Source organism: Melospiza melodia, chromosome 2 (assembly GCF_035770615.1).
Source record: "Melospiza melodia melodia isolate bMelMel2 chromosome 2, bMelMel2.pri, whole genome shotgun sequence".
NCBI lineage: Eukaryota > Metazoa > Chordata > Aves > Passeriformes > Passerellidae > Melospiza > Melospiza melodia.
In genome coordinates this window covers 82351166-82495344 of record NC_086195.1, presented here as the reverse complement: position 1 = coordinate 82495344, position 144179 = coordinate 82351166, and the positions used below count along the sequence as shown (strand labels likewise).

General features: G+C 40.6%; 2 protein-coding genes across 3 annotated transcripts; one reads left to right on the top strand and one right to left on the bottom strand.

Moving 5' to 3' along the window:
• The first annotated feature begins 37784 nt into the window (after positions 1-37784).
• GPR12 (G protein-coupled receptor 12) lies at positions 37785-41174 on the top strand. The gene is made up of 2 exons (XM_063149075.1): positions 37785-37841; positions 38431-41174. The coding sequence occupies exon 2, from the start codon at positions 38443-38445 to the stop codon at positions 39445-39447; it is 1005 nt and encodes a 334-aa protein (XP_063005145.1). The 5' UTR covers positions 37785-37841; positions 38431-38442; the 3' UTR covers positions 39448-41174.
• A 29403-nt stretch (positions 41175-70577) lies between these two features.
• Positions 70578-135383, bottom strand: WASF3 (WASP family member 3). Of its 2 annotated transcripts, none has more exons than XM_063149073.1 (10): positions 135319-135383; positions 116626-116716; positions 93088-93230; positions 86947-87081; positions 83373-83526; positions 82828-82945; positions 78733-78908; positions 75840-76103; positions 73862-74217; positions 70578-73181 (listed from the first exon to the last, which is right to left on the bottom strand). In XM_063149073.1, exons 3-10 carry the CDS (start codon positions 93218-93220, stop codon positions 73024-73026), a joined length of 1494 nt encoding a protein of 497 aa, XP_063005143.1. In that variant the 5' UTR covers positions 93221-93230; positions 116626-116716; positions 135319-135383; the 3' UTR covers positions 70578-73023. The 2 variants fall into 2 exon arrangements, with proteins under 2 accessions (XP_063005143.1, XP_063005144.1); XM_063149074.1 differs by lacking the exon at positions 78733-78908 and adding an exon at positions 76775-76941.
• Between the last annotated feature and the right edge of the window lie 8796 nt (positions 135384-144179).

Here is a 144179-nt window from a genome sequence, read left to right as displayed (position 1 = left end):
TGTTTTGCACAGTACCCATCACAGGGCTCCATTTATGGGCTTTTGAAGAACTATTATGCCAATAGAAATAATAGTGATTGTTATTAGTGGCAGAAGGAAGGGATGACACTCAAAGATCAGATAGCAGTGAAGCAAAAATGAGTTCATCCACCCCAGCAATCTCTCAGATACAAGACTGTCCCTAGAAAATTGTTTCATCATCCCTTCAGAATCAGTGGCTATAAGTGCATTCACTATGCCCACTGCAGTAGCTTCTCCTGAGCTTGCCAAAGATCAGAGTTGTGGTTGCAGAGTGCACAGATGGCGTCAGTGCTTGACAAAGAGGGTTTGCTTATTGCCCGCTCAACGTTATATGGAGAAGATGGGAAAGATGCAGTCTGGCCAAGGCTGGGCAATACCCATTCCACCCCAGCTCACAATCCCAGCTCAGCCAAGCCTGACCCACACATCCCTGACAGACACATGGAGCTCAGCCCCTGTCCTGGGAATTGTGCGCAGGAAGAAAACCTCTCAGTGACTGGCCTGTAACTGGAACTCAGGCACAGAAAGGTTTTCAGCTCACCATTGCTCAACAATAACCTCAGGGACTTGACTCAGAGATCTAAAGGGCAGGCTTTAAATGACTAGTTTTCTTCATGCCACAAGCTATCCCCATAGAGAGTTTTCATGTAACCATCCTGTTTTGGAAGCTGAAAGAATTTATTGGGATAATTTCCAAGTTGATTTAAGTTCCAGAGAACCGTCTTCAACCTGTTTAATTTTGGAGCTTAGATGAAGCTAAAATGTCCTGCTGTATTCTCACTTCCAAAAACCATGGCCATAGAAAGGAAAAAAAATTCTCTTTTTCAGTTCAACAGTTCTTTTATTACAATATATTTTAAATATACCTTTGAGCCAGCAGGTTTTCTAAGATTGTCACCTTTTTCTTTTTTCCTTCTGCTTTTAGGTTTTGGATTCCTTTTCCATAGAAGCTATTAGCTTTGCACTGAGAAATAAAAGGGGAATGTTTCAATGACAGCAAGATGCAGCACTAGGTGCAATGTTATATTCTGAGTAAATGATACCATTCAAAGGACAAGCAGAGCATGAATAGCATTGATTTCCAGAAGAGCTATTTCAGTACTTAGCAAAGTTTGATAAGACTGCTCTCCTTCTCTGCCTGAGTTGTTAAGAGGCTGTGTCCCACACCAGGAGGCAGCAATATGGTCTGAGCTAAATGTAACTCATCACCTCCTGTGGGGTTGTCACCATTAAACTGTGCCTGGGCTCACCACCCCAGCCTCGTGGAGAACTCAAGAGCGTCCCACAGTGCCACTGTGTGCTAAGGCAGGAGTGCCCAAGCTGCACTTTGCACTCTAGAAAGGCTCACAAAGCAGTTTTGTATCATCAAAGCACTCAGTGACCTACTCCAGGGGTATCTGAAATGGCCGGGCATCCGAGGGTGAAGGCCTGACTGGTGGCTGAGAGCCCCCAAGGGTGAAGCTGAGCAGGAGGAGACCCTTTGGAACCAGCCCAAGCCAATGGGATGGTCTTTTAAAACTTCAAAACCAAAAGCAGCAGCATCACTTCAGAGAACCATTAGATTCCCTGATGGGTTTCATCTACTGCAAGGTGAACTACAACCTGAGAGTGCTGCCTTCTTTGTTTTAAGTGGGGTCTGGAAAATCAGCTCAAGTGCAAAAAAAGTACATCCACAGGTTTGAATACGTAAAGCCATCTCCAAGCAAGGAGTTGCACTTTGCACAGCCATACAAATAGCTGTAATAAAACCAAAAGGTTTGCTGCCAAAATCCATAAATTTATATAATTTTCAGGGCAAGTTATATGAAATTGAAGTTAAAAAGTTCTTCAGGTGATGTGAAAAGAGAAAATAACCTAATTTTTGCTCAAACAACCTATTTTGTTACTGCATAAGATCTATTTTTTAACAAATTTTGAAGTTCCATATAGTATCTTACTTCAGCTAAAATACCTCTGGTTTTGAAAGCTTTTTGAAAATAACTTTCAGCTACTTTACAAGCATAAATGTGTCAATATGATGTTGTCTTGTTAGAATGCCCTTCAACCACCTGAATAACTCAATATTGGCAGCAGTTCAGACCACACTTCTTAGCAGGCAAACAACCTGGCTATATATCCAAAGCTATCACTGAGCACACTTTCTGTGGCATGCCAACCTTGAGTACCTTGAAAGTGTATGAGTATTTTAAGAAGGTTAAAATGTTGTTGTCAGCTTGTCAATGATATAATTTCACCAATTACCACAGCTTCAACAAATCCTTAGATGTCATAGGTCTCCTGAAGCTGCTGCCAAATTAGAAAAGGGAGAGGGATGGATCAGCAGAGCCATTGAGGGAGTGAGAGTCCGTGTGTCACCATGTCTGGAGGTTAGAGGCTTGTTTACTTCAGTTTCAGCCTGTTTACTGAACATTGAACTGGGAATCTTGATTGCTCCTGAGGAAAGAAATAGAAATTGTTGTATTTTTGAACTTCCAAATTCTTCATGCAGTGCTGTGGAAACTGACATTGTGGGCAGGAGAGGATTGTGATGGGATTGATATTTCCAAAGATAAATTGGTTGTAAAATCACATTCCTAAACTTCTTTTTGCTTCTCCAGCTCTCTTTCTTCATGGCCCAGCTTATCCACCCACAGCCCACGCTGTGGGAGCTATCAGGCCCTGGGCAGGTGTTTACAATCACAGCAGTTATCAAAACACCTCTGATATCAGGATCTGGCTCATGCCTCCCACCATTTCCAATCCATCACTCCTTCTTCCATGTTCTCCCACTGTTCCTCTCAGCTAACCCTCAGACATGCACAAGGTCATTACTCCTGAGGAGGAGCCTCCCTAGAGAAAACCTTTCCCTTACACATCACCCCGTCTGCTAATGTTTCACCTACATCTTTGCTGTCCTGCTCATCGCCCAGCATTTCCCCTGCATTTCCCCTGGATGTTCACCTCCTCCTTGCCTCTCTGATAACTGGGCAGCCAGGAAAAGCAGCAGCAGGCCAGTAGAGTTTGTCCAGTCAAATCTCAAATCATGTGCTTCCAATCCCAGCTGGTTCCTCCAAGGAGAAACAAAACAAACTGGAACAGAGAAGCATGAAAATGCCTTTGCAAAGTTTGAACACTGATGTTTAGTTTCTTGACATGATGAATTTACCCAGAAAGGCTGTATCTCAAGCATGCAGGAATCTGTTAAGAAAAAGGCACTGCAAGTAGCTGGCAGGCAGCAAGATATTGTGTCAATGACCATTACCCTTCTCAGGTAATATCCTTGTCAAAGACAATAGGACTATACTGCACACATCAGATGCAGAAGCAGCCACTGAGCAGGCAAGTTCCAACTCATTTCACCAGCCATAAAATAAATCCTGAGTCCATCAGTGCTTGTGTAGAAATGAAAGCAGCTTTATGACCAAAGCATAAGAAGAAAGCCCTTCAAATGCCCACTTCAAAGTCTAAAGCTTTCTTATACTTCTGACACTTTCAATTCCTTTAGCTTTTTGCTGCGAGTGCAGTTTTAGCAACAACAGGAACAAGAAAATAACACCACCAAATTGGCTTAGCACCACGTGTGAATTCTTATTTACAAGCTACCGATAGCAGCATTTTTATCCCTGGCTCAGCTCTAGCTGCACAAGCGAGTCAGAAAGCAGCTGCAGAGCTCAGGCTGACAGCAAGAAGGGCACTGCCCCAGCCCAACCCTGCTGCTCTCTGCTGAGGCCCCACACCACTGAGGTGATCAGGTATTGCCATCCAAGCGCCCCTGTGTCACTGAGGGATCAGGGACTCACTATGCACCAGTGTGACCTACTGCTGCCCAGAGCCCTTCTTTTCTATTTCTGACCTTCTCATTTTCTCACCTCACACAAAAAGGGCTGCTCTTATTGACCTTCCCACCGTTTTTTTTCCTGCTCCACAGGGTAGCGAATGGTAGCAAATTCAATGGTGCCTGAAAGAAAAGCAGCCACAATAAAGACTGAGCATGAGCCTGTGCCCAGGAGTCAAGGCACCCACACAGGAAGGAGTTAGATTCCCCCTCTCCAGAGCATATTGTTGTACCAAGAACAAGGGCAGGAGCTCTGGACTCATCTTTGCTCCTGTATTACTCACACTTCCTGGGCCTCTTTATCTATTGCATTTATACACAGCTGGTTATAAATATTGCCACATGAAATAAAGAAGTTTGGGGCTTTTTATCTAGCTGACATTCCTCATGTTTTCCTGCATTTCTTATGGCATGTGGCAGGGGAGGAGATCCCACAAAATCCATTATCCTTTTTCATGGATTTTCAGGCAGTGAGGCAATAATTAAGACCTCAAATCTACATTTTGGCAAGGTTTTCAGTGGATTAATTTGAAATACATAACAAGATAATGATATCTTAGTGCTTTTTTCAGGTTATTATATAAATCACACCACTCTCTCCAGAATGATGGAGGGTCCTATTTATTACTCCCTCTTCAGTTTCCATCACTCCTTGTTGCTCCAAAACATTTAGAGCTCTTGTAATATCTCTTCCCAAGGTACTAAGATACAATTTTCCTGTTGCTATCACAAGACACCAAAGACCAGATGAAACTGGGTTTTTTGTTTGAATCTAGGAAGGAAAGTTGCAGGAACATAACAGCAAGTTATTTATAACATCCATTCTGGTGCACCTGACAATTGCAAGCCATAAAAAACCAAAAAGGGCTATAACATGCTCCAACTAATTTAAGATCTTTCATCTAAAACACCAAAGACCTCAGATATGACAATGTGCATGCACATAAAAAAAGTCAAACAAAAACCAAAACACTCCACCCAAAACCACAGAAGAAATGAAAAGAATAATTTTCCTCATGCTTCTGTAGAAACAGAAAGTCTACTACAGAACAGAGCTGAGATGACCCTAAAAAGACTCTAAGCCGTAAAAAGAAAAATTGATGGTGCTTGCCAGTTTGACCTGAAGATAAACTCCTTCCTGGTCTTAAACCTCCTGACCTCCTGGATCCAGGGGGCTGTGTCTATCTCCATTTCAGTCCTGCTGCACGGTAGGATTTTTTAGCGCAAGTATTTTGCCCATAATGTGAATCAGGCATGTAGATCCATTTTACCCTAGGAAAGCTGCTCTCTATTTGCTTAAACTAAGGAAACTTGACAGTGTGACTAAGCTGAGACTCCCAAATATGTTTAATTTTACTGTGAGAGTCATTATTAGCATGTAGAAGTCCTAAACTAGCCTGTTAAAATTAGTATAGCCCCTGCCCTGTGATGTGCATATGAGACACAAGAGGCAGGTACAGGTGGACAGAAGGAAAGAGCAGAGTGAAACAAGCAGCACTGATTTTTTTTTTAAATGCCCCAGCAGGGAAGATTTTACTGGGGAATCAGAATGCAAGCAGTGAGGGAACTTTGCCACTATTTATCTGGAGTTCCTCCACACACTTAGGGAGACATTCAGCAAGTCAACTTCCATGGATAAGTTCACAAGTTCTCTCACACCTTCTCTTAAGCCAGAGGAGAAAATGTAAAGTTATTTGCAGGAGTGGTTTATCCAAGCCGTCAGACATTCATGGAACAAAATCAAACTCAACTTTGGCAAGACCAAGGGATTTTTCAGAGTTGTGGAAGAAGTCCAAGTAGGGCTGTTTTTACTAAAAGCAGAGAGCGAAAGACCTCATCTGACCTGCAAAATCTGAGTGCTGCTTGTGCATCCTGAATGCCAAAACTGAAATGGCCTGTGGATGCCGTGCCAGAGAGAACTCAGTTTTCAGCCCAGAATAGCCAGTACCCATTGTGGTCGATGCAAAGGCTGAGTTCCAGCCCTGCTTGTTGCTGAGTCAGGGAAGCAGTGACACCTCTACACGTGGCATCCCAACATAGCACCCTCATCTTTACACCTCTCATCATCCTTAGTGAATGTATTTTGAAAAGTTTGCAGCTTCATTTTGACACGAAATAAAAATGAATTTTGGAACTGCAACATCTCTTCATGGGATAGAGTCCTTTTTTCCAGCCCAACTGAGCTTTAAGCTTTAGTTTTCAATGCCTAATGCAAATAATTTGAAATTGGAATACTGAAAGGCCTGTATGTATTCTAAGCCCTAGTATTACAAATCAGTAAGCATAAAACATATTTTAAATTCACTCATATTTCATTAATCCAAACTTCATAGTAAGTAAAGTAGAAATCTTCCTACAAATTCAAAAGCAAACCACTTTCCAATCTCCCTTCATCTGTTCAAATTATGCTGACTGCCATAGAAAGCATACCCTTTAGAAATAACAGATGATTAAACAGCGTGCCTCACCTGTAAATAAGCATGGAATTTGGTGTGTTAGAAATGTTATTTGCTTTGCACCTACTAGTCAAGCTCAAGTCTTGTGACTATTTATCTACCAGAGAACCTCCAGGATTTTTTCATTTGAAATAAATGCCAAATGACAAATTGCTTTTGACTCCAGAGATTTAGAAACCGAAGGGCTGCCACACATGTAAGCTTATTGCTGGGGAGCCATCTGCAAGGCAAACACAAAACTCTAACATTATTATTCCAACCCAACATGAAATACTGCAAAATACAAACTCAGCCTCCAGATTCACTCCTAATAATATGCACACAACATAAGACTAAAAAATGTGCAGCTGTGAAAATTCATGTGTCATTCTTAACTGCATTGTGTTTAGAGACTTAGTACACCTGTGGCTGCCTCTCATCCTCCAAACAGACAACACAGAAAGACTTTTTTGTGCCAATCAGATACCAGCATCTGCAAGACAGAAAGAACATGGCAAAGATGCACAAAATATAGGAAGAGGCTTGCTGGTGCTTGCTGCATTTCAAATGGCTATTTTAAAAATATGAATAGTTTTACTGGTTACAGGATATACTTTCAAGAATCATCAGATTTCTTACAGATTTCTTATGTGTGGTAGTCTAACTTGCACTGTCATGTCTCTAGCCAAAATTGCCGCAAGATGCCAGTGGACCCCAGAAATATCTGATGCTTCAGTTGTGTTTCTCCACCTATGGACATTGGGCAAATCATGCAGTTCTGTCACACAGTTTTCTCTGAAGACATAGGAAAAATCTTTCTGAACTTCCTCATTAGGAAAAAGCACTCCCTGGCAAATCCAACATGCTTATGTTATTAATGGAAATTAAGAAGAAATCATGCCTCTCACTAGCCTTTCAGACACTAAAGTAAACATTCATTATTATATCTCTGAGCATAACTTGACAAATTGCATAAGCCCTGCTGGAAAAGATGCGTAGTGATGAAATAAACTAGTGCAAATGTGATCTGAGCAGTAAAAGTTAATTCTAAAAGCAATACATGATTGCCTTTACTAAACAATTACAGTACTGACAAAAATAATGGTTACAACAGCTCTGCTGTCAAAACTATTTCTTAAGGCACCACCATATGCATTAAAGATGTTGCAAAACAACAAATTTTGAAAAACTGAATGTACGCTAAAATACAGAATCTGAATTCAGAGATGAATCAAGAGAGGAAAGTCTGTGTTTTAACTGCTGTTCTTTCCCTCTGATTTGGATGTAAATACTGTTCTGGAGGACATAAGTGTCAAGACACTGCCAGTAAACGTGTATCTGATATAATTAAGAAGTAGTGACATACACAATTTCTCCCATGTCTGACCATGAATGTTGTTCACAGTGGCTCAGATACACTAATTATGATTCAGGGAGGAGACACCAAGACTATCCATGCCCTCCACCAGAAGTTTTACATCTAAGCTACCAAGCACTTCTACAAACCTTTGCGATTCTACTGGATTCAGGGAATCTTTTAGAAGGTTTTCCAAAGAGAAATGCAAAGCTGTCAGTGTGATTCTAGTAGGATTTTTTCCACTTGTCACTGACTCACAGCTGAAGACACCACAAAAATCTGAGGATATGTTTGTCCAAGGCACTGGCAAGGTCCCCATCACTAAATGGGATTATCCAAATGTCTCATGAATTAACATCTTCTAACAATTTGAACATGTTTAACCTCATATTACCCCCACTGTTTCACAGATTATTCATATGAGGAATTACAGCACAAAGAGGCTAATGCTTAGATCCTGGGAAAGGACACCGACAATAATTTACCGTTATGTGCCATTGCAATGCCCAGCTTTCAGCATCCTTGTTCTCCTGATGGAATATGGACCTTTGATGGTCTGATCACTTGGATGCTTCATGCTGGGGGGCACCCAAGGCAGTAGGGAACTGCACAGGGCAAGGACTAGCCACCTATTCAAATCCTGCCATCCTTCTACGGCAGCAGAGAGGCACCCCCAGGCTCCCCTGAAGGTGATGATGGATACACACTGAAGAGAAATAGCAAGAGATCTCCATAACAGTAAGCTGCAAAGATGGGCAGCCTTTTAGGGAGCTGTAGAGAGCAGTGTTTTGGCAGATCCACCAACCTGGTAACAAAGCAAGAGTGGTGTAGTCATGTCATCTTGTGTGTCATTTGAAGATGGTATTGTCATGTTTTAGGAGGAGAAGAGATCTTTATGGAGTAAAAGCAAGTTGTTCCTTGACCATGCAGCTAGACTCATGCCTTTAAACAGGTACTTAGTATTGTCCTTCAACATTTTCCTCAAGACTTTAATATTGCAAATAGGAGCACATTTTAGGACAAAAGGAACTGTTAGATACTCAGATGTGCATTACCTTGTTTATCATAAGTTCTAGGGGTTTTTTCCCCATGATTACCCCTGCAATTAGCCCAAAGTTTAATTTTGTTTTAAGGAAATGTTAGGACCCAGACAAACTGTCAGTGACATTAAAACAGCCATGCATGGCAGAGCAATGGTCCATCCAGTCCTGTACTCCATCCCCCTTCCTTGTCTGGATCAAATGCAGGTGCCCAGGGCCAGTGTTTGACAACAGGGCAAGCACCCATCAGCACCTGCCCTGCCTATGCCCCTGGTTGTGTTCAGGTTGTGGCTCTGGGACCTCCTGGACCAGGCAAAGCATAAACAAACAAGTGATAAAGATCAACATCAAGTGAGCATCCAGGACTAAAAATGCCCTTTATATTTCTCATTCTAAAGCATTACCTTCAGAAAAAGTATGTGACCTTTTCATAACTTGTGCGAATTTTTTTTTTAATGTATAAACTGGGTGCAGCCTTTGAGTACTAATCCTCTCAATGCTAAGTACAGAATTTAGCTCCCTTTTGACTCAGAAATATTTCAGCTACATATCTTACAAGCATTTTTTGCTGTAGCACCAAACTAGAATTTCGTATTCAGGTACACACTCACTGGAATTCTTAAGCTTTAATCAGCACCACTGTTTTTCTATGAAAAGCATTGGTTTGATTACACTGAAATAAAAACTTCATGTAACAATGCCTACTTATCCAGCACTCCAGACTTCTCTGTAGGTCTGCCTCCTTATCTCTGCAGGTCTTTCTACAGTCTTTGTGTGAGTTGTAAGTTTTCTTCTGGCTTTGAGTTCAGTACCAAAAATATTGAGTAGTGCTGGTATTTGTATGGAGCCTTGAAGACTTTCATGAGACACACTTTAATCTGGCAATGACTTTCTATGACAAGCTTCTAGACTTACACAAATTCAAGACAATTCCAGGTGTTCTTAGAATATTGCTCCAAAAATATATCTTATATGCTACTCATGTCTTGCTTTCTATGAGCAATTCAGAGCTGTGTGCTGCAGAATCTGTCTTTGAGTATGGCTGTCACAAAACAAGAATGGACTGGGTTTGAGATGTATCAAAATAAAGTGAGCAGGAGTGTGAACAGGGTGGGAGTGAGAGCTTTTACACATCCAGTGAGTGCCAATTAACAGACATCAGAAGTTTGTGTCAGTGTGAGGCAGGCACTCCCAGCCCCCCCACCCATCACAGGCTCTGCTCTGCAGGGACTCTTTACAAATGTGAGCCAGAAGCAGTCGGGGCTGTGGACACAAGGGAGTGCCAACCTGAGACTATCAGGAATAGGAAAAGAGAGTAATTAGAATGGTGGGATTGATTTGGGATTCTGGTCTGTGGACATGGGGTGAGAAAAGAGGATGGAACTTCATATCCAAGCATTTAAAGGATGGGTGATGTGGGAAGCACCGCTTTGAGGATGTGGCACAGCAGGGGTGGGACCTCCTAGTAGTCAAATCTAAAAGCTTTTTCTCATAAATATTTATAAGTCTTTCTCCCTTCCTTATTTTTTTAATAAATATGATTCTTTTTAACTTCCACCAATTAGCTGGACACTAATCTGTTAAATGTATATATTCTTGATAATGTAAGGGTACATTTGCAATCCAAACATCAAGTGGCAGATACAAATGCCTCTCAAAATTTAAAGAAAATGCACGTGCTCTGCTTCTTTCATGTGCAACATTTATAATCTCAGCAAAAATGAAAGCAGATTTGCCCGACGAGATGCAGCATGAAACATTGAAATCCCCCATTGCCATGGCTTGCCAGCCAAATAAATCACAGACCACTTCATTGAGTCCCTGTCTGAATACATAAACATGACAGGACAGCTTTGGGAACATCTAGTAAATCTCATTAAACACTTCCACTGATAGAATAATAACATGCTAAGCATATTCTAGCTGCCACACTGCACTGAGAATCAGAGTGCCTCTCTCCTGCTTTTTGTAATGCTTCCATAAAAAGAAAGATACTATCATAGTTTTGTTTTAAAATACTGGCTCACCCTGCAGGTTGTATATTTTCAAAACTCAGCTTTTCTCACTTTCATTTTTGGGACACATCATTTGTTAACCTTGGACTGCTCTCCTGACAAGGTGAAAACTCATTAACCACCTCTGTATAATTTAAACACACAGCTTTGTTACTATGCTGGCACCAGCCCACAGGGATGGCTGGGTTCCTGTAGCAATAGCTTGTTCTCATGGCAGGTATGTCCTCAATAGCTTTCTCTGAGACAGAAGATAATTATCTGCCCAGTAAAAGAATCACAGTACCAGAAAATCCACAAAAATGCTGTATGAACTTGCATAAGGCCAGATCACCTCACCCAAGACTGTCATAGAGCAGAAAAAAATAATGCTGCTCTTGAGTTTCCCTTTTCATGTCATCTGAACAGTCCCCATGGGAACGATTCCTCTCCTTGTCTCTCCCAGTACCTGATGGTACGAGAGAGAGAGAGAGGCACACAAAATCTTTCAGCTCTCATGTCACTTTTCTTCCCTCAGCAGCCATTTCAGTGGTAGGCAGCTTTTCCAAAATGATTGTTCTTAATAATAGCCCAGGAGAACAATTTCAACGCTGGGTATCTCTAATACTTTATATCACTGTCCCCTGTAACAGGCAAAGAAACTCTAACGTTGCTGCAGGGACTTCAGGGAAGTGGCAAATGGATCCAAGCGCAGGGGAATGGCCCCACCAGTTTGGAGCCACCTTCCTCAGCACCAAGGCTACATTCAGATGATTTCTAGTTATATTTGCTTAGTGTGGGCTCCTTGTGATTACCTGTCACCCCTCTGCCAACCTCCCAAGTGTTGTTCAAAGCCTCGTGGCACCAGGGATAAAGGCTCCTTCAGTGAGGATCGCTGATTTACATTCACTTTACAGAACAGGTTTTTATGCTTGCTCATTGCTCCAGGGACTGGGTGCATCCAGCGCCGGCAGACTTCCAGAGTCACCAGAGACCCACCAGGCTTCAAAGGCTTGTGGTAGCAATATCTGACAGCAAAATCAAGACTGCATCACCTAATTTACGATAGTGTGGGAGATGGAAGAGAAGCAGCTTAGCATGGAAGGCACTGGGTGAAGGCATTAGCAAATGAAAGCCACTGGAACCCTTATGTCAGATTTCCCTACATACATTTATTTCTGGGCTGAATGCTAAGCAGGATCTGTCTACTTTCCAATTTCAGTTTGAATGATGTCAAAATCTTTTGAGCACAACGCAAGGAAGTCAAAGTGGCAGATACTCATTTCACGAAAGAAAAAATAGTCTAGGAAGCTGTCTAGAGTAAATAAAGGCCCACACACAGAGATCTCTGAGATGTGCTTTGGCATTCACATTGCAGAGGGCTTCTGCCATTTGGCAAGTCCCCCACATTGCCACTTCCCATGTCTCAGGTGCCACCTAGAGCTGCTTGCTATCCACTCAGAGGAAGAGACAGTGACAGTCTAGGGGCAACATCAAGAAAGCAAGAAGAGAAAAGAAAATTTAGTCTAGCATTTAAACAGCCAAATTCATAAAATTTTTCTCAACATACTTAAAATGGCATGAGACAATTTTGAAGAGATCAAACTAACTTTTTTACCCCTCATATCTTTCTTTATTCCATTCTCATAATTTTCCACCACGGAACAACTGAGGCCTTGCAAGTCCTTGCCTTTCCACCAAAACCTTTCCTGACTTTTCTTTCCTGATCCTTCAGATCAGGACCTGACCACCTGCTAAAGGGCTGTCAAGATATAGGTAAGGTTCACAACACCTAGGAACCTAATTTCTCACCACATTTGCTGGTGTGTAAGGCTCTGGGTGGGAATAAATCCACAGTTCTGGCCCACACCTGGAGCACTGCACCAGCCCCAAGAGCAGCACAGCAGCCAGCCTGTGGTCCATGCTGACAGGGAGATACCTGGGCCTGACTCAAACCTCCAGAACTTAGTGGCAACACTCCCATTGACCCAGATGGAGTCTGGATCAGCAATACAGTGGGACAATTACAGAGATAATCTAACTGGAAGACTCCAAGTAAATGATTCCCAATGAATGAGGAGCTGATGAGCAGAAGGGAGAGATTCTGGCAGGAGGGGAAATTTTTAACAGAAGGAGCAACCAGTCAACAGTGGTAAAGTAGAATAAACCAAATTCATACAGGATGATACATAGGTAACTTCTCACGGATTTCTCTCTGTAACCCCCTCCTTGCAAATCTCTTTTATTCACAAATAGTTTACATGGGCACTTATTTTACCTCCAAATCTGAACTAATACAGTTCAGATCCATGCAGCAAGCACATTTCATAGCATGGACAATAGAAAGAAAAGTCTCTTTCTCCTTCCCAGTTCCTTCCCAATTCACATTTGTGTGGATCCTTCTCCCTCTCTGGGATAACAAAAGCTGTCTCTATAGTCACAGCAGCAACTTTGAAATTAATTCTTAAGGAAGTATTTAATGCTGTTTATTTGGCATCAATTTAGAAACTGCCCTTTTATAGGAAGGTGACCAAAATCCTAGACATAAAATGCCAGTGAGGCCTTTTATAGTGAATCAGTGCACAGAAACTGCAGTGGATCTACATTGAGGCTAATGCCAGAGATGTATTCCCCAGATCCAGCTGTCGACACTTAAAGGAAGAGGCTGAAAACCTACAGTCCAAGGAGAAGGAAAGAGAGCTCCAAAGGCATCCTAGACTGGGTTGAGCCTTCTCACAAAGTACCTGCCTCCTTCCCTCATGGTGGAAGCCAAATTTTGCCTAATACAGACCTGTGTTTAGAGGAGACCTGGAAATGGATCTTGTGAAATGGACTGGCTGCTCAGGTAACACGAGACTGAGCAGATGAATCCAATAGGATCATTTTTCCTTTTAATCATCTAGTTCTGTGGTGTTGGAAATAGTTGATGTGGGCAGTTGCTCATGCAGGGAAACAGGGAAAACTTTGGAGGGCAGCAGGGTCAACCAAGCACCCAGGTTATCCAGCGGGTTTGTCATGATGGGGCAGGTCCTGCAGGACAGGACCACGCTCCACAGAGGCACCCAGGATCAGAACTGCCCTGGGATGGCCAAGGCTGTGGAGAGCTGGAGACCTGCACTGCTGCTGCATGGCCAGGGCAGGGGCTGGAATGATGCCCTGGCCCTTGGGCAGGATGGGGGGAGGTCCTAGAGGAGGTCAGGCAAGGCCATCAGGGCCTGTTAGTGCACTCAGGACCCTGGCAGTAGCTTGGCTGTCAATGTTCAAGGACTCCAGCTTTATCAGATTTCATTAAAACTAATGGGATGAAATCATATCTATTCATAATGTGTCTTGCCCTCCTTTTTTAAAATTTAAAAGTGTCTCACTGTAAGCAGAGCCTTGAGAACAGCTGCAAAAACTGCTTGTTACAAGGAACCCAACCTGCAGTGCTACTGCAGTTGCCTAAATCTTTACTACTCGTGCAAATTACTCCTGTTTGTCAATGCCCCATCCTCTCCAATCCACGATATGTTGTTATCATTGCCTTTGCATTTGAATATTCCACAATGCTGCATTTGTTGCAGAAGGAATTTATTAAAAAACAACATGAAATTTAGAGAAGACTTTTGATTACAGATAGCCTGTAATACTACATTAACACTCATCAGTCTTCACTAATTTATTCTTGCTCCCTTGTAATACGCATGCAGACACTGTGTAAACAGGAGCTCTATCAGAATGAATGATGCAGTTTCATTCCTCAAGCACAGTAGACAGATTCTCACTCCATAAATTGTTCCACTTGTAAATTATCCTATAGGTTAATAGATTTTAGAGCCCAAAGGGACTTCTGGCATCATCTAGCCTGTATTAACTCCTGCATAACCACTGCATGTATTAGGTGTATCATTTTATCCAGTGACTCCTAGCAAAGAAGAAATTATTCTCCCAAACTTAGTGCAGTTGGGGACCTCTGAGGAGAAAACTATGAATGAGATAAATAATCTTTTGCCCTTAAAAATTATTTCTAAAATGATATTTCCTTGGTATATAAATCACCAGTAGTTATGGGCAGATTACATTTATAATAAATTATAGATATTAGATGTTATCAAAGTGATTTCAGGCTTCATTCCACAAAGGCACTTAAGACTGAATAGCTTTAAACTCGTGAATTGCCTTGTAGGTGCCTGTGGGATCACTCCTGGGCTTGCAACAGAACCTGCATGCAAGAGCTTGCTAGAATAACTCTTGCAAAAGCTGACTGAATACATCTATAAAACAGCACCCGGTGAGCTTCAGTGTGAACTAAGACTCCAGACTCGAATAGCTGCACTGCAGCAAAATGTCTTCAAAGCAGGTCTGGAAACATTATGGTGTCTATATATCACACCCAGCTGATTTCAACTTCTCTGTGAGCATGGTGATATCCCATTTTAAAAAATCAAACCTGGTACATGACACTCAGGCTTGAAAATCTTGGATTTTGCTATCAGTAATCACAAAATGATGCTCATTTCTGCAGCATATATCAAGAAATAGTTGCTGTCTGTGGTACATACTGAACAAAGACTGGCTTTTAAATGGAGACTACAGCAGCTGTGGATGTTTGTTTAGCTGAAGCCACCTTCATTTACCTGCCTTTCGAGAAGCCAGTATTGTCACAACAGCTGTGTCATGTCATAAACTCAACTTCAAAACAACAATAATTGGAATCCATGGGAAGCACCTGATACTTTCAGGAAAACACAAAATTGTGTCAAAGCACATCAAAGTAAGTTGTACAACAAGAAAGATGTCAAAGTAATATCAATATAGGCACTAAGAAGGTGAAAGATTAAATGCAACAAACATTATTCCCAGCTTTTGGAAATAACTGCAGAATATCCAGGTGACTGAAAAAAATTAATTGGGATACTGGGAAAAGAACAAATTAGCTCACTAAGTATGAGTGAGGGAACTAACTAAAACTAACAAGACTGAATAATACAGCTTGAAGGTGTACTTCATAGAATCTATACAACAGAGCTCATTTTGGGATATCTTCAGGTAGACCATTATCCACTCTATATCTTAAAGAACATCCTTTATTTCCTTGATTTTTTTCCACAGGTCCCCACCTCTGATGCTAAAGATTCTTTTATCATGAGCTCTGAATCAACTACTTAAGCCTCTAAAGAGCTCCACTCAGAGCAGAGCCTGAAAAAAAAACTATGGTACCTTAGCAGTACCAATGACAAAGCTCCTCCAAAACCAATAGAGCTATTTGTATTTCCTCATCTCCTAAGGTGGCAGTGAATGGGATACTTGCACTAAAAATTATGAAGCAGAATTCTCAGTTAAGACTTTATCAGCTAAGGTACTTCCCTAAACCTTTGTTTTTGTGGTTGTAACTTGAAAGGAAATTATGTTCCAAATGTCTAGAAAGGTTTTTTAGTGGCTATGAGACAATAAAGTGATACCTACAGTTGGCATACTGAGGAGCAAAAGGAATGCCTTCACTGAGTGAAACAGCTCCATGCCCACCTGCACAAGCCACCTACACCCCACAAGCAGCAGCAGTGCACAGGGTGCTCCTGAAAGACATCTTTGGTTTGGTTAAATTTGAAGGGAATTCAATCTGTGTGCTCCAAGACCAATTTTTGATGTGAACCAAAGCATGCTAGGGGGGCAATTGCTGCTAATGCACACTTACTTTGCACTAAAATATCACTGGCATATTGCCTGCGGGCACCAGCCTGCTCTGCTGGGTTCAGAAGCTGAGCAGCAAGTTAATGCTTCTGGCAGGACTTGAAAACAGGTTTACTAAGGCTCTTTGGGATTTCTAATGTAAGTTCAATACTCAGAGGGAAAGATTAGGCCTTCAGGTGTTTTACTATAGCGAGCTGCTGTTGAGTTCTGAGTGCCAAGGTAGGCACAGAAGATTTCAGCAATATCTTTGAAACTAGAAAAAGAAATCAATCCCCTTCAAGTTTTGTACAGAGACTGAAAGTCTCATAAATTATCTGAGGTGAAAAATTTCAAAAAATGAGGATGGAGACAAGAGTGTGAGATTGAAGTATACGGGCACACAAAATATTAGGAAAACTGAGGAAACCACTGCAAGGGCTCACTTTCTCACCACAAAATGCAGCAGAATTTGAAGGACTGAAATCTTTGGCTGAAGGATACAAACACAGTGAAGACCAAAGGTGCAAAAAACCATCAGTGACCGGGTTTGAACTTTGAATTCCAAAAGGGAAATCGGCAATACAGAACAGAACCTTCTCTAGTAACAGTAGGCCCTACAATCTTCTTGGTCCTCATCTGTTTCCTGCTGTTTTGCTGTTTCTGTTTTGGCACTGAAGCATTCCAACTGCCCGAATGGTTGTTTTGTGCAGGTACAATCTAGACACAAAGAGAGTTATAAACGTTTTGGGGTTTTGTCATTTGGTTGCCTCTAAGAATTATTTTCCTGGCTTAGCAAAGACTAGTCCATGTCCAAACAGGTGGCACATAGAGTAAAAAAGACAGAGCAAGTTACACACAGAGCAATATCACATCAGTCCCTCTTGTCTGCCTTGTCCTGTACAGTTTCCTGTACCAGGACCAATACCCTACATATTCCCTGTGCAGCAGGATCAGACCAGCACATTTATGCAGTGGGTTTCTAGCTGCAGTTCTCTGAGACACTGTGTTTTCAGGACATGTTTTTAGATACAAACATCTCTCTCCTACATGGTTAACTCAAATGTACCTTAGCAACATGGCCAAAAATGAGAAGCCTCAGGCATACAGACAAGTTACCAGGCAGTGACAAGTCGCTGTGTGTCAGCTACCCTGCAGTGGCTATCTGCACTGATGCTGTTCAATGTCTACAAGGAAAGACTTGTGGCTGTGATTTGCTTCTGCCACAGACTGTGTGCACAGTTGCAGCACATCAGCTGATAGGAGGTCACTTCTTTTCCACTTTCATCCTGCCTGTGCTGCCTGTAGTATTTTGCTGGCTGATTTGACAGGCCTGTGCAGACACAGGCTGTGGATGGCTGGAAGCTTGTTTCTATAATTTCCCACTTTGCTCCTGTTTGAAGGACAGCCTGGCAGGGTGTATACACAGGCGTGGGTCTGGCAGAGGGCCCAGGGAAGCACCCATGGAGTGGGAAGAAAACATTGGCTATGAACTAGTGGTTGGGCAGAGGTAGGGAAGAAGGCATAGAGAGAAAAATTATGCAGATATTTCTCCATGGAGTGAGGACAACGAGGGTTCATAGAGGATGGAAGATAATAGCTGACAGTGTGATTGTGGTTCTGAGGGCATTGACTCAAAACAAAGGAAAAAGGTGTCATGTCAAGCAAGACCCTTGCCTCACTCCCTACAAAAGCATAAAGATATTGGGAAGAGAGAAACAAAACCTGCTTGTTCTGTTCTGTTTTCTTCTTTTTCTCTGAAGGCTGGTACAGTACCATAGGAAATTTAGAAGTACACTGAAAAAAGATTTCAGCAAAATGCCTTCTCTGAAAGCAACCTGTGAATTAACTTCAAGACTGAAGTTCAAAACTATTTTACTGCTATACCTTTTTTACACCAAAGGCATCCTGCAACTACTCAGCATTTCAAATCAGCTTATTTCATAGCTTACAGTATTACCTTGTTACAGTTCCCATTTGAGCCTAGTTAATGTTTGCAATAATAAGAAAATAAATTGTTTCAGCAAGAAAATAGCTACTGCAGATATTTGCTTGCATTGTAAAAATGATTGGGTCAAAGAACAACTTCCCCAGAGGGAAAAAAATAAAGAGATCCAAATAAAACCAGAGACATAAACAGAAACATGCATCACATCTCTATCCTGGCAACCAGCATGAGGGTTCAACAAATCTGCACTGAATGACATCCAGCTCAAGGTCCAGCATTTTGCCTTTATTATTTAGCTATTGTGATTAAAGTGTTGGAGTCTTTTCACTGTCACCTTTTCAGTGATTGAGACATGCCTTTCACAAATTAAAATGTCCCTTTTTTCTTAAAAATGCTGGGGTTTGATTGCTGGCAGGTCACATGTATTTCAACAGAAAAACTGGCACTCTTTTCTTGCTCAGGCTGATTATTCAAAACAGCATAGATCAAACCAAGCAAAGTCCCATGGGAACAATAGACAGGGAAACACACACTCCAGAATTTGCTGGATTATTCATAAATTATGATGACTTTTAATAGGTGGTGTCTGTAGCAGCTCATGGATCCTCTGTATACCTGAGATCCATGTTGTTACCCTTTTTTCCCCTCATTTTATCTCCTGGGTTTCTTAAAATATAAATTGGATATTTCTGCTTGTTTGCATTCCCTCCCCAAACACCAACAAAATTTCTGGAGTTGGCACTAGCACTCTGGATGCATAAAGAAGCAACTTTTCAAATTAAACCATACACAATTTCATTTCTCTTGGGGTCTTAATAACCACAATATCTTTCAAACATAAGGTACAAAACTTAATTTCAAAAAAAAAGAAGAAAAAAGGCTTCAATTTGTACACGTTTGCCTTATTCCCCTACTAAAGACAAGATCTCAAATTCTCAAAGCAACAAAGGTAGAGGCAGCTATTTAGTCATCTGAATTTGTTTATCATCATTGTTTACTATTTATATCCCAGTGGCATTGTACTATACACAGTGCAGTATAGATGAAGACAGTCCTCTGCATCACACAGCTTACAGAGACAACAGTAGTTAATAAGAAAAAGGAAGAGCAGCATGGTCTCAATCTCTCAGCCTTTGGTGTTCATCACCTTTAAAAGAATGGCATTTGTGCTCGGAATTCTTGGTCATGTGTCTACCATGGAAAAAAGTGATAGTAAAATATTTAAGCAGCTAGACACTTCTACAGACTTCAATGCAGACATAATTTCAGCACTTCTAGCTTCTCTGTTGCATGTGGAAAACACAGAGCACTAGTTACAAATGTGGGCTGCATGTTTGTGGGAATCCTAAAGGCTGAAAGTGGAAAAAGAAGACAATCACCATTTATTCCTAAATAAAACTAGAAAGTATCTTGTACTATAAAGGCTTTTCTCACAAACTTTAGATGTACAAGTCATGATTTCAAATAATTGAGGTTGCAGGCTTTGCCCCTGCATTTTTTACTGCTGCCTGTGAGTAGAGTAGCAGTCTCATCATTAGCACAGCTTTATGTTATTCTGCAATATGTCAAGAGCTGTATTCTTAAAATCTGCAGATTTGGAAGTATGAATCAGCAAAATTCTCACCTTTTTCATTTACTGTTAGAGAATGGCTAAACAAACCACAAATGTAATCAAAAAAAAAAATCCAAACTATAAACACTCAATTGAACTGGTTGGTTTCTGGTTTACAGGCTCTTACATTCTGCTCCCACCAGCCAGAGGATCAGACAGGGCTTAGATAAAAAAATATTTGGAAAAATAATTCACAGTTTATTTATGGAGGGAATCGTTTGTTTTTTACCCCTCAGGAAGTTTCACTTGGTTGCTTAAACAAAAGAGGAAAATTCTTCTGGATGTAGGAGAAGAATATTATATTTTTTCATAAACCCCTTTTCTCATCACTTTTCTCTTTTTACCTTTGCTATGTACCACTCTGTCTTGTGGGCTGCTATTTAGTTAAGAGATGACAGACATACTTTGCTGCAGAATACATTACTATGAGGAAAAGCACATAAACACTAACTGTGTGGAAGAGAGGACTGAAGAAAAGCAACTCAGAGTCAAGCTGTGTAATGAATCTCCATGGGAAACATATGTAATTAATTAAACATTGAAAGAGAAGACTAAAAGCTGCCAGCTGGGTCATCAAGTAACAATAAAAAACCAATAAAACAATAAAAAAAGATTCAAGAGGGCAACTCACCAACTCAGTGATTGAGGGCAGCTTCTCTGTTCAGCTAAACCAGAGATAACTTTCACTGCTACCCTAATACATCTCAAGAATTTGCAGGATAAAATCTGCTCAAAAGCTTAATTCCCCCTCCTGTCAGAACTTTCTCAGATTCTGCCTTTCATATGTGAACTGGTTCCTCCCTCACCAAGCCACCGTGGCCTTAAATGCCTCCAGACTGAGCTCTATTATGTATTGTAGCTGAGCATACCTAGTAAACAGATACATGAGCCAAACTAATGATCAGGTTTATAAAAACCTGCTGCACTGTCATCTCCTCCCTTCTCACACATACCACCTGTTCTCCAGCTCATCTGGTTTGGAGTGTTTTTTCCCCCAACCATCTGTTATGCCTTCCACTGTCTTCACTGGTAAGCCCTGTGCAGCATCATTGTATAGTAAGCAGCACAAAATCATACTTGCCAGCACTGAGCTATTAATTAAGTTAGCAGTAGTGGGATAATAACATGACCCTGGCTCAGTACAATTTTCACCTGAACCAGCTGAACACGTTTACCTAAAGGAAACAAAGGCCTCTCTTCCAGCATTTTATGTATTGACAATTTTTATTCATGGCACAATTAACCATTTCTACCATTACAGACAGTGCTGGACAGTTTTATTTCAACAGCAGTCTGTTTTTCTTGCACTGAGCAGTAAAGCACTGACATCTTGGTAGGGAACAGCAGACAGGCTTGCTTTTGCTCTGTAGTGGCAACAGCTCCCTGCAATGCTGAAATAAGTATGCTGTGACAACCAGTAATGACACCAGCCAGAAGACATCTGAAACATACTGCAGTATTGTTGAAGTGAACAAAATATTTAACTCTGCAATTTCTTTACAGAAAACCTGGCATTGAACCCAGATCAGCTGCTTGCTGAGAGCAGGAGCCTGTGCAGCAGCAAAGGGCTGGATTTGGACAGTGACCTCTTGGTGTGCAAAGCATTGTGTGTAATGACTGGAAGTTTTGGTTCCTCCTAGAAAGCAGAAGACTGTCCCTTGCATGCCACACATGATGTATGCTTGCACAGGTGTGTATTAAAATATGTATGCATAAAGAAACCTGCCTTTCTCCATCTCTCCCAGTCAAGAGAGATGGCGAATGTGTGTTCATCACACAGCCAAGGTGCCAAGTAAGCAAGTGGAGTATTTGTAACCCTCCTCTTTTACCTAAAAATGCTTAAGCTATGCATATTTTCTTTGTTTTATTTCTATGCTACATTTGCAGGGAGGAATTTTTCCTTCCCTGCGTCTGGACATCTTGATTTATGAAGGAACTAACAATTTCTCTTAACTTTGACCTTAATTCTAAAGCAATCTGACTGTTTGAACAGGGGTTGAAAAAGGCTAACAAGGAAAACACAGGAGCTTTCTATAACCTGTATCCATCCAAACATTTCACTCAGCACTGGCTGTTGCCACAGCCAAGTAAATCCCAGTTACCTACTCCCTTACCAGCTCAAGAATGTATCCTACAAAAGATGTATAATCAGGAAAATAACAAACTGCTATGTTTAATCTCCCCATACATACACTTTGTACATATTTATCCAAGGCGCTGAATCCCAAGAACCTTAAAGTTAAAAAACTACTTCTTGATTTCTGGGTTTGATGTCTAAGGCTTCTTCATCAGGAACCTGCTCAAAATTATATAAACAGAGAGAATAAAACAAAGGGCCTCCAGACCCCAAAGACTGGTTGAATTCTCCCTTACAGCAAATCTGTGATCCATGTTTACATTTTTCATACAGAGCTACTGGCACTTTTGGAAGTTCAGTTTATATCTTGACAGCTGTCAGGTCAGTGCTACAGACCAAGAGAGTTTGAGAGGGTCAGGGCCTTCTCTCCAAGTCTTGGTTGTTTCAAAAAGTCTGTAGCCAGTTATACAGAAATAGAATGCTCCCTTCATGAAGTACAGCAGTACAGATCATTTTCTCTTAATTAGTGACGACATACAGACTTTTGACGCTTTCTTTCTCGTATATTCCATCCTGTTTGTATCAGAGATTTCTGTTACTTTTCACAGGGCTCTCACTCAAGCTTTTCAGACTTCTTTAATTCTCAGTGTAAAGACAGAAGAGCAGATTTCTCCGTAGGAAAATGCACGTGAAAAATAAAATGTGCTTTCCCTGAAGCACACAGCCTGCTTCATGGGAAAAAAAAGCTAAATGTCTCTGCACTGCCAATAGGTGCCTAATACAAAGCAAAGTATGCAAAAGAGAAGTAACCTACTCTACAAAATGCTGGCACAGATGCAAGTATTACTCTGTGCAGGTATCCAAAGTGCAACGCTAGAGTCAAACACATATCAGCCTGCAGCTTTGCCAGAGTCACAACAGCAATGCTTTTGTCTCCTCTGCTTTCTTTAATTAGTGTCACATCCATTACTGAGCTGCAGCAAAACTGACATTTCGGGAAACAATGTCTGGCTCTTGCTAATCAGAAGGAGAGCTGTAAATCTTGCAAGGAGAGTGGTTTTAATTTGTGCCTATGGGATTCTGATATTGAAATACTGGCCTTAAATATCTGCTCTGTGGGGAGTTATGCTGCACATTAATTCTGAACTTACCAGTTGCTGAGCTGCAATAAGAACAAAAAAAAAGAGTGATGAGTGACATAACACTAAGTGGCATAGCACCAGAAATGCTGTAGCAAATGCAGGAGTGTACTTACCCACGAAGCACACCACACCAATATTCAGCCCCTACACACAGCCTGTACTATCCACTTGGAGAAGGAACCAGTTCCACCAGAGATCCAGTCCTACATACACAGAGAGATAGTTACATGGACCAGCAACACAGCCCATCAGAGAGACTTGGGAGGTCACCATCCAATGTGTCACTTCATGCCTTATTTTCTTTCATTGCCTATAATGACTCACACTGGGACATTTCATTGAGTCATCTTCCATGCAGCCTGTTACCACAAAAAAAAAAAAAAAAAAAAAAAAAAAAAAAAAAAAAAAGAAAAGAAAAGTCAGACTAACTTGGGAAAGTTTTCTGAAGTGCCTCTCTCCAACTTAACACGCTTTTTGGATTTTTGATTATGCGGCTTCCTATTGTTTCTGTGAGGTGACATGAGATCATCATGATTCATTCAAGTTGCCCATGTTTCACTACATTTACTGCTGGAAATGGCACTCCAGAATGCAGATGCCCTTCAAATTCCACAATCAAAGAAAAAACTTCTGCACCATATTTAGCAAGTCTCAAATCCCTCTTTGCTGTGGCCCTTCATAGAGGAACTTTTCCCAGGCACGGCTACAAAATGGATTGCTGCTTATTTTTGAAGGTGCAATAAGACAGTTTAAGGATCTGTCCATTCTTTAGAAGTCTTGGTAATATACATACCATTACATTTTTGCTTTTAAATAAGCCTATGTAAAAATATGCAAAAATTCAGATTTCCCACATTTTATATGCAAAGTCTTTCTAATATCAAATGGTAGCAAAAATGTATTTGGTAAATGCAAAATTACAAGGATGTCTCAATTAGATGGAGACAGAAGCTCTCCTTTTTGCATGAGATAAATATTTATATTCATATAAGTTTCTATTATAATTCATAAACATCTCAGATTTTTTTTGCATCCTTGTGGCAGCTTCCTAAGGCACAGTAATGCTGCCATGTCTGTTTCAGAGAGGAGGAGCTGAAACACTGAGGTTCATCTCAGAGAACTTTGAGTTTCTTAACCTCAATTATTAACCTGAGTTCCTCTCATCACAAAGCAAAAGGTAGCAATCACTTTCAGAGTGACTGGTCCTTCCTAAAGTAAGCCAATGGAAATTACACTCAGACATTATCTCACCCTCAACTAGATACATGGAGAAACTGGAGGGCTAAAGGATATAAGACACTAATTTTGTTCCTGTGCATAGGGCCTTTGTTAACAAAGAAATTATGCAACAAAACATTATTTTGACTTCATATTTCTCAAAAGTCAAGCCCACATCTTAACTATTGAGTAACATAAAATAGTGGGCAAGACAATAAAATAAGCATTTGCTAAAATTCTTCTTTGATGGATTTGATGCAATAAGGAAATTACAAGATTAGTTTAACCTAACAATAATTCCATAGCACAGCTATTACAGATGCAGACCAAAGTAGCTTGTTTGAAAATGCTTTATAGGTACAATGATGTATGAAAATATTATTACATATGAGAATGGTAATCTAGTGACAGGGCTGAATACCACAAACAACTCAAAATTGCAGGCAGCAAGTCATCAAACACATAGATGGATCATGCAGGAAATTAAGAACAGTGAAGTCAAAAACCAGTCTGGATTTCTGGACTAAAATGTACCAACAAATCAACTAAAAATGCGGATTTAAGGAACCATGTTGTTCATTTGTCAAACATAATTTTATTTGTTTTTCTTTACTTTGTTTCTATTTCCTTGAAATATTCCCCTGTCACAAATTTTTCCTGGAACTTCAGCATTGAAATATGTCAGCTTTCAAGTAATACAAGGACAGGAGAAATGAGTTAGCATTCAAAGAGAAAGGAGAATGAAGCCACAAGAGCATAGTTGAATTTTAAGTGTGTTACAGTCACCTTATAAAATACTCATCAGTTTGGCTAGTTGCACTGTAGTTTTTCCCCAAGATTTCTTTTCCAGAAGAAATGAAGTGTGATACTGTGGGTTGTGTTCAAAGTCAACTGCTATCACTGATTTCAGCAGAGCTGTTCAGAGTCTAAAGCTAAGTGCAGAATTGTGGTCCATCTTGTATAGCTAAATGAAAACAGGTGTTTAGAGGAGACAGAAGAAGGGTGGCCAAACCATAGGTCTATTCAAACTAGTATTAAATGTATTCCACATTTTGGAAGCTGAGCCACAGCCAAAGTGTTTTGGTTTTTACATAGTGAGTGATTCTATTTATTTCACTTCTACAATGATTTGACAATAACCAAGGTAATCAATTATGAATTTCAGGCAAAGTTCTGGTTTCTGCTGGACTTGTTTTTGTATGCTGTGGTACAGCTGAGAAACAGAATGAGGAATACTCCGTATTTTTCTTTACCAAACCTGGCTGGTTTTCAACATTTGTATTTATTCTGAAACCAATTCAGATCTACTCACTTCTAATGAGCCTGTTCCTATGTCTACAGTTTTAAAGAGGAACCAAAATTCTTTAAAATAAATATATTCCAAACCTTCCTTACTCTGGTAACCAGGGTTTATATAGTGCACAGGCAAGGAAATGTCAAAGCACTGAAATAAAAGACCAAAGAAGTCAGTCTGTAGAACAGATACACAACTACACCATAGCAGCTACAGAATCAAAAAAAAAAAAAAAAAAAAAAAGGCATTGCAGAGTGTTCCTATGGTTTAGACAAGTTGTTCCAGACAGCTTGTCAATATACTGGCTGTAATATCTCTTGCACTCTTTCTACGTGATGGAAAGGCACACATGAATATTTAGGTCAAATAAATAATACATATCTCAGAAATAGTACAAAGCAGTGGGTGTGTCCTTGGAGGTTTCAGTTTAGTGGACAACATTTATATCTTGAAAACGGATGCAAGTGTGCTTTGACCTTTTGTATCAAGATGTGCTGGTTCGGGCTGGGGTAGAGGTAATTTTCTTCACCAGCACAGTAGCTGGTGCTGGGCTGTGTTTTGGATTGGTGCTGTAATAACATGGGGATGTTTTGGTTGCTGCTGAGCAGGGCTTACACAGGGTCGAGGCCCTTTCTGCCTCTCACCCCACCCCACCAGTGACTGGGCTGGGGGTGCACATGGAGCTGGGAGGGGACACAGCAGGGACAGCTGACCCCGGCTGACCAACGGGATATCCCAGACACTAGAGGGAAAGTGAGCTGGAGGCTGCTGCTCAGGGACTGACTGGGCACTGGTCATTGTTTTTTATTTGCATCACTTATCTCTCTAGGGTTTTACTAATCTCTTTTTTTTTATTATCTTCCTTTTCATTACAAGTTATCAATATTAATATTATTATTTTATTTCATTTCAATTATTAAACCATTCTTATCTCAGTCCAGTCGTTTTTTCACTTTTCAAGTCTCCTCCCCACCATCCTTCTGGCAAGGGTGGGGATTGAGGGACCAGCTGTGTGGTGCTTAGTTGCCAGCTGGGGTTTAACAACAACACAAGAGCCCTGGTGATTTAGTGATTTATATAGTGTTACTCTTTTTTTTTTTTTTTTTTTAATATCCATATCCAGAAGGACGCACCTAGCAAAACAAAACAAACAAAACAACAACCAAACAAACAACAAAAACAATCAACCAAAAAAAGCCAAAGGAAACAAAACGATAAAAAAATTAAAAAACAAACAGGAAAATAAAAATCAAGGAAACACATTCCAGGCATAAATGAAAATATACTGAGTCAGTTACTGATTGCTAGATAATTTTCTCTCATAAATAAGTCTCTTACCTGCTATTGTCTAGCTACTGAGTAGTCCAGAATTTTCCTCTTTCATTTGCACAGGTTTGAATTCTGAAATGTAGACTAAAATTAGGACTATAAGATTAATCATTTATAGAAGGGTACACAAAATCATGGCAAATTAGAAATCAAAATACAGACAGAGACGTGAAACCCTCCTGAGACCAACAACTGTGCATTCCAGCTTCTATTATAATATGTATTTATTTTTCCTTTACATCACATCATACATTTTCGTATTCATTATCCACCAGCTACTATCAGGGATGACCATGTGCTCTCTAACTCACTGCTTTGCTTAATAATGCACTTGCTCTATCTTCTTGTCTCACTTACTACACTTGTCACATTTCCAAGCACCCATTTCAAGCAGCTAATTACAGTCATAATTGGGGCACTTTCAGACCAGCCTACATGCCTCGTGTTTGCCAGATGGTGGATCCAGATCTCCCTGTCTTGTGTGTACTCAGCAAACAGATATAACCACAGCCCAACATTTTGGAAACCTGTTTTAGATCAATGTTGCATCAGTATGTCACTGAGAACTGACTTGGCCTACATCTATAGAAGGTAGTTCTGCTTAACCTGTTTCATACTGAATTTCCTCAAGAGCTGCTCTGATACTAAAAGACTTTTAACAAAATATTACAAAGATTCTAACCCCCAGAAGGTGTAATCTTCTGCACCTTGCCTGAATTTTAAGAGTGCTGTGACAATTAAGGGCAATAACAATTTCAAGGTCCTGTCATTGGATGCAGCACTCAGGATCTAACACATCTGCAGCTCAGAGTATCACAGCTTTTGTACTCACAGCTTGTCCTGCTCAGCACACAAGTAATAATGCAATGACAAACTAATATCAAGCTGACAACGAACAGCCATAGAATTAATCAAAAACATCTAAGAAGAAGAAATATTTAAGCTAGAATGCTTACAGTTCGTGGCTTGGAGTATTTCTGCCACAGGAACTTTCCAGCTGCAAGGATGTAAGCACAGGTATATTTACTTTTTCCATACAATAGCCACCACACAGGAGTTCAGAAACTTCTCATGTTACAGTTGGTCAGCATTTTACTCCTTCTTCTGGCCACTTAGCTAGCTTCTGTCCTGTTCCATGTGCTATAAACCATCCCTGTGTCACAGAGCTTTAGGAAGAAAGATGGAAAGAACAAATGTACCAGTCACTGCTCCCATAAATGAGGACAGAGTACTGTTATAGCTTCTGGTCAGGCCATTTCTGCAGTGGTTGTTGGCACATACAGCAGTTCTCCTGGAAACAGCTGAAACCTGCAGGATTGCAGCAGCCTTTGTGGCAAGACTGTTAAAAACAGAGCTAAACAAAGCAATAAAGATACAAATAGCAAGGCTAGATTCTTCAGTGCTGGGAATGAGTTTGCTACAGTGTTAAGCTATGAGTATGCACTAATTTTACACAAAGGCACTGGAACAGCATTACTTTAGATTCAGAAGTGGTGCTTTACTTGGGGAAGGCTCCCAGGAGAATCATTTCCAATGGTTTTTGTCCCACCCCCCTTTCCTCTCAACCCTGTGAAGAAATGCTGTATTTCCACCCTTGCCAGAGAGAGAAAAATGAGAGAAAAATCATTCTACCAGGCTTGAAATCCCCAAATGCTTTTAGTGGTTGTAATTTCCCCAGTGAGCAATTTTTAGCAGAATGAGCAGATAAAATTACACTGCAAACCATCAGACTGAAGGATAGAATCTTCATCATAATCAGGCATAATTCTAGCAACCGTTTCATCTCAGGAATTCCTTGCATATTCATCCCTCTTAAAGGCAAGGGGACAGAGATGTCTGAATAGATGCTGTAGTCAGGAGTTCCTCCTATATTTTATTGCAACAGAAACAGTGGCTGTATTTACAGGGACTGTATTTGCTGTTCCAGGAGGGCAATCCAAGGCAGCCCAGTGTTCCCAGTGGACAGCAGCTGTACAGTTGCACTGTTTGCACCATCGCTGCACCAGCCCTGGGTTCCCAACCAGGACTGTGGGATTATTAAATACCAGTCAGGCACTGACCCCAAACATGTACAGGTGACATCAAGCAGTTACAGATTTGCAATCATGTAAATGAAATCATGATGAACCACCAGCTCTGTCCATCACACTTTTCCTCCTGGTCCTCAATCTGTCTTTCAAGTACCATTTTTTATTTCATACGACTGCTGTGAAAAATGATTGCTCTTATAAATCTTCACAGGTTCAGATACTTAATCACACACCTCCGGCATCTATGATCAGGGTGGCAGTTCTATAGACCTGGATTTATAATGCCACATTTCAATTATCAGCTCTATGGTCACTTATTTTACCATTCCTCTTTCCTTCACAGTTTCTAAATGTCAGAGGTATAAAATATTTGACATTTAGGGAAACACCATCATTATAACAAATATGACAATATGCTAATTTTCAGACAATACATGCTAGTAAGCATGTAGTTTCCAAGACTTAATTTCAACCCTAGTATGCATATTTTAAAATCACCGATTTTAAAATTTAAATTAGAACAATTGCTAATATAAAAAAATTAATTATAAGCATGATCACTGAACCAAAAATAGGAGTGAGTTACAATTAGCATGCCAGCATATAAATGCCATAGTAGGAACTGATACTGGTTACAAATAATTGATTTGTGAATAGATATGTTCTTTGTGAACTTCAGAAATCTGTAACTCAGAATTATTCTCATTACAGAAACTAGTCGTCTTAGGTGAAAGTACTTCTATGGATGAATGATCCAAGAAAATCAATCACTTTTATGGCCACAGAAAGAGGTTGTTCTGGGTCACTGTCCAGATAGTAAAATATTAGAAGCCTGTGATCTAGTTTATAATTCATGATAGGCTATAGTTAGGCCTACAGATATTAAAAAACCCTTTCTTCTCCTGAAACAGAAATTGCTCTAGAGACCTCTGCAGCTTTCATAGTTTAAACACCCTGTTCAATGATTTTGTTAACATGTGTCTGTAAATCACAAAATTTTTGAAGAAATTGTTTATTCGTATTTCAGATGGGCATCCCAAAAGAAAACAAACCTAACTCTTAAAATTTCATTATTGCTGTATTGTCTAAAAAGTACAATAGTAACTTTATTCTATCACTATTTGTTTAACAGAAGAGTGGGAGTGAATGTAAGATGAGTCAATAGCAAACACAGGCTCAAATTTTTACCACAGCTTTGTTTCAAAAGGGAATTCTGAAAGCAATCAAAAAGAAGCCCATGTGTTGATGTTTCGTTATCTGTCACTGGGATCATGGTCGGCTGTCTAATATCCAGCACCAGCAATAACAGTAATATTATTTTTTTTCTGTGTATAAATTTGGTCTGTATTAGCCAAATGGAAAGACGCTGCATAGTCAGATCAGTAGCAAAAGCAGTCAAAGGAGCAGAAGAATTCTGAAGAGGCTATTTCTTTAGATAGCACATAAATTAATTGAAAAATACAGAAAGGGCTCATTAAATACCTGTTTTATACAAAATAAGAACACTTTTAGAAACATGATACACAGAAGTAAAATGTAACAAGTATACCCAGCTACTTACATGACACAGAGCACACACAGCACAAAGATCAAATAAAACTCAGAAATCATTGAGATTCCTAACACTGAGAACCAAAGTGTATCTTTGAATCAATAAGTCTGACCTCTGTAAGAGCACATCTAATAATTCTTACAATTGAATTAATCAGTCAACAGCTTAAACAGCCGTTTGAAGGGGGGTAATGAGGTGGTGACAAAGATGCTTTACAGGACACATATGCCAAGTGTCAAAGGAGGTGATCAATAGGTAGCAGAGGATGGCTCCAGAAGCTCATTACAGGTGATGAACACATCTCAATACTAAATTTAACATTTCCTGAAGGGTATTGGAAGTACATACTTCATATTTGAATATAACTTAATATTTGAAGTTTGAGAGGCCACAGTCAATGGAAGGTTGTTAAAAGAGCATTAAATTGTTAAAAGAGCATTAAATCGTTAAAAGCACTGCTCTAGGCAAGTGACCTCTGCAAGGAGAACTTTGGATGGATATCAGCTGGAGAAGGCTCCATTTGTTGAGGCTGGATGGAATCGTGCTTCAGTGATGAGGGACTGGGCAAGACTTATCACCATGCAGGGGGTCAAGAAAGGCAGTGTCATAATCTGAAAGACACAGCTTGAGTCTGAATGCAAAGAGACAAGGCTGAGTTGGGGAATAACCTATGGAAAATAAGTAGGGTGGTGACCACTAACCAAGGCAGGAAATTACTTGGAAAGTTAGGTAAAGAGGTGAGACAAGCCATGCCACTCTAGGGAAGTATCATAACATAACTAGATGTGTTCCCTTTTAATAAAGTGGGGTGAATAGCTTCTGCTCCTGCTGGAATGCTTTCTTTCACTCATGCATTCCCTACGGAATACACACACACACACACACACACACACACACACACACACACACACACACACACACATATTTCTTTTTTCTGAAGATGACTGGCGGAAAAAAAAAGCAATTTTTAGCTTGTCTTTGTTGTGATGTCTTGATAGAAAACTTAGAAGCGGTTCTGCTACTGCTGCTTTATAGACATGGTCATATGTGGTACTCATTGTTAGTATTTAAGATTCGAGAGGTCTGGCTAAGAAGCTGATAGTAAGTAAAAGAATATTCTTTTCAAGTAAAAAACTAACAGTGATGGTTTCCAGCTCCCCACTTTTCCACATCATTAACTATGATCACAGATAATGAAACTTCTCTCCGACCTGTCCTAAATTGCACTTGCGTTACTACACACTTGGATTCTCCAGATTGGTATTTACACTGGTATTTACACTGGTATTTACAAATAAACAATTCAGAAAGGTGCTGTTATTCAGAGTGGAACTGCAAGACTTTTCTTTTGGTGGATTTTTCCTAGGGGGAAAAAAACCTCTAACTTTAATTGATTACACTGATTGGAGTGAAGCATCACGTCTATGGAGGTGATAATTCTATGAAAGACATGTTGGATCCACAAAGAATTACTGACATTTTCTGCTTTGACACAGAAGAGGAAGTCAAACTCTTCCATTCAGTGGATTTTGCCACCAGCCAAGCTCACAGCTAAGCCCCTCTCACTGAACATCCCATGTAATTCAAAGCAAAAATCAGACAGTGAAGCTAATGTTTCTGCAGGAGGAGTGCATGTTGCTGGACATGTAGGGGTCCAGCCTCCTCACACAGCTAACATTTCCCATGTCATGCACAGAAACACATCTGACTTCAATAATTTTTAATGACATTTGTAAACTTGATAACATATCTTTAAGCCTCATTACCACAATTTCCACCAAGGTGCAAGCATGAACATTCAAATAATCACTTACCCTTCAGAGAACTATCTAGTATAACTGGAAATGCTTTTCAGATTACTCCCAGAAATACGCTCCATTCTTTTAAGAGCCATGATGCCCATTATCCCCTTATAAAATAAGCAGAATAATCAGCGTGCCTCAAATAATTTTCCACTTTGGGATACTACTTTGCTGGCCAACAGAGCAACCAAATATAGCTGCAAGCCAGCCCTTCTACATAAGCATGGTCAATATAGGGGTTTTTAGCATTAACTTTTTCCAGGACAACATACACTTTTCAATATCTTTAATAAGCTGCCTTATTTTCTCTTCCCTGATGTCCTCTGTGGTCTTTTGAAGAACTCCAAGTACTTTGTGGGGCTATAAAAAAGCTCAGTACTTCTCACTCATTCACCCCATTCTTTATGCTCGATGAGTAAATGAAGACTGTAGTGAAAACAGGTTTTGTAAAAAAAAACTAGCAAAAATCTGCTTATAAAAGTGCACTTTCTTCAGTTCCAGAATAATCCATCCATGATAAATCACCACACCTCCCCCTACCCCCCCAAAAAAAAAGAGAGAAGGAAGTTATTTAAAGTACATAAGAGAAGGAGAAAAACAGTTTGTTGTGTTAAAGGGAGCAGGAAAGAGACACCAGATACCAAGAAAAACATGAGATAGATTTGCAGGGAAACATGCCCCCAAGACAGACAATTTTTTGGACCGTAAATACTCAGCCATTTATCAGACATGGGCAAAGAGCCCATCAGGATAGGACAACTCCTCAGAGCAGTTCTCAGAGCAGCCCAGGCTACTGAGAACCCAAGGGAAAAGGGTTTGTTTGCAAACATCTCAGACCATCAGAGGACTGTGTTCTTTCATCTGAAGAGAACAAACGGTGAGCTATAAGAAATTTCTCCTTGCTGTAATGGCCCATGAAAAGGAAAAATATGAAATTACTACTAATTCACTCTCATTTCTCAGTACTTTTCAAAACACACTGGCCTGGGCTGTAAAAAGTTTGCAAAGATTGATTTCATCAGTTCCCTGTCCAGAAGAAATAATTATTTCCCTGCTTCTGATCATGATTCTCCTTTTATCACAGCAGCCCTCTGTCACAGCTCTGCTTTGGGAACTTATCTACAACCAGCTACTTCCCTTTCACAGTCAATGCTGTCCCGTGCTTGGACATAATGTAGGATATTATTATATATCCTACAATAATGTAGGAATGACTAAATAATTTTTTTTAGATACACAGTTATGCTTATAGCTGTATATATTAAAAAATAAATTGCCTGAACAAGCTGTGTGACTAAAGCTCTCCCCTCATCCCGAATCCTCTGCTGTCTTCTTTGTTTACCATGATGCCCACCTGTCTTTATAACATGTCCATTCTTTGCCTGTTCTGGGGGTGATGGAGTAAGTGCAAGTCTGGCACAGGCTCTGTTGGAAGCTGGTGTTTTAAGAGGTTGTAAGAAAACAGGTATTAATATCCTTCACAAGAATTTTAATGAAAATTGGCACTTCTGTTATAATGGCATATGATAAGACAAGTGCCTTTCAAAAATCTGTTGCATCTGTGGAGGAAAAAAATATGTCTTCCCATTGTAATAATATCTGTGTGACAAGACTTATTTTCTTTTAAATTGATATAAATTGGCAAGTATTTTTTTATGCTCCATTCTCTTTCTTTCCTTTGGAAATGGGCAAAGACTGATTTAGAATAAACCTAAAATATTCTCTATATAACCCCTGCTGTAGTTATGCTCTTAATTATCCCCAACTTGCCTAGCAATTCAGAAAAATAAGTGAAGATTTCAACACTTGATTCACTTGGGAGGGGAAAAAAAGGAGAAAGTTAAAATAAAAAAAACCAAAAGTTAAATGGGTTATGTGGTGCCCAGGGTATGCTGGTTCAAAGATTGTGAAAAATCAGTAATAACTGCACAGTTCAGCACATGGGAAGAACTTGGTTCATTACATGGTCTGAGTGTCTAAATGACGTTCATGTAACACTAAAGATTAAATCAACGTGAAGATGAAATCTCCTGAAAAGAAATTCTAACAAAAGCCATTTCTACAATGCACACAGGCTGCTGTCATATATTTAGGGTTTTCACACTTTTGTACAGCAAACCATCACTATCTGCAAGAGTTGTTACCAGAATATAAACTTCGTTTTCTTAATTTTATTTAAATTACTGTAAGACTACAAATGGGGAAAAATAAAGTCCAAAGGAAAAATAATTCCAGGTAATGAGGACTCACACTTGAGTAGGTGCTCCTTCAGGGTGGTTCTGATTATATGGATGAAAGACTAGGAGTCAAAACACAGAGATTAAAAATAGAGAGAGGATGCTTAGGAAGGAACAAGGGAGGCATGGGACCCTGTTGGATTTCCTGAAGGGAGGCCTGCTAGATGGTAGAGACCCAGATGAAAAATATGTCAATGTGTTATTTTGGGATGATTTTTCTATTTGAATAGTACTGTTTATTTTCTGTGGATAGCTCTATAATTTATTGGCTGGTAACTCAGGATGCATCCCAAAGCCTGATGCTCCTACTGTTCAGACCAGGCAGGCCATGGAGCAGATGGCATTTTTCATCCCTCAGCTGTATGACGTGGCTCCCCATCCATGGCACACGGGGTCCTGGAAGCAGACTGGTCCCTCAGGACATGGCTGGGGCATGGCTGGAGAGGAGATTGCCATCATTGCCAGTCACAGATACCCAAAGGAAAGGAGGGCATGTCCCTGAATTCACACCCAAACCTCCTGGACACAGCAGGTCACAGCCTGCCTGAAGAGTGAGAAACTTCCAGACTGTGACCAAGACAGATAAGAGCACTAGACTCCACAGGTATACTATTCCACACAGGCACATATATTCCTCAGAAAATGCCATTATTATGCAAAGTCATGTTGTGCTACCTGAGCTGGGCCAGAGTACCTTTGTACGTCACCATGGCAGTCACAGCGTCAGACACAGATCCCAGGATCCTGGGCCCAAAGCCAGCACAGCCCGACCTCTGCTTCCAGTTCCAGCACTAGGCTGTTCTGTGCCAGCTTGAGGGTCAGCAAACATCCCTATCAGCAGCTTCATGAGAGACAGAAATAAACAGCAAGGTAGTGGTACAAAAGCTCTTTAGCTATGACCTATCACTAATTTTTGCATCTGGTAATCTTCAGATCTTATTGCCTAAAGAGAGATTTTCCTCTAAGTGACAAGTGTTCTGTTTCACTGGGTGAAATCCATGCCAATGCCATTTGCCCTAATGACGACAGTCCACCATCTCAGGAAAAAGTGACAAACTGGCAATATCCTGCAATACAGGATACAAACATTAGCTTGTTTATAATGTGTTATAATTGGAATGGAAATCATTCACAAATTAAATAAGTGAATAAACACAGCTCTCCAAAGTCCTAAATTAAAATACTCAATTGAAACGCTTGTCTTTGCCATTTGTGAAACAAATGTTAAAACATTTGAAGAAAAGCTTTTGCATTTTTATTGCAACTGCTCTAAGTGGAAGAGTGACAGATGATGAAACACACCAAACATATTCAGTCCAGATCACAGGAAAGTATTTGTCACACTGTCACGTAAGAAATCACTGCATAAAACTAGAAGACAATGATCAGCAGCAAGGTGATATCCATTTTTAGTCCTTGTTATAAAGCAGGAGGGGCACCAGAAATATGAATGAATCATCTTGAGTCATCCAGCAAAGTTTCACAAGGCTTAGCACAGTGACTGAGGTTGATCTGAATGAAGGACGGCACCATGCAGACTTGCTGAGTCCATAACTCAACAAGGGAGAAGGAAATCATCCATCCAGATTCCAATGATTCCCCAGGGCCTGATTTTCCAGAGGGTTTTAGGTGTGTAGTGTTGTAAATGAGGACAAAGTATGTTTTCCTAAAATTTCCCAGGCTCCTTTGTAGACCGACTTATCCCACTGTTTTGACATGCCCTGGAGGACACACTTCTCTCCACGGACTGCACAGAGGACCTTGGGAGACTATTTTCTGTGCAGAAACCATCTGTATCTGGCATTTAAAGCTGTTTGGTGTGGCTCCTCTGACCTAGTGGCCTATATCCGAGTTTAGTTCCAACTCACTCCAAGTCCCACTGGCCTGCCTGCACTTCTCAGTATCTAACACCTTTGTAAATATGCCCATGTATCCCTAATGTCACCATCCAGAGATGGCAGGCATCCCCATGCCCATGCTACCCCAGCAGGCTCCCTGTACAAGCAGAAGCTCCTGCTTTAGACCAGACACTGGGCATCACTCTTTTAAATCTTTTAAACCATACTTTCATTTTCATGTGGTTGTAGACCACAGAATCAAAGAATGGTTGAGGCCCCAGGGTGCCTCTGGGGGTGGTCTGGTCCAGCCCCACTTCCCAAAGTAGGGTCAGTTAGAGGAGGTCATTCAGGACATATCGGAAAGGGGGTTGTAGCCAGGCGGGGGTCAGCCTCTTCTCCCAGGTGACAAGGATGAGAGGACATCGTCTTAAGCTGTGCCAGGGGACGCTTAGGTTGGACATGAAAAGGAATTTCTTCAGAGAAAGAGTGATTTAACATTGGAATGGGCTGCCCAGGGAGGTGGTGGCATTGCCTGGAGCTATTTAAGGAAAGACTGGCTGCGGCACTCAGTGCCATGGTCTGGTTGACACGGTGGTGTTCGGTCATGGCTTGAACTCAAGGATCTCAGAGGTTTTTCCAACCTAATTGATTCTAGCATTCCATGATTCGTTTTCATATGGTTGCAGAGCAGATCGCAGCAAGGTTAGGCTCCGGGGTGCCTCTGGTGATGGTCTGCTCCAGCCCCACTGCTCAAAGCACTGCCGATTAGAACAGCTCATTCAGGATCGCAGAATCACAGAACTCGGAAATGGTTTGGGTGGGAACTTTAAAGACCATCTAGTTTCAAATGTCCTGCCATGAGAAGGGATGCCACCCACTGGATCAAGTCACTCAGGACCCTACCCAGCCTCGAACAGTACCAGGGACGGCGATGTCATCAGCTTTCGAGTTACCTCCAGAGGCGGGGACACCACAACCTCTCCGGGCGTGCCGCCGGCACTTGACCAGCCCCACACTACGGGGATAATTTTCATTTTAATCATTTCAGGCGGCTCCTGCGGCAAGGGAAGAGCCGGGGGTGGCCAGGGGCCGCAGGGCCGGGCGCGGCGCTCCCTCGGGGGCGGAGGAGGAGCGGGCCGGGGGCGTCCGCCCCTTTTCCCCCTCACCGCCTCCCACGCGCGCACCTGCGCAGGCGCGCGGGCACGAGGCGCGCCCCCGCCCCCTCACTCCCTCACTCGCAGCCAGGCGCACGCACACGCCCTGCGCGCGCGCGCGCGGGGGGCGCGCACCTGCGCTGCGCCCTCAGCTCCCCCCCCGCCCCCCCCACCGCGCGCGCGGCGCCGGCCCCGCTGGCGCCTGGAAGGGACCGCGGCGACCCCTCCGAGCCTCCTCCTCCTCCTCCTCCTCCTCCTCCTGCCTTCATCCATCCTTCCTCCGAGCCGCCGGGGGACAGCACAGGTGATCCGCCGCTGGGGGTGCGTGGGGATCTGTCTGTCTGTGTGTCTCTGTGTGTGTGTGTGGTGACCGCGTCGAGTTTGTAAGTTCTCGGCGGATACCGCCCTGCTCTCCCCCCAGCCCGGGCGGGGTTTCCTCACTGGGGGTCGGTGAAAGATATTCCGCCTGCCCTGCTCCTTCCCCGTGCTGTCCGCTCCCTCCGTGCCCGACAGAGCCCGCGCTGGAACCACCAGCGGCTGCAGGCTGGCGGGGTTTGCACCTCCCGCAGCCGCCCCCACCCCGAATTGCGGCGCTTGGAGCGGCTTTGGCTGCTCTGTGGGCTGCCTCCCGTGCTGCCCTCCCTGGGCAGGTTACCCTCAGGAGCACTCGGCCTCCGTGCATCGGTCCCTTGGAGGATAATCTCGGGCAGTTTTAAATAGCCTCCCCCCTCCCCCGCTTTTTTTGTTTTTATTTTCTATTGTCACATTTATGTAACAAGTGCCTGCCCGCACATCAGGCTGGTGTTGCTGTCTAGGGCGTTGCATGCTCCGGGGGGGCGATGTGTCCAGTGCTGTGGCTGAACATTAAAAACAATGTCTTTCTGTTGAAGAAGACAGGGGTTAAAATGAATGAAGATCTGAAGGTTAATTTGAGCTGGCTGCCTCAGGATCATGTAGAAGCCAGCTCTACAGAGAATGCCTCAGCTGCAGGCTCCTCCCTGGTTCCTGCCGTAGACCCTGAGCCAGAGCTTTTGGTAAACCCCTGGGACATTGTCTTGTGTACTTCAGGGACCCTTATCTCCTGCGAAAATGCCATTGTGGTTCTGATCATTTTCCATAATCCCAGTCTTCGCGCCCCCATGTTCCTCCTGATAGGCAGCCTGGCGCTGGCAGATCTCTTAGCAGGCATTGGATTGATCATCAATTTTGTTTTTGCCTACCTTCTGCAGTCAGAAGCTACGAAACTGGTTACGATTGGACTGATTGTTGCCTCTTTCTCAGCATCTGTTGGCAGCTTGCTGGCTATCACTGTTGATCGTTACCTCTCCCTGTATTATGCTCTGACTTACAATTCAGAGAGGACTGTCACTTTTACCTATGTCATGCTTATATTGCTCTGGGGAGCATCTATCTGTATTGGACTGCTGCCTGTGATGGGCTGGAACTGCCTCAGAGATGAATCCACCTGCAGTGTTATCAGACCACTCACTAAAAATAATGCAGCTGTCCTTTCGGTCTCTTTCTTGCTTATGTTTGCCCTCATGCTGCAGCTCTACATTCAGATCTGTAAAATCGTGATGCGCCATGCCCATCAGATTGCCTTGCAACACCATTTCCTGGCCACTTCCCACTATGTGACCACCCGAAAAGGAGTGTCTACTTTGGCCATTATTTTGGGGACCTTTGCAGCTTGCTGGATGCCTTTTACTCTCTATTCTTTAATAGCAGATTACACCTATCCTTCTATATACACCTATGCCACCCTCCTGCCAGCCACCTACAATTCCATCATCAATCCTGTAATATATGCTTTTAGAAACCAGGAGATACAGAAAGCACTTTGGCTCGTCTGTTGTGGCTGTATTCCTTCTAACCTGTCTCAGAGGGCAAGATCACCCAGTGATGTCTGATTGGCAGCCACGAGGACGCTCCTTAACATGTTACTTTCCAGACATTCTGTCTTTGGTTTAGATGCATTCATTAAATGGTGTGTGATGGGTTCACATAAAAACCGCAGGATGGACTGACCTTTTTGTAAACAGGAAACCCCAGCGACCGAAATCAATCGAGTGGTTTAAGGAAGATTTCCAAAATCAAAATAATCAGTGTTCTTAACAGATTTATAATGTTGCTCAGGGTCTTTTTGTCATATTACCCAGACTTTGCCATGTTTGCCATGATTTTGCATTAAGTTTTCTAATTAAAATTAGATTGAAACAACATACTTCTTTAAAATTGTTTATGTGATTGAGTTTAGTCATACTGCATGTTACAATCAGTTGTTTGGATATTTTTTTCCTCTTTAATTTTTTTTTAAACAGAAAAAATAACCCCAAACCAAGTCCTGTTACCCCTCTGTATATCATCAGAATACTCTTCAAAATAATGGCCAATTGTACTGATTTATATGGAATTTATTGTAATAATATCAGTGCAACAAATTTGCTCGAAGTGAGAAAGTACTTGTGCAGCTTTTTATTTTACATCTCAGCATGAATGAGGTTGACAATTGTGTTCAAGAGTTACCTGTTCTCTCACGTGTTCTGGCTGGATGTTAAAGCAAGAGATATGCGTTTATTTCCTTTTCAAAAATCAGACATACGTTTTCACTTGCATGTGGGACATTGGAGCTGCGCTGTTGATTTCAGAACTGACAGGGGTGTCTTTGAAATTGATGAAACAATATGGCCTCTTTCAGCTATGCATTTGTAATAGATTGAAAACTAGGTTTCTCAAACAAGTTTATCTTTTCAGAACAGTACGAGAAATGTTTCATAAAACAATCTATAGACTGCTCACAGCACATATTTAGCACTACATCAAATGGTTCCCCTACATTTTTAATAAGTCAATACTATTACCATTTGTTTTCGCTGTTCTCTGATGCAATTTTAAATACTGACATTTATAAATTCTCAAAGCATATCTGGTTCATAATTGTATGCAACCAGGACTGCAAGATGAAACAGTGTTTTCTCCTTTTCTGGCAGTTTCATTCTTTGCACTGTACACGTGTCAGTTCACTTCATTATAGAACTTCATTATAGTTCTGGTCTAGAAAGCAGAGCTTCCTCTCGTGAATGGTTAAACTTCAAACTGCTTCTAACCTTCCACTGAAGCCACATTAAAATGCACTAGAAATAAAGCATTGTTTTCTGATTTGAAGACTACTTGATTGTCAGAGAGAAAATCTTCCTGGCACTTGTCTTCATGAAACTTACAGTGTACCCCCATGTCAGCGCATGGGATTTAGAGTACTGCTTCCATTAGTGTTGATGGGAGCTCCAAGTGTTCATGCCCTGGCATCAGCAGGAGGTTGTGCTCCCTCGAATGTCAAAGTCAGCATATTGTATTGTTGCTTCAGTACCTTCCATTAAAAAAAAAAAAATTCCAAAACTCAAGTGTAAAAATAGCAATATTTACAGTTCAATAAAAAAGTATACCTGTGTAGTAGAGATAGTAGAGACAACTGCGCTGCTGGTCTGGACTTTCCCAAATGGAATCTGTCCTTTCCATGTGGACGTTTGGATGACTGTAGCTTTTTGTGGCAGTTTCTGTGATGTTAAGAATCATATGCTATACACAAAGCTGAATCTCAAATGTGAGTTGTCTGTAAACAAGGCTCTGTAGAGATTTTTATGAGCAATAATTAATTTTAGTTGCAATGCTGGGTTTAAATTCCATTATTTATTTGGTTCAATCTTCATGATACTTGGTTCTTACTTGGTAATCTGATTAGTTTAATAATAATTGCATGGCATGACCCAGTAGAGCTGTGAATTTGAAGCTCCCCTGGCTTCCCTGTGATTTACAGATGCTCAGCAAGTTAGACTATGACCTCTGCTCAGTGTAGGGTATCAGTGTTCTTTACCTACTTATGAATGTTACTGAAACTCTAGTCATTGAATTTTCTTACAATTTTTTGTATAAGAAATACTCACTTCATAAATATCCATGATACATATGTGTGCAGTTTTGCAAGTATGCAAACTATTGGGAAATAATGGCAGTAAAAGTCATGAGATTAATAATGTAGACAGGCTGAATATGTAGGATGGCACTTTAAAAAAAAAAGTTAAAGTCATGCAAACTTTGCTCCCCCTGCTTTTTCCCATGTTTGTTCTTCTGTATCAAATTGCTGAAAGTGTAATGAAGATGAGCAGCTACAACTGTGACCAAAATTCAGTCCTGAGGGCAACTGTTGTTTTCCTTATGCAGATGTGCTCTCATGCTCTTGGATAAGCTCATAGGCATTAGTGCTTTTCTCTAGGCAACACCTGTGTGGTAGGGAAGCCAGAGAAAAACAGCACAGGGGAGATAATGTCATTCCCTCTTGTCATGTGGTCTCACCTCGTGTCCTTGTCATCTTCCTCACTCCACAGCCTGCTCAATTCTGCAGAGGCTCTCCAGTGTGCCGGGGGAGCTGACCTCTTCCATGTGCCAGAGCAGAGAGATTTGTAATTGGAAGCTTCTCTCCTGAGGAGCAGAGCAAGTCAAACGGAGGAAAGAAGGATTAATTATAGCAATCCCACAAAGCTGGCTCATAGGGATGTGATTTGCCCTTGTTTGAGGAGGTGTGCATGGTTACCTTCCACCACAAACAGATGAGGAACATGATTCTGCCTCCAAACATACTGCTGTGACCTCCAGTAAGGATTTTATCTCTTCCATAAATATGTTCCAAAACTGAGGCTGTGCAGCATAGGCTGGAAAATCCTACTGAGCATAGGTTTGCCTGCAGCTGTCAGGCCAAACTTTCCTGTAGTCTACAGCACCAGGATGGGTGCTGCATAACACACCTCTGAATGAGCTCTGGGTGTGAGATCAGAAATCTGGGGGCAGAGCTGTGGGTGCACAGCTGCCTACCTCACTCACACAGAATTGCTTGACAGGCAGCCACCTTTCAGACCCTGCAGAGCTAAGCAACTCTCTGCTGTCCCCTCAGAACGACAGTGGCCCCTGTGCTGTGTGGGGAGGTGCCAGTATCCATCCAAGGTTCTCCTGGAACTGGCAGAAATCCAGCCGAATTGCAGTTTCTCGTATTTTGTTGTCCCATCAAACAACAGCAGTGCATAAGACATGAGGGGTTGGAGTCACCATTCTGTGTACAGTGAAGGACCTTTCACAGCTCCATTGTAATGACAAAAGGTGGTTTTTCCTTAAGACATAATTTAGTTTAAAGAATTGAAGTTCATGTTTATTTATTAACACACTTGACCCAAAGTTAGTAACAGGTTGTATCCTGATGGGAAAAGTGTATTGAGGTCAGTTTTTTTCATACATTCATCCTCAAAGCTTAGGAGAAGATTTTTCTATATCATCTTCTTTTTTTTTTTTTTTTCTTTTTTTCCTAACCATTTCCCCCAATAGTAGTATTTCAGCAATAAGGAGAAATATGTTTTTAGCACAAGAGCAATAAAATCCTCCATGATGTGGATACTATAAACTGCTGAGTAAACTCAGAGCAATAGAGAGGAAGCAATATATACTTTAGACAAAAAAATTTAACTTGCATAAGGACTTTTAGTAAGCATAAGTCTTCCTTTGTTAAGCAGATACTATCAGACCAATGTAAGACATTATTTCTGATTGATTTGTTTTATAATCATTGAATTCCTGAATAGAATTACACAGCAATAACATTTTACCTAAATTCTTGGATCCTGAATTTGTGCTATTTGCTGGAAGAATTATGTACTGCATTGGGGAGTTTTATTCTTTTCATTGTTTGGCATTTAGTTGTACAGCATTCTGTGGATAAATGAATAGTGTTCAAGATTTCCAGTTATAACTTGATCCCGAGAATACCTGAATTGGTCATGCTCATCAGGGTGACTGAGAAGAGGTGCAAGCCTGTTCTGAAGGCAGCTTGATTATGATACCAGTGAGGAACACCCCTGCCAATAGCCAGGCTCTTTGGAAGCAAGCTCTAAGGACTGATACTGCTTCTGTATCTCCCTGCCATGGACACTCAGTGACATAAGCAGTTGCATCCATCCTTTAGTGTTCAGGGACCAGCCTTGAGGCATCTTGGAGTTGCTAAAACTCCTCCATGGACAGCAGTGAACTTTGGCAGGGACCAGTGTTCATGCTGTCCCCAAAGAGCTATTATTCTCTTGCCTTGTTTTCTTAGGGATTTTTTAGCTTTTAAAAATAAAATAGATGTGACTTCATTTCCCCAAGGTGATAAGCAACCTTATAAAGCAAGTGTGACTGGAAGTTGGGATAAAATAGCATTGCTACAAATCAAGCCCATGAAGCATAACTACACACTCATTACTTGAAAAGAAAAAAGTGATTCTTTAACATTCAGAACAATGTTTCCAAAATGTTGGCCCTGACTTTCATGATGAGAAACTATTTTTTCTATGTAGGGTCTGTTTTTGCTACGTACAATAAATGAATAAAAATAAGAATTGGACAGAGCAGTTGCTATTTAAAAACCCAGCAGCAATCCTGTCACTTTATCTGAGGTACTGAATGGTTCTAGATTGGCTTAGTGGTAGCCCAGAGATGTTCCGTGGCAAAAAAATAAGATCTCTCAATCTCTGCTTATAGAGAGCTGAAAGGAAGGAACTGTAAGGGAGTGGTATAATTTATATCTCATGAATAAGCAATAGGTCAGGAAAGATAAATTAGGCACATGTATCTCCCTCATCTGTCAGGAGAAGAATGATGGTACTCCCAATAAACTTGAAAGGTCTCATGACTGGGAATACTTCTTTGGTACAAGAGGAGATTACCCCTTAAAAGTGGGTGCTGCTGTCTTCTTCAGTTCAAGGAAATGCAGTTCCTTATAATGGATCAGAAATCTGAATGAGCTGCAGGGATGTCTACTTTGATATTAAGTGGATGATGAAAGATGAGGGATGGAAGTCTTTATAGCTTGGTGAATCAGCCAGATTCAATCACTTGGCGCTTGAGCTTGGCCAGGAAGGGTGCTTGAATAAATGTACCCCCTGTAGGAAGGGTGGTTAGAACTGTTCTGAACTGCCCATTTGGAGCCTTACCCCAGGAACACAGAGCCCCCAGGAGGGCCCTGGGACTGTGGTGCAGCGGTTCCCTGTCCCTGGGGCTGGCAGTGTGCCTGCACCTCGTGAGTGCTGTTCAGAGAGCAGAGACGAGGAGATATGATCAGAAGTGAGGTATCCCTGCCTTGAAAATGTTGCCCCATATTTTATTCTGATTATTACTTGTCTTGTTGGCACAGTCTTGGGTGGCCCTACTTGAAATCAGAAGAGGGTTTTTGTGGAAAAATAATGAAAATTCAAAGTAGGACCACCGGAAGATTATTTTACAGTAAGTCATTATGTATTTCTGTTCCTTTTGGGGAGCAGCTAAGCCTGTAACTTTGTAGTAAACGTTTCTTTGAAAACAGCATGCCTTTGCTCTAAAAAAGTCCATGCTGTGGTTTATTCACAAAATTGTTGTGATCTTGTAAGCCCCACAAGAAGAAAGAGTTGCACATTTCACTGTTATACAAACTTCTTATAGAAGAGAAGGGAAAAATCCAAACCTGAATGTAGGTTAGATGAAACCATATTGCAGTTAATTAGTGTGTCACTGCTGTGATGCAGACTAATTCAGTGCCCCTTGGAAAGGATGGGGGAGATTTATTTTTTTCTTACTATTTTAACTGATGGCCATAGGATTACAGGTTGGGTTATTTTTCTTTTTCTCCTTCACCTCCCCACCACTCCAGCCCCCAAGATGTCTGGTACAGGTCTTTTTGCTTCAAGGCAAACATTGGTTTGCAGTTGGACTCAATGATCCTAAAGGTTTTGTTCAACCTAAATGATTCTAAATGCCTGCCTCTCATAAGTACAGTGGTGCATTCCTAGGTGTAAAAGCTGATTTACAAAGTTTTTAATAGTTTATTATAACCATTTCAAATATATCAGCAGCCCTTTTTCATTGAACCACTTCAGTGAATATTTCCCTTACATAGGAAACATCTGAATCACCTGTGGAGAGGGAAAGCAAGTGTACTGCTATTGGTAATATTTTTCTTCTAACCACTTGATCCCAACCGTATGATCTACCATGATGCCCAAGCACAGGCCTAGTCCCAGTTTCTCAAGGAAAAAATAAGCCAGTACCAACTGCACATGCTGAAGACTGCATCCTGCAACGATTTACGTTAGAAAATGGAGGGGGCTTTCCCTTTTAAGAAATAGATACCAAAAAATAGATTTTTTAATTTTTTCTTTTAAGTGTAAACTCATTCTTAAAAGGAAATACCTATGTTGAGGTTTAACATACTACTTATATTACATGCTGAATAGAGAAACGATTTCTTAGAGTATTTCAGTGTGCCATTAACTTGATTAAGTGTGATAAGCTATCATTTTTAAATAGCATAATTTCATACCTAAATATTTATATATATATATATACATAATAATTACAATTATTTAATTTAGATTCTATATGTATGACATGCTGACATGCCATGTATCATGCTCTATACCTTCACTGTGGATGTGGTTAAAGTGTAACTTCTTTGCTCAGCAGTTTCTTATAATCAAAGAAAAATATTGCCCAACTTGTATGAGTCTTGCAAATACTGAAAGATGCAGCAGTAATTGATATTTCAGCAAACAAAGACAGGCAAGAGGTTTTGGAAGGGAAGCAAATTCTCATGTCTTTAATTTGGACAAATCCCACTGCCATCCTTGAGATTACAGGAATGTTTTCCCTGACCACTGACGGTACAGAATGCAGGAAGGGTACTTGCATGGGCCTATAAAGCAGTTATAACTTTTTCCACACACTGTTTGTTCCCTTTTCTCTCTTGCTCTTTTTCTGTCTTCTGTAGGTGCTTTGGTAACAGGACTGCACAGATCGTGGTTCCACACAGTCGTGGGACACAGGTGGACATTTTGCACTGTCTGATGTTAACCTAGGGAATGTTATAATACCTAAAAGAATTTATGCATTCATTTTTAAAGGGCACATAAAATACAAATATGCTTCAGAGGTTTTCTGGGAAAAGGCCTAGGGCCTCTAAGATTTAGAGCCAAGGTATAGAATTCTAATGCATTGACTGCTTATGGTCACCATAGAATTTTCCTCTTACTTCAGTGTTCACTAAGTTTAAACCCATCAAAATAATGAGGAATTTGGCTTCCCCTGCTTTCAGGGGAGAGATTTTTATAGTATGCAAATAAAAGCAGCATGACCTGACCTTTTGAAAATTGAAATACCCACATCCAGTAAAGGACAGAAGGGTTGTGTCCCCATGGAGTGTGGGCAGTTATTCCCCATCCATGGGTTTTTGTGTTGCCACTCTTTGGTTGCCCTCTGACCATGTAGTCCCTCAATATATGATCAACACTCAGTCCACCTTGTGGTGCCTCTGCCCCAGAGGGCCCAGGAGAAAAGAGCACGGAGCTGAGGCTTTTCTGATGGGTTTGGAAGGGAGCTCTGCTCCAGAGCTTTCTGCAGACGTGGTAGAAAACAGGGAGCCTTCTTCAATCACATTCCAGCCAGATCTTTCCTTTAGTATAGCCCTCTCAGTGTAAGCAGAGACTTTCCCTGGTCCAGGAGGAGGAGGGAGAGTGGTTGCTGGGAGTTAGCACGCTCCAGCACACAGTTTATTACACAGCAGCTCTCCCAGAGCTGAGCAGCTGAAGGTGCAGTAATCTGGTGCTGAACTCAGGCTGGTCCCTCTAGGAGGAAAATGCACTTTTCCAGAATGCAGGAACAGCGTGTGTGATTTGTGCCAAAAGTGAGGAATGAGTATTGCAGCTGAAGAGGCAGGTAAATTGCCTGGATTACACATAAGCAAAATAGTCAGGCAGTCTCTGGGGTTACTTGCATGTGCTCAAATGTATTTTTTGTTGAAGCTGATAGCAGTCCCATATATGTATGGAGAAGAAGAATATGGACTTTCCTGTTGGGCCTCAGCCAGAGGCAACCAAAGGAAATGGGCATTCTTGGTTTTGTCATTGCTTCTGGAGAGAGACACATTACACCTCTGTGCATTTTGATGTCTATAGCTTTTTACTCTCTAGGGCTAAAGCCCTCCTTTGTTTGGTCTGAGCTTTACTGTCACAGCCAAAATCTACAAAAGTTGATTGTAAATGTGTTTACAAATGGAATTTCATAGGATAAGTGCTATAAGTGTGCCTCTGAAGTAAAGCTGTAAACTCTGTCTTTAATTTCAGGCCATGAAATTTGGAATTCCTGGGCTAGTAGAACCACTTGTAATTTTCTAGATTTACTAACTAGACCCCCACATTTTTTGTTGCCAAATGCAATTAAAAATAACTTGTAGTTTACCATGTTCATATCATCAATGTCTCAGAAAGATCTTTTCCTAGGAAACATTGTACATTTCAGGTAGACACCTGATACTACTGACTGCAGTGTAGTTCCATTCTGAATTCTAAAAGCTTTAGCAAAAGCCTCTGCGTGGAGGATAATTCCCATGCTGTACATCCCACTAGGAGCCAGGTGGATTGAAATCCTGCATGTTGTGCTTTTCATATGAGAACCAGTTACTGGTTTCATACATAAAGGCCTGTGGTAATTTTTGATACTAATTTAGGATTTTGTTGTTTTTTTGTTTTTTTTTTTTTTGTTTTTTTAAATTTAACTGTGGTTGACGTTTGAACCATGACTTGACAGTGTATGAAGTGATTTTTAAAGGAAGTAAAACATCTTTGCCTCAGTTTCCCTTAAGCTTAAAGCTTTGAATTGCAACTACAGAGCTTCTTGTTGTATACAAGATAGTTATTTAATGCACTTTATTTAAAAAAGGCACAAATTATTTTCTTTATAAAATGTTACAATTGCACTATGCTGTAAGAATTGGTTATTAAATATAAACTGTACAGTTTTGTAGTCAACATTGTGTTTAGTCATAAATGATTGAAACAATTACATGTTTCGGTTAAATGTTAATTTTATATGTGGTGTGTGTAGCCATAAATAAATTTTCCTTTTTAAAAAAAGAATGGTTGTTTTTTCATTTCTTTGAATTCCTCATTCTGTTTCAAATAACAAAATTATGTCCTTCTACAAATGGAAGATTTAAGTGTGTTCCAGTGCAAAGGGATGACGGATGACACTGATTAAACTTGGGGGATTCAATTCAGATGTGCAAACTTGAGCTGAATTTCTGTAGATCTCCTGCATTTACAACACTGCAGAAGGAAATACCAGGCAAAAACTCAGAAAGAAGAGCTGAAAGGAGTTCTTGAACACAGAGTTCCAAGAAGCCAGAGTAGCCTTCCAAGGCTACTTTTCTTATTCAAGTTAGTTTGTCTATACTGCACTCCCTTCTGACACGCTGCCTTTTATTGTCATTGTACACACTCAGTTTTGGGGAACAAAATGCACTATGGATTATAAGAGGGTCTGCATTTGGTCATGCTAAATGGGTCTAAATATTTGTGTTAGCAGTCATTAACTGGAGAGGAGAGGTAAAAGTTACTATGGAAGTAAGAAACTGTGTTAATCTAGATTTTTTTTTTTAGAAGTTTGGTCCTGATCCTTGAATTAAGTAACTGAAAAATCAGATGCATGATCACAGCTCTGTATTTCCCATTTGACTGTTTTAGACAGGCTAAAAGAAAACAGTGGATTGTCTCATTTTCCAAATTAAATTTTTATATAAAATGTACGACTTAATTCCTCTGAATGGTTTTCTTGCACACCCGTCTTATTTTCCAGGCACATAAATTGATGGAATGAGTTACATCTCTAACCATAGGAGTGACTGTTGTACACCATAGCCATTGAAATGTGGCTTCTGAAGGAAATGGGACAGCGACTGACAGATATCCAGGAGGAGATCTTGGGGGTGTTTACTTCCACCAGATAGAGCTGTCCTCTCCACCTCTTACAGCAGCATTAGGCAGCACCTGTTTTGTCTAGAGAAGAAGAAACTGCTATCATGGTGCAGGAGTAGACCCAGTTTGTTTCTCTGAGGTTAAACTATATCCCAAAGGACTGCAGCACAGTGGTGACCAGGATGTATTTGATAAAGGTAACAGAATTATGAATAATGTGTATGCAACTTATGTGGCCAGTAATAAATGGTCACTGTACTTATAAGGATGAAACAGTTGAAAGCTGTCAGGACATGGAATAATGTCCATGTTACAGTAAGCAAAACAGTTTCATTGTATGAGGCCCACAAGTAGAAATTAAAAAGTGTAGTTTCAGTGTCCTTCACTTGAAGGATCCTTGAGTGCATCATTCCAGGTGTGCATGCCTGTTCTTAGACTCATTTAAGTGTCTGTAAGTCACATCAGAGATGAGCTGCTGAGTTGGACAGACTTTTGGACACATCTTACTTTCTTACTAAATTCTTATGAATTGTCTTAGTTACAGCAGGATGTCAGAGAGTGTCTACTACTTCACCACTGTCCTCTACCATGAATTATTGCTGAAAACCTAATAGGAGAAATCATCAGTCTGGCACGTATGACGAAGAAAACTCCATTTGCAGATATTTTTAAAATCCTCCATTTTAAAGTTATTTTGAAATTATCTATAATCATACACATCCAAGTATTTTTTTCTCTAAAATTGCTTTTAAAATTAGCAGATCAAATCTAATTTTTATTTTTAGTCTTTTTTTTTAAATTGAAATGTCATCCTCATAACAAAAATGCTCCATAGGGTTGGTACTACTTTGCATTCTTCTAATGTGAATGTGAGCTGAGCAACCCCACTGCTGTACAGAACGTTACAGGCAACACTTGGTTGCTGCATGCACATCAGCTGTTACCTGAGCACAATCTGCTTGTGAGTTTTATTGGGATTTTCTTTCATATCTGCAAAAGCCTTTCATCCCCATATTTTGCACTAATTGTGAAGCTGGTGGCCCTTCAATGCAGACATTCTTTATCTGACAACAAAAGATATTTTAATGTAACCAGGACACTGCCTTCCCACCAGTGGCCTAGCAGAGTTGTTTTCACCTTCATTTTTATCATGATGTATGGCATTTAAATGGTGCTTGACTGAAAGCCTATATAAACACATTTTCTAAGATACATTGAGTTTGCCATCATCATCATTTTGAGCTGTCAAGCTCAAAAACACACGATTTCCAGAACAACATTCCAAATCATTCAGCTTACAAGGAGAATACAGAGGATATGGCAAACTGAAGTGGGAGAGAGCCCTCAGAACTCCAGTTTCAGGCATTAGACAGGTCTAAATGGGGCAGAAGATTCCAAAATCTCAAACTAACCTCAAGATTTCCTTCACTCCCCAGGCTATTCCTACTCTTTCACCTTTGCATGAGGGATGACAAAGAGGGGGCTGGTTCTTGTTCCCCCTACTCCCCCTTCACACAGCATCAGTTGCTGCAGCCTCCAGTTCCACTTTTGTTTTTTCCAAGGGCTGGAATTCCTCGGTGGTGCCCCTGGTGATGCAGTGCAAAGACTTACATGTAGATTACTGTTAACATGGCAAACCATGAATCTGCGAGGGCATGAGGCTGGAGAAGGAAGTATTTGCTATTTGCCCGTTTAGCCCAACCAAAAAAACGCTCCCTGACATCCAAGCCGGTCGCATAGCCCCAGTGCTTTCAGTGCTTTTTCCACTGGCCCTGGCCTAGAGGCAGGGCCTCTTGGGGTGGAGGGGCTGGTCCCTGCCCAGCCTGCAGACACTCCCTTGGCTCTATTGCTGTGCAGATTCCCTTCCTGCCAAGGTAGGATATGTTACACTGAGCCAGGGCCACATGGCAGCAGCTCCCTTGATGCTTTGGATCTTTCTGCAGCTTTGTTTCTTTCTCAGATGGGCGCCAGGATTTATTGTCAATGCTGGATTCCCAATCCCTCCTCAGCTTTTTGTGGGAACTAATAAAAGAGATCTGGTTTTTGTTGTTAATTAACCAGCCTCTATTAGTGTCCCTGGAGCTCTCTGTGCTGAGGTTGGTTTTGGTTTGGGTTTTTACCCTCTCCTAGGAGGATGTCACAGAAAAATTGTGGGGTTTCTTAATGTTCAATCCGTTTTGTTCATCACACTTTTTCTGGGAAGTGTTTGTTTGCCTTCCACCCAGCCAGAGCTTGTGCAGAGCCTTTACAAAAACACAGTCAGCCTTACCAACAGATGAGTCTGGTGTTAGATCTGCAGAGCCCTGTGTCTGCCATCACAGGGTCCTTCAGGCTGGCTCCCCTTCAGCAGCTGCGTGTCAGCTGTGGAATCGCGCTCAGAAGCCGCCCCCTTCCCCAGGAGCAGCAGCCACTGGCCTCTGCTAAAATCAGGTGTTTCTGCTGGCAGAAGGGGCAGCCAGAGAGTGTTCCTTGGTGTGCTGTTTGCTGCTGCTGTGGCCACCACGTCCCTGGGGCCTGGGGAGGGTGTGAGGGACAGAGAGCAACAGGCAGTGCGCAGGGAGGCTGATTTCCTTCCCTGGTGATCCCAGGTTGGGAGCAGCTGTAGGAACAGACATTTACCGGCCCAGGATATGTTTGCTGCTCAGCCATCTGTGGTGCACCTTCCCTCTAAGATTCAGCTGGCTGCCTGGGTGCTGATAGGCACCAGCCCTGCCCTGTGGACGTGCACTGAGGCTGTGCTGTAGGAGTGTGTGCGCTGCAGACCCACAGCAGCTTGTTGGCTTCCATATCAATTCAATGTATTTCCTTGCCTTACCAAGGAATGTTGTATTCTTCTTCAGAGATGAGATAACACATTCCTCAGAGCTCGGTACTTTCCCTTCAGTGTTTTTCTGCTTCTCCTTGATTCTGTTAGAGGCTGTTTTAGGGAGCAGTCGTTGATCACACACATCTGTCTCCAGAGATCTAAACAGCAGAATCTCCATAATTTCCTGTGCTTCACAAAATGATACAGTGTTTCATTAAAGACAAGTTAAAAACAGAACAAAATGCTGCTCTGTGTCCCTTTCAATCACCTCACCTTCAGCAGTCATTTGCAAAAAGGCTGTTCCTTCTTCCTCTGCTTAGAAGTTATTTTTTATACCATTTAAATGACAGCTTAATCATATGATAAAAGGACTTCCCTGAGCACAGGTCTTCCCCTTGTGTCAAAACATCAGTGGATTCCATATTTAACATCAGACACAGCTGCATTGCAGCCGTAGGTAAAGTTTCCCGTGTGAATAGCTTGCATAATATTACATCACTGTGGAGAGTGCTTCCTGTTGGAAAGCTGTTCAGAGACAAAAGTCAGCAGGGCTCCAGCCCCCATAGTAGAAATCAGCAGCAAAAATTCTGAGCAGCACCTAAGTACGGTGTAAAGATGTCCCTGTTCCTGGAAAGGTGTGGCCATGTATAGAATAATTCAGACCTTTTATGATAAAGTAGCAATATTGTTTTGAAAGATACAGAAGGCTTGACAAACACCCACAAAGTGCTTCACAACAGATGGCAACTTGAGCACAAAGAGGTCATATCAAGCATGTGGCAAACACAAATATCTGCTGCTCTTCCTTCTTGCTTCCCTAAGTGTTTGCTGTGAGAATGTGGCAGATAAGACTAGTGCTCTCTGTCACTGTGCATTTGTGGGATTAACGTCTAAATGAAATTATTACTGTGAATTTAACATTTACTTAAAAGTTCTGAGCAATTTCCACTCCTCAACTAGGCTACATCACATTACATCACCTGTATCTCTCCCTCTCAGTAGCTTATATCATCTAAAAGAGTGCACCACCACACAGCAGTTGTAAAGCTTAATGTAATATTGCCTTGTTTCAGGCTTAGAGTGTAAAACAGGCTGGCAGCAGCCTTCTGCTGATGCAGAAGCAAGTAGCAGTGTAAAAAATGAGATGGCAATTTGAAAGGCTTGCAGTAATGGGTCAGGGGAGAGATAGGGATGCTTCACAGATTCTGTAGAGCTTTGGGCACTGTGCCTCCCTTGCACGCTGCAGACATGCCTCCAGTCTGAGCCAGGGAAAACCCAAGGGGAGACAGCAACTGAGAGTTTCTGGGCAGTGCATCAGGTTAGAACCCATGAGGCCTAAGGTTTATTTGACCCATTAAAAGTTACTAAAAGCCTCGCTTCCAAGAGGGTTTTACCAGATGCGTTTCTTTCCTGGTGAAGCTGGAGCCCTAGAGATATTTTGCAACCAGCATCCAGCAACTGGTTCAGCTGCAGCAGAGGTACAATTTCCTGCAGAAAGGTCACAGGCCATTTGCAGCTTTCCCAGTCAAAAGCACTCCTTAAAACTCCATCTAAAAACCACCTGGCAGCAGTTGTCAAGCACTGTAATTGCCCCTGTGTTGTAGCAGCTGACTGTGAGAACCAGAACTCGAAACAAAATCCGGCCCAGGAGAGATAATGGGTTTGTTACTGATGGTAAAAGCAGAGCAAATGTGTGAGTGGAAGAGCAGGATGTTGCTTCTGAGTGCACAGCATCATGGCTGGGATACGGTGTTCCAGAAATAAGTGGGGTAATGAGCTGGTGTTATGTGAGAGCTCATCTTATCTACAGTGAGCATTGGAAAAGAATTCAGGAAGCAGTGCAGAAACTTTTTGATAGCTCTGCTTTCCCTGTTTCAGCATCAGGAGAAATAGGTCTGGGTAGCTGGTGAGGTAGAGAAATGGTATTTCAGATCACTGCAAGACAAAAAAGGTTGGAAGCCAGCAGGGCAGCTGAGAGGGACGTGGCTTGGACCAGCCTGGAGGAAAGGATTTTAATGTTGATGACTGAGTTTTGATATAAAATCAAATTTAGCAGATGAAATCACCTGATGGGAAGCTCTGACATTTATGTAAAACATACAGACATCTGTCCTTTAACCTACGAGGCTTTGTAATACCTAAATTGTCATCAAGATAACAGAGGTCAGACTGCTCAACAAATTGACTTCTGCCCAACAAATTGACTTCTCAACAAATCATCTTGTGCTGCATTTGGGTGTTAAGAGGTTTGTTTTATAAACACACATCCCTAAGGTAAGTCAGAGGTTGCACAAAAGCCTGTGAGGAGACGCTGGGGGAGCTGGCTTGTTCAGCCTGGAGAAGATCTGGCTTCACAAGCATCCAACAAAGCTTGTGGGGGTGTTATCAGGGCCACAGATCCAGGATCTTCACATGGTGCCTGCTGAGAGCCTGCAGGCCCAAGTGAAACAGTGAAGAGGAGACTGGACATAAGGAGAAACTATTTCCCCATCCCAACAGGAGGCAGTGGAACAGATTGGCCAGAGAGGTGGTGCAATATCTCTTAGAGGTTTTCAAGACTCCACTGGATAAAACCTTTTGCAACCTGGTCTGACCCTGCTTTGAGACAGAGGTTGGACCAGAGACCTCCTGAAGTTCCTGCCAACCTGAACTATCCTGTGATTCTCGTGGACTGTGAGTGTCCATACCATGATCTGGAAGGCTTGGACCTTGACAGAGCATTATCATAGAATTGTAGAATGTTAAGGGTTGGAATGGGCGTTAAAGATGATCCTGTCCCAAGCCCTTGCCATGGGCAGGGACACCTCCCACCAGACCAGGTCACTCAAGGCCTTATCCAACCTGGCCTTGAACAGTGCCAGGGTTGGGACATTCACAGCTTCCCTGGACAACCTGTCCCAGTGTCTCACCACCCCCACAGTGAAAAATTTCTCCCTAATATCTAGCCTAAATTTCCCATCTTTCAATTTGTATCTGTTACTCCTTGTCTTATTTTTAGGTAATAACAAGGAAGTAGATAGAGATCAAGCCTTGGAAGATACTCCCAAGGAAATGGGGGATCTCCATCTCCTGCCATGCAGATCAGCTACTGAAATGGCTTGAGCCAAGCACAAACTACTGGATTTAGTATAAGAATAAATGACTGACAAATTAAAAGAGCCTTCAAAATACTGGTGGTCTGGCTCAAAGATCTAGTTGACATTTCTGAAGTTAACTATAGGAATCAATGACGGTGGTCACAGCAGGGGCATTGACACAGCCTCCACAAGTTACATATTGGATCTTCCTCCTCTACCTCTTGGTACTTCCTCCTCTACCTCTGCTGCCTTGAACAGTAACAAACATCTTTGGTGCCTTCCAAAAGGGATGGGCAGAGAAAGAATGGGGCTCCAGCCTTTTTTTTCTTTTCACTTTTTACACTGTGCCCTTCATAATTTTAAAGATTTCCCCTATTATTCATAACATTGGGTGCTCACAGCAGGTAACACATTTTAAAATTTCAGACATTACAAAAATCTGCCTTGGGGCATGAGCATTGGAAATAAAATTAATTAGAATTATACCAAGATCTTCATTGGCCCACAGTGAGTTTGTGTCATATCAGAGGCAGTATTTAAAAGAAAAAGTTAACACTTGTGTGTCAGTCTACTCAACAGATAAACCAGAACAACGGAAAGATCAGAGATACAGCATGAGGTAGCATTAGCATTTGGATTCTGAGTGGGAAAAATTTCCTTATACCATTAAAAGCATGTTCTTTGTCAAACCAAACAGCTCACAGTCACTCAACTCCAGCCCAAGTTGTAGGCACAATTCAAGTCTGCAGGGCCATATCATCTGCAAGAGTTAAAGCAGAACCTTGTGTCTGCAGAGTACCTGGCACAACATACCTTGGTCCTCACCTTAGAATCATGGATAACCTCTGTTTAATGCAAATAAAAAAATATGACTATCAATCACAATTATGAGTTCATCATTATTTATTTATCTCTAGAAATAATTTGAGGGTGCCAGTCTAGTTGGTGGTGACTGATCCATTATTCCTTTGATGTTTGACTCGTATTCATAGCCTGGAAAAAATCCAAGAGCACAAAAGTAACTTAAAGATGTCCTGTCCTTCACAGGGCTGAGGAACAAGGAAAAGCTTGCACCATTTCTGGATTGAGTGAGCCTTCCAGTCGCCAGGACTACCAGTGCTGAAGTCACAAGGGGAAAAAAAGGAAGGAAAAAACTCCTGCCTCTGCCAGCATTACTAATCAAGTACTAATGGTTATGACATGAACATTTTCTATGGCAGCTGGTGCATTGCTAAATTAATATCTAGTCCTTAATACTATTTTCCATATGATTATGTCTGGCATTATCCTCTAGATATAATACAATCTTGCTGCTCTAACAGAATACAGTACTAGACATCCACGGTTTATAGAAATATCCGTTCCCTGCTCTGTCTTTACAGTGGACCAAACCACCTGAGTAAGTGAAGTAACAACTCATTTGTCAGTGTCCCAGCCACCTGCAAAAACCCCTTGCTAGGAATCCTGGTCAAGATGCTTTTAGGCTTTGGTCCTGTTCAAAAGATTCATTGAAAGTCTGGAATCTGCAACAGGAGCTTTTTCCTGACTTATACTGCATGAATGTTTAAGAAAACATTCACACTCAAAAAATATCTGATGGAAGTCTCCGTATCAGCCATCTGGAGCAGTTACAATGGGCCCACCACCATCCTGCCCAGCCAAAACTTGCTCACCTGGCAGCTTCCATCTCCATCAGCCACAGAGAGAAACATGTCCCCAGTTCATTCGCAGTTTGTCACTAAAAACCCCAAGTACTAACTCCTGAGTGGCATTCAGGGACCCCACCCTGAAACAGCAGAAGGTGCCCTACAAATCCTCAGCAGCTCAGCCTTGCAGGGTGTGAGGCTGCTAGGGAGAGTCATCACTTAGCCTGAGGATGAGGGAGGATGGGGGAAGGCTTATCTTTAGGAGATTGTGAGTTATAAACTGTGCCAGGTTTCACCTTAAAAGAAAAACATTATTTCCTAACTTTTCATATAGGGGGAAAAAAACATGCCCACACAGAACAGGGTAAAAAAAAATGTCCCTCCTTACCATTGAAACCTGGGCTCTCTGGCCTGGGTTACTCTACTGACCACCAAAGGCCACTGAACCTCCTTGCTTTGGGTAGGAGGGAAGTTCTCAGGAAGGTGTAGAAGAAAGTGAGACTTGGGGGACACATGCTCACATCATTCCTTGAACACTTGTGGAAGTGAAGGCGTGTGAAGAATCCCTTCCACATGGAGTATATTCCACAATGGAGATTACCAACAGAGAGATCATGAAGCTCCAGATGTACCAAAAATAATAGTGTCACACATTTACACCCATCCATAAGGTAAGGCTTGCCATCACCACTCTGCTCCCTGACAGGAGAAGAGGCAACTGAGGAGAGTTCCGGGGGAACCTGTTAGGCGTTGGTGTTTTCCCAAGTGGGGTCTGAGCAACAAAAGAAGTGAGTGGAGCTCACACAGCCCAGCAGTAGGGTACCTGCCCCCTACCTCTGCTACAGCACAAAATCGTGCCTGAGCCCTGCCAAAAAGCTGGTCTGAGGTGCACCAGAGCACATTCTCACTTGAAAGACAAAGAAACTGAAATAAACAAAGGAAGAAGTTTTGTCTTTATGAGTACGACTCCCAGGATAGCAGGGCTTTCCCTCAGCTCTATATAACCAATAAAAAGGAATTACAGAAACCACATTACTGAAATTTTCTTAGGCCCATGCATATTCCTGCAAGCATTAGGAGCAGGTTAAAACCAGAGCAGCTAGTAAGAGTGCTATCTCATGCAGAAGATTTGCCTACCAATGAGAGACTGCTTGTGTAATGCTCTGCCGAGGAGAAGCCAAGCCCCAGGAGCTGAAGGATCCCAAAGCTGCTGCAGGGCAGCCCTGGGTGAGCAGCAGGCCAGAGGGGCCCTGGCCAAAGCCCAGGGGGATGTGCAGGACAGGCTGCAGTGCCACCTCCCTTTTTGTCCTGGTTTGGTTTTTTTTCCCTGCCCCATTCTAGCAGATGTTCTCTTCTCCCCTTCTGCCTCCTCTTTGCCTCCTGCCAAAGTAGTTCAGGAATTAGCAGGGGATGCTCTTTGGCCTCCTTGTCATTACATTTAATTAGAAGATACCCTCATTTGCTTTGCTTTTGCCCTCCTACCTGGCAGAGTAATTTGCATTTCACAGGCCATTCTTGAGTCTTGTTCTTCCTGTGCCTGAAGTGAGCAGCACAGAGGGTCACACTGAGAGGCTGAGCAGCAGCAGCTGTGGCACAGCCAGAGCCAACAGCTGAAAGAGCACCTGGGAAGCCTACAGGACTGGTTAAAAATTAATGAAAAGGGAAAAATGCTGAACATGTAGTAGGCCCGGGCTGTCTAAGGTCAGTGCAGACACAGAGAGCATCACAACTAGGTGGCACACAGAGAGCAAATTGAACCCTAAGCACCTCTCCAACACAGAGTGATAAGGAATTCATAGCAGTTGTATGATCTGTGCCCTCTGCATGTGCCTGGAATATCTGGACAACAAATATAGCTCTGGAATGCCCATCTCCTCTTGGAATGGCTCCACAGGGAGGCAGCAGTTCTGTTTCCAGGCCCCTTTGTTGTCAAGCTGTGCCAGAGCTGCTACCAAGAGCAGTAACTCATACCAGATCCAGTGCTGAGTCACTTTTTTGGCTTCCTTGCATAGTTTGCATCAGCAGTGTCATAACAAACCCTCTGCTTTCAGAGACCAGACATCTTTGCAACACCACGCCCCATACCATAAGTTAGTAATACAGCAACTCTCATGGCTGCCCGGATGAAGATAATCACAAACACTTCCATAATGTATGAAATAAATCCGATCTTTCAGGAACAGTCACCTTCTCAGTGGATGCTAAGAGCTTTTCAGATCTCTGCTATAACAGTACAGATTACACTGAATCATTTCAGATTGCTCTTGACTTTGTTTTTGTCCCAGATGTGCTTCCATGGCTGAAGCTTCCAGCCTTCAATACTTACAAGTGAAATTTGAAACTTTGGATGTGCATAAGCTTTTCCTCAGGTCCACTCTTAAACCGGCCTGGAATTATTGAAAATATTTGTGGGCCAGAAAAAATATGTATGTTTCTACATCAAATCCTAAAAGAGATTCACTGCTGAGGAGGCAATCTAGGAACAGAATGATGAGAAGAATCCTGTCTGCTCTATTTCTTGCCACCTGTTCACATGAGGCTTTTTTAGTCTGGTTCACTTAAAGAAACAGCAATCATCTGGCAGAGCTGAAATGCAAACACAAATCAAAATGCCAGCCCTGGAATTCATTTTGGCTAGAGATCTACAGAGATAGGAAAATATGATAACTGTACAATTCACAAACTCTAGGCATTTCAATAGAATTATCAATAAGTCACGTTAATTACCTTGAAAGAAATAATTCAGAATCTGCTCTCTTTCCTAGAAAACATCAATATGTTTAATAAAATTTGCAGTATCTAAAGTTTTCTTCCATATTTTTTTTTGCCTAGATAGGGCACAACCAAAGAAATCAAATTAATCCCTCATGACAGCATGGGAAATAAGGAATGCATAGTAGATACAGGCTTCAAATGCTGCAGTAGAGACGCAGTTTTACAGAAAAAAAATTGTCTGTCTGTACATGGCTTTGCTGTACACACAAAAGCACTGCATTACAGAAGGTTATTAATCAAATAGGCTCAGCACTCTAATTTCTAATCCCCAAGAAATTCTGAGAAAACCTCAGTCTAAAGAAGTCACAGTTTTAAGTAAACTGCTTGGAAGTCATTACATGTTCTCTGGAAAAGGTAATTTTTCAAGCTATTAAATCAGCCCATCAGAAAAGCCACCTATTTTCCTCCCACTCCCACAATTTTGTCATCCTCCTCCCCTATTTCAGTCCTTGTGCACCTGCTGGTTCTCCTTGCACCTTTGTAAGCACAGAAAAATTAAGACAGACCTAACTTGGTTGTGCAAGCTGATTAAAACCAGAGAAGAGGTGATGTAAAGAACCTGAATAAAGTTAATCTTGGACTAATGGCTGCAATTATCATACAGAAGAAGAGAGAGCATTTGCAGGGGGGGCAAAGGGGGTGAAAGAAAACTAGCACAGCTTGGAGAAGCTGCAGAGAAACAGCCAGGGAATATCAATACTCCAGCACATCATGTTCACTGTGCCCTGCTACTGTGAATCACAGCACAAGGTTTTATGTACCAACCATGGCCATTCAGTCAATTTAAATTGTATTTCCTGTTGTGACATGCTTTTGAAAAGAGACATTGTTCTGACTGAAATGTTTTCTTTCACTCTCACTTCTCCCATCTATTCAGAGTCAAAGCAAATTATAGCAAATAGAGCCTTCAGAATGGCTGAAGCAGATTGTTATATGGCTCCAGTCAGCTCAAAGGAAAGAACAAAAAATATCAAGTGGCAGCAATGCCTTTCCAAGAGATAGCAGAGATGGATGCTGGATTGGCAATCACACCATTGCTGTAGGAATGTTGCACTGGCCACAGGCTCTTTGCAGAGAAGGCTTAATCTAAATAATTCAGGGTTTAATCTGAATCCACTCCCTGCTTGGTATCAATACAGTGTTAAATTGAGTACAGCTTGGTCCACAGCAAATGGGCAGGCTTTGAATCAGGAAAAAGTCAAGGTTCCTGTTCAGATAATGTGGCTGCTCACCAACTACCCTTCAATTTCAGTTTAGTTCGCAGGGACCACCTTTTCTTTCTGTGGTTATGCACCACCTGCATTGCAAGCTTCTGGTCGTAACCTCAAACAGTAAGAAAATGATGAAGCCTGCAACACATTTCTCACTCTGAAAGAACAAAAGCCCCATCTGGAAACAGCAGATATATAAAATTTATTAAGAGAGGATAAAATGATAAAACCTTTTATGCTATTAGTACTATTGACTTGTAATCTCTTGATGCAGTTTAGATATTACGGAATTTCAGACTTAATATTCTACCCAGAGGATGATATAAAAGCCATTATTGATTTCTACTCCCTGTAAGCAGACTTCATCTCTATGTAAATTAAAGATTCTATCATATATTTCACAATATGTCATTCAAGGGTTGATCAGTTCTCATACCAACAGGCAAGTTCCAGGCAATAACCAGTGAACACCCAATTCTTTCTTCTTTCTAACACCCAGTGAAATCTGGTTAGGCCTTTCCCCATTAACACTCACATCTACAGGCACATCATCAAACATCACAAGGAAAATTTGGGATGTATTCCTTGTGAGAGGAGTGGTGTACACAGCAGTGCTGCAACAAGCATCACTCACCATCATTGTCCCGAGGGAATAATTTCCCCCTTTCTATTCACCTGAGGAGGAGAAGGAAAGACAGCAATGTCTTCCAACTACCAACTAGTCAAATCCTTCAGATATTTGGAGAACTTCCAGAAGAGGGAAAGTAAAGCAGCAGCATCCACATGGTAAGGTCTCCCACCCAGCACCCCAGCCAGCCTCTCCCCTAACACACTCATGGGGAGCAGGGAACGTGAGCACTGCCAAAAGCTCTCTGTGTACCACAGCAAAGTGTTTCCTATGTGCCTGTCCCTTAGTGAGCAGGAAGCATTTCTTTTCTCCTCCTCAGAGCAATTGAGACTGTGGTCTCAATCATTTAGCAGGGGAAAGATAACCCCACCATGAACGTCCTTGTCACACACTGGGGGGAAAAAACCAAATGTTATTGTAGGCATTGGGACCCACATCAAGCATGGAGCAGCTTGGTTTGACCCTGTTGCAGGCAGGACGCTGCACAGGAGAGCTCCTGAGGCATCCTCCTGCCTGGACTACCCTGTGATCCCATGAAAGAGCACTGGAAAGGCTTTCTACTAAGGGTGGCTTCCACCACACAAAGGAGCAGCACTGGAGTCTAAGGAAACAGCAGCAGCTCTTGTTGCTGAACATACTTCCCTTCCTGACTAGGGGATGGGTTTCAAATCACCTCTCCATCCAAACCTGCGCTTGCACACAACAGAATGGGGGGAAACCTAAGTCTGCCAAAACCTCGTTCTGACCCTCCAGTCCTTTTCTAAAGGGCAGCCAAAAAACTCTCACCTCCTTGAAAAATAACCTTACCAAAACCAGCAAGGCCCTCAGATTATTTCTCATTAGGCTGCTGATAGGTTTTAGAAAACCTTGCTGGGTGGTGAAATTCAGAGCACATTACTCAAGCAAGGCTGGAAAATAATCAAGGTTTTCTAGTTTTGTATTAGGCTCAGCTCCAGCCATTGATGATGAAACTTGCGGTGCAACTAACTTTTTCTTTAGTGATTTCTAGTACCTTGTCACTCAGAAGCTGAACAGCACATCCATTTCTAATCACACATCATTTTCCCTGTAAAAAGAGAGACTCATGATTTTTAATTCAAGCATTGCATTTACAGCAACACAGTTATTAAGCATTGAGGGCAGCATCTGTAGAGCTCAAGCACACAGCTGAAAGCAATGGGCACAAAATGACACACAAGAGGCTCCCTCTGAACATCAGGAAATGCTCTTTCACTGTGACCCTGACTGGGCACTAGCACAGCTTACCCAGAGATGCTGTGGAGTCTTACTCCTCAGAGACAATCAAAAGCCATCTGGACATGGTCCTGGGCAAACAGCTCTAGGTCACCCTGCTTCAGCAGGAGGCTGGAGCACATGACCTCCAGGGATTCCTCCTCACCTCAAGCCCCCTGTAATTCTGGGAATGAAAAGTTTAAAATATCAAACATTAAGCAATTTATATCCCTCTCACAACTTCCTTGGAGGCCTCTTCTTCATCATCTCACAACCAGGGCAGGCTCAGGGGACGTGTGAGGACATTTACAGGGGGGAGCTCAGCCAAGGTGCAGTAAGTTCCTCAGCTGTCAGACCTTGTCGCTTCAGTGTTTTTTGCTTCATGGCAGTTTTACTTTTCAGAGCACTTTGTTCCAAGTTTGTCAAGGACTGAGACTCTCAGTCTTCAGCAGTCAGCACAGTTGCACATGTACAGAGATTTTGCTGTACATCCACTTCTACCACACTACCACTCGATAACTGGGAGAGAAACGTCTCTCCCTCTCTCTCTCTTAACTCTAAATTCATCTCTCTGTCTTCATACAGCTAAGTTTTAACTAGAACAAGCTCTTATGATTGCCCCGTTTGTCCACTGGAGGTCAGTCTCTTGCTACGGAAAGACTGTCCCTCTTACCTGGTGGGTCTGCAGGGCAGAGAAATCTCACAGCAGCACCTCATTTTCCTGTCACTGGATTTTAAGGCTTTGGGTACAAGATGAGGAGAGAAGCCTAGTGCAGTCCATAATGGAAGGTTGCTCCTGGCATGGCCTTTCGCATTTAAAGTGACACAAAGAATTGCAGGAAGCTCAAACGCAGTGTTTTCCCGGCTATTGAGTAGGTTCAATCCAAAAGCTGCAAGTGCCCTCCTGCAGCTCCCCCGCCACCACTGCAGCGTTTGCAGGAGCCAAGTGCCAGACTCCTCCCTTGGGTAAAAAAGCATCTCGTTGGGCAGGGAATTTGTAACTGATGAATGAGCATTTTGAAACATTTCAACGCTTTCTGCATTACCTGTATATAAATCAAACCCTAAAGTGTAATTACCAGCCAACAGATTTTTACTATCTAGTAAATCCTCCCTGGCTCGTGTGCCAGGATGAGCTCCAGAGAAGGCGGCTGTTTCGGCTGCTGCTCAGGCTGCGTGGGAGAGGTGCTGCACCACGCTGCTTTCAGCAACACCCGCTCATTAGCAAGCCTTCCTCAGCTACTGCCAACACTTTGCCAGACATTCTGCACAAAGACAGGGGTGTTTGCCTCTCCCAGCCTGAGCAACAGATGATGTTGAAGGATGGCAACAGCAGCGAGCAGGAGCCAGGGAGCGTGGCAAGGAAGGGTGAGCAGCCATGAGAACGGGGCTGTTTGGCAGTCACACACAGAGCACAGGCACTGGGTCCATGCCAGCGCTTTAGCTTGGATCAGAAGCACTTTGGAAGCAAATCTGCTCACTCCATCTCTCTATGCTGTAATTCCCACCATGGAACAGCATGTGAATTCCACTCCTGTCAGATGCAGGCAGGCACAAGACCTGCTCTCACTACAGCTCCAGGCATTTAGTTTGCATGAGGCAGAACCAAAGCCCACCACCTGCAATGCCCTGGTCTATAGGCTGGCTCCCTGCGAGCCCCACTCTGGGGCACCTGGACACGATCTCACTGGCCAGCTGACATCAGGGCTGTCTGGGCTGCAGTTTCAGGCATTAAGACTGATGAGATGAGACAGTCTCTATGCTGTGGTTTGCAAGACCTGGAACTTTCAAGCTCTACTTTATTTTCTTTAATGCCATGCTAAGAAATTAATGATGTCTGCTGTATCCTCAGTTCTGTCCTGCCAAGATCGCTGATGTTCTCAGAGGGAAGTTTTATTCTTTCCATCGCACTAGCTCTCCATTTCATTCTATACATGCTTCCTAAGGCAACATTTTTCTGCATCCTTTCTACAGCACTGATACCCCTGTTAGCATTCAAGCAGCTGGGTGAGAATAAATGGTTGCAGCCCAAACCCTGAAAGAAGCAATACCTGCAGCAGGCTGGTAATTGCAACAATTGTGCAAAGCTCACATCTGGAAGCCTTAAAACAGAGCAGCACTTTAGAGCTGTGCTTTATCCACACATTCACCCTGAGTATAGTATGTTTTGCTTTTTGAGCAGAACACATTACCAGCTCACTAGACTACTTAAGAAATTTTTGTATTCATGAATTTTAAAAAAGACCTATTTACTGTTTAAAATGTCAGCTTAAGTCTATTCATCCTAATCAGGTACCGAGGCCAGCAGCGCTGCCAGTGCCATTTGTATCCTCATGTCTCATCTGATCAGTGAAGGAAATAAAAGCTGAGGCAGGCAGATGGCTGAATCAAAGAGAAAGGTCATTGCATACTGCAGCTGATAAGGTGAAGAGAATAAAATAGGGAAGGTGATCTTCAGGGAAAAGGTTAAAACGTAGCCTCACCATTTGGAGGCTTCTGTATGGAGATAAAACAAACACAAAGAGAAGTATCATCAATTTCACCAAAGCACTTTCTCCTATTGTTTAGAACAGAAAAAAAATTCCAGATCTTTTTCTTCTTCCCCATCTCTGTCATAAAAATCTTTATTTTCTACCTCCCATCTAAGAGACAGAAGAATGCCACTGATCTGTGCTGTTATCCTCCCTATGTAAGTGAGGCATCCATGCTTAAATGCTTTTTTACTTGGCTAAAATAGTAAATAAGCAGCAATGTTATAGATAACTCCCACATCTCTTCTCAAATAATTCTAGCTGTTGGCAGCTGCTTCACCATTTGGTGTATTTTAACTAGGTTTGAAAATCCCTAAAGTAAGGATTTATTATCTCTTTCGGTAAAGTATGAAGTAAATCTATCAAGCCATATAAATTATTCACATAAATTCTAGAAGCATAGCAAATAATATAGGACAGGAGGGGCACTACAGGAAGGGGATGGAGCATCCTTTACTCAAAAACCTGTGGTAGACCTAAATTCAGTTTTCTAAGCAGACCATGTCAACTTGTAAAGATGGTTCTTAAAAAACTTTAAAAGCATTGGTTGTCATGACAGTCACTGGGGGTTTTGAAGAGAGCACAAGAGATGATAAAAAATGGGATACTCTTTCAGGTAAGCATTTGGCTGATGGCAGTTGGTTGTGTACTGATGCCTCAGGTTTTAGCTTTCATACTATCCAGATTCTGTCCTGCATTAGTATATAACTCTGAACTTATATAAAGTGTTAGCAAGTTCTCCTCACAGTTTAGTCAGACAAAACAATCCTTTTCCAGCCCAAGAACCAAGGACACCATTGCAGCTTCAGGCCCAAAAGGTATAAACAACAGGAAACTGAGAAGAGCAGTCTGAGAGGATGGGACGTAATGACCTGAAGCTGTAATTGGACAATGAACCCCAATATGTAAATAGACCAAAACTTACAAAAGTGTGAAGATTCGTGACTGGTCATCCATCTTGGGTCCATCGTGGCTGTAGCCATGGCCAGGCTCTTGTAGTGCCCAAGGTGAATCCTTTGAAAGCCTTTCAGTAAATACCTGCTTTATTCCTTTAACACTGTCTAGCCTCTGTTCCATGTCAGCCTCCCAAGGGATCAGTACAAGGCAGCAATCTTGCTTATCTTTCTGTAAACACTTGTGGAATGTCACAGTGGTGCTTTGCATCACTTATGCCAAATCAGTGACTGGTACTGGGAGGAGCAGCGAGCCAGCAGGCTCCAGGTATTTTAAGGTACACCCCACATGCCCCAAGAACTGCAAACATTTATAACTAATCAAGCTCACATTGCAGCACAGCACTGCACAGGTCATCATCTTAACAGTCTCAACACAGATTAAATATTCTGATGAACCTATACAAAAGTTCTTCACAGCAATACAAAAAGTTTACCATCTGCTGTAAGCAAAGCTTCTAAACCTTTGTTACAGCAGAATGTGCCATAAATACAAATTATGTAGAAATAAATTTGTGGGGAAACTTTAACAGCCATCCTTGAAAGCATTACTTTGGTTGTCATTCTGAGCATATGAAGCAAACAAAAACCCTTCTTCCTCAAAGACAGAAATAATGATTACAACATAATGACAACCATAAGCAGTGTACCCAGCTGTGTGAAGGCAACCTCAGAAGAGTTTTAGGAAGCATACTAAATTTGGAATTAAACACAAACAGAACAGAAAAACAAACCACTGCAGGTAATGCCTCGAGAAGGCTGACCTAGAACTGAGGCTAGATGGAGCTAAAGAATAAAGTAGGTATTTATTAAAAGGCTTCAATACAAACACCATGGGCAGTACAACAGCCCAGCCAGGGTTACATCCAAGATGAACCCAAAACAGTCACAAAATGGACAACCCATCATGGGATCTCTCACTTTTGTAAGTTCTGGTCCATGAGCAAACTGTCCAAATTTGGGTTTAGGTTATGAAGTCCCAGCCTTCTTGTTTTTCTTTCTTCAGTCCACATTGTTTATGCTTTTGGGCCTGAGATTTGGATCAGTTGTCCTTGGTCCCAAGTCAGGAAAGGAAATTGTTTTGTCTACCTACTCTGTGAAGAGAGCTTACCATCCCCTAATATGAAGCTCATAACTACACACTAAAGCAGTACAGAATCTGAAAAATATAAAAGCTAAAACCTAAGGCACCACAGGTACAGCTGAAAACACCTCAAAACCAGACCAGAGAAAATGAATACAAACAAGCATGAAAGAGTGTCTCAAGTGAGGCTAAGGTGAGGCCTCACATGGTTGGGATAAGCAGCAACTTTAGAAAGGCTTAGCTTAGTGATAAAGTGTGACTCTATGATAAACAATCCTACTATCATCATCCTCCTCTGTGGAGAGGAAAAGCTTGTGCCCTGAAGCAGCACCCCTTTAACACCCACTGGTACCAGCACACTCACACAACAAGGATCCACCCAAGGGAAAGACACCATGGCCGACCAACCAAACCCCTGGTCCTGCTGAAACAGGGAAGGGGAATATCCTTGGCTGGTAATGTGCAAACCATCTACTGAAAACCAGGAGGACAAGACTCAGGAGAAGAGGAGGCAGAGGGATAGGCTGCAGGCGACAGCCCGTGCTGTTGTGGAGTTCAGGAGAGCAAGGGCACTGCCACCATGGCTGGTGACTGCATCCAGTTTGTGAAGGTGACAGGCCATGGCGGGCATGGGCCCTTCAGGAAGTAGAGAAGGTGACTGGTAAGGGACTAGAAAGTTAAACTCAGTAGAGAAATCAAACAAAAATTAACAGCAGGATGACTTAGGAAAACTTGACTAAAAATTTTATCAGCACTGGCAGCTAGCAAAAGAGCACCTGATTTCCAGGAAGAGAGGAAAGAGATGAGCCCGGCAACCCCCCTCAGTGCAGTTCACAGGACTTCTGTTTAGAGTTGCTGCCCCAGACAGAGAGGACAGGCTGTCCACTATTAACTGGCATTAGGGTAACTCAGGCAGATTCCCAGGCCCCTTTTCCCTCCTCTACACTCGACTGCAACAAGTGACTGCTGAACAGAGCAGTTTTCACGTGGTGTCACAGCACAGAGCCATTGAAATGCGAGTGACTCAGAAAGGCAACAGCTTAAGACAAGCTGCTGAGACATCTCAGAACAGTGGCCCTCAGCTCTAATCTCCAAATCACTCTGCACATAACCCCTTGACAAGAGAAAAGCACAGAACTCCACCCTACTTTGGCTAATCAGATAAGTTCTCTATTTATCTGCAGCAGTAGGAGTAATCTCCAAGAGACTACTATATTTAGCTAAGATTCTTAGGGGCAACTTGTCTTCTTAGGTAGCTGCAAAGCTCAGCCCAGCACAAACCTGAGAGTACTTTCCTCTTGTAGGAGTGCACATCTATTTCACCCACAGATGAGAACACACTGCTCCACAGAAACCTACACAGACTTGACAGCACATGAAAAGAGATTGTTTACCTGTTAGTAAATAAAGCAGGATTTGAAATTCCATCTTCCTGCTTTATACCTAAAGGATTTCTTTTTCTCAGAGTTCTTGTTCTTTCTCTTCATGTTTTTAATGAAAGATGGGCAATTGGGAACCCACAGTCCTTCTGGAGTAGCCTAACTTCTTTTAAAGTCCAAGGAGACTGGGAAGGGTGTTCCGTGATAAGCTCAAATCTCTCATGACTGTTCAGGCCCAGCGAACACCTGGGCCTGAGGGATTCTAGCGAGGACTGTAATTTATTTTTATTCCCTTTGTATCACCCTCAGTGTTTTAGTACCTGAATGCAGATCTGCCTCAATATGCTAAAATCCTTGGACTTGAGTTCATGTATGTATGGACTCACTCTTAGCAGGAATGCTTCAGACTCAGAAGTAAAAATCCACACCCCCACAGGGCAAGCACTTTTCCCCAAAGCAGACTACAGCAGGTTGAATTTCTGTGTGGTTTTCCAGAAGGAAAAAACATGTAATATCACCTTAAAGAAAATTCACTGTAAAAACAGTCTCTGGATAAGCTGTTCTAATATTTATTTTACTTCTTGGCTAGGAACTAATACCTCAGCTCAAAATTTAATTTGTACAACTTCAACTTCCAGCCACAGGATTCTAATGAAGTTTTCATTATTATCAGGTTTACACTCAGTTCAGTTCACAGTGAGATTTTAAGCATTTTTAGAAATTACATCTTTGCTGTACCCTTAGGTATGTTGTTTCAAGGGGAACACTCCATTATTAAAACAGTGCCCAGCACAAGAGAGAGAACATAGCTGAAAAATACATCAAGTACCAATGTCCTAAGGAGACATTTCCCTTCCTCCCAACTCCATCTGCATACTGCAAATGAGTTCAATTTGGAGCTTGTTCTCAACACCATGCACCCCCTATTGTAATAAAGGTGTTTTTCTTCTACATTCATCTTAGTAAAGAGAAATCTCAAGTACCTAAAATCCAGTTCAGTTTAGTTCCATGAAAATGCTTTAAAATTCAAAGGGCAACCACAAAAGCTGTAGAAGCAGCGTGCTGAGTGACCATCAGTCCTAACTCCAACCGAGCTACAACAGAAGTTGTACAGTTATAAATGCTTTACTAAGAGAACCTTTGAACAAAAAAAATTTCAAGCTTGCATATTCAGTTTCAATGTAGAATTGGTGTCTAAGAACTCTGGTCTAAATTATTTGAATTAAGTTCAAATCAAAAAGTGGAAAATTTGAGAGAAGTAAGAACTGAGAGCCAAAGGGACTGGGGTTTTCAGTTGAACAGAATAAAGATTAATTTATTTTCCCAAGAAACAACAGCATCTAAGATGCATAAACAAATCTGTTTAATTTACAATTAACCTACTAAATTATACAATTGGTTTATGTAAGTTCTTCCCAGTAGGATGAAAAGCCTCTCCTGTCTTTAATCTGATTACAATTAAAAGATTAAATTTAAAGTATTTTTCTAGTAGGCCTACTTGGGTTTGTATTTTAAACTATTGTGCTGGGTGTCACAAACCTACAAACACAACTTCTTATTAAAAAAGTGTGCAAGAAGATTTGCTGATATAACTTGTATGTTCTGCCTTGTTCCTTCTGGAAGCAAAGCCGGCATTTAACACATTTCACTGGAAAAAAAAATCCCTAAAGCTACCTGTAGGGAAATTCAGACCTGCTTAGACCAGCCAGGAACTTGGAGCTTGAATCAAGGCTGCAAAAGAACCAAGTAGGGATGTTAGCAGGAGCAACAGTACCTCAAGGGAATCTGGTTTTGTAGACTCCATCCTTCATCCCAGGAACATCATGCCTTGGGATCAGAGGTGGCATTTAGAAATCTTACGTTTTCCCTTCTGTTATTGGCAAGTTAAAATAAAGATTAACAGCAAAATCTTACTCATCTAAGGAAAGAAACACAGGCTCAAAAGTGAGATTTTATTCATATTTGTTACTTATGCACAACCCGAAGTATGATAAAACTGATAAAAACAGCCTAGAATAGTGTTTACATCACTAAATTCAATTCACATTTCATCCATAAAATACCAAAAGGAAAATTGACAACATTGCAGGTTCAGAAAAACAGGTTGGCTACTATGACTGAAAAATCTACACTATCTTCACTGGTCACAACTGATTGCTTGTTTAATGCTTATTATTTAAAATAAGCTCAAATTACAAAATTTCCGACACACCCAACTTCTGTGCTCATAAAATATATCTTCTGTCATATCAAATTTCAATAGATTGGAAAGAATTTTCTGCTGAGAAATTTAATTTCAGCATGTATCAAAAGAACATCGAGAGTGCTCTCACCGCCTATGCAGTGATGTAACACAGGTCCCAGCTGCACCTTCAGCTACCTCTCCAAAGAACCATTTTGCAGGCCACTGTGCAAGCACACCATGATGGTAAGGACAAGCCATGTCCCACACGGTGATGAAAGCCACCATCAGGCTACAGCCTAAATTCTGTCCTCCCTGGTGGACACACAGACCTCAGACTCCAGGACACAAAATAAAGCACACTTCAGCTCTGCATTTTAAGGCAAAGACAAAACCAGCTCCAACTGGGACAGAGATCACCAAGTACCTTCAGCTGCCCCTGGTTGACAAGAGCTGTGGTTGCTCACCCCTACGCAGAGATTGGTCATACTTTGTCATACTTTGTGTGATAAATTTTAACACCAGCCCTGAGGCAGCATGTTATCCCTCTACCACAAAGGCAGCCACCACAGATTGCAAAATCATATGCAGATTAAACAGCAATGCAGTAGCCAACAGTTTGCATGCAAACATCATGTTAGACTGTTACATTCTTAGGACTAAAACTGTTAATGGTGTAAACACAGGTTAGATAATCACCTTCCATTTCTCTTTTTATTTTACATACTTCTTTTAACAGATGGGGGTGCCTCACAGAACAAAGGAGGTTTACCAAATGTTAGACCTGCAATTACAGAGACTTGTGTTACAAAGATTAAAACTGTAATCTGGTAAAGAAAGACATCTTCCCCTGCTATGAATAAAATTTAAAAGCCTCATTAGGCAGAGCAGCAGCCTGACTCTTGGTCCAGAAAGAAAAAAAAAAAAAACAAAAACAAAACAAACCATTTTAATACCGTACGGCTGATAAAAAAATGGAAAACAAGGAAAACAGAGACAGTCAAAGCAGGCTTTATGGCAGCAACTATGCCTAGGAAAGGACCAAGAAAGTGAGTGTATATGTATATATGGCACAGTACCGCAACAGCCATCAAAACTGCTCTAACTGCCCTTGTTTTATCCATGGGATGTACTGGGAAAGAAATACATTCAAAGTAAGAGTTCTGAGTCAATGTGCTACACAACTACACATGTACAAATCAACAACAACAGAACTTATTTACACACATTTATACCTACAGGCATAAAACCAAGTTTAATACTTGTGAAATGTATCTGATTGCTAGATCCAGACTCTTCCAAACTCTAGCAATAACAATAGCATTTCTGCACTGCAACAGCCACAGGGTTTCCATAAGGACTATCCTGCATCCAGTTGATCTTATATTAAGACTGAAAAGCTCTACAGGTATTTTCATTTCCATTTATAACACAGACATGCATCTGCTACCCAGTAGAGACCCTCCCAACAAGCAGCCAGCAACTTAGAGCTGGTACCATTACAGACATATCTGTCTGCTCGCCAAATGTTCTTTTTGGATCATGTGGGGTCATTCTTCAAAGTATACATTTCAACATCTGCTACATTTTTAAGATAAAAAGGAAGATAGTACAAAATCAATTCTGTATGCATAAAAACTTAAGCCCAGAAGTGGTTAAAAATAGACTAAGGTGGGCATAATTAGTACCTAATAAAAAAGCTAAAAGTCACATTTTATGGAACTCAACACTTCACTCAGCCATACAGTTAGCTGCCTCAAAGACTAACAACCAGACCAATTCACAAGTATCTAAGCTGCTTACATAATTAAAAGAGTAAGATGTAAAGTCAAAAAAATATATTTTATCCCTTCAAGAACAGGAAAGTAAAATAAAATGCTGGTTCTGTAACAGTGCAACAACTGCATCATATTTTGCACGCAGCACAAGAGTTGCTACATTTAGTGGCACTTAAGTATTATGCTGTAAATACTGAAAGTAAGACAAGTTTCTGATCTGCATAAGCATAATCACATCATTATTACCAGAGTTGCTAAGCTACAGCATTCTGAATAATACCAATTCAATTTCAGCACTTCCCTCACTAGCCTTAATACATGTCAACGTCCTGCTTTACACCTTGCTAGGAAAGCAATCACTGAAGCCAAGTATTTAATGCAGTTGCCAGCAGGCTGGGGCCACGTTCAGTCTGACCAGTCGTTCTCGTCAAACTCGGAGTCGTCGTCGGAGTCGCTGTACTCCACGGCGATGCGCCGCGACAGGATGGTGGCCACGTCGTTGCCAACGGGCTCGCGCTTCGCCTCCTGCTCACGCTGCTCCTGCACCTTCTTCAGCTGAATTCCTGCAGAGACAATCACCCTCAGGCAAAGCTTTCCAGGCAAGAGATTTCCTATTTGACACTGCTGTTGGCGAGTTTGTCGTGTCTTAGAAAATACTCAGGAAAAAAAGAAAGCAAGCATTGAGAGAAGAGAGCCTCCTTGAGCAAGGAAGAGGGAAAGACAAAAAAGGCAGCTGGGAAATAATTCTCAGAGACTGAATACTTCTGGATTTCTAAAACTGTCAACAATATGCTGAAGCTAAATATTCAAGACTGTACAGGTCATTTTGATCTGTATTTGGAAATACTGTTAGACGTACAGCTCCATATTGTAAGTGAGGTCAGAAGAGCTGTAAGTCACTGGTTAAAAAAATCAGTGGGCCAAAGCCTGTTGGGTAATTCAGTTCTTCGGAACAGAAGCAAAAATCCATGTACAGTACTGGCACTTCACATAATGAACACAAGTGCTGTGTTCATTAAATTATGTCCACACAGCAACACTAGGACGTGCCTGACAAAGCTGTGCAGCTTTGAGTGCTAGAAAATGATCCAACCTCATGGCTGACAAATGTCGGAACGGGTGTGTGGTACCTGTGCTTAATGAAATCTTCCCAGCTGGGAAAAGAAGCTATAAACTCATTGCAGTGGAAAACCCTGTGCTCCCACTGAAAAAAAGGAATACCTAAAACCCAGCATGCACTTACCCATCCTGATGGCAGCCAGCAGATCGCTCCGCGCGTCGCTCATCGGGGCCTGCTTTGCCTCCGACGCCGGAGGGGCGTGCATGGGGGAGGCAGAGAGGGATGCACCTGCAGCAGGAGGGCCTGGAGGGGGAGGAGGTGGGCCGGGAGGAGGAGGAGCAGTGACAACAAGCCCACCAGCAGGAGGAGGATGAGCAGCTACATATGTAGAGCCAGTCACCAGTCCGGAATGGGAAGGTGGCACGGGAAGCTGAAGAGGACTAACAAATGCAGTTTGTGCTGAAGGAATCATAGGAGGGGGAGGAGGTGGGGGCGGACCTGTGGGGTTGTAATAATCCACCATCTGAGCTGGGAGCATCCTATATAAAACAGAACAAAAACATTTAATGCATTCAAAGTTGGAACTTCTAAAATTATCACCCCTTCAAGTGCACTTATCCAACCTCAGATAAAACAAAAATCAAAGGCAATTTAAACTGGTGACTTAATTATGCAAGTGATTATACATGTAAGAATTGTCAAATATTGCTGATATATTGAGATTTAAGACAAATACTGAAGTTAAAAGCAATGTCCTTTCAGCACTCTACAAATTGAGCTTCTTTATCTTAGTTCTCCTGCCCATTTATGTATGAAGCTGCATTTCTTATTAAACATCTACTCTGTGGGACTGCAAAGTGCAAAGTCATTGAAGAAGAAGGGACCAAGAAAACTGCAGACTACACCCTTCAATTCCATAGAAGGCCAAGAGGTAACAGAGGACACAGACATGGAGAACAATGGAAAGAAGGAAAGATTTACCCAAAGGTAAATGTATGTCATGTGCTTCTTCAGTCAAATTTATCAGTTTAAATACCATTTAATTAAATTGATACATTTGATCAATTTTTTAAATAAGAGGTACAGGGAAGAGCTCATTTCTTCGTTAAAATGTCATTGAAAGAAATCTTAATCAGAAAAAAATAGAGAATTTATAAGAGTTGTGAAGTAGGTAAAGAACTAGATACAGGAGACAGGAGCTGAAGCAAAGAGACTGATGACATTGAGTGACACATGCCAGTGTGTGACAACTGCGACATCCCAACAATGGTCATGGACCTGAGGGCGAAGCACAGTGATGTCTTACACACTGGAAACAGCAGAGAAAGGGCAGGCTGGAGCAGTCCCTCCTAACTGAGTCATCTGCAGCACGATAGCCATGAATCAGGCAAAGGCTACCCCAGGCTGCATCAAGCAAGGATGACAAACCTTGGCTTGCACAGTAAAAAAGCAACATAGGCAAGAATGACTACAACTTCCTGGGGTTACAACTTGAAAGTTTAAGCTATTTACACAAAAGAACAGACAGAGACACAGATGTATTAGAAAACAGATGTTTTCTTGCTACAGGAGAACCAGAATTCTGGAGCAAGCCTTCCTTCAGAATGCATTCAGACAAAATATCTACACAGGCATTTGATAGATCTCTGTCTTGAATTAACAAGTGGCATTCCTCCTGTGACAGTATGGAATTTGTGTCTGAGGAGACTCCTCCCAATTCCATTACAAGCTTCTCTGAAAAGGCCTTTCAGGGATTTCAGGGATGCAACAAACACTGCCAGATTAATCACAATCAACAATACTCTTTCTGCACATTTCCTGAAGTTTAAAATCTTATCCAAATTATCCTGTAACTACTTTCCACTTTAGAGGAAAATGATCCCTTCTTCAATATTATATTAGGCACCCTTAATATTTTACAATCATATGACTTCACCAATACACACTTCATTTAATACAAACGTGGTTATTTCTGCTCTCATTATTTCTTCACTTAAATTCAGCTCATACATAGAAATTATACCAATTTTCTTCTGTCCTCCCCAAGGAGGTAACTAATGTATTTGGGCTCTCTTTCTTTAACGTTAAACGTTACGATGGTTACGGAAAACATGCATTCCTCTGGTTTTGCCAAGAATCCACTAGAATAAATCAGACTTACCCATATTCTGCTGGTACCACAGGTACTGAGCTGTGCTGGCCATCTGAAGGCTGGGGTGGAGGTGGAGGTGGTTGCTGAGGTCTGTTTAAAGTGGCATGTCGTACCGTGGTGGAGGGCGGTCTGTACTCATGCTCGTGGCTTTGGGACGCTGCCATGTACTGTGGACCATCTCCTGCTCCATAGGAAGGCATTGCTATCTGCTGATGGAGGGAATGATTCGGAGTAGCAGGATAAGAATAATCTGTAACATCGGATGCGTGGGACCTAAAATTAAAGTAAATTGATGCAGAAGAACAGATTATGTGACTGCAACAGGGCATTACCTAAATTACTGACAAAACAAGCAAAAAAGAATACAATCAGCATTATTTGTCTTGCAAGAGGATTCCCCGATTTATCAGTTATCACTCCCTTTTAAGTCCACAGAAAGCACAAGAATTTTAGTAGCCATAATGAAGCTTATGGTTTTTGTCAATGATTTTGACAGTCCATTGTTTGAAATAGCAATACTTACCAGCCTGCCTCGGGTTAACAGTGGCAGCAGAAAAAGAAAAGCAATACTACAAGCACTTGCAATTATGCAGAAGAATATACTTTACCAATAGAGAGAAAACCAATTCTGAAAGTTAGAAAATGCTTTTTATTTTGTTTGCACAATTAATTTTGTTGGAAAGGCTTAAAGAAACTGGGAAATGTAAGTATTAGTTGAGCAGAGAGTTCATAAAGATACAAAGTCTAGGATGTTCTGTCAAATAAGCCCAAGAGAGGGAGCAAAAGGTTTTTTTCATCCCATTACTGTGAAGACTTGTTTTAGTAATGAACAATGGTGCAGCCTGGCTTTTAGTGAACACAGTGAACTGATGCACTTATCTGTGAGACTGGAAGCAAGGTAAGCAACAAAAAGCCAGGGCTTTGAGCAAAACAAAATAACAAACCCTTTGGGCATTTTGTCCTCTTTCATGCTTCCTGCCTGTTCCATTTTCTTTGCGTCACTCATGAACTCAATGCCCATTTTCCTTCTCTCCCACTCTTCTTTTCTTGTTCTTACTTTTCTCACATTAATTTGCTGGTTTCTGTTTGGATTCAGCTTGTGTTTCTCTCTCTAAAGTACAATAAGTATAACAAATACATTGTAAATTGCCACAGACCAAACACCAGGATGTCAACATTTAATGCTTAAGTCTTACAAGTACCAAATGTGAAGATATGTGACCAATTTTTTTTTACTTTAGCACTAGGAAAAAAAAGACAGTATAACCAAATACATTTATTTGGGATCTGACTTACAGGACACTGCTCATGCAGTAGCTGGCAGCATGAAAAGGTCTCTCAAACCAGTACATATTTCTATATGTATGGATTTTTTATAGCTTAAGACTACTCCAAGGTGAAAAAATAGAAAGCCCTCTCTCCACCTCACATTCTCCGAATTAATGCTTCATGGATGTAAAACAGATTTCAGGATTCAATCTCAGCTATTTGATTCACTGAAATGTAAAATAGTCCATAATTTATAAAATATAAAAGGCATATGTAAGTATAAGGTATCTGTCACACAAACAACATCAAAACAGAAGCGTCCTACAATTTCTGCTTTAAAAAATCCCACAGATTGCAAATACCACATATCTGCAAACAAGCAAATACATGTTGACATTGCTGGGAGATAAAAAACAAGTAACTTCAATATGATAATTTAAACTCAGGAATCCTGGAAGCAAGGTGTTAAATCTGAAAAAAAATACTCAAAATGTGTGAAACAGAAGTTCTGATGAAAAAATCCACAGCTTTTGCTAGATCAACCTATGTAAAGCTTTGTCAGTCTGCAGTGTTTCATTAAGACTAACAGGAGACAAAGTTTTACATTATAAACTGTAAAATAAAACTAAACAAACAACAGTTTTTAGGCAGTGAGGGAGTCTGAATACGTAACTGAAAGACCAATAGCAATATCAAATACTACGTTTCAATTACAATACCAATACAATTACAATATCAATACTACGTTTCATTACTTTTCACAAAAACCACAACATTGCAAAGTTCTGAGCAGATTTTTTTCTTTTAAATTAATCTCCACTGTACAGTGGACTAAAGGTACAAGAGTGTCATTCCACACTCTTGCAGTGGTAGCTGCTTTCTCAACCTAGCCATTCACCAATTTAGACACTTTTTCCAGTGGACCCCATTTATTTCAATGCTTATTGCTTGTACTTAATCACAACAGACAAAGGAAATAAAGTAAGTGGGAAAATCCTCTGGTGAGACCAGCTTAGTGCAAAAACTAAGACTTCATTGCACATCAGGTAGCTCCCACTGAGCTCAAAGGGAATCTCAGTCTCAATGAAGATGAATTCGGCTGCATTATCTCTAAGCAGAGATATTTTGTTATTTCAAGCAGTAACATCTCATCTGGTTTTGTAGCTTGGTTTTTTGACTAATACAACATCAAAAAGCTGAACTCTTTCCCCCATCGAAGTATTCCTTAAAGGCAAAAGTATTCTTGACTGAGTAGATCACAGAAAAATATTTATTAAGCTACCAGCAGGGCACCAAAAAACAGACTAGACACTAAGGAAGAGCTACTGACATTATCTAGTAGAGGCTTAAATGCCTTGTAACTACAGCTACTGAAGATGAAATACAAAGCACACAGCAAACACTTCTTTCTCTGCAGTACATAACATTAAGTGCTCATGTGAAGCTGAGGAAGAAAAAAATCATTACAGAATCTGTTATGTCATTTACCTTTAAAAGTAAATTTGAAAAGAATGTTTTAAACATGCATTGTACGTTTTGTCTAACTATTCCCATCCTGTAAAAACACCTAATTCTACTCAGTATTGCTGAACATACAACTGTGGTAGAACAAACAGCTTTGCTGTAAACAGACCTAGTATCTGGGGACAGTGATCCCTCGGAAGATGCTCCATGGTACACACTTTGAGACAACCTGTTGTCAGGTCTAAGCTCTTTGTCATATGCCATCATATTCCACTCCTGGCGTCTGTTCCTGGCTTTTCTAACCTTTTTCACCTCACGGGTGGTGCCATCTATACGCTTTTGCTCCTAATGTCCAAATAAAAGAAATAAAGCATGCAAAGAGAGAGAAAAAAGGAAAGGAAAAAAGCTGGTTAAAACGCAGTTAGAGTGCATGAAAATAAGACCAGATTTACAGATGAAGCCAAGTCTTCATAAAATTTCTCTGCACTAAAATAACTTCATTAGTAGCAGGACTTTTGATCTGTAAGGATGCATGCGCTACTGTGATGCCAATCTCCTGGTTTTCCTAATACAGAACTGGGACCAATTTTAAAAGCCAGAAATCAGAAGTTCTGACATCACTTCTGGTCTTTTACTTACACCATCCTGAAGCACTTGTAATTTTCATCTCCTGAAAATCAAACTTCTGATAATGTAAAATAAGCTCAGGGCTATTCTGGTTATTCATTATGGTCACAATGAACTGGGCTAGGAGAAGTATGGAGAAACTGGACACACTTTCCTATTCCATAGGCTATGTGAAATTATTTCTGTTTGTTTTAACTTCCTCTCCCTTCTTAGATCTAATTAACTACCAAAATTCCTCCTAGTTTCTTCTCACCATTGATATAAAAATGAATTACACTAATTCTCTCTGCAGTGAGTCAGCAACACTTAGGCCAGCAGTATATTACAGCTTGATAGGTCCATGACAAACTTGGGTGCTTTTATCTTTCAATAAATAAAACATCAGGCTCAACCAATGTCAGTGTTTATCATACCTATTTATCTTTACCTCACTGACAGCAAGATTTCCTAATATTGGGATCTAATGCTTTCACACCTTGGAAATGTTGTACTCACCTACTTCTGACTGCTCAGTATGAATATAAAACTCATGCTGGTGCTTCTGCACAAAATATGAATATGATTGCTCAATTCAGACAGAGAAGGGTCTGCTACTCCTTTTCTCAGTATTTATGAGAGCATAGGGGTCTTTTTTTCAATCAGCTCTAGATCCTACATCTTAGAATACATGGTGTTAGGCTTTTGGCTGCTAGAAAAACAGTTTCTCAGAAAATAATTATGTTGCTATACTGAGAATGCAGTCAGTGAGTTATACCGAGAGAAGAGCTCAGTCAAATTCTGGTAGGCAAGCCTTCTGCTGGGGAATCTAGACCCATAAAATAAGGGATAATAGTTGGAAAGCAAATTTAACAAAAAGTTCATCACAGATGAACACTCGTTCCTGAGTCATGTTATATTTCAGAAGAAAGATCAAGTAAGCATTTTCACTGAAAATACTTTGTTTTGTCTTCTTTCAGAACAACAATTTGTCATCTAGGGGTCACAACTATATATTTCTTGCAAGATTCTAAGTAAAATAAATATTCACCTTTTGACCAATATATGATGCTACTAGGAAGACAATCATTTTGATAAAATTCCTGCACAATCATGACTGCTTACAGTTACTGCTTATCATTTAAAGAGATCAGCTTTTTTTTTTAATGAAAAACAAAAGTTTATAAAAAGTTTTTAAAAGTTTTTAAAGTTTAAAAGAATGTTTATACATGTGGATGTATAAACACCAAAAAATAAGCACAAAGCTTAGCTGGTTTTAATTGGATCAGATTTCAGCTGGCCAGGTTGTTCCAGATCAGCATCTGTAAGGATGCTAATGAATAAATACACTTGAATCCTTTTTACTCAAGCAGTACTAAACCCTACTGGCAGCAATATTTTTATTAAATATTATATCAATACATCTCTAAAACATTAAATGTCTTCCAAGACAGTGGGGCAGCCAGCCCTATTACTAGCAGCTGACAAAGCTACATGTACCTCTAAGAGTAGTTTTAAGTTGTTTCAGTAGCAGTTTCATTCCCTTGACAATGGAGACAGCTCTAGCTTTACAACCCAGGGCAAAGATGACAGAGTTGTAGGGGAGCTAAAGTCTCTCTAAATAATTACAGCTGGAAATATTTCTCAGAAAATTAAAGCAATATTAAGAGGAGTTACTTTTTCTTTAGCTAGCTGTAATAGAAGCTGTGGCAGACAAGTGGGTGCTGTAGATTAGGCCAGAAAACAAGTCATTCATGTTGGCAGCAAATTATTTCAGTGAACACAAAACGTATTAGAGCCTTCAAACAAGGTTGAGTTAATTGTAAGTTTGATATTTGCATCAAGAATTAGCAAATGATATCTCAAGCATCTGAATAAAGAATTAAGAGCTAGTGATAAAAAGCAGCTTCAGCAAGTATTTGCAATACTTTCAAAAAACCGGAAGCACAAGCCTAGAGTATTTTCCTCACCACAAATTTATAAAATCCTATCAAAACACAAGTCATCAAGAATGATTTCTGAAATACAAGCTTTCCAAATTTAGAAATTTTTACTTGCTTGAATAGCTAATTATTCCCAGATAAAAAGCCAGCACAATAAAGAGGAAATTCTAACAGTTTATCCTTTGTTTAATCACAACTGCCCTACCTACAGCCATTCAATTTAGAATACTACTGGTAAGTACCAAGTCAAAACTACACTGAACTCTCAGAAACTGATCTACAGAAAGTAAAAAAAAAAAAAAAAGACTACACAGATTTTAAACTTAAAGAATTAAAATTACATTTTTCTTCAGAAAAAGTTTGCCTGAAAGAGTCAAATCAGAGGAAGCCTGTCAGATACTTTCAATTAAACTGTATACAGAAACAAAAAGCATGATATTTGAGGGAAGAAAACTAAACAGCTCATAAACCTCCTGCTGCAACAGCGTAAGCACTTTGGGCAAATTATCAAAATAATACTGAAAAACTGATTCTCTGGTGCAGGGCCTACTCTCAGATTTCACTGAGCACCTAAAAAATTGAGGCTAAAAATTAGCTGTATTTAGTCAGCTGAGTAGGACAGCATTTAGGTGTCTAGCTTGTACTTTGTTAAACAATAAACATTTATTTCACCTGCACAGTTTCTCAACAACTATCAAGTTTTGTGCTTCTGTAGAGCACAAATTGAGCAAAGAACTCTCATTCAGTAGATTGAAAATTTAAATTCCGCTATAAAATTGTCAATAAATGCTCTGGATTCATTCCTGGTTACTGCTAACATAAGGACAAGAATAAAAGAGAAAGGACATTTGGTTCAGCAACCTGTGGAACAAAGTGTGCCTGGGACACATCTCACCCAAATCATCCTGCTCTCCAAAGGACACAGATGATAAAATGCATGAAAATCATCTTCTGGAAAACTAAACCTGAGATTTCTTCCCTTCAAAAACTGAACTTTATCCATGGAAACTCAAGTCTATGCTGCTTTCTTCCTAGTTGGACTTGGCATATATTTAATCAAATCAAATAGTACTTCAGCTAGAATTTATCAAGGGGTATTTCTGTGATGTATGGCTATAATACTACATGACTGGAATTGAGCATATTTGCATTTGTAGAATGTAATAAGACAAAATCTACAGAAAATATACCATGGACGGAAATAAGCAGGATGTGTTGCCTAAATTGAAGTCTAAAAGTAACTTATAAATATATAAAGTAGTTTTGTAGAAATTGTTCTACAGGAATAAAGAAATGCTCAAGTGATTTTTTAAAATTCTTATAAAGGCATCTGTAATTTTCCTTTAAAATCAGAATGGAAAGAATGGGACACTAGAACGGAAAAAACTCTAATTCCAACTCCTTTCCTCTCCTATTACAGGGTCTTTTTCTGGAGCATAACAGGGCCATTTTTCTGGTTACCAATAAACAGATATTGGCAAAGGACTCAAAACAGCATCTTGGAAGATAACCACAGCACTCCTAAAATTCAATTTGCTGCCTTCTTAAAATAGACAGGATAAGCTACACAAATGGAATGTACTGAATCTAAGCCACACAAGAGGAACAATCTTTCCATGCACACAAACTAAGTATGACCTGGGAATTTTTATGCCTGGACAACTGCACATAAAATTATAATGCACAAATTGTTTGTGCTATTAGGTTTCTGTTTTTACCTTTTGTCTCCTCTTTTCTTTTCGCTTATCTTCAGTATCCTGTAACATTTTTTCTTTCCAAAGATCAAAAAAATAGGAAGGATCGGTATAGAACTTCAATCCATCTTTCTTATCATCCCTGGAAAAGCAGCAGAAGAAAAGAGAAAAATACATGAACTAGTGTGCTTTAAATCTAAAAAAATTACCTTTGATGATCATCCAAGCCTCAAGCTGATCAATAACAACCCTTACTAACTGGAGGTCCATAAACAAATACCAGCACTGTCTGCAGCAGCAGCAAAAACACACCCCTTGGTCATAAATCCTACACATTCACATTCCAGTTAAAACTTCTTATTCTTAAAAATAAAAAACACCGCAAATGCTGTGCTATACCATTCTCAAAAAAGAAATAAATTATTTATTGCAGATTGAGTTTTATCAATCTTGAAAAATCAAATCTCAATAATCAATATAGCTTTTCCCCTCTGCTGTAATTATTCTCTGCATACAATTAGGAAACAAAGGGTCAAGTACAAGAAGGTAAACAATCAATATTTCCATACCTATAAGGTGAAAGAATATTCAGAGGTGGTGGTTTGTCACTTTGATTATAAATATCAGCCACTGGGTTAGGAATGCTGTTCTTTGAAACTACCTGCTGGTCTTGAACTGTTGAGCTTTTGAATGCTTTTTTCATGTTAATGTCCTGTAAGGATACTGTTAGAAACAGAAACACATTTACTATAAGTCTGAAAGGAATTAAAGTGGATATACAACATCCTTTTTTCACTAATTATTTGAAATATTTTCAGCACGCCAACACAAAGACAAGTTTTTCCTCAGTGGATAATTCTGATAACTAGGCACAAAGGCATGTAAGAATTCCCATAATAAAACAGATGTAAGTCTCACTTGGTCCAGAACCTCACTTAAAATAACGGGACCATGGACTGTATCTTGGAAAATGATGCAAGAATGCTGTCACATGCAGATGTCCAACCATTTCCCCTTTTTATAAGGTTTATTCTGGAGTTTTAACAGCAGAAAGACTGGCTTCAAGACTGAAACAAGGTATGGTATTCCTCTGACACAGAGTGTTTTATAATTGTACATGCTATCTATACACATATTCCAGCCCATTCTAAGTGTAATTATATTACAGCTGCAACAACCTCCTGTGAGAGACAGAGTTCCTCTTATTTTACTCTCTTTCAACTCCTATGTCTTCCCATATAACTAAACACTCCTTGCTCTTATGTTTTGCTTATGTCTCTACAGAGAGAAATACTTGCACTCTCGTACTTTCATTTTATCATTTCACATACACAGCTCTGGGGAAAATGACACTAGGCTTTTCATTCTTTCTTTTCAAATGAAAGGCTGAAGTTGGTTTTAATTGTTCCTGTCACTTTCATCAAGGCTTTCTTTCACTCTTAATACAAGTTTTCATGAAATGCAGCAATCATTGTTAAAGAAGATCCAGTTAAAGGCCAATCACAATTTAAAAAGTGACAGTAAGCTCTTGATATCATCTTCCACCCCTCAGCACCCTGAAATACAGGTTTTAGAATGAAGTTGAAGAGGATGCTGAAGTCTTCACTAGGTTCTCTACAACGACACTGACCACTTCTGGATTCAATCCAAGTGTTTTATAAGAGGGTAAGTTGCAGGACTTGTGCAAACAAAATACACTGGCTTAGTCTCCTTTTATTCCCATTGATATTTCATCTAATACTTCTTCCCCATTCATCCAATTTATTGAGTCTCAAGGACAAACTGTGAGAAAATTCACAAGGCAAATGAACAGTAATGGCCAAAAATGGAGTATACTGATGACCTGAAAAAAGACAAAGGGATGAAATTTTACACTGTTATTATCTGTCATGATGGACACCAATCCCACTCAGACTTCTCTGCCCAACTATTTTTGTTATCTGTGCTGAGATCTTGCTTCTCACTCCAAGAATTACTTAGTTTCTTCTGGAACTTCTACAATAACAAAAAATTAAAAATGTATACAGTGCAAATGTATAGCATTTTCAAATAGCAAAGAATTAAAAACAGAATATTTCACGTCTAATACTGTTCTCCCATTCACATCATCTGAATCAAAATGTAATTTCTAAAAGTACTTTCTATTTAAATCTGCCTGTAAGTAAAAGGTATTTCAGACAGATTTTTTAGATGTATATATCTGAATTGTTTCATTCTTGTTTGATGGGAGACATTCAAAGAATCAAAAAAGCCCCACCATTTTTCTGGAGATTTTTAGAATAAGTTATTTATATCTATTTTTAAAACTTTACCACAATTATTTTTAAATGGTTTTTCAACTGTAGTTTTTTATATATAAAATATTTTTATATACACTGTATTAGTTATATCTAAAAATATAAGAAATCACTGATGCAATCAAATCTGAAGGGCTTTTTTAAACAACCTCGCAATTGACATTTTGCTTAAATGCCAAAGCTATCCAGAAACATACTATTTCTGACAGTACAATGAATTATTATAAAGACTTCAACTCCTGCAGTGAAGCAGATAATAAAATTTACTACTGACACTAAGGTGACAGCAGTTTGTATATACAGCTTATTAATATGAAACATGATTAGCAATGCAAGAGTAACAACTGCTGTCAATTTAAAATAAACACTGATTAAATTCTCAGTCCATACACTATAGTTTCCCCTTCCAAAAGATTGCTTTTAATTATCCTCCAAACTCTGAAAACTAGCTGGGTGCTACTGCATGGCACTAATGAGACATTAATGAGGCATTAAAAAAAGGGGGGAAAAAAAACAAAACCAGCAAAACCAAGATGAGAACTGCCATTTCCAAAAGTACAGTATATTAATATCATCTAGTTTGCTCATAGTACCAACACAATATCCCTCAAAAACTAAGCTGAATAGTGATCCCATAGGAGGTTAGTTTATGTTCCCACATAGCTCTTGACTCCTAAGACAGCAAAATGCAGGTGCTTGTACCAAAAAATCAGAGTGGATTGGTTTGGAGAGGATCTTACAGATTATCTCATTCCAATCCCCCTACCATGGACAAGGACACCTTTCACTTAACCAGGTCTCTTTGGAGACAGACTATCACAGTTGCCCAGAGAAGCTGTAGATGCCCTAACAGTTCATATGTTCCAAAACCATAAAAGAACAACGCATAATAATTTCCAGACAGTAACCAGCTAAAAAAGGAAAGTTAAATATTACACCATTATACAATTAGATATCAACACTAAAATTTAATATTGGCACTAATAATTGGCACTATAAATATGTGGGCTACAAAAATCTGAATGGCACATGAAATATATAAGCCACATAAATAGCACTTAAATGCATCACAAGTAGCATTAACTACTACTGAGTCAATATTACACTACTGTACTGATATAAAAAGCTTTTTACGTTTTAGTAAATGTCAGGAATCATCTAAACAGGAAGTACAGGCATGAGCTGGCTCAGACATGTAGCATGGAGGCCAAGATGCACATTAATAGCCTTTAAAGCTAGACAGAGAAATGCTTTATCTACCCAAGTAAGTGCTTTCAAACAATGTAATGATGTTACTTAAATCCTTTGTTTTTACTGTATATTTATGAAGTGAATGACCAAGCTCATGTGCACGAAATATTTTTAAAGGAAATACAGTTTCTACTGAGTAGAACCCCCTGAAGATTTTCACCTGGTTGATCCAAACACAGTGCCTTGTTTAAATACAGAGTATTTCAAGATCTTTGATGATCACAGAACAGACTAAGGTACTAATGTAGTTTGCAATTATCCTACTCTGAAATTGATAGGGACACCCAGTCCAAATGTTTTCTGACTTACCCCCAGTAAGGTCTATATTTATTAATTTATGATTTATTACACTCACAAACTCAAAGTTTTCCTCATGAAAAAGGCAGCTTAATGGCTCCATTACTACAGGGGCTTCTTGACTCAAGAATATTTTCACTTGCTCTGCTAAAGTGATTATTCCCAGCTTGCCTTACTGAGACAACAAGATGAAATATCGTTACAGGATTACTTTGAAAAGACAGAGGTTATTGTGCAATTAAATACTGTGCTCTTGTCAACATCACTTCTGGCTCAATGCTTTCAGGCAATTACCTACCCTCTTCCACTGTTGAATCCAGCTGGGTGACTTTGACAGCAAGGCGATCAATTCTGTCTTGGAGGGAATTTGCTCTGATGTAGAAGCTGTTGGCCTCATTAAACAATTCACCAAATATGTCTTCAGCATGTTTGCCTATGTAAGAAAATAGACAAGGAAATCCCTTTGCTAGTGACTTACAAAACACAAGACAAATGGCTTCAAGATCATGAAGTATAATAAAACACAGTAGCTGTAGGATTAGAACAGTGCAGTTTGTCATTCAGCAAAATTCAGAGTAACAGATTTGCATAAAGAAGTCAAAATATACCATAAATTCTGCCTGAAGTCTATTCTTCTGGACATCCTGGTTCGCAGTCTTCTTAAAAACACAGGGAGACTTACAAATTCTAATCCTTATGTAGCTGAGCTAGTGCCAACTGACAGACAACTGAGCATTAAAACCTGTCTCTGTGATGAAAAGGCCTGAAGTTACTGCAGTCAATAAAAGCTTCTGAAGTAAATCTTGAAATCCTGCAATTGCTAGTAGCACAGGCCAACATCAAAATAAAACCAGCAGCCCACTTACCTCTCCAAATGCCAACTGCAAACGTTGCTGTCCCTGGAGTCATTTGAGAGAGGGTCAGAGGCTGCTGACCACATTTAGCCACGGCCACACTGGATTTGGTGCACAACCTTTTCAGCTTCCCTTTCACCTGCTCTATGTTGTCAGTCACTGTGACAGTGGACAGTGCAGTGCAGATCACTGAATCACGGAATCAATATGGGTGGAAAAGACCTCTGAGATCACTGAGTGCAACCAATGTTCAAACACTATCACGTCAACTAGACCATGACACCAAGTGCAACATCATCCAGTCTTTCCTTTAACACCTCCAAGGGATGGTGTCTCCATAATCTCCTGGGCAGCCCATTCCAATTTCTAATCACACTTTCTATGAAGAAATTCCTCCTCATGTCCAACCTAAACGTCTCCTGAAGCAGCTTAAGACTTTGTCCTCTCATCCTGTCACCTGGGAGAAGAGGGCAACCCCCACCTGCCTACACCCTCCTTTCAGGCACTTGTGGAGAGCAATAAGGTCCCCCCAGCTTCTTTTTCTCCAGGCAAAACACCCCCACCTCCCTCAGCTGCTCCTCAGACTTGTGCTCCAGACCCTTAACAAGCTTTGTTGCTCCTCCCTGAATCCACTCCAGCACCTCAATGTCCTTCCTGAACTGAGGGGCCCAGAACTGGACACCATACTCAAAGTGTGGCATCACCAGTGCCTAGTACAGTTTTGCAGCCTCAGGCCCTTCCCTGAAAGTGCTACAGTGGACACAAAGTGCCACATGATAAACCAAATCCCTCCCTGATGCACAGATCATTGTGCATGGCCATTCCTCTCCCAGTCCTCCCATAGGACTGGGCACAGTCATCCACAGTTTGACTCTCTTTGTGCCCCACTCCACAACTCTCATCCACTCCAGATCAGTGGTTCCGGATCCCCAGTTTAATAGCTGGCCTGCCCCAGAACTTCCCCTAAAAATTTCAGATTCCACCCAAACTCATTGCTCCCACTCACTGAACTGATGGTCTGCCTACCCAGATGCTGATATTTCATTTAAGATGTCTCCCTCTACAATTTCTGCAGCGCAACCTCCTCAAGAAATCCTTGAAGAAAGAAAAGTCCTGCCTCCTGCACTTAACCATGCTTTTCAAACAAAAACAAACTTTAAAACCCTACTTCTGAATTAAGTTCATCTTGATACGACCTGCATCAAGAAGAGTCTGAAGAGCAGAAATGGAAGGGGGCAAAGTAAAACTATCTAATTAGTTGGAAGAATATGGAATATGAATTAACCACCTAAATGACAGGGACTTCCAAAGCAGCCATTATTGACATTTTAAGTTGGTCCAATAACCAACCTTAATACTTCACAAAGAAAAGTAAAAATACAATGAAAATTTCAGCTAAGATCCCATTCTGTGAACATCTGGAGATAATATATGTTATACTCAGTGTAAAAAAATAGTCACACTTTGGTAGTCAACAGGACAATCTGGCCTCTTCTTGGTCACTTACCTGGGAGGGGAGAGGAAACAACAAGTAGGCCAAAACATTATCTGAAAACACTGTGAATCACAAGAAAAAAAGTGATTGCCACTGAATGAAGGACTTTACCAGTAATAGTTTTCATTACTGTGTGTAAGATCAGCCAATAACTAACCCAAAATGTTAAGATATGTCAGTGTATGCAAGCTCTGCTTTATATATATGTGGAAGGTGGATAAGAATGGTAAGCTATCTACCTGCTCCTAATCTCCTCTCCCTCCAAAACAGAAGTCACACACAACCACAGAACAGCTGAAGTTCACAATCATCTGCTCCAATACCCAGCTCAGAGCACAATGAGACAGGACTCTGACCAGCTGGGTTTTGAACACTTGCAAGGATGGAGGCTCCACAACTCCTCCGGGCCACCCGTGCCACTGTTCAACTGCCTGCACACTAAAAGTGTTCTCTAAGTGTTCCCAGCATCTAGTTGAAATTTACTTATAATCCCCACTTGATTTAGTTGCTCCAAATGAAGATGTTATTCCAAGCTATGGAAAAAATAAGCTTTTCAACTCTTCAGTTAAATAAAGCAATTATTACATTCCTCAGCCACCAGTATTTAGAGCTCAATCAATTTTAACACATGTTAGTTTATGTTAATATATTGAAATCAGCCTGCTGAGAGAGGACTGCCACATCCTAGGATTAAACATATTACCCCTAGAGAAGTCAAGGAGATGGATATTTGTCAGTTATCTTTCAGAAGGCAAAGTGGGAGCATACTTCTTTTAATACTTGATTTTTTTCAACACTTGCTAGCCCAGAAAATGTGAAAGACAGATTGTCAATCTCCTGTCTGTGAAAACAGTGACATTGCAAAGCAGTATTGGACATGCTGTTGTGATTAACATGATGCATTAAGTTTTAGAAAAAAAATAATATTTCATGTGTTTTCTACATTGCCATTGTTTAAATTAGATCTTCAATAAAACAGAAACAAACTGGAAAAAAGCATGTGTCTTTCAATTTGAGACTTGACTTTGGCACTGTAAGACAATAATTTAAAAACAATAGGTGTTGCCCAACACGTGGCCAAGCTATACATTAATTTAAAAATACATCTAAGAAATTATGCAGTCTTTCCTACTGACGTTCCCTCCAACTACAATAGACAGTGATTCTACCCACCCATTTGAAACTGCATTAAGTAGAAACATTAGAATCATACTTTACCCCCTTCTTTTTTTAAAGGTGCAAAAGTGGTAGGCTGTTACTGACTAGGTCTTAATTCCCATCTCCTTTTCCACAGTACCTCTAGCATGATACTTAATGGCAAAAAAGCAACCTTTCCAACCCAGCCTGGTTCAGCAGTACCACAGAGAGATGCAGTGTGCTCAGGCCTGCATGAAAATTAGTGAAACTGAGCCAGTGGCCAATCTACCCAAGAAAATACTAGGAGGCAAGTTGGTGAATGCTGTTCTTTGCATGAAAAACATGTCTTCCAAGTCTCCACAGATTACACTTCCTCCATGCCACTCAGAGGTACAGGCTGCAATAGCTCCCTGTCCTTCCCCTCCAGAAAATTCTCTCTTCCCAAGTGGAGGTAAATCCCCTAGACAACATTCTGCCTTACATAAAAGTGCAGTTTCACAGAGAATGCTGCTCACTCTGCCTGTGCTCTGAGCCAGCTGGCTGGAAATGAACCCAAATCTGAAAACATAATACAGAAAAGGCTCTCCTGAGAGCACATTCCCTTTGGATAGGAACTTGTTCATGTCTCTCAAAAAGAGCAGAGGCAGAAGCACGCCAAGTTTGTATGCAACAGTACAGACCTGCCAGCTTTTAAAATCCACACTGAACTCACAGTGCAACATTAAAAAACCAGTGTGACTGCAAGATAGACCTGAACTTGCTTGCTCTATGCCTCAAGCTGTGAGAACACCAACCAGCTCTGACACAGTCAGCAGGACATACTACTTCAGCTCCAGCACAGCATTTTTCTGTGATCATTTCCTTGCTCCCAGTTGGCTCAAAAGACAGGCAAAGCAAATGCTGTCTGCAGAAAAAAACCCTCTGCAAACGTGACATATTTCAGACCGTGCATGAGAATGGTGGTACATTTCCCTTGTTAAATACCACATATTCATCTGTTAAGACTAAGGACACATCATTTATTTGCACAGATCTTTAACTTGACACTACCAGAACTTTAGGGGCTGTCTACAAAGACTTCAGATGAAATTCGCTAAGGGAAAACTGCCAGATATAAGTAGTCAGTTCCTCAGCAACAATCATAAGAGGATCTAAATACATTGTATAACAGATTAGCCCCAAGACCAAATCTGGATAAATGAAAGCTGTACACATTCCTAGCAAGTCAGACAAGTAAAAGGTGCATTATCCACACTTGGACAATCATAGCACAACACTAAAATGAGGTCTTATCATTCAAAATGAGGTCTCCTTCAGTACAATTAGAATATTACCCATTCTCACCTTTCTGAAACTTAAGGATGGCACTACTAAGCAACTGACTGAGAAAACAGAAGATGAAACTCAATGACAATGAAAACACAAAGTAACTCTAAATAACATTAGACACTAAATCCTCAGCTGCTGTTCAAGAAAGATCAGAGGATCACTTGCAAGCTTATCTGAAAACGATAATTCAACACTTAGCAACAATTCAACACTTAGCAACAATTCTACAATCAAAATTCTACAAATTCTTAGGGCAATAATGATAAAACAGAAGTCTGTTTTGAATATGATCTGAAGTCCTCAACACTCCACCTTAAAAAATCCACAACACACCCTAACTTACATATCCAAAGCAAAAATAACAGTGATCAGAAATACAAAATGGTTTCTGTTCAAAAAGATCACTTACAGATCAGGACACTTCAACCTGGGAAAGATATCACCAGGAAAAGAGGATAAAGACTTAAAATCACAAATCATGATGGAAATGCACAAGATGAAAGCACCTTTCATTATTTTTCATCACACTAGAATGAGAAGGTATCAAAAAAAAGAAACAGGTCAACTTTCATTGTGGGACATTGTGCCAAAAGTCTTTGGTGAAGAAGAAGGTGCAATCCCTATTTCAACATATCTAAGCAATACAACAGATGATAGTTTTACAAACGCTCATTACATAGGATGATTCAGATGGACCTCCAGCTCAGAAAAATCCCTAAATCCCTGACTACTGCAAAGAGGAAATGCTGTGTCTCTCGTCCTCTTTCTCTAAGCAAAGGCTTTTTCCTATCATCATGAACTGAACACCAGTGGACCCCATAGTCTGAGCTCCATACAGACTATCAGTTTGAAAACCACGTTCATTTACAAAGAGAAGCAACTGATGAAGCAGTAATTTCTTTTCTAGGAGCAGCGTTATCAGCACAAACAACAGCTGCTGATTGTTAAAGACTGTCTGAAAAACATCTCTTATCCCTTTCATCAAAAATATTGTTCATCTTGCAAACACTCCAGTCATGCTTCTAGAATTGCTAGTGGCAGTGTCACCTGACAGGTGTGGTGTGTAGGCTACTTGGTACAGAGCTGATGTTAGCCTGCCTCAACAGTAGCCTGCCTAGCAAATGGCATCCTTTCAATGTGCCTAATTTCATTCATATGAATTGAGCACACATATATATAAAAGAGAAGGCTTAAGAAATACTAGCACACTACGAAAAACTAAAATTTCAGTCAAATGTGTCATTTGATGCCAAGAGGCAGAAGAGTTTGCAGGCTCAATCCAGTAGAACTCAAGTGCTGGTCTTGTTTCTCTCACCTTAGAAAATTTTCTGGTCCTCTATGCTCTAGTCTTTTGGTTGGGGTTTTTCTTGGTAGTGTTTTTTTTTTCCTGCTTGTTTGGGTTTTTGTTAATTTGGTTTTTGGAGTGGGGTTTGGGGGTGGAGGGAGGGTTGGGGTTTTTAATACACTTCAAAATATAGAAGAGCATAAAGACAATTATTATTATAGCATATTATTACAATACACAAATGGTACTGTCCCATACCATAATTTTGCAATTTAAAACAATCCATCTCAAAGCTTTTCATCATGAATCAAATACTTGCAGGAAGTTACAGATACTTACTTAAGCTGCTTAGCTGGCGTATGATAGCAGCAAGGGTGCTATTTGTTACACATTCCAGTTCACTTGTAATTCCCTCTGGCAGAGCTCCTCGGCAGAGATGCCGTGGTTCAATGTTCCTTTTCACCAAAGGCATGGCTCACAATCTGGAATTTACAAACAAATACATAAGACATTTACAAAAATGAAATTAAGAGCTCTGAATCAGTGTAGCACACATTCAGGCTTTTTTTTCTCCAAAAAGTACTTCATCTTTCTTCTTTAAAAGCCTTGCTTCAGCATTCCCACTGTAAGATACTGTAAAATTCCGACCAGGGCACTGGAGTTGTCCACTCCTGCCAGAATATGACAGGAGCATGCAGAGCAGCAGAGAGCAAAGGCAATATAGGTAATGTAGGCTTTTTGCCTCAGATTTGGTGTAAGATTTACTGTATGCACAGACTTGTGCTGCAGTTCCAGAATCACTGGACTTGAGTGCACATTTGCACTTAGAAAAAACTGGCAGTCCCCACAGGAGTGGCAGGAAAGGTCACTGTCTGGAGCAGGCTGGCATCCTGTCTTGGCAAGCTGGCCACCAACAGACCGAGCAAGCACCACAGCCCCCAGTGACGTCAGACACCGACCTACCCCAGCCCCGACAGTTTCCAGCAAAATTGATAAATTCATCTGGCACATAAGGGCAAGTGCCTCTCAGAATTAGGCCGCATGAGGAAGAAGATGGTTTTCCACAGGGGGAGCTATATGGCATTCTGAATGGGATAAGGGCATTCACTGGACAGCTTTTGGGAACATGCCAGATGCAGGAAGACATTTATCTGAGAAAACTAAAGTTGTCAGAACTGGTTTTCTTGGAAAAATGAAATAAATGAGGATGGTGTCTTGGTTCCAGCCCAGACCAAGGGGAGGGTCCAGCACATTGTGTTATTTGATACCATCTCACATCATTGTCAGGGGCAGGGAAAAGGGATTCCTCTCTCATTTCCAAGAAGCAGTGCATTCCTCTACAGTCAGGAACAACCTGGCTTCTGTCAAGTCAGGCTCTGCATTTTTTGAGCATTTTTGCACGTGAATAATTCTCTTTTTTTATATGCTTATTAATATTGTTGCTGCTAGCTTGTTTTCATATCTCATTGCTGTTTCCAGTAAATTATTCTTATCTCAGGCTGTGACCTTTGCCTTTTGTGCATCGAGTTCTCCTGTCTGGCCACCCTGGGGGCTGAGGGGCAGAAGAGGGGGAGAAGGGGAGCAAGTGGGTGAGTGTGGTTTGGAAAGTCTCAGGGGGAGAACTAAAGTGTGGAGTACCATTCCTAAACCACAACAGATGGGGAAAACAAACACAAAAAGAGATCTGAAAGCATCACAAAAAGGCACAATGGCATAGAAAACACTGTCCTGCAGAGAGCAGCTTTGAGAGCAAGGATGCCCAAGTGAGACAGAATTCACCCAAGAGGGAAGCAATATAAAACAAAAACATCTAAAGCAGTTTTCTTCTTTAAAACTACAGTCAATTCAATGTCCATGTACTACTCATGAATAATATTCTGTTTAAAACCATGTGGCATGGAAATTTTCTGGAATAAGAAGTTACATTATTACCAAGGACATAGTTCATTTGGGAAAGACTTAGCTGAAAATTTCTTTTTTACTGTACTAAAGCAATTAAAGTAGCCTTTCAATTTCTCTAATTAAAATCACATTAAAATTAAAAAATCCTTTTGCCTTTCAAATGTTGCACAGTAATTTTTGTAATTACTTCCGCCTGAAAATTTAAAATATTTTATTCTCGAGAACATTTCTAAAAGCTTAAAAGCCTTAATGAACAAAAAGAAACTATTTAACCGTAAGACTATTTCATAACAAGTCAGGAAGGAACAAACTCATGACTTCTAAGCAGCAGTCTTGAATTATATTGTACCTCTTTCTTAATATGAGACAATTTGAATATGTCAGAATTTAAGGTTAGCTGAGTTTGCTAAATTTTACACAGCACATCAGAGGTAACAGAGGAACAATTTCTGTATTTGATAAAAAAACCCTTCCTGTTTCTGTTCTACGTTTTTGTATCCCTCTACAAACATATATATTTCAAAATACTACTTCATACCCATTGCAGACATTTTTCTGAACTTGATCAAAAATAAGTCAAAACTGGGAATTCACTATTACTGAAGAGCAACATCTACCACCACCACTCTGCAAACAGGCTAGTGCACTGGAGCTACAAAATAGGAATAATTGTGAGGAATTATTCCACTCTAATGTAAACGCTATAGTGAAAATGCATTTCATTTAAACATAATTTGTAAGAAATAAATCAAAAGGAGCACAAATTAGTGCTAAATTAATTATATGAAGCCTGTTTTTCCCATGGCTTTCTGTCCAGCACTCTCAGAGCTGCCCCCTGCCCTTGCCTTTTGCAGCTCACCCACCTCCCTCACGAGCCCACACAGCTGGAAGCAGGCTGAGCACTGCCCAGCTAATCATCTCTACCTCTTGAAACACCTACCACACTGAGTACAATCAGAATGCCTTCCACCAGGAGCACTTATTTAAGTCTCTTCTCCACATAATGTTCCTTTTTGCCTGTAAAAGCTAATTTGAAGAAAACATGCAACTGCAGTTTGAGCTTTTTGTTTTCTTGTCACTTACTGACGAAATGGTCCAGTGTGTTCAAGAGCTACCAGGGGAGTGACAGACCAACACAAGAACTCCCATTTCTCTAAAGAGCAGGCTAAAGCACACACCAGGGCTGAGGGTAGGGGAAAATAAACAACTTTCATATTTGAATGCATGATTTAAATTATTATGTAGCAATCTCATTTCAGTTTGAAGTTTAATTTCAAAAGATAAACTGAACACCAATGAGTAAATATATGCAACAAATTAAGCAATCCACTACCTGCCCTTAATCAGAGGCAAAAAAAAACGAACTCTACAAGTGCAATAAATTTCTTCTAATTTAAACCCTTTACCTAACTGAATTAAACACTACAGACCTATTTAGATATTAACCCATTACTAAGTAAAAAGCTTGTGCCCTTACTACTAAAGCACAACCACCTTTTTCCTCACCACACACAACTCAGATGAATTTAATCCTTTTTAAAGAAAATGCATGAGAAGTGAGGCTAAATTAGTTTCAAAATCTATGTAGCAAGAAGTTAGACGAGGAATCAAGACAAAACAGGCCTCTGAATTACAGGGTCTTCATGAGACACAACCAGACTGAAGGGAATGTGTTACCAGGAGCAGAAACCAAGAATTTGCAATGGTAATTCCATTGCCTTCCATATTCATCTTCCACCTGTTTTGAGTCACACTCAGTCCCAGGTTCTTTCTAGACAAGAAATACACTGTGATGTCACTATATTAAATACACTGGCATTTAGAAATCATATTTAATTTTGTAGTAGAGAGGTTTAATAACTTCCCTTCTGCAGCAGTTTAAACCCTAGCCAAGAGGCAAGCCTCCCAGAGAGTGGCTCTCTGTCCCCCACCAGCTGGATTAGGGAGAGAATCAAGAGAGTAAAAGATGGAAAACTCATAGGTTGAGATAAAAACAGTTTAATAGGGAAAGCAAAAGCTGCCCACGCAAGAAAAGCACACCAAGGAATTAATTCACTGCTTCCCACAGGCAGGCAGGTGTTCAGCCATCTCCAGAAGGGCTCCATCACACATAATGGTGATGTGGGAAGTCAAAGTACTGCACCATCACTCCAAACATTCCCCCTTCTTCCTCCTTCTTCTCCTCACTTTATACCCTGAGCATGATGTCACATGGTCTGGAATACTCCCACGGTCATTTTGGGTCACCTGTCCCAGCTGTGTCTCTTCCCATATCTCCCAGGCACCCCAGTATTTTCCTTGACAATGTCAAAGTACAATAAGTAGAAAAGGCTGTGGCTCTGTGTAAGCCCTGCTCAGCAATAGCACCTCTAATTCATCAACCCTGGGTTGAGCACAAATCTGAAACACAGCTCCCTACTAGGCCCTGTGAAAAAAAATAACTCTACCCTAGCCAAAACCAGAACACCTTCCACCCACAAATAACTGAAAAATCTAATGCAAATAAATTAATATTTTCAAAAATTGTGTCAGTGCAGTAGATTGGCCCCAATCCTAAATTGGTAATTTTTTTACTCATTTTACCCCAGGTAAGTACACAATGAAACCAAAGACTTATAATTTGGATAAAGTGGTTCACCTCCACTGTGAGGTCACCTATGCCTGACAGCTGCCTTTAAGCCATCAGCTGCATCAAGCAGAAGAGAGGAAGACTCTAGAAAGATGCTCTATTGCACATGTACAACTGGCTGAAGTGGAAATGTATGACACATTAGTGTCAGACCAGAAAAACCAGAGGCGTCAAAAGGGGAGAGAGGAAAACTAAGAGGGTGAGATGTCGCTTAACATCTCACTAAACCCATGCGTGCCTCACTGGACATGGATCAGATTCGACATCTGGCTGGACTGAACTCTGACTGCAATACAAACGGACACTGCTCCCCAAACCCTCCAGGCATCAGCAACTCGATTTCCACACACATTCTGGAAGGACAGGACAGCAAAAGCTTCAATTAGCTCAGATCAACCCTTTAAAATTCAGATTTTGTATGCTTCCTCCATATTCTCACCTCCCCTCCCATAAAAACTTGCATAACAACTCCATAACAACTTGCCTTTTGTCTTAAAATTAAAAAGCACTTATCCCAGTATTCATTGCTGCAGAGGCAAGTGTGCTATGGAAAGACTTAATCAAAGCATTTTTGCTTTTCTTTGCATGCTTCCCCCGCAGCCACAGAAGTACCACTCCAGGTCACCTCAGACTGCCTTCCCCTGGACAGCAGCTGCTAAACTGCTTGCAAGAAGTCTGACACTGCCTTGGCAAGCCAGATTCTTAAAAAATCATGTAGAGAGCAGATGTACAGTAACAAACTTTAAAGATGACAAACACCATGTGCAATCTTTCCAAACAACAGCAGAGCACAGCTATTACAAGAGACAAGATGAATTTTTCAAATATTTGAGCTACTGGCAAAAACTTGAAGTACCAGCTGTTCCCCAAACCTGCCTTTTGTCCTTTCACATCCCCCAAAAAGCACTGCAATTTACATGAGTGCTAAGAATAACATACCTCAATTCCATAGTTCTTTATTTCAAGTTCTTTACATATTCACTAATGCCACAAAACAAATTCCAATTCATTAAACAGCCTCCCTACTTGTGAATGTTTACTTATTACATTTTCTCAAAGACACTGATCAATCCCTTTCTTAAACTCTTCAGAGATTTCTTCTTATATCCTCTAGTAAAATATGACAAAGCTGAACATTTTACATGAAAAAGAGCTTACTATACATCAATTCCAAATTCTCCCTGAATATAGCCTATTCTTTCCAGAGAGCTTTGGAGCTTTCCATTGATGAATCTCCCAGCTCTCTATACATACCGTAATTCTCTTTCTATGGAGAAGAAAAATGAGACAGACTGAATACACAGCTTGCCATGAGTAATGTACCAGATGGGATTCCATTCAGAATTAAGCACCTAAATTTGTATGACTACATATATATGAGCTCAGCAGAAGCCCAGAGAGCAACCAAATCCCTGCATCTCTTAACAGATACAAGAATGACATGGTGTGCTCAAACACCTCATGTGCAAGCTCTGACAGGCACTCACCTAAATTTCAGTGTCTGAATCAGCAATTGCATTTCACCTCATCAAAACCAGAGAAATACTGTTGGATTGTTCACATCAAGCCACACAATCAAGTTACACCACCTCCTAATCACAGTCTCCATGTCTAGGGCATTTCAACATTTAAAAGCTTTACAGACAGTTAAGTTTTCCCATATATCTGATGTCCTAACGGTCAATTCAACACACAATTTCCATCTCTAAATGACACCCAATTTGGTAATACTGCCCATTTTCCTGTTCAAATTTGTAATTCTACATTGCCTGCCATCACCCACCTTCAAGATTCATGTATGTGCTAAAGTGGAATAGAAGAGAAAGCAGAAAAGTGAAAGACCCCAAGCACCACCTTTCAAGATGCTCTCACATGCCCATTTTTTTCCCCCCATGGAAGTGTAATTATCACAGATCTCCATGTCTTCCAAAGGCTCTTCATCCTTCATGAGATGATAGAAAATGGCTACATGGAGAATAAACACAGCTATTCCTCCTATCCTAATGGAAGGAAAGGAAAAAATATGCCTTAAATGCATGCTCCTTTCTGCTTTTTCCTTAGTGACCGAGAACCTGATGTTTGTGAACCTTTCCTACTTGTCATCTCTGAATGTCATTTACTACCTGAACAGTAATGACAAGTTAAAAACAAACCAAAACTAGCCTATATTCTGGAAATTATTGAATTCAAGATTCATCTAATGTCATTCTTCTGTACAGTTAAAAGTTTTGTGCTTTCTTCCTTTTTTTTTTAAACTGGCTTCATTCTAACAAGAATGTGAATCCACATTTTGTATACTGCAAAACAATACAGATTATTTAGCCATCAGTTATTGTCTCACAGTGCTCTCTAATACCACAGAATTATTTTTTATCAAAAGGCATCCAAACAAGACTAATTTTTAATAGTCTCTTCTAGCTATTCGAATTCTATCAAGTATGCAATTCCTCTCTCAGCCGCATTACTATGTAATTAGTATCAAAACAAAATATTCTTTTACTAAACCACAATCATGCTTCAAGTACCAAGTACTTTACTTTTATTACAGCTAACCCAATCTAAAGGACATTGTATTTTTTTAGTTAATATACATATTTTTTTTCACATTTCACATAATTTTTAATGCAACTCTCTTGATTTTGATAGGAGTTTGGAGATGCAAGGGCAGACTTCTGATATAACTACACACAAAATCTAATAGAATTCTATTTCCTAAGGATAATTAAAAATCAAGAACGTTTCTTATCCACAACAAACCACATCTTTCAACAATAAAGTGAAATGCCTAGAAAATGTCCTCCTCACTAGAAGTTAATATATAGCCAATTCTATGACCATTGTTTCCACAGATCTTCCCCCTGATTGCCAGGTCTGAGTGAAAGGGATGAGAGTCAAGGCTGGAATGAAAGCAGGTTTTTCCTCTCAGTATCAGACCACCACGTCTCATCCTCCTCTCGCATCATACCAATCTCAGTACTAGCAATGATGAAAAGGGCACAGGAATTCCTAAAGCTATTTTGTTTCCTTAATAGAGCTCTTCAATGTCTGTTGCAATGAGCTGTTTCTGAAGGTTCACCAACTTGGACGGTTGTTTTCTTTTCTTTTCTTTATTTGGCAGAGTTTTTATCTGTGCTGAGATCTTCAGGGCAGATTTTATGGTCCAGTGATATTATGAAGGAAATCAAGGCATTAAGTAATGACAAGAGAAAGGACAGCAGGAGAAGGGATGGTAATTAGTTTTGCTTATCTGCAATCTAAAATTATATGGATGTACATTTTCCTAGTCATCCCTTCATATCTCCAAAAGACTTGTAAGAACCACAACAATAGCTACCTCTATTAAGAGAGTGGGCCTGGAACACAAAAGTTTGCAGAACCATTAAAAGGTGAATGCATTAATTCAGGAATTTCCATTAATTAAAAAGTTGGGAGAGAAAAAAGTGAACAGATCTTCACAGTAGTGAACATTTATGGTACTTTACATTTAGTTCTCAATATTTCAGACTGACTATAAACATGCATAGAAAAGATAACATTCACAAATGCAGGAGAAGAGGCCCTGAGGATGATTCACCCTAAAATTAAGTCGCTGTTCTTTCCTTGACACTATAGACTGTAGTATAAAAAGCTTTAAAATAGTATCAACAACTAGGATGCCAGAAATTGACTTATTTTCTCTATAGCTTTCGGGATGAGTATTTTGGGGTCTTCTCCCCGTTGTTCTACAGCCCCATGTTTGCATTACCTGCCCACTGTAGCTCAAGATGATCTCTGGGCACCTGCCATTCTTTGATAGTGTCAAAAGTCTCATCAACTTATGCTTAAATACTTGTGTCTACAGTTTACTGCCAAGTAAGAGTCCTCCAGTGAAGAAAAGAAGACTGAGGGACCACTTCAAAGTTATTGCAGTAACTTTTTCCTCTCAATAGAACAGTAATATTTCAAAGCCACAATCCCAAGAATAATTTTTCCCATTCACAATACTTTTCACAGCAGTTTCTAAGAAAATAAAAAGCTTATCATCAGGAAGTACAGACAGATTATGATGAAGTTTCATCTCCTGCTCAAAAATAAGGGATCACATACATCTCAACCAATTAAATGGCTTCATCATTATTCAAGGAAGAAATAAAGGTATTTCTCACTCTCTGCTAATGAAGCCACTTAGCTAAAGGTTAACACTGGTTTATCTCAATTTCCAAGTAGGCAACTTTTCAAGCCCAACTGTAACATACCTATACAGGAATACAGAATGTCTCTCCTGTATTAAGTTCTCACTGTTCAAATTAATAGACTTTGTCGTTTATACTCACAGCATTTTTTCCACTGTCCAATATGCAAAACTCTTTGCCAGTAAGTTGCATTAGATTTTTAAACTCCTGTTACTTACATCTTTATACTTTTTAAACACGTCCTATCATTTTCATAAAAATACAGGAAAAGCATATACATAGTATATTTGTCATGCTGAAGTATGCTTTTAAACACTAACATTTACTTAATTCCATCACCCTATTTCTTCACAGAATAAGCTTTCCCCAGAACATCTATGCATATCCCTTAACTAGTTTTACGCTCTCTTATTTTCTCATGCTTATCTTTACCCTGAAAATGGAGATCTGAAACCTGATATCTTGGATTGTGTCACTTTCTTCTGATTATCTTCTCCCTTTAGAACAGCTTAAGGGTACTGCAGTAGTAGTTCCAGACTTTAAGCACCAAATTTTCAAATAACCTTCCTGAATCTGATTTCAAATTTCCATTCCTTAAAATTCCCTTCTTTGAAGGAAACACAAAACTATGCAAGAAATACACTGTGGTACACTGAACCTTTGTGTTAAGCTTTGAAATATAATTTCTCCTTTACTAACACATTTAAGTCTTCCTTGACAACCAGGGTTACTCAAATATCTATTCAGAAACAGATTTGCTTACCTGAAATCTAACAGAAGTTCAAAGAGTGCACAATACAATAGCTCGCTGCACTGAATCCAATCACTCTGCCAGCATCAGATCCACCCACCCTTTTCCACTCATTCTGTTTCAGAATGCAGATGATCCAGGGCACCTTCACACATGAGTAAAGTCCCTCGCTTCTAAACCACAAGCTGTCCTTTCTCTAACCAAAATTTTGTTCATTAAGCCAGAACACTTACGCTCTGTCTCAAAAGATGTAAGGCTAAAGGGTACTAAAGAAATTCAGCTGAGTAAGCTGAAAGACATCCACAAATGGTATACTTGTTTCTGTAAAAAAGAAAAATTCAGGATAAAAAAATAAAGTTCATAAAGAGCATGAACTGATAAAAAGACACGCACAGAAGCTTCTTCCCCAATCAGTGAATTTGAATCTGTTTTAACAGAATGCTATTCCCTGACACTGTGCTTAATGGTGAAAGTTGGCCAGCCACATCAATACAGCTGAATGGGGAAAAAGACGGTTTCTGCCTGTATGGGTCTAAGTCCAGCCCGACTGCCATTAAATTTATTAATTGTTCTATATAAATCACATTTTCTATTCTGCCTTCTTTCCATAGCCACATAAATGATCTTAGCACACAGGGAGTCATGAGACATCCCATTGTTTCCTTCTGCTGAACAAACAGTGACCAGTTTAAAGTCTCAACAAAAGATGCCGACACGTTAATCTTGTTCTTAGCGTGATGGCTGCTCATCCTGCTCCTAGTCCCCTTCCAGATGGCTCCGTGTGAAAGAGATGGTGGGATGGGGAACAAGGAATATTCCATGCTGCTCTGAACATCTGTTCCACTGTATTCATACATCTAAAAAAAACAATAAAAACCTTACTGCCACTATCAATTTTACAATTTCAACCTAACACTGCTAGACTAACACCTAACAGTGTAAATGTTATGCATTGCACTTGAGAAAGGAAAAAGCATCTTTTCAAATCATGTAAGAGCATTTGTTTTGCTTTTGCTATCTTAAGAATGGACTTGTTTCAATCACAAAGTACTTATGCTGCACTGAAAACACGGTTTTCTTTCATATGACCTTTCTGTATTATACCCCAAGAATTTATTATCATTCCTTCTCCTACTCAAGCAAACAGAATTGAACTGAGTCACCATTTGTTTCCCTTTGGTTTTATTATTTGTCTTTACAGCAAAGATGCACACTATGCATTTGTTGGAGCTTGTTTAAATTTAATTCATCCAGTTTGGTACAGCAGCTAAAAAATACTTTGCTTGTGCATATAAACAAATAGTGGTAGCCTTTTGTTTTCTAAGCATGGCTGAAAGAAATGAAAATATAAATACCTTACTACACTATACTGTCTACCTCTCAAGTGGCATTGACCCCTTAAAATACCACCTCTTTCTTGAAAAGAAGCACCCAGGCAGAGCTAGGAAAAACTCGGAACAGAAAGAGGAGGAAGCAGTGCTTTGTCCTACAGCACAGCAAAGAAGACTTAGATTGATCATCCTCCCCTTTTGTATCATCTTGACATGTGCGAGCCATACGGCTGCTGAATTATTCAGCTCTTTGTACTTGGAATACCTAATGATTACATGTATGAAAATTTAGAAGCACTGAAACACTGACTGGAAGAGCAGCAGATTGTAAAATCTAATTTTGTTTTGACCTTTAGTACCCTACACGGTAACATTCAGTGAGAAGTGTAAACCAGATGAAGTCAAAAGGAACAAAATCACAAAGCAGCAGAGAGCTGGTTATGCCACCAAGCTAATTAGGTCAGGAACAGCCCTCCACTAGCAGGTCAAAATGCTTCCAGATGTCATCTGGAAACAGGCTTGGATCTTAATCAGATGTGAGCAGAGTTTGCTGTGCAGACAGAGCCACACAGTTCTCACTTTCCACAGCAAAACTCAGCAGCCCAGACAGCTGAGAAAATGTCTACAGGCCACTATCTCAAAACTTAGAAGTATTCCCATGAAACTGGCTAAGATTAATTAAGCCTTAAAAGTAAATCATGGTTCAAGTAACTTGCTGTGTACTGCAACACTAGTCATTCCCACCTGTTTAGTACCTGTTAATTTTTCTAGCATAGTAATAGTACAAAGCAACAATAATAATTTTTTAAAAATTAAATATGACAAAACCAAGAGAACTGCTATTGAATAAACATTAGTACTTAATTAACAATTAGCCATACCAGGATATTTCCCACCTGAAGGAAATTTCTTTGTTCTCTACCCACCTACTGCAGTCCAAAAAGCATCATTTCAAGTAGATTCCTTCTTCAGCTATCTGACAATCAAAATAAGACAAAGCACAGCTTTTCATGTCCCAGTTTAGGATACACCACTGAGAAGCTACAGTATGACTCTTTCAATACTCTCTTGAATGATGGCATTAAACACCTTGCAGTGCTTACTTTAAGCCTATTTTGGTTACCTGATGCATCTTCTTTTAAGAGTTTAGTTATATACAGTCGCGTTCTATCTACCCTACAGAAATGGAAAAACTCTGTGACAAGAGCCATTGTCCTATAATTTCTTTACACTGCTTCAGACAATTTGATGCTGGAAGAACTCGTGATAGAATATTGAAACAACTGTAAACAAGCCTTTTCTTAGTGTTTCAGACTACAATAATGTACAAATAACTCCTGCAGACCATTTAAAGTACATTTGTCCCAGCCTTCCTCCTTCACAAATAGCAAGGGTTACCAGAAGCAAATGCCTTGATTATATAAAGAAAACCTAAGTTGCAGCTAGGCTTGCTGACTTACACTGATCCCATTTAACAGAGCCTTACTGGATTTAAAGTGCTCGAAATAACTGTCTGGGTCACGGCCCATGTGATAAAGGCCACCTGGTGAGGCCTCAGGAGCCCTCCTGCAGGGACAACATACCATTCAGATCCTCCAATGACCTCAAGCTAAACCAGAAGCAAATTCAGTAATTTGTTTCTCAGAACTCCAATTAACCTTAAATTGGAAGGGAAAGTAAAAAAGGGATCAAGGATTGAATTTTTTGTCAAATAATATCCATTTTAGGGCAATACACAGTGTTCCCCATTTCCCATATCTAATATTCACCATGAAAAACCTTTTAAAACAGGATTTTTCTGGAAATAAAAAATCTGTTTTTAAACTGTTTTTACACGCAGCAGTTGATCTAAAATGTCACATGGAAGTGTTAAATTTTCACATAATTCAGTTAATCCAAAATTTAAAATGTGACAGTAAAGTGTCAAGTTTTCTTATAGTTCTTTTATGTACAAGAAACCCTCTGGACGTCATATATGTATATACACACAAGTACACTTTGTGTACATTCATGTTCTATATATACACACACAATTTATACACATTTATTATAAATATGACACACAGAGATGATGGAAGAGACCAATAATGTAGGTCAAACAGCAAAAGAAAAAACACTTCACATTAATGTTGAACTGCCATGATACTTTCTCTACCTCTCCTCCCAACAAACCTCCTCCACTCCTAGTTCTCACCAGGCAGGAAAGACTACCACTGGGAAACACCTGCAATGATGCTTTTTCAGGCTACCACACTATGTATCACAATCCTTAAAATACTTTGCAGTCAAAGCAACTTCAATATCCATCTGAACAGTCATACTACAGCAGTAGCAATTTCCTCGTGTATGTCAGGAAACACACAGTCAGCCCAAGAAGCAGTGTAAAGAAATTATAGGATAATGCTTCTTGACTTTACCTATATACTAGAAACCTGGAAATGGCAACTAACCTATGTGAGGGAAAACCAGATTTATTTTGGGTGCTTTCATGGAAAAGCTGAACTAAATATTTTGTGTCTGGATCCAACAGCTGAGTCTAAGTGAATTGAAAATTCCCAACTATTTTTATCCTGAGCCAAGTGTGCCATCTGTTCCCACAAAGTCCATCTTCTGGTAGCTACTGTACTACAGCATTATCACAAAGTGCCATGTGATCGAGGACTGGTGTATAAATCAAGAAAGATACTATGAGTGACAGAAAGCAACACTCAAGACAGTAGTAAAAATAAAAAATAAAAAACAAAGAAAAACAACACAAAAAAACAACTCACCACCCCCAAAAAATCACCACAAAGCTCAAGCAGCTTTATCAAGGTCCCCTGTTAATACAGCTTTTTGTGTTGTGGTTATTTCACTCTGGGGCCTAAAGAAGGCTGAGCTCTGGTCAGAGACTTTCCCAGGGTGGGGACACATTTTATGTCTTTCCTTTATGATCATTCCTATGTGATCTGCCTGTGCACAGTAACCTGAGCACTAAGGATGCTACTCCCCTCTCTCAGCTAATCTTCCTCTCTCTCCTCCACACATTTAACATCTTCAAATTAATCCCAGAAACCATTCCCACTTGACACATGAGAAATATGCAATGTGTAATTTTTCAGTTCATAAAATGAACAGTAACAGTTACAGATGACAGCAGAACATCCAGTTATCACAAGTACAGGAGCTCTCTGTACCCCAACAACTGAATCACAAGTGAGTAACACGGGGTCCAGCAGAAACCAAGACAGACTGTACTCCTTTTTCCTGACCTTATCAATACTGAAGACATTTTTTCAAACCTAATTTGCACAGGCAAATGCCCATTTGTACCTCTCACCAGAAACAGAATACTAAGAGAAATAAAACCACAGTAAAAAACTTAAATCTAAACACTCTTGATATATTTGTTACTGATAGGTAAGGCACACTGAGATTGTAAGCAGGTACAAAGCATCACATCCTCTCTTGGTTTTTCTGGCTCTTTTGTGACAGATCTCTCCTGCTAGGATCACAAATTTAGATGTCAAGGTTCTGCCCACCGTTACCTTCTTAATAATTCAACTTATAACATTGGCCTCAGATTTTTCTTTTTCTGCTGTTTTGAGGTTTTAGTAGCATTTTGTGTTGGAGTTTTGCGGGTTTTTTAGTTTTGGGGTATTTTTTTTTTTTTGTTGGAGTTTTCTTGGGGGGGTGGTTAAAGCTAAAATCAGTGTCAGGCAGTACTACAAGTAACATGCTTTGATACAGTAACACTGACAAAACCTCATTCTCTACATTAAAGAGATTTCCTCCTTACACATACAGTAACTCCCATTGTGAGACAAGCTACTGTAAAACCATAGTGAGTCTCAGACAGAATTCAGCAGTTAGTCTTCTGTAAAAATCCCCTTTCAACACTTGAAGGCTGGAAAGAAAGTTGTGTTCCATGAAATCTGGCATTGTATCAACACATCTCCATGGAGCTGGCAGGACAGAAGTGCTCCAGAAACCAGCTTCAATGAAAAAAAGCATTCTTACTATGTACAAATAATCACTAAGAGGAGGCTTAAGCAACTTTTTCTCCTAGCTAAAAATCATCAAATCACAGCTAAGATTACTGGGGACGCAGAGGTTATCAATGACAACACTAAATTCTTTAAATCTAGTTCATTCCTTTTATTCCTACATTTCAAATCAGTGCATTAAAACATCCCTTGTGGAACCTTTTGTCTGTCTTTCTTCAAGGCATATATATATATATATGACAAGAAAATGTAAACTTAGCTTTATAAGGAACTATGAAATTTCAGAGCCTAACACTGAGTACTTGAAAGCATCACACTGATTTATAGCTATGTCTGTAATTCTCTTCTTTTAGTCAATGCCAAGTGTAGATGAATGCTAAGTGTGAGCTTGGAGGAAAACAGTCTTACATAGAATAATAAAAGCACAAAATACAAAAATACTTCATGAAAATACATGGAGTCCACAATAGAGAACAGCATGAGCCATCAGGTTTTTCACGTGTGAGCCTCTGGGGATGTTCACAGACTTCAGAGACTGCATTAGCAAGTTGTGTGGTACAACAGGAGCATAAGCACCTTCAGAGCTGCATAGCTGCTGGTGATGATCCTGAGTCCAGCCTGCATACACTCTTTTTTGTAGGGAAACAGGAATATTTGTTCCAAGCTAGTGGTCTCCCAGTCCTTGGACCAACAGATGCTGACACTGTCCCATATGCCTCTACAGACAAAGTTTTGGTTTTACACTCATCTGAAAGAGTTCATATAGCTCACATCTGGGGAATTTCCATCATAAATATAATGCTGGATCCAAACCAAACCTACGGCATAATACATCCTACAATGTTGTTTCAGCATGCTTTAATTTGCTATATAAAGGCTGAAAAAGACTGGTTTTATTTTGTTTTAATTTTGTCAAGACAAGATGTAAGAAGAGTGGCAAACACAGGTTAGAAAGAAAAAGAATCATCTTAGGGCTGAAAATAAATCACAGTATATTTTAATTATGCTTCCCTCCAATGCTTACAAATGAATATTCCCTGGAAAAGGGAGGAATAAGACAAAAAATATGTACAGGAGTCACAGTTATGTCAATCCTCTCACTCCCTATTAATGCACTCTGCCTCCCAATCCTTTGGGAAGGACTTCATTTTCCTTATTGTCAGTCAAACATGCAGCAAAATCCTGGCAATAGAGCCAACTAAAACCCACTGAAAAAGGAGCAGACTGCCTAAATCTAGCAAGGCTGCAACTGTCAAGAAGCATCCCCAAGCCTATTACAGTAAGGTTACCCAATACCTGCACTCCTACAGTATCTGTACACCCTGACAATAAATTTACTCTCCAAACATGAGAAAGGCAAGAAGCAGCATCTCATTTATACTGCTGAGAGGCACTAGAGCTACTTGTGCGCTGGTCAGCATCATCAAGGCCTGTAGAAGGATCAGAAATTGGACCTAGACCACATCAATACTTAGCAACAAATGTTTCAACCACAAGATGAGTTATGGTTCCTTCTCAGAAGCAAAACCCTGTCATTGCCTTAAGATCTGCTCCATTTAAAGTTGTGCTTTTTAAGACAGCTGTAAGCCAACTGCTCCTTGATTTAATTAAATGGATTCCTTTTCCCATTCCTGTTTCAACATTTGTGCTATTATAACTGCTGCTCCTGGCTGAGCTGCTTCTCGTGCTGGAATCAGGTTGGAAGTCAGCAAAAATCTAATCCAGAGAGGAAAGAAATCAAAGCAGTTTATGGAATTACTACCCTTATATCTGAGAGCATGGAAGTGATAGTGAAAGCACTCAATCTGCTTCAGGACAAAAAACAAAAACAAAAACAAAACAAAACAAAAAAAAAAAAAACACACACACACACACAAAAAAAAACAGAAACCACAATTCAAGCTGAACTCCCATTTCATACCCAGTTACAGTGTTTAGTTGTGTAAGTGAACAGCAAGCTAAGCACAAGTGGCTAGACAACAAGACTGAAAGACTAGCAACTGCTTCCTACAAGAAATGGCAACAATATTGTCACATTAAAAGTATTTGACTTGAGTCATAGAATATGTTGAGTTGGAAAGGACCCGTGACGATAGTCCAGTCCAGCTCCTGACCATACAGGGCAGCCCCAAAGTTAATCCAGGTACTTAGAAGAGTTGTCCAAATGCTTCTTGAACTCTTGACAGGTTTGGGGTCACAACCACTTTCCTGCAGAGCTGGTTCCAGTGCTTGACCACAGCTCCCAGTGAACAACTTTTCCCTAATATCCAGTCTAAATTTTTCTGATGCAGCTTTACGTCATTCCCTTGCATCTTGTCACTGGACACCTGACACAGGCTGGATCAGCACCTCCCTTTCCACACCCTCACAAGGAAGTTGTAGACAGAAGGCATCCTCTTCCCAAAGATTACACACAGTACCCTCAGCGGCTCCTCAGAAGTGATTCTCTCCAGTGCCAGTTCCTCTCACTAGTAGGAACAAAAACCAATGACACTAAAGAGCTCGGAACTCTTGCAATTTTCAGGAACTTTCCACTGACACATTTCCCAAAAATCACGTAGGCATCCCAGCAAACTCTGAGTAGGTCAACAAAAAATTTACTGAACAGAAGAAAAACAGATATGCCACGTGTGCATTACAAACTCTGCTAATCAAGTTAGCCACATAAGTCGTTTATGTCTGTATCCTTTCCATCTCTTTCTGAAAAACATGCTTTTAGTGAATGCTAACCTGGTATGCATTGATTTCTGTGGTTTGTTTATAAAAAGAAACAAGCAGCATATACTTATAAATATTTAAGACCAAATTTATTTTTAAAGAATGAAATATTAAATACGTACTTTTTAAAATAAATACACAGTACACAGTTGTTATCCAGAAGCGTGGATAACTCAAGACAAAAATTAGTATCCTCTTCTCAGGAACAAGAAGTCACTCATCTGATGAAAGGTACCATCACATGTCAAGAAAAGTAGTTGCCCTTAGCTCCTGGTAAATTGTGAAGGTCCCTTTTTTCTTTCCAAGAGACTGAGGTAGAATCAAGGACAAACCATTAAATTAAGGAACCATTGCCCCTGTTTTCAATCTAAAATCCAAATTTAATCCAAATTGATCTTGTAATTCATAGAGAACAGAATATTTCTTTAGCTGTTTACCATTAATCACTAGTCATAAAATGAAAACAGGCAGACTGCATGTTGAACTGATCACACTCGTATTTCCCAATTGCATCTATCAGCATTACACAGCCAAACACCTGAAGCTATTCCGTTTTATCCTGATAAGATGCTCAGCCCATATTTTAGAGCTACAGTCCAACCTTCTCCTCCTTTACAGGACTCCTACTGCTAGTGCTTTATCTCCTCTTCACATCCAGCACTGCTGCTTAGTGCATATTCACCACTCCAGCTGCCAACACAGCAACCAAGATTTGTGTCTTTCACATGCCCTACAGCCACTTTGCTCTCCTCACCTGGACTGTGCTCTCCACACCTCTCTTCTGCAATGCCATGTCTCGCTGTTTCTTTGGAAGTTGCCAGCTGCTCCAACAAGAGCTGGAGGCATTGGTAGCTAAGAGGAGAGATATAAACTAATCCTTTTGACTACCCTTTCCCCCCTGCAGGTTTACAATCCAGTGTTTGCCCTATTTGTTACAAAACATTTAATTTTTTAAATATTGAAACAGTTTACTATTCAGAGACAGATTGTAAAGACTGTTTCTTATTCTCAGAAGAAAGAGTCCAGTAACTAAAATAAGGAGATGGGGTAGCTGCTCCTCCCCCTTTCCTATCCACTCCCCAGAGACATTCCAAACTCCCCTCCCACTGTCAGTTCTATTCAAAGGCTGTGTTCTTATTTGAACATGAAACATGTTCTTATTTGAACATGAAAACTCTTCCAACACACGCCATAGCACGTCAATTCTTTCCACACACTCTCAGAAGTAAATGCTGCTTCTTCCCACACAATAAGGAAAATGCACTTAGCTTACTAAATGCTGACAGATTACAGACCAGGTAGCTACCTGCAAAGGCTCAGTGCTCTATTTTTTAAGTATAAGGAGACTTTTTAACATTTTCAACTGTTTTACTGCATAGCTGAGGCTACGTTGGAGTTGCAACCAGATAATTTCAGGGCAGTTTGTTTTATCTTGAAGGCTCTCCTCAGTGGTGCCAAACAACAAGGCAAGAGGCAATGGGCAGAAAGTGATGCACAGGGAGTTCCACCTGAACATGAGGAAGAACTTCTGTAGTGTGCAGTGATTGCACACTGGAACAGGCTGCCCAGGGAGGGTGTGGAGTGTCCCTCACTGGAGATGTTCAAGAACCACCTGGACACAACCCTATGCCATGTGATCTGGGATGACCATGCTTGAGCAAGGGAGGTTGGACCAGATGCCCACTGCGGTCCCATCCAACCTGACCCATTCCATGAAATGCACAAACCAAATAATAAATGAAGCTTTAATGTTAGTGTTTTATTTACAAGTATAACACTGCAATGAGTATTGATGAAATATGCTTTAATTTTATTTCTGAATCTAAAAAAGAAAGGGCATCCATCTAGATCCTGATGATCACAGCAGTCTCTTGTAAACTTAAAGAAAGCAGTTGGAAATCAATTAGGGCACCTATTTCCAATGAAAGAAAAACCCAAATCACGCTTTTCATCCCTCCAGTTCCACAGTGGTTAGTATGAACTTTGCCATGAGTTTGCCTCAAAATATTTTGCATAGTGGATCAAAACACTTTCAATATTTCCTATCATTAAATTGCTTTGAACAAGAAGACTTCCTAGACATTAATTCTTAACACTAGTAAGTAGATTTTCAACCTAATCATGTTGAAGTGAAAACAATGGGGGGGAGGGAGAATTAAATCCTGGCATGTAAATACTCAGGAAGCTTTTGTTTTTCTTTAAATATACAACAGAAGCAAAGAAATATGCTGAATTCTGGAGTGAACCTACTCTAAACTTGCCTTCCTCACAGCAGTGCAGTTGCTGTTCTATTGGTGATAAAATCTTCTCCTGTGAAATGCAATTATTAGTTTAAAACCCATTGAGCTGATGAGATCCCCAACCCAAGAGGAATAGATTTCTTAACTACAGCTGTGACCAGCTGGCTGCTAAACAGAAAAAGGACTGCTATTGCCATCTCTGTGATGAGGCTCCAGGGGCAATGCTGTGGTTGCTGGCACCCTTCCTGAGGTTGAGAATCACATCAAACCGAGCAAAACCCTTTGTGACTGGAGACCAGTTTGTTTTTATGGACTAACAGGGTGACTGTAGGCACAAACACATTGACTCCAGCTCTCAAAGACTGTAATTTAAAGTTATCTGTGATTATATGGATCTTCCATACACCTCACCAAATTATGCAACAAACCTATCAATACTTACATTGCTCTTAACTACACTTTAAAATAATCAGTGTAATCTACATAGACTACAAGCACATACAGAAAAAATCAAGCCATTAGGGACTAATCTACACACAGTTCAAGAAGTAATTTAACTACATCAGTTAAATTTAGAAGCTGATTTATTTAATCATTGCACAGGCAACCAAGATTTAAACCTCATCTTCAAGCAGATCCCTGTGCACTAGCTGCATAATTCAGAGGGAAGTTATTATGATGCCAATCACAGAAAAGTTCAGAGAAGAGGCCAATGACTACATTTATTTGCAGAAATGAACATTTCCCAGTCTCAGACAGTGATAACAAAGAATATTTCTATATGTGATGAGCATGCTAAGGCTCTCACAGTGCAGACACCCGTTTGAATACACAAAGAGAAGAAATTTGCTAACATCAAACCCATTTTGCCAGGCTGCAATTTAATCCAACTCCATGCAGTTAAGTCCAAAATATAAATAAGTGCATACTGAAAAGAGTTTAACCCCAGGCAAGCAAGAGCTAAGCCCAAATACTCAGCCTCTCCTAACAACAAAATCAGATAGGAAACAAGAAAAGACTCATCAAAAATGTGAGTACCTGAAGATGGAAAGCTGTGATCACCTCTCTACCATGTTTTAAGTTAGTCTCTCCCAAAACCAGTTCCACCTCATTTTGGCTTTACTGTTTGCAATGCAAGAATTCTGCAAGACTTCTGCCTTTCTCATAGGTCTTTTTCCACCCCGGGAGACCACTGGGAAAACACTACACAATTGGTGATCCACAGTTTTTGGCTGGTCAAGTAGTCCAAAAACCCTCCACCATTCTCCAGAGACTATTTCTCTCCTGCCCAACCTACTTTTCACATTCAGTCTGCCCCATTCTGAAAAGCTTCTTTCTTTCAGGGGAATATTCTTAACAGTTTGTTTTAAATAAAACATTTAAGTTATTTAGTAACTGTATAATTAGCAGCCATGAAGGTGAAAGGATACAGATCACATGACTGAAAAGTCAGACAGTACAGGCAAAAGTCTTGGCACATAAATTTGGTTTAACCCTGACTGAAAATATCCAAGCTGCTTTCCCAAGAGAAGTACTTCTAAAGACTGAAGTATTATCCACATAGCAATCACAAATCTAACATCTTTTTTCAAAACATATAACTGAATAAACTGTATTTTTATCTGCCAAAATAAGTGTAAACGTCTATTTCTTAGAATTGCTCGTATGTGATGACAAAAGAATTCCTCTGGTAGTCTACTGAATTGACAGCTGGGGCCAGTAAGCATCAGAGGCTGTTTTCAAGCCCTGCATCTGGTATTTCACTCCTCACTGCACGTTCTCTAACTTTCTTTGTGGAAGACACTTTTGTACTGTAGTGTTGCAGGTTTAATATAATATTTAATCTAGTGTTTTTATCAATCTGACAGCTTTTGGGGGCATTTACATTGGCAAAACACAGTAGGAAATCCAGAGAAGCAAGACAAGGCACAACTATAATCCAAGTGACAAATAAGTGACAATTTCAAATTCAAATGCCTTACTACACATACATACAGGTGAATTAAGCTGTTGAAATTTTTTATTGACTTGAAAGTGAAATTCTTTGAATAGAAATTTAAAAAGAAAATGTATTACATTTCTGTAGAAATCAATCATTATTTTAAATACAAGTTTCTCATTTTATTGATCAGGTAGTTTCCAAATTGTATGTCCAATCCAAATGTTTGTGATACATGAATGATCAATGTTCGACCAAAAATTAGAATTTGTTCACTAGAATTAGGTTTTAATATTTTTTAAAAAAACTTAAATGTTGATATTTCCAAGTATGTTCAGCATTGTGCTTAGACACGCATCAGTTACATTAAATTCCAGACTAGTTAAACACTTGACACTTCAATTAAACTCTACATGAAAGCTGGGCTTAAACTGCACAAAGAAACACAAAATGCTTTATAAAACTACACTAAGAATGAACAGCAAATAGCTGAAAATAATTTTTGAAGCCTTATTAATAAATATAACCAAGGTAAAATATTCCAAAACCAAGCTTCTTATTCCTGTAGTAACTAATTTCTATAGCTCCCCATAAATAAAAGCAATGATGTTTCCATGCACATGAAAAGCAACTGAAATATAACAGTGCTGTAACATTCACTCCTTCATTAAATAATAAGCAATATACTAATCTAATAATCTAGTAGTGAATTGACAAAATTTTCAATATGTATATTTAGTTTACCTTATTTTTTTTCTTACAGACTACTTACTTTGCTTGACACACTTCCTCCACTTTTGACATTTGCAGCAAGACATCTTTTTTCCAAACAATTTCAGTATATAACCATTGATTTACCTTTCCATTTAATGGGCAATGCAAGAGGGGCAAAGGAGGAAAGAGTGGGTTTTCTTTCACCCTTCTCCTTCAAAAGCTGTTACCATAACCCTCCCACTCCTTATTGCTTCCTTATTCCTTCATTCCTCAAAACAGTTTCCTACTTGAAATTGTGAATGCACACATTTTCCAGAATTCTTCTTTTTCCTAACTTAAAGTACAATCTCTTTCAGAACATGCATGCTGAAAAGCATCTCGAGTATCATCAAGCATATTCTCAGAACACAGAAATTAAGCATAAGTGAATTTCAGCTGAGGGGGAAAGTGTGGCAAAGGATCACAGTCAGGGTTATAGACAGAGTCTATAGGACACAGTTCTAGGACACAGGAGAATAGTATCCTGAACAGTCTCCTAAATCACTGCTGCATACTTTACTGTTTCTCAGAGACCCTGAAGCAAGGCTGGCCGTGGTTTCTGCCAAAGGCAGCACTGTGCTGTGCAATGCTGGAAGAAAACAGCCTCTCCTACAGGTAGCTAATACTACTTTTAACCTCATCCTCTCAGAAGGAAGAACAACAAATCTGCTCTTCAGCTTCTTCCCCTGCTCAAAAACTTTCTCTCTCCCACTGCAAATGTCAACAGGCTGCAGCTCCCTGTAAATACACACATGCATACATTTATCAGCTTTACTTATCGTAACAAAATTGTCTGCACCTTGCCAGCAGTCCTCCATTAGCACCCCCAGGTGTGTCCCACCTCTTATGTCACACATGAGGGAAGTGCTACTCTTCCACCAATGCCACAGATAATCCTTATCTAAATTTCCCTGGTGTTGAGTGCGGCAGTGAGACAGACTGGAGGCAGGGAAATATTTCCCCACACAGCTAGTTTAATATCAATAAATACAAATCTTTTATTATCCGTTGCACTTTGATGCCAGCAAACATTCAACTTCAGCAGATTTAGTTTAAATCTCTTAGACAATACATCAACAAAGTACAGATTATACAGGGTAAAAGTAATTAACAGATGCAAATTTATAAATCCAGTAGCTCATGAACAACCATGAATAAAGTAAATTTATTTCGGTTTCTACACAATAAGATTAGTATTTAAATGCTACCAGTCTCCTGGGTGAGCAATGCTTTTGACATTTGTTTCAGGGCCTAATACAGCACATCTTCAATATCACAAAAATATAAACCACCTTCCCAAGGCTAACTCAAAACCTTCTGGAAAAGTTTCTAAAATTCAACACTGGTGTTCAGTTTGAGGGACTTATCACAGTCGCCCAAGCTATTTGTAACAGACTCACACAAATGCAAAGTAAGTGACAAGGAATTTCAACAAGAGCTCTCTTGAACAACTTACCATTTAAAAAGGAGCGTGGAATATCCGTACTGTTTATGCCTTTGAGAAGACAGCTGTTCTCTAACTTCCTGGCACACTCAGGTGGCTTTTTCTGCAAACAAAGACAAATCTAACTTAGTCTTTCAGTATGAGAATAATTAAAAATATGCATTAAAAGTGGGGCTCGGTTCAGTAATCAGCTAAAAAAAACCTTAGTAAAATATGCATGAGTAGAATCCAGACAGTTTTAACCATTTTGTGCTAAATATTTCATGATACAGCTTAATTTTTGTCAAGGTAACAAAATAGCTTGTGTTATGTTATAATCAATTTTTAAATAGAAATATCAGCAGAGAAAGTAACATTTACTCACTTGAAGACTGCGGGGATGGAAAAATGATGTAACAGCCTACAGAAATGCACAATAAAACAGCAGTCTTAAATCCCTCTGAGATCCTTCACAGCAAATTAAATATTACTGAACAGAAACCCACTAAAACAGACTAAAAAAAAACAATGAGAATCTCCTGCAAAAATGAAGTCATGAGATGTTTTCATGAAAATATTACAGTTCCTAGCATCAAGAGAACACTACAACTTTTAGATTAGCATTTAGTCATACACAAAATTTTTATAAATTAAGGGGTTTTGCAGTTAAGATATAAATGCCCTTTTGGCAAGAACTATATAAAAATGATCTCTAAACCAGATCACTTGCTTAGAGGAGGCTGATACTATTACCAGAATTTTACCAGAATGCCTCTATGCATTTTTTTGCCTAAATATTTTAGACAATTAAAATTTACAAGAGGAAAAAATCTTCTTTATCTCAAGGACACAATTATAAACCATGATGTGTAAGAAAGAAAAAGCATCTAGAAGAGCAAAACACTGTTCAAGTCACCACACAGATTTCTCAAAGGCAAGACAGCAGCGTCCTGCTCAGTCACTGTCACTACCTGCCTTGCTCACATTCCTTCATTCTCCCTCTGAATACCACAGCTTTAAGGTGCGCAGACCTTGATTCCAGCAACCACTGGTGCAGTAAACACCTATTCCAAATAAAATATTGTCCTCTAGTTAACTTGCTCATAAAATCTACCAGTTGGCCAAGGTCTTGGTCCTCACTTAAGGGTTTATATGCTTAGAGAAAAATTAGAGACATTACAAAGGCTCCCATACATACAATTCATTCATGTTCTCATTCCCAGGACAGATGTACTATATGGGGAAAGCTATTTGCCTAAGTTAACATAAGAAGGATGTGGACCTGCTGTAGGGATTCCAGGAGGGCCACAATGATTATTAGAGGGGCTAGAGCACCTTGCCCTATGAAGACAGGATCCTGGACAAGAGGAGGCTCCAGGGAGATCTTACAGCAACTTCCAGTACCAAGAGGAGACCAACAAGAGAGATAGAGATGGACTTTTCACAAGGACTTGGAATGAAAAGACAAGAGGGAACGGCTTTAAACTGAAAGAGGGTAAGTTTAGGCTATATATTGGAAAGAAGTTCTTCACTGTGAGGGTAGTGAGACTGGAATGGGTTGCCCAGAGAAATTATGGAAGTGTTCAAGGGCATCTTGGATAGGGCTTTGAGCAGCCTGGCCTACTGGAAAGTGCTCTGCCCATGGCAATGGCATTGGAACTAGATATTCTTCCTGATTCCCTTCAACCCAAGCCTTTCTGTGATCCTGTAAGTGACTTCCACCAGCAGTGACTTAAGTATGCCTGTGGCTCAGGAAAGAGTAAATGTGCTTCAGAGCAAACAGCACTACATTAACAACACTCTGGAACAGACATCATAGAGCACTTGTGGTGCAAGGTGACTGGAACTTCATACAGATCTTAAACCCTCAGTACTACCAAGGTGTCTGAGAATGTCTTTACACATTCCAATATCCTCAGCAGCAAAGGCACTTTGGGAAGTTCTCAGTTCCCCACATGAGTGACACGTTTTTGTCCACATGCTGCAGTTTACTTCCATCATTTACATTTACACACTGTCTGCAGTGCTGCACTACATCAATAGGATTCCTGAAGCCATTTTGTGATGAAAGAACTCCTCACTCAGATCAACAATACAGAACCTATAAAGGTATGGAAGGAAAGCTGAGAACTACCACGCCATGAAGACAAATCTCAGCTTTCACAGTGAAATCAAATCAACTATCTTGACGTGTATTTCAGTATAAATCCTTACCTGGCCAAATAAAAACATGAAGATGTGGTCAATGTCAAGCAGTTTTAGATTATTTTTTTTTTTTGCAATCAGATTTTTTTATATTTTTTTAAGTAGAATATTGAAAAAGGCCCAGGATAAGCCAGAGACAAAGTGTTAGACTCTCTCCGAGTTCCACATTTAAGATACACACAGCTATGATGAAAACACAAGATACAGGAAGGAAAATATGTTTTGGTACACCGCTAACAGCGCAGCAATACCTATCAACTGCCCAACTGTGAAAACATACACATTCCCTTTTGAATGGATTCTTTGTTTCCCATGAAATCCCCAAGAGGGAAAAAAACAAAAGCACTATAAAAAGATTCTTACTCATTATCAAGAACATCACTGACTCCTCTGCCAAGTGCCCCATTTGACACATTCATTGACTAAATTACAGAAAGTACTAAACAGTTTCAACAGGATAAGAATTTAGACACGCAGAATGTGTAACACTGACTTCTGGTAAGAAATTTACATCCAGCTGAATTTTGTTTAAAATCAATGTTTTAAAGCTTTCTAAACAAAACTCCGAGAAATGAGAATATTATAGGCAAGCAATTTGAAGAACAAGCTATATGGCACACAGAGGATTACTTCAGAAATCCACAGGAAAAAAACATAAAGGATTTAATGCAAGACATAACTTTTACACAGATTGAGGATTAAAAGTATCCAAATGGCAGGTCATCATGAAAATGGTGAAAAAAGGATTTTATTTTGAAGTCTGCTTTCTGGGGTAGGGGAATGGTTTTTAAAATATATTTCCATATATGGAGACCCAAAGTTTACCACTATAGTTTGAATTCAAGTAACTGCATTACCAATGCATAGAGACAAAAAACAAAGTGGTTTAAAACTTCAGTACTGGGTTGCCTTGTTAAATTTCTGCATGTATTTAATCTTAAAATATGAAATTCAATCTTAGAAACTACTGTAACTCTGCAACACACATTAGGAAAACCCAGACAGGTTCTGAAGCCTTTAAAGAGTAGAACCACACATCAATTAGTGGTTAGGTCCCCCTTGATCTTATGTTCTTCTACAGTGGGATGGGGGCTTTTCTGTAAAAGAGCCATACAATCAGTTACTTAAAACTGAGGGGCCTCTTAGGAGCACATCTTAGGCAGCTTTCCTAAGACTGATCAAGACAACTCAAAAGTTTCTTATTTTAAACTAGACTATCTTTAAATCTCCAAACTAGATTGCTCCATATCCCAGTCTTAAGTTTGAGCACAGAACAGGAGCAGCATAAAGACATGGCAACTCATGTTTTCCAGGTGGTCTTTAATTAAAGATTCACTCACTGTTGTCCAATCCATGAGCCTCTGCAGCATCCAGAAATGCAAAATTACTTGGGATAGACACTGTACTTGGAGTGCAGAGAGCAACCTGCCCTTTGACAAGCCCTCAAGGGATACTTTCCCACTCTGCATCTTCTTGAGAACCACTCTGAGAGTCAGACTTAGTCACCACACCCAGCTGCCCTTTGCCACCAATTCTGTCCAAGGAAAACAAGTTCAAGTTCTGGAAATTTTTCTTCAGAGCACAGGCAGATAAAATAAAAAAATCCAACCTGTGTGGAGTTCTGGTGTCTCTTTTATTCCATTTCACTCGCTGGATTATGGTACAAATATTCACTACTTGACTGAGTATAGCATTCCTTCAGTACTGGACAGAGGAAACCCATCTAAACAGCAGGCTTGCAAAATCCTAAACATCCTGTGGAATTTATCTGAGGTTAAACACTTGATCTTCAGAGATTTTGCAATCCACAAAAGCCAGCCCATCAAGCTTACAAGCCAGCCAGTAACAGCAGTGGCTTGTCAGACATTCTTGGCTGGTAGGAAGCAGGACCATCCCTACATCTATCACCTCTCTGGTGTCTCAACAAGAGGCCTGCCCAGGACTACACTCTCTTCTTATGGTCAGCACTGACTCTTCACTGCAAATGAAGCCAAACAAAGATTATACCACAAATTACTGGTAGCAACCACAAGAGACAAGAAGCAGCTCTCTTGTCTTTGATCCAAAAAGAGAGGGTTCTTCCACCACCAGGAAAGACAAAAGGCCAATACCTCTGAAAAGGAGCAGATTTCAGATGGGATATCAATATCAAAATGTTTTCAAACACTCGAAAAGGTTTGCTGGCAGAATTCACCATCCCTAAATTCTTCACAGATAACAACCCTAATATCACAGTACAAGTCTTCTGTACTATCAGCCTGCTCTTTCCCCCAGTACAGCCCTGCACTCTTCTCCAGAAGGTCAGAGTACACTTCTCTACAGAACAGCAAAGAGCTCCCTCCTAGCCTGTAGAGATGTCTCCCTAATGCTTCACAAAAGGAACTCTGATGCCTTCACTCAAGTGGATGCCCACTGTCATGTAACAACACTAAAAATGGGTCATCCTCAGCAGACAGCATCTCTCATTTCAGTTGTTACCCACCCAGCATTACATAGCACAGTTTTTCAATTACTAATATTTAAGAATATGTTTCTTGAAATCAAAAAGTCCCTTACATTGTGCTTTCTGGAGCATTCAACCTCACTTCTTGTTGTTAGCAGGCACTGCTAAAAAGCATGAACATCTAAGATAGGTGCTTTATGTAAGTAGTACTCCAGACAGAAAATCTGTGGGTTCATTAAGGGGATTAGTCCAAGGCTAGGTGATGTGACTTTCAAGTTAAATGCTTCATTAAAGTACCTGCATTTGGTGACAAAAATCAATCAAAAAGTATTGTCAGGTTATGAACAGCCAACATTCAAATCAAATAACAGATTTCGCCTTGTGTTGAACAAGACTTAATATTTTCTTCACTCATACATCTCCAGAAATAGCAGAAGCTCATGCAGGTTGTACTCTACCGTTTCATAATGTTAGAGAGAAGTGGCAGAGTAAGGGAAGCATGAATCAGCACAGGCCACAGAATCCTGCTGAAAAGCATTAGCCAAAAATACCATATACACACACAAACCACAAATGAGACACCTCAAGATTGAGAAATGAAATCTAGTAGGTTTCAGAATGTTCAGGAACAGAAGAAAAATTAAACAAAACTGATGTGGTTTTTAAAAAGCGGAAAAAACACCACACGAATAAAGAAGTGCAACAGGGAAGGAGGCAGCACCAAGGTCCTACTAAACAACTCAGCACTGCTGTAGCTGACAGCCAACTTCAATTCCATGGAATCACAATTATGCAGATGGTCACAGCCTGGATCAAGCAAGCAGCTTCTCTCTCTAGCACACCCCATTCAGGGCCAAAACGTATTTTTACATCTGGATCTAGCTGAAAGCAGGAACTCGCATCACTCCATGGCTAATTTCCCCACAGCAAGGTGGTGAAAGAGAAATGAAAAAACATAAAAGCACTCAGATTTAATGTCTGGAGAACAGAAGGCACATCCTTCACCTTAGCAGACAGAATAATGCTTTGTGATCTAGAGTGGGTAGATATATGGAAAAAACTCACCTTCCCTGTTATTATGTCCTCCTAAAAGGCCACATCCTTTGTTAAAAAACCACAACTGAGATATGAAGCTTGCTTACATTGGGAACTGCTTTATGATCCCTTAAAATGGCTTTTTAAAGTATATAAATAGCAAGGGGTCTAAAACAAAACATTGGACTTGTGGGAGATGATTAAGTGACTGCTGGGGGTGAATTAAAAACAATGTCGTTCAGTGGTTTTTTCCATTACAGAATGGTTTAGGTTGGAAGTAACTTTAATGATCATCTTGTTCCAAACCCCCTGCCATGGGCAGAGACACCATCCACTATCCCTGGCTGCTCAGAGCCACTTGGCTTTGAACACTTCCAGGGATGGGGAATCCACAACACCTCTAGGCAACTTGTTCTGGTGCCTCACCACCCTCAGAGTGAAGAACTCCTTCCTATCCACTCTCTTTCAGTATAGAGCCATTGCCTCTTGTCCTGTTACAAAAGGCCTTCTCTTGCCCAGGCTGAACAGCCCCAGCTCTCTGAGCCTGTGTACACAGGAGATGTGGTACAGCCCTCTGATTATTTTCACAGCTTTCCTCTGGACTTGCTCCAACATGTCCACATCCTTCTTAGCTTGGGGCCTCAGAGCTGGGTGCAGCACTGCAGGTGGGATCTCACAAGAGCGAAGCAGAAGTTGAAAATCACCTCCCCCAAGCTGCTGGCCAGGCGGCTTCAGTCACAATACTGACGGACCTGGGGCTGCCCACTCCCAAGATGGAAGACAGTGAGTGGGGGAACAGCAAGTTTCCATTTACGGACAATGAAATTCTAAGGGATCAGCTGAATATTTCCAATTCCATGGGGAACAATGGGAGTCATCCCAGAGTTCTGAAGGAGCTGGTGGATGCTTCATCAGCACCCCTGTCTATCATCTACCAAAAGTCTTCAGAGTTGAGAGAGGTCCCTGCTGATCCAGATCTAGTTTTATTCCAATTTACAAGGAGGGTATGAAGGAAGATCCAAGAAACGACAGCCCTATTAAAGTGGTCTCAGCTCTTGGAAAAATCATAGAAGAAAAGATTATACTGGGTAATACTGAAAGGAATTTAGAGAATAATGCAATTACCAGGCACAGTAAATATGGGTTCACAAAAGGAAAGTCATAACTAATAAGCTAATTTGGTAACATTTTCTGATAAGGTCACAGATCTAAAGAAGGCAAGGCAGTAAATGTCTTTTTCTGGATTTTTTAGGAAAGCTTTTGATACTGTCACAGCATCCTTCTGGACAAGTTGTCCAGCTGCAGGACAAGTGGGTCCATGGTGTGCTGGGTGAAGGACTGGCTGAAGGGCAGAGCTCAAAGGGTTGTAAAGTGAAGGGGGTACAGCTGGTGACCGGTCCCCAGCAGTGCTCCTCAGGGATCAGTTCCAGGGCCACTCCTGTTCCTGTACTTCCCAACAATCTGGATGCAGGAGGGCAGTGCACCTTTACTGAGCTTCCTGGTGACACCAAACTGGGAGCTGCTTTTGGCTTTCCTGAGGAACAGGGGGCTTTGTGTAGGGGGATCTACATAGATTGGAACACTGGTCTATGATTTATAGCACGAAATTCAACGAGTCCAAAGCTTCATAAATTGTGCACCTGGGACAAAGTAATGCCAGACACAAATATAAACTAGGAGAGGGATCTGGAGTACATGGTGGGCAGAAGCTCAGTCTGAGTCAGCAGTGAGCCCTGGCAGACAAGAGGGCAAACCCCATCCCAGGATGAATCAAACAGCATCACCAGCCAGGCAAAAGAGGAGATTGTCCTGCTGCACTCAGTGTTGATGTGGCCTCACCTCAAGGACTGTCTACTGTTCTCAGGTGCACAATTTATGAAGGCTGTGAAGGTGCTTGAATGTGTCCAGAGAGGCTCAACAAAGCTGAAGAAGGGCCTGTGAGGAAAAGTCCTGTAATGAGTGGCTGAGGACTTGGGGTTTGTCTAGTTTGGACAAGCAGAGGTTGAGTGGTGACCTTACTGCTCTCCACAGCTCCCCAAGGAAGGGATGTGAAAAGAGAAGGATTGACCTCTGCTCCTTGGGCCCCAGTGACAGGATACGTGGGAACGGTTCAAAGCTGCTCCAGGCGAGGTTCAGGCTGGACAGCAGGAAGTGTTTCATCACCAAGGGAGGGGTCACACACTCAAACAGGCTTTCCAGAGAGGTGCTTGATGCCTCAACTCCTGACAGTGTTTAAGAGGCATTTGAACAACATCCCTAAGGACATGCTTTAACTTTGAAGCATGAAGCAGTCGGGCAGCTGGACTGGACAAATACTTCCAACTGAAATACTCTGTTCCCGTAAACATCTCTCTTATATGCACATACTCATGTGTGCATGCAGCTAATGCTGTAATTATTTCATTTATAAAGCCTTGTGTACCTACAGATACAGATCTCTCTACATACATAAAACCAGTATGTTTTATCACTATGAAGATTATTTGTGAAATGTGTGGCGTTTTCCCCCAATTTTAAAGTCTCAAAAACCATATAAATTGTTTTCAAACAAGAGGTATCATACAGATTAATCATTAAAGAGCCACCATTTAGAAAATTAAAGCTCAGTGCAATTCAACAGTTAATGACTCCTTACAGCTGACCTATGGGGTTCAATCAAGGACATTATTATGTAAAGAAATAAGGTGGGCGAGAAGGGAGGGACAGAAATGAAAGCTTTTTAACAGGTGAAACTTATGTATTGAATTATTCCTTATTTCATCCCAGCTGGAAAGCTGTTCTTGAAAGAGACTGGCATACTTTAGCATTAGTTACATGGTTCAGGTCTATCACAGTTTCTCTAGGGGGTTTTTTCCCTCCCTTCTCCTGTTTTTAAAGGGCCAGATGCAACAGTTTTGTTTGTTTCTTCTGGGTCTTTTTTGTTATAAACATTTTTATTTATAAGCCAGTTAAACTAAAGCAGTTTTGCATGGATCTGTGACCTCAAATCTCACTCAATGTAGAGGAGCTTAGCAGTTTAGGAAGATCAAACAAATCACCAAAAATCCAGAAGTATGTGAAATAAAGTCCACTTTTTCTTTTGAAAAGAAGGCTGAAGTGGCTTAAAGCAATCATGCCTGCTGTTACCATGGGATTTTTATGGTTTTAATTAAGTCCTCTTTTCATAAAAAGGAATTTAAAATACTTTTTTAATATAGGTAATGAAAAATATCGACTTCATTATCCTAATCACATAAACCATCCAGGTCATCTGCCTTACCATCAGATTCAACACCACACAGTTGATACTAAATAAAGAGACTAATTTTACCTGTTCCCACTAAATATTCCCATAAATTCAATCCTTCAGATTACTTCACTATGACATTTGCAGCCATGTTTAGTACTTTCTACTAGGGAGGAGGAAGAAGAGGCAGTCAGCTGCCACAAATGCAGTATCTCACAAAGTAATTTCCATTAAGAGATTTAGAAACAATAACTAAGATATGATGTGACCACAAAGAAAACCTAAATTACTTAATACATACATCTCAGACATCTCCATAATAATGTGATTGCAGGTAAATTATCCTATTCTGGATTGGTTTCTTGTCTGCATCCCTTCCTCAGTCTTCCAACAACCAGAAAATATCCATTTCAATTTTGCCTTCCTCTATTTATATTTTGAAAAACATAAATAATTTAGATTTCCAGTAATTAAATACAGATTCACATCATGTAAGATGCAAAATATCTTGACTTTTGGGGAAAAAAAAAAATTAATGTGGCAACTGGTTGCTGAAAGACAGGGGCTGCCAGTAAACATGCAAGAATTTTTTTTCATTTGAAGAGCAGCTATTCTGTTTAACCCTATGTAGGCAGGAGTGGAGGCAGAGGATGTCCCAGGAAAGAAGGGATGCCATGTCCCAGGGCCATGCCATGCTTGCCCAGGCAGCAGTTGACAGCTCCAGAGCAATGTGCAGCTTACATCTGGAAATGGAAGCAATGACATTCTGGATATTATTGACCACTTCATTCTAGGATAGGAAGAGATAAAAGACAGCAGGAAACCCAGCACAGCTTCAAATCCACCTCTTCTCATCTCCATATAAAATGCAGAAACCACACAGTGCTTTGAAGAGTAACAACTCCACTTCCCAGCGGGCAGGACCACAGCTGCACAGCTGTGACACGTGGTTTCCTCTTTCCCTCTTTATTTAACAGCTGCTCGGTGCTGGCCAGAGAGCAGTAGAGGAATAAAATAGAGCCAAACAGGGAGGCTTAGTTAAAACTACTGATATGCCATGCACGAAGCTTTGTTCAAAGAGCACCAGCACATGCACTGCAGATGGGTGCAAGGCTGCAAGCAAAGCCACAGCAGATGCAGAACCCGATGCCTTTCCTCTCCTACCACACCTGACCTCAGTTTTAAATGCTCATGTAGCTCTTCAGACATCACCTCTATGACCAACAAGTGCCCAGGAGGTGTAAGCACCACAATCATTTGAGCAGACCATTCATGTTGTTACAGGTTATAAAACTCTGGCAAATTCTGCACCAAGCACAATGAACTAAAACGGATCATCAAGAAGACAGGGAACCTTGTTTGTTTGAAGGTTTTTGTTGATGTTTGGGGTTTGTTAGTTTTTTTTCCAAAGCCTCCTTTATGAAGTACCACTTAAAACTATCATCTGATCCCAAATAATACAGTGTTTCCTTCTACACAGTGCAGATGAATACTGACTTTGTTATTTTAGAAAACCATGCTGCAAATTATCATAGGAATCACACTTTTTTTTCAAAAGGTAAGTGCCCCCAACACTTTTAAGACCTAATGTTTTCACAACTACCTCATTTTCAAGTACAGCAACAGTATAGGGGTATCTTGCCCTTGAGAAAGGCATTTATTTAGGAGTAGCCTATTACCAAGTGAACATGTAAATAAGTCTGTTCTGCAACAAAACTACTTCTTATGGGCCAGCTGTTCCATAGGTCATGTTCTCTTATATGCAGAGTCACCAAAAGTTATTTCAAGCCTACAAAAAAAACCCCATACTGCTTAAGGTTCCCACTTTGGCCAAGTTTGTTCTTCTTATAGCACCCAATAAGAATCTGATTTAAATCATCAAGTCCTGTGTGCTTTGAACAAGAAAAGAGGATGAACACTTCATTATACACCTGCAGAAATGAGCAAAAAAAAGGTATGGAAGGCATATTTTAGAGAACACTACTAACATAATGCAAATTAACTAATCCACAGCAGAATTCAATTATTTCTAGAGTCTTATCTTCCTAGAGTTACATTTATTTTAGTATTCTGTTCAAAGTGGATTTAGAAGTCTCAAAAATACACTTCTCACAAAAGAACACTTGTCCTTCAAGCTTTGTATTTCAGACAAGCTTTTGTTTGAAGGTTTCCTCTATATTTTAGCTCTAAAATATCAGGTTAAACATCTTCAAGAGATTATAACAACTCTCAGTAACCCTCAATTAAATTCACTAGTTTTATTCCTCTAGATTCAACATCCATACTTCTCACCCTCACAGTTCAATCTCCCTGATGTTTCCCACCCAGTGCTAAAACACACAATTCTTCTCATTTCTTAGCCTATCCCCGTAACTCAGTGAGCCTACACAAATTTCTTTGAGTAACCCAGACTGGTCTGTGCTGCATTCATTGTTCTGTGATGAGGCACGAAGCAAGTTATCTTACCTTTGACCAACAAATCAAAGCTGGTCACTATTTAGACTATCATCCCTTAGGTTCACAAAATCTAATTCAGTATACTTTCTAATGCTTCATATTCAAAAGCATTAACAGCAACAATTCCACCAGGATGAATAAGAGTGGGGATACTCAAAGTACAGATTTAGAGTCACAGGTCTTACAGTCAACATCACCATTACCAAAGTTATAAAATAAGGCTGCATTTTTTATAACTGAACCTCAACATTTAAGTTTGCTTTTAAAAACTTGACTACAGGCTGTCTATGTGCTTCTCTAACTTCCTCAGTTCAATTGGCTGAGAAAAATACTTGCCAAGCTTGGATTAGCATTTAGCAGCTTCGAGGCTAACTATGCTTGTTGTTTCAACCTTGACAACCAACTGTATGGACACACTATTATATTTAAGCTTCCAGAAGCATTTAACATTTGATTCTGCTGAAAATACAGTTCTACTATATGTTTTGAAAATAAAACCACTTTTTCCTCTTTTAGAAGTCTATGATGATGCCAAACATATGCTTGTTTTCCAAACAACAACTGTTTAAAAGAAAGAATACTCTTTCTGATGTTCCTGCCAAAACCAACATTCTGTGGCTTAAAGAAATTTGATAGTAAGCAGTTCACTCAGCTAAGAGAAGACGGATTTACATTTGGCAAGGATTTACACTTCATGTCTTGCATCTACTTCCCTCCATTTTAAATTTTTTCAGGGATGCACGTGGCAGCTGGGAAGGGTTTTTGTTGTGGTTTTTGCTGGGGTTTGGTTTTTTTACATCTCCAAGTATTTCACTCTCAAAAAGAAGGCATGAGTGGGTTTTACTAGAAACGACACAAAGCAGAAGTTCATCATAACGTCTGTCTTTTTACAGGGATTACTAGGATATAGGAGTGACTTTCGAAGGGAAGTAACAGACTTCAGAAAAAATGCATCAGCGAGAGTTTGCAGCAAGAGGAACTGGAACAGAAAATGCAAATGAGGAAGTGGCACACAAAGCATTTAACAGCTTCATTTTAAAGCATGAAACGGGGAGAGAAGGCAAAGAATTTGGGGTTTCAGCAGTCACTGTCACAGGCAGCAGTAATACATACTACATACCCAGTAAAGGTGATTATTTCAGAAATACTGCTGCCTCAATAGTCCCACATTAAGAGACAAAACAGCTAACAGAAAAATGCAGATTGGGCTATATACTACATAAGATTTATTTCTGCATATTGCAGAAAGCCGGAGATTTAAGATGAGGGTTCAGTCTGCTACAATATTTGACTCTGTCCTTCATTAATAATGCACAGAAATAGTAACTGGACCAATTTACTAAATAATGTAAAATATTTAGTCCATTCCAAGCAGCTAAGACAACAGAAGTTCTGAAATCTTCCCCAGGTGTGAAATATATGTGAAACACCTCTCTCTCTGCAGTTTTTGCAAGTAGAATTCTAAATCCCATTGAACAGAATCTTGCCATCACCCTCCAAGACAGAGAAATTACAGAAGATTGCTAAGGCTGCTCCAGCATCAAGCCAACTAGACAGACAGTGCTTCAGCCAGCTGTGTGACCAAGCATGACAGCAAGCTGCAGATCCAAGGCCCTCAGAGTTGTTAGTACAGCAACCAGAACAACACTTCACAAAGCACACACCTTCTCCGATAAGGCAGCAAGTATTCTAGAAAAAAAATCAGAATCCCAATGATGTTACATTAGTATTTCAAATGAAGCTATTTTGGGACAATAAAAATCCTTAAGGCTACCACTTATTAGTCCAACAACATGGAAGCTTCTCTTGTCATTATCAGTGCAAATCCAGTACAGAAATTCAGCAACTAGACATGAATGTCTGTCTTTACAGCAAGAATAGCTTGAGCTATAACTACGTGTAGCTCCTAATGTTCACTATGTGCTGGTGTGGAGCTACCCACCCTGTATCAAAGGATACCTGAAATTTCAGCATAGTCTACAAGAGCATGAGCAGTGCTTGATGCCTGCTACAGTGAACATGTACAAGACCTGTAGGATTGGAAGGGAAAGCTTCAAGAGAAGCAAGCTGGCTGAGCAGAGGGAGACAAGATCTCCTCCATCTAGGGGAAAAAAAAAGAAGCTGCTGAAACGCTAGTTCCTGGTTCCTTCTGCCAAAAGAAGACTGGATGGAAAGCACATGGCTTGCACAGCTGCTTGTCTAGCAATGCAAATACCCTTCTCCTACTATTCAGTTAAATAATCTGATACTGTAACCAAACCACTAGTATAACTGCACCAAGACATCTTCTTTAAATATGACTTAAGATTTAACTGCAGCTCCGCTCCAGCTCAAGCTGGCATATAGAGGTGAGAAGAAACTTCAATATTCCATATGCAAAAAACAGTGATACAAGAGTGTCTTCAAATTCAGCATGAAATCAAAGGCTTCACTTGAAGTGATGTATTCTTGTCCATGTTTGCAGCTGTTTAAGCATTCAAAGCAGCAGCCAAGCTTTATAAAGAAAAACACTACTTTCCCAGGAAATAACTCTGCAGTAAATCAGTGCTGATATAAGTTCCAGAGAATTTCAACATTCTATAGAAAACTGATCAGCAAGACCTAACTGCTGCAGAAAAACAAACTAAAAAGCCACATTGCCACTAAAGCCCGCCTTTTAATTCACAAGTTCAAACTTCATTTATCCATTCACATGTAATGAGGCAGAAGAACTTCTCAAAGAAGTGTTTCCAAAGGCTGTTTGAAGTCTCAAAATAAAACAAGCTTTGCAGGCCTTGTCTTCCAGCACATTAGTCTCCACAGCTGCCTGTTGCTCTGTTACAACACCACCAAGTCCATAGTAAATGAATGGCTTTCCTCACTCAGCATCGCTTGATACTGACCTTTTCGGATTTCAAAACCAACACCAAGAAATCAATTCCAACGTTGACTGGATACTACTAACATGTTTTGATGTATTATGCATCACAAGCTCTCCAACTATTACTTGTTATGAGCAAAGTAGTTTGCCACTGTGAATATGCCCAAGAAATCTGGGATCCATCAGCTGAAGTACTGAATAACAATTTCAATTTCTCTGCTTCCAAAACATACACTTGAAAATGTACATCAGTTCAAGCATGCAAGTGGCACAAGTACAATGAATACTCAAAACCAATATATTTAATAAATGAGGCATACTATGCTTTACACTCAGTAGAAACACATGCTTTCCCCTACCATTGAATTTGGCTACCCAATCTCTGTTAGAATAAAGAGATTCTGTTTTTTAGATAGGAACGGGCTCCAAGAATTTTGAAGGATTAACGATTAACTAAAATTCTGCTGAATTGAGAAAAAAAAAATCCCCATACATTCTGGGTCATTGCTAGATGCAGAAAACACCATCAGTTCCATAGCAGAATATTTTAGTATGTGAAAGGAAAAACTAATTCACAACATGTTGAAATTCCAGACACCTATAAATCCTTAACACAAATAAAAACCAGCAAATCCAACAAATATTTACCATACTTAGAAGCCTTCAAAATAATTCTTCAGCTACCTCCCTTGCCAAAAATGAAGAAATCAAAGATAAGCTCAAAGTTCGCAGCTTAAATCAGCATAAAGGCTGCCATTTTGATCTCCAGCTGTTTGTACAAATTTCTTAATTTCTGCCCAAGCATTTTGATTCTTCTTGTGGCAGAAGAAATTACATCCATCAGTAGCTAAAAATATTTCAGTTATCTGAATTTTCAAAAGAGGGGGAAAAAACAACTGTGCTTTACCAGTTAGGAAAAGAACCCAATGCAACATTTCAACAACTTTTATCAAAGGCTGACTTGGATCTAAATAATAGTTAAATGTGAAGGAAAACATTTGGTTAAACTGTAATAAATAATTCTAGTGTAACTTGAGATTATTGTAATTTTTACCTCTAAAGGCAGACTAAGTTCTCAGGAGAGAATGTAAGTGCTATGGCAGCTCTGCTAGAGCTAAGGCTCGAGATGCTTTGATTTAATTCTCAGTCAAGACACTAATTTTTCTTAGATTACAGGTATTCTGTATGTGAGCCTTCCATATGGAGAAGTTAATAGTCACCCTCTACCTCCACCTTTCCTTTTAAGAGAATAAGCAGTGACAGCCTGCAATTCATCATACTCCTTGTACAGGGAAGCTTCCAAAGGCAAAGCACAGCTACATCCTACACTGGAAGACATTTGTAATCTGATCCTATCAATGATCTCCATCTACTGCATGCCATTAAGATTAGAGAAGACAAGACCAATTGCTCCCCATCAGCACTGTATGCTAATGTACTTCTGCTATGGAGATAATTAACAAAACTCCGTATCATAACCCACTGGGCACACACAGCCTGGTCAGTAACTTACACCAGCAGTGTAATTCATGTGATACACTGCCTGTGCTCAGGATCCCATGCAAGAAAAAATAAAAGAAAAACAAGTCAAAAGTAATGACCACAGCTTGTCTAATAATTTTAACTGGAGCCACACATGAACCAGAAGTCATAACACATCCCATTTGAACTGAAAAGTCCAAGAAGAGTTGTATTATACAAGATTGCAGAGCAGTTACAAGACAACATGAAGTACACATCAGTTAAAGACAGGCCTGCAAGAGCAGACTGAAATTACCTGCAGCAGTATTTTTTGCTTCTTCCTCACACAAAGCAGTCAAGAGAACTCTGGAAGAGAGTGCTCTGAGACTGCTCAAAAGAACAAAGAGTACACTAATATGTGACTGTTCATGCAGGAAGTTTAATCAAAAAACAAAGACTTGCAAAGGCATGAAAGCTAATTCATGTCCAGGTCACACTGATACAGTGATGGAAAATTCTTCTGGAATTCTTCACCAAAGTATCCTCTCTGGTTTGGTTAGCTTTCCAGAAACCCTGTCTTTCTCATCACTGTATAAGACACTTCAAAACACTCTATCATCTGTCAGATGATGGCTTTTCTTTCTCTTTCCTCCATACAGCAATACTGCCCACAGACACTGCTATTCTTGTTTCAGACAAGTAAATGGCATGTACCTTCTCACTGAAGAATAAAGTAAATAAACCTGAGCTAAAGTAGGCACACTAAAGAGTAGTTGACATAGAAGGAGTTTATATTGCTTCTCGTAAAATCATGATCCCTTGAGGCATGTTTTACAGATAAAGCATATACTGAGGAACAAAACAGGTTTATGCTGTTATTAACTATGAAATGTCACATGTGTTATACCATAAAAATCAAACATGAAGCCACAGTAACTTATTCCTGCTATGAAAATACCTTTTTAAAACACACGCAATTCTATTTCTGGCATGTAAAGTAATTTTTAATACTTCCATCGACAAATAAGAAGATTAACAAAGACTATTCAATTTCTGTAACTATTGAGTATAATCAAGACTATTGTTTCAGTATCTGATAAAAAAATGTTTTCTATTTTCTCTTTATCTGAGGAAAACAGCCATGGAAAACGAGAAGAGGACTGGCTCAATTATACATTATTTCATGTACAACAAAACCTCTGTGTTCACTGCCTAATAACTCCATTCATACTGCCTCTAGCTATATAAACACAAAACTAATCTTCCAGCAAGGGACAGAAAAAGTTTGCTTTGCACAACTCATCCCCAGAATTCAGCTGGAAACAAATCAAGTTTCCACATCACTTAAGGGAAACATAGTATGGTCCTAGTCTCAAATGAATAGCTACAGATAAAACATCCTAATTCTTACTAAGAATGACTTGGGGCCCGTGGGCAGATAACTGTCCTTCCATCTTAGCATATTTTCTTCTGATGAGAACTTAAAAGGCAAAAAGCTGTAGCATAACAACTGTCAAAGCTCAGTTCCACTGCTCAAACACAGAGTTTAATCTTCAATCATGAAGTTTGCAAGCACTGTAACCAGTAACTTGCACAGATTTCCAGCTTGAGCACTTTAGTGCAGCATAATTATTTTGCATCATGTCAGCCTCTGTATATTAGAGGCCACATAACTTCACATCTGAACTACAGAGCGCTGCAGTGTGGGACAGCCTGCTGGAGGATAAGAACTGCAGCCTTATTCCATTACTTCATTCCTCTCCACAAGTACACTCGCTATTAGTTTATGGAAAATACTGTATCAGCCAAAGTCAAAACAACAGTCTGTCTCCTCTAAATGTAATATTTTTTGATTCCCTATGTCAAGTTTTAAAAAGAAGGCCGGTCTTGCATGATAGGCAAGAATAAACAACCTCCTCATCCCCAGATTTAAAGTTTCATAAAGTTCCTGGCTGCTTTCGTAATTTGCCCCATCTTTTTCTAGCAGGAACACTGTCCCCTCATTCGCTGCAGTTTACAAAAGAGGCACAAAGAAGTACAGCTTTTTCCTATTCCTGCACAAACATCACACACACTACACCATTTGTGCTTTGAAGTGTCTTCTATCAAGGGATCTCACAACTGTATCCAATCACTCAAGTACTGGCCCCACTTCACTGATTACTGCTCAACCTAAAACTATCAGCCCTTCTTCTGTTATCTGCAGCGAATACTGAACTATATCGGAAAGAAAGGGAATCAACAAAGCATTTTTTAACTGCTTTTAGTTCAGTGTTAGACATTGAACAGTTGAGATAAATCCCTGTCTTCACACGCCTGCACTCAGACTCCAGACTTCTTCTCAGCGACACATTTACTAAAGAGTCAAGTAGAAACAAAAAAATTAAAAGAAGGGGGGGGGGGGAATGTGGTGGGGCGGGGAAGAGCTTAAAAGTTCCCGAGCTGTCAAGGACTCCCAGCGTCCTTCAAAGCCAAAGACGATTATTTCTTAAATACTTGAAGAGCGCCGGACATCAAAAAGCCTCGGCGGTGCCGGGGGCCGCTCTCGGGGGCCGAACACGAGCGGGGAACGAGCTCCCCACGGGCGGCTCCCGGGCATGGGCCGTACTCCCGCTGCCCCATCGGAGCGCCGCGGGGAACAGGCCGGGGGCCCGTCCCCGACCCCAGCACGGAGGGCTCCGGAGCCTCCCCGAGAGCGCGGGGGGGAAGGGGAGCGCGCCGCGCGGCTCCGGGGACGGGCGAGGGGCCGAGGCCGGCGGAGGACTCGGAACAAAGCTGAGGCGAGAGGGCCCGAGGACGGGCAGCTCAGCCCGGGCCAGCGGAGCACAGCCAGCAGCTCCCGCCGCGGCCGGGAGGAGAAAGGGGGCTCCCGCAGGGCAGCGCCGAGATTATCCCCGCGGGCTGGAGACCGCTAAAAAGCGACTGCTCGCCCTCCGCGCTCCTCGCAGGACGGGAAAGGACCCTCTGAGCGCGGCCGCCCGCCCTCCTGCCCTCCCTGCACCGTGGCTACGAGGGGCTGGAGCGGAGCCCCGCACCCACCTGACGCAGCGCTCCGTCCCATCCCGCTCCGGCCGCCGCCGTTCCAGCGCTCCAGCCGCCGCCGCCTTCGCGGGCTAAGCCGCCGCCGCCCCGCCCCCTCAGCCGCAGGCTCCGCCCCCTCACCGCCCTTAAGGTTCCTGCGCGAGGGGCGGGGCACAGCCCACCAATGGGAAGCAGGCGCCGGCGGCGCTGAGCGCTGATCGGCATGGGGAACGGCCAATGAGAGCGCCGGGGGGGCGGTGTCAGCTGTCAATCATCGGCCCCTACCTGGGGCTGGCAAGCGGCTGGGAGCGAGGGATGGCGATTCCGTCCCTCCTCCCTCCCTCATTCCCTCATCCTTCCCTCCCTCCCTCCCTCCCTTCATCCTTTCATCTCTCTCCCAGCTGGCGGGCCCATACCCGGCGCTTCGACCCCTGCCCGCCCTGACCTGGGTCCCGCCTGACCCCATGAGGCCGCCCAAGCGCCCAGGGTGTGGCGGCTGCCCTCGGGCTCCCTGACGCGTCCCTCGGGAGCAGGCGCCTCTCCCTCAGTGCCCGAGCCGCCCCTTCCCCGGCCGGCCCCGGCTGCGGGACAGCGGTACCCAGTGCCTCGCTGTCCCCCCGTGGCCATCTGGAGCCTCCCTCACGTAGCCCGCGGGGTCGGTGCTGTCACCCACCCACCGCCCCGGCCCCTTTTCTGCCCGCAAGAGGCCTCTGCGGCGCTTCTGCCCTCATTCCCGACTGCCACAAGCACACCCACCCCCGCTGCCCTTTTCTTGCCCTGGCGACCCAATTCCTACTGAATCCAGCTCCTGGGCATGCGGGCCCCCAAGAGATCCCTGTTTATCCAGACGGGCTCTCTCCCCGCTGGGCAGGTGCATTGCGGGGCTGCAGCTGCCGGCCGAGCCCCAGCGCTGTGCCCCTTCCAGCTGCGTCTGAGCTGCCGGCCTTTGTGGCTGGCCCTGCGGCGGGGGCTTTTGTTGCGCGCCGAAAAGCCTTTAGGAAAAAAGTAGGTGGGAGTGTATCACGTGATTCCGATTTAGAGGGGCAGGGTGTGTAGAACAACTGCTAAATTTATTTTGATGGCCCGGGCGGTTTCACTTCAATAACTCATGACAACTAACACAGGACACCCAAAACCAGCGAGCTCATGAAGGTGATGATCAGCTGCTCTGCCCCGTTCAGCAGGCTGCCCAGATCGATAGAGTCTCTTTACATGGAACAAAGAGGTCAGGAAGACTGCCATGATCATGGAATAATGCTCTACAGAAGGGGAGCAGGCACGGATGGGCAGCAGGCGATCTAACCAGCTCAGCTGCCGGCCCCATCCATGGGGACTCGGGCTGCTCCGCTGCAGACACTTGGACCGCAAGGAGCCGTGAGGCAGTGGTGTCTCAGGCTGTAGAAAGCTGAAGGGGCAGCCACTCTCTCTGGAGTCGTATTGAATAAATACTATTTAGTCAATAAAAATAATCACAGTTGAACGTAGAGTTTTTTTAAACACCATCTCCAGTCAATTGGCGACCAAAACTGAGCTCAACCCAGATGAACCACTCCAGTTACCCACATCTTGCCTTACAGCAAAGTTGCAGGCTCAAAAGTACCTCCTTTTCACCAAAAAACCCCACAAAAACTCAGTATGTGAGATTCCTATAATTCTCAGAAAAGATTATTTGTATTTGAGGTACTTGTGTCGGTCGTGGTAAGAAGCAACAGCCGAGAACCACTGCTGTAATCACTCCAGATTACGCGGGAAAAAGCACCAGCTTTGAACTGCTGAGGGTGACAGTTTTATGATCACTAGCAAAGTAAACAGAAAAGAAGTCTTTAAGTAACATAACCCTAAAAGAAGGAAGCAGTAGGCTTTTTACTCAGTATTAGGGCTTTGTGGGACAAAATTCCTAAGAGCAAAATAGTCTCAAGGTTTTCAGAAAAAATTGTTCTCTATCCAAAAGAAGAGTATTTTTCCTGAAATACATATGCAGCAAATGGAAGCTCTTCAAAGACTGTAAAACAAAACAGAAGGAAAATTACTTGCTATTGTTAAAATACAGCTGCACTTATACTCATTCAGTGGTCCTTTTTTCATGCTGAAAATCGGATCTTGAGGTTTTAAAAATATTAATTTCAAAATGTCATGATCTATGTCTACCAGTAGTTTTTTTCTGCTCCATCAATACAAGTAAGTAGCCTGTGTGATGCAAGGTATTAATTAGCATTTATTTCATTCCGGCTGCTTCCCAGTCTCCTGGATTATTTCTTAGCTTTCATTTTTCTCCTCTGTACTCATGACATTCTTAATGCCATTTCTAGTAACATCTTTCCTTGTAAGAAAGGAGCTCAGGCACAGCTTTATTACTGCTGCTTTGACCTTGCTTTTGAATTTGCAAATAAGGCAAATCTGCCAAACAAGTCGTGTTGAATTGGTATTGAGTTTTCATTAAGAGAAAAAGAAAGGTGGTTAAATGAAATGCAAGGAATAATTGAATCAGCATTTGTATGAACCAATATTATTTTTAAGTTAAATTGTGCTTCAGATAAGCCCTCTGAATGATGTAAATAGAGGTTTGGACTGGCACACCAAGAGATATCCAGGATTGATCTTCTATTAATTTCACTTGAAGGAAGAACCAGACTTCAGAGGGTAATGAAAAGGGAGGGTTATTGGAGACTGAAACCAAGATGAGTTAGTGGAAGTGAGCATGACATTTTCTTAATGTCTGCATATAATATCACTGGTGTAGATCAAATTTATAAGGACCTCATCTTCTTGAATAGTTAATTTCCCACACACAAAAAAAAAAAAAAAAAGATACAGCATAAGAAAAAACAATATTTTGAAAGCCTGTTATACAGCTTGTTGCTTCCTGCTGGAGAGCATATTTCATGATATGAAAACCTTTTTGTCTTTCAGGAAACACAAAATTGCTGAATAATGTTAAAATAAATAGTGTTGTGCAAATGATTTACAACACCTCTGATAATCATTACAGCATCTCTGATTATTAATGGTACATTGATAGGCCCCTGCAGAGTTTCTTGCTGAATCAGCTTTTGAAATAAATTGCTTTCCCTCCATCCACAGCCGCACCCCAGAGAAAGGGGAACCATGTCTTGACTGAAGTAATTGATTTAGGATAGCCAGCAGATACAGACACTGCACAACCTAAGATGCTCTCTGAATTACTACATGTCTGTCAAGGGAGTTTATTTTCCTTTATCACAAAACTCTTTAGCCTTGATAAGGCTGCATATGTATTTCTCATACTATTCTTATTTTCAGTGTTACTGATACTACCAAGTGACTCACATTTTTCAGGAATACTTTCTTGACACTATTAATTGTTTTGCTTTTTCTTTATTGTTTTCCTTTTACTATCCCTGGATTGCTGGAATACTGAAAGACTAAACAAAGAATATGAAACCAAGATGCAAGTAGATCCTCAAAGGAAACATTCAACATAAGTTCAAAGAGTCACTGTGTAATCAATCTTGAGAAAAAAAAATGCAGGGAAGCAAGAACAAAAGGAAGCCTAATAACTTTTCAAGACAGCTACTTTCATCAACTAAACAGGAGTTGTAATTCTGCCAATTAATAGTAAGGCCCATTAACTGTAAGCCATAAAAACTATTTGCTATGCAAAGCACTCGTTTTTCTTTGCTGGCCCTGACATTTTGGGAGGGCAGTGTAGCAGGATATCCTATGAAGCAAAGACTGGTGATCTATAGCAGGAGTGCACAGACTCTCTCAATGGTTTTACAGCATTGCCAGTTGAACAAGCTCCCTTTATAAAAATAAACACAGGAAAGACATGATGCCAAGTTCCCTAAGAGATTAAAAAATTATCTGCAGAAAGCTGTATTTAGTAGTGCACTGTTGATTTAGTGTGGCACAGCTAGGACTAATGGGATGAAACTAAAAACTGGGAACCAGGGGGAAGGGGAAGGGGAAGGGGAAGGGGAAGGGAAGGGAAGGGAAGGGAAGGGAAGGGAAGGGAAGGGAAGGGAAGGGAAGGGAAGGGAAGGGAAGGGAAGGGAAGGGAAGGGAAGGGAAGGGAAGGGAAGGGAAGGGAAGGGAAGGGAAGGGAAGGGAAGGGAAGGGAAGGGCACAAGGAAAGTTTGGTTTCTGTAAACAGGACAGTGTGAAATGTTTCAAGAAGTACTGTAACAAACACCTTCCCATCAGTTAAAGATGAGCTCATTTTTTTTTTCTCCTGGCTGGATTCACTATAGCTTTTTACAAACCCAGCAGTCCTTTCCTAAACTTCTGTGTTTCCTTGTGTTATTGCCACCAATCATAACAAGGGTGTAATGTCAGAAGAAATCTCTTAAAAAGGTAAAAACGGGCTTTCTTGGAGAAAAATAAAAGGGTAAGGCATATTGTTCAGTGTTAAAGGATTTATGCAGTATTCTGGGAAGTCCCTAGCTGCCTTCTCACTCTACTAAGCCCATAAACAGACATGGATATTGAAAGATTCATGATAACTGTGTTGGGTTGCTCCCAGCCTGATGTCCAATAGTTACTGGTAGCCTCACTCCATCTGATTTGTCTGTGCCTCTTGTCTCTCTCAAGGGTAAAGTTTACCAACAGAGTTTGCAACCATCCATTTCCCACTGACTTTCAGCAAGAGGTTATCATCTAGGTCCCTTAGGGCCCCTTAGAAATCTCTCTTCTCATCCATTGAAAAGAGTGAGTGCTTCAATGCTGTACTCCATTTCCATCTCTGACTTTGGGAAAGTCAAGGGGACAGAGTGATTTGCCTTAGATATGAAAGTGCTTTGAATGACACATGGATGCCCAAAACTGCAGAGTCAAACCCAAGCTTGTTCAAAACCTTGGAATGTCCCAGCAGCATCCCACTTCTTTGGACAGACATCAGCTGCAGTCCAGTATGTGAGGTAAGGTGAGGGAGGAATAATGAAGGAGATGGCTGTGATGAAAGGATGGGTTATGTTCAATTATTTTTCCTTTTTTTTTAATTCAATTTTAAAAATCATAGTAGGTGCCAATAATTATGCCAAAAAATATGCTCCTTTCATATCCTGGAATTGTTAGGAGGAATATTACATAGCGAACAAACATGAGGAGTACAGTAAAAAATGGATAAAAATAGAAAAAATATAAAATCCATCCCTTTCAACCATACATACCTCATGGGAATAAAGCTGTCATGGAAGCACCCTGATTGCTGATCTCAGTGTCTGCTTCACAAGTATCAGCTTCTTTTTATTTATGCACAGCCATGTAGGTGGCAGGGATCAAATGACCATGTGTACAAGGATGCACAACAGGGAGTACAAAATGTTTCTGAACTTTCCTTGGCCCATTGTACACAGCTTCCTCTTAGGAGTGCTGTGACAAGCGAGCTGTTATATCCTCTTATGTGACAGGGGAGTGACACAAGGCCAGTGAGACTCTCTCCTTCCAGCAGCTTGACCAAGGAGTTTATTTTCCAATTGAGACATGACTCTCCAACTCCCTGTCCCCAGCTTCTAGACAGAGTTGGATCACCAGTTAGGTTTGCCCAGTGGACTTGGCATCTGGTGTCCCAGATGGGAAGAAGCTGAGATGTAAAGGATTAAGGTGGGAAGGTAGAGGTAAAAATTGGAGACCCCCAGAAGAAAATTAAACATATGAATCATAGAGGTGAGATGGAGTTTTACTGAGACCACCTTTCAAAAATGTATGTAAATTAACTGCAAATAGAAAAGTTAACCCTAGAATTAAATCATGAGAGTAGTGATAGAGACATGGAAAATGGGGCCAAAATGGCAGAAAGAGTTATCTTAATCTACCTTCCTGTGTCAAGCCTGCATAAAGGAAGAGATATGGTTATGGACTGATGCCTGCTTTATTATTTTAAGGTATTTAATCTAAAGCAGAGAATTTCACCATGTCCCCATGTATTCTTGCCTAGTTTCTATTGTCAAAAACTTTTTGCTAATATCTAATGTAACTCTTCCATGATGTAATTTTAGCACATTCTTTTCTCTTGATATCCACAATGGATACAGAGAACAGATGACAATCTGTGATTATTTGAAAGCTTCTCAGTCTCTCCAGTTATTAATTCAATAAACTAAAGCCCTAGCTCTTTCTTTCTTGCCTCATTGGACATGTTTTCTAATTCTCTGGTCACTTTCCTTTCTGTCTTTTGAATTGCCTCCACATATGGTGAAGTTCACTGCCCAGAACTAACCATGCAGCTCTCAACAGCAAAGCCTCATGTTTCCTTTTACTGTAATAGTATGACACTGTTGATACATATCCCACTTGTGAGTCACTGCAACCTCAACATCTTTTTCAGCAAAGTTGCTGCCTAGTCAGCTGTTTCTCATTCTGTGTTAATGCACTTGATTTTTCCAGATTAAGTGCAGACCTTGCGTTCTCCTCTTTGAAGTAAGTTCATCCTAGTTTTTTTGGCCAGCTGTCCCATTTGTCAGGATCACTTTGATTGCTACTCCACCAGCTTTGTGACATCTGCAAATGTGCTAAACATACTTCCTACTTCATCATCCAGGTCCCTGAAGTAAATACAAAACATTACCAAACTCAGAACATATCCCTGGAGAATATCAGGCAGCAGTTTTCCACTGCAGTAGTGAACCTTTGCTAACTATTACCTGATCACCGCTTTCCTAAAATAATAGAAAATTATAGAAAATAATTTTCTATAGCTTCTTAAAAGAACATCTAGCAATGTTAAAAATCTCTCTTCTATACCAATGTTTTAAAGGGAGCTGAAGTTAAGAATTTCCTTTAAATTCATGAGTATATTTAATTTGATTGCTTATCTCTTATTTCTGTTATGGAACATTTAGTATTTTTCTGAGAGAGGCAAAACCATATTTCAGAAGAGACAGTGAAAGCTGGGCATTTTGGATACCAGGCAGGGAAAAGTTGGATTTTCACTCAAAGATAGTCCTTAGATTTTGAGCACCAGTAAGTAATTTGTATGTGAGTGTTTGCTCACATAACTGAGGATCCACATCACTATGATTGATCTTGAAAATGACAGTTTTCTTTTTAATGAAGTTTTAGAATTTTGTATTTATTAGTTTCCTTTTTTTGAAGCTTATTCTTTATTGTCCTTAACAACATAGCTTCAGCATGTGAATTCTCTAGCTTTTATTCTTTTTGGCTAGAGCTGACAGAATTTGGCTACATTTTAGAGTCAAAAGCAAGGGAAATCATGCTCCTCCTCAAAGCACAATGCATGTCTTTATGCAAAGTTGAAGAGCAATCACCGTGATGGGTTTCCATCTTGCACATTATGTCCTAAGCCTCCTGTTGTCTCCAATTAGACTTGAGTACCCATGAAGCATGAAGCACGAGTCCCTTCAGATATCAGTCACGAGCTCAGTCCTGCAAGGCTCCCTTGCCTTTGTGTTATCATAGGCCCTACTACTGCCTGAGCCACATGGGACTTTCAAAGTTCCACCTACACTTTCTGCATCAGTATGCTCATTTCTTTGCAAGATGAAACCTGATATGAAAAGAGCACGAAAAGTATCACTTTCTGTGGCTCTTACATCTGCCTGAAAGCTGCATGGGCGCTTGGGGCCTTCAGGGGACATGCCTAGGCTCTCCCTTCTCATATACAATTCATATTGTGTTCACACGTGCCCCAGTGCGCAATCAAATCTCATCCGAGCGCATGCAAACTGGAGTAGGCAAGAGGCTCTGGCTGCTCTCTGCATGCTCGCTGTGTCAAAAGGAACAGGAGTCCTTACTCCCAATGGTAATTAGGCCTTGCTGGGAAATCAAGCGTATGTCATGTAGAATAGGCTGCCTCTTCTGTTTTCTTTCACTGCCTCCCCCTCTCAACCCCATTTTGGATAGGAAGGAATAAAAAAAATGGAATGAGGAGGAGATTTTAAGTAATTCTTAACAGCAGTTTTTCAGCTGTAGGGAAATACGTTGTTTGGATAACAGCATTACAGGAGGAATTCTTAACTGACACCGGAAGGAAATAACAGCAACCAACAGCAAGAGAGAACAAAAACCTGTCAGAATAAAGAAACCTTGGTCAACCCACAGAGAAGGCTATTGGGAGGCTCTGTTGCAGAAAGAGAATAGCAGAGCCTTTATGCAATGTAGATGCTCAGGGAAGCGAGGCAGCAAGGAGAAATAGAGGCTATTTTCTCGTTCAGTTTTAGCTGGAGTGGGAGATGTCTGTCTTTCCTATCATACATCAAACTGAGCTCCAGAACTCTGCAACAAAAACAGTTCAATACAGACTGTCTGCAGCCATGTCTTTTTTATTCTCCTTTTTCAACCAGTGCAGCATGGGAAACCACATCTCACACAGGCTCCCCCAACTGAAAAGAAAAAAAAAGTCAGTTTAGAAACAACTGTCATTATATAGCATATTTTCCTCATTATAAGGCACTCAAAGAACAAGAAAAAGCCATCTGCTGTAACTTGGCTGTCCTTTCAATTTTAGGTTAATCCACATTTCTAGCTTTTTCATCTTCATTCCCAATTAAATATTTCTTAAAAATGATGGTTTTACAATTTGTATTCAAACTTTCTTATTCAATTCCAGTTCTTTTTTCAGAGTATCAGACAAAATCATCATAGAAAATAGTTCTGCCTAAACTTCGAACATGTAACTGATCTTCCATTTTTAGGCAGCCTCTGGGGAAAAGGACTTAAGATCCCAGGGGATTAATAGTCCCAGCTTTGTGCTAGATGCTAAAGTATAATGGCATCATAGCATACCTTGAGTGTTAAATACTTCCTTGTACAGAGTTCTTGTGTGGAGCATTCTGTTCGCTTCCACTTTACATTTCTAGGAGGTTGCTAGAAGAAGCTGTTGCATGGTGCTTTGTACAATCAGAGAATTGCACCATGTCCTGTCTCTTGGGGAGGCGTTTGAT

Excerpts from the sequence above, each read along its gene's own strand:
- WASF3 (XM_063149073.1), bottom strand. The coding sequence starts at position 93,220 with ATGCCTTTGGTGAAAAGGAACATTGAACCACGGCATCTCTGCCGAGGA. Across the intron at positions 87,082-93,087 it reads ACGCCAGCTAAGCAGCTTAA|GCAAACATGCTGAAGACATA; the intron begins GTAAGTATCTGT and ends TTTCTTACATAG. Across the intron at positions 74,218-75,839 it reads GTGGTACCAGCAGAATATGG|GATGCTCCCAGCTCAGATGG; the intron begins GTAAGTCTGATT and ends TGTTTTATATAG.
- GPR12 (XM_063149075.1), top strand. The coding sequence starts at position 38,443 with ATGAATGAAGATCTGAAGGTTAATTTGAGCTGGCTGCCTCAGGATCAT.